The sequence below is a fragment of the Budorcas taxicolor genome, chromosome 8 (genome assembly GCF_023091745.1).
Source record: "Budorcas taxicolor isolate Tak-1 chromosome 8, Takin1.1, whole genome shotgun sequence".
NCBI classification, from domain to species: Eukaryota; Metazoa; Chordata; class Mammalia; order Artiodactyla; family Bovidae; genus Budorcas; species Budorcas taxicolor.
The window spans coordinates 42,674,957-42,819,135 of NC_068917.1; the positions used below are offsets into that span (position 1 = coordinate 42,674,957).

Genomic DNA, 144,179 nt, shown 5'->3' on the forward strand with positions numbered 1-144,179 from the left:
AGACAGAAAACTGATAACTGAGATTCCCAATATACCACCCTGTGACCTCACTACCAAACAATCAGAAGGATGTACCTGAGCTGTTCACACACCCTGATCCTCTCCCTCACGTTGCCTTTAAAAAGCCCCTTCCTGAATGCATCAAAGAGTATTTTAAGCATGAGCATCCCATCCTCTTTGCTTGGCTTTGCAATAAATGCCATACTTCCCTTCATTGCCACACAGTGTCAGTAGATTGGCTTTACTGAGCATTAGTTCTATAACTTAGTCAATAATATTTACTGCAAATTTGAAAGTTGCTAATAAAGTAAATCTTAAAAGTTCTCATCACAAGAAGGAAAAAAAATCCTGAATCAGATCCTGTACAGCCCCTGAATCTAAGGTCTTCAGTTCAGTTCAGTTCAGTCGCTCAGTCATGTCCGACTCTTTGCGACCCCATGAATCGCAGCACGCCAGGCCTCCCTGTCCATCACCAACTCCCGGAGTTCACTCAGACTCACGTCCACTGAGTCAGTGATGCCATCCAGCCATCTCATCCTTTGTCGTCCCTTCTCCTCCTGCCCCCAATCCCTCCCAGCATCAGAGTCTTTTCCAATGAGTCAACTCTGCACATGAGGTGGCCAAAGTATTGGAGTTTCAGCTTTAGCATCAGTCCTTCCAATGAACACCCGGGACTGATCTCCTTTAGAATGGACTGGTTGGATCTCCTTGTAGTCCAAGAGACTCTCAACAGTCTTCTCCAACACCACACTTCAAAAGCATCAATTCTTCGGTGCTCAGCTTTCTTCACAGTCCAACTCTCACATCCATACATGACCACTGGAAAAACCACAGCCTTGACTAGATGGACCTTTGGCAAAGTAATGTGTCTGCTTTTGAATATGCTGTCTCGGTTGGTCATAACTTTCCTTCCAAGGAGTAAGCATCTTTTAATTTCATGGCTGCAATCACCATCTGCAGTGATTTTGGAGCACAAAAATATAAAGTCTGACACTGTTTCCACTGTTTCCCCATCTATCTGCCATGAAGTGATGGGACCAGATGCCATGATCTTCGTTTTCTGAATGTTGAGCTTTAAGCCAACTTTTTCACTCTCCTCTTTCACTTTCATCAAGAGGCTCTTTAGTTCCTCTTCACTTTCTGCCATAAGGGTGGTGTCATCTGCATATCTGAGGTTATTGATATTTCTCCCGGCAATCTTGATTCCAGCTTGTGTTTCTTCCAGACCAGCCTTTCTCATGATGTACTCCGCATATAAGTTAAATAAGCAGGGTGACAATATACAGCCTTGACGTACTCCTTTTCCTATTTGGAACCAGTCTGTTGTTCCATGTCCAGTTCTAACTGTTGCCTCTGACCTGCATATAGGTTTCTCAAGAGGCAGGTCAGGTGGTCTGGTATTCCCATCTCTTTCAGATCTTACTGACTCTCTAAACCTCTGTTTCCTCATGTGTAAAATATAAATAATAACACTGATCTTTAAGGACTGTTGTGTGGATAGTATGAGGCATTAGATATGAAGATATTTAGCAGGCAGTCTCTTATTCCACAGTTATTTACTGAGGAACTTTCCAGTCTCAAGGAAGGTAGCAAGATGAACAAGTTCCTACCCTTTTGGAGAAAGACAGTAATCACATCAAGTGAATACCTAAAGAGTACTAAGTATAATGAAGAAAACCAAGTCAAGTGTGATGGAGGTGAGGTCCACCTTCAGATGGGAGTGTGGTCAGCTGATGGGCTCCAGCTGTGGACCCCTTAGGACCTGCCTCAGCTGCAGAGAGATGCCTCCCAGTGTTCCTGGGACAGCTTCCACAAAGATCTAAGCAAGATGAGCTGTAAAAGCCTTGCCATTTTTGCCTCCAGGCCATCTCTGATGGGCAATACTGCTCCCCAAATCACAGTTCCATTTCTTCCCTTAACCCTGCTTCCATCCTCTTCTCTGCACGGGCATTGATCCCTCTTAAACATCTTGCATCCCAAACTCCATGTCTATGTCTGCTTCTTTCCAGAGAACTCAACCTGATAACGGGATAGGAAGAAATAGAGCACTTGTGAGTTTGCATAGGGGGTCAGAGGAAGACTCTTGGTGTATATGACATCTGAGCAGAGCCCAGAATGAAGTAAGGGCAGGAACAATGAGACCATCTGGGAAAGACTGGTCCACAGTGCAGCCACGTGTGCAAAGAGAAAGAAGAGGCATGGTCAGAGTAGAGTGGGTAGGATGATAGCAGTAGATGAGGTAAAAAAGAGGACAGAGGCCAAGATCACACGGGCTGTTGAATCATAAAAAATACTGGCTTTTATTCTGAGTGAAATGGGAAGCTATGTAAGTTTAGAATTGGCAAGTCACGTGATATGCACCCATGTTTTAAATGAGGCACTCTGATTGTTATGTGGGCAATGGATTGGGAGAATGGGCACCAGGGGTGCAGAAGAAGCAAGAAGACAACTTAGGAGAGTATTACATGACTGTATCATATAGCCATGCAGAGGGGCTTCCCAGGCGGTAGAGTGGTAAAGAATCTGCCTGCCAATGCAGGAGGTGTAAGAAAGGCAGGTTCGATTCCTGGGTCAGGACGATCCCTTGGAGTAGGAAATGGCAACCTGCTCTAGTATCCTTACCTAGGAAATCTCATGGACAGAGGAGGGGTCACAAAGGATCAGATGCGACTGTGTGCACACACACACACACACACCTGTTAGGAAGTAGCAGTCATCACAGTAATACAGTAGTAATATAGTAATTACAATAGTAGTTGTGGCCACAGTGGTTGGTAGGGAGTTTCCTTAATTCCACAGCACTGGGTTGCCATGTGGTATTTGCATGCTGCTCATCTGCACATGGCTCATCTACATAAGGTCTCCCATGCAGTGAATGTGTCAGACCAGACCTTTAGTGATTTTAGCCCCACATGCAGCTACTCCCATCTCTCTAGGAAATGTGTTGCCATTTCCTAGTCCAGGGGATCTTCCTGACCCAGGGATCAAACCCACATCTCTTGCATCTTCTGCATCTCCTGCATTGGCAGACAGATGTTGATTCACCCAAAATCAAAAAAGAGTTGCTATGAAACTACAGTAATCAAGACAGTGTGGTATTAGTGAAAAAATAGACAAATATATCAATGAAATAGGATAGAGAAACCCAGAAATAGACCCACGAAAATAAAGTCTACTAATTTTTGACAAAGGAGCGAGGCAATACAATGGAGAAAAGGCAGTCATTTCAACAAATGGTGCTTGGAACAATTTAACATCCACATGCAGAAAGATGAATCTAGACACAGACTTATACCTTTAACAAAAATTAACTCAAAATATATCACAGACCTAAACATAAATATGCAAAACTATATTCCTAGAAGATAACTTAGGAGAAAATGAGGATGAATTTGGGTATGACACAAAATGTACAGTTCATGAAAGAAATAATTGATAAGCTGGTGTTCATTAAATAAAAGACTTCTGCCATGTGAAAGACACTGTCAAGAGAATGAGTTGTCAGGCCACATTGGGAAAATATATTTGCAAAAGGCATAATTGATAAAGGCCAGTTATACAAAATATACAAGGAACTATTCAATGCAACAGTGTGAACACAGCCTGATTAATAATGGGCAAAAGATCTGCACGGGTGTCTCACCAAAAAATATATACGGATGGCAAAAATGCATGTGCTCAACATTACTTACCATTAGAGAATAGCAAGTTCAAAAAATAATGAGGTAGACTACACCTATTAGAATGGCTAAAATCCAAAAACAAACAAACAAACAAACAAAAACTGGTAATAGCAAATGCTACTGAGGATGTAAAAGGTAACAGGAACACTTATTCAAAATGGTATTTTGGAAGACAGTTTGGCATTATCTTACAAAGGTAAACATAGCTTTATCATAAATCCAGGAATCATGGTCCAAATTAATTACACAATTTACTTGAAAACTTAGGTTCACACAAAACCTTTATATAAATATATATAGGATCTCTATTCATAATAGCCCAAAATTGGAAGCAGTCAAGTTTCCCTTCAAGACACAAATGGCATATCTGTGTCATAAACAAACTGTGGCATATCTAAACAATATAATATTATTCAGCAATAAAATAAACAAGCCATCAAACATGAAGAGACAAAGATGAATTTTAAACTAATATTACCAAGTGAAAAAAGTCAGTAGCAAATGTTATATTCTGTAATAATGCCTTATATGACATTCTGGGAAAGGCAAAACAATAGAGAGGATAAAAATTGTCAGTGGCTCACAGGAGTTTAAGGAAGAGAGGGTGGATATCTGAATAGCCAAAGCACAGAGAACTTTTGGGGGCAGTGGGGATTTTGGCTGGTATGGGTTAACAATCCAGATACTGCTATACATGGTAACTGAGCAGTTAAGGAAATGGTTGGCAGACAGAAAAAGTTGACACAGATAAGCAAGCAGAGCAAGCTATAATAGCATGATCCATGTGGTAACAGATATGAGTTAGGGACATAATTATGAACTCGTATTTGGCTAAATATAGATATAGTTACATATAGAAATATGTATTATATGTGTATGTATACAGACCATCTATACACGTACAGTTCCTTGTTCAGTCAGCTGAGAGAATCTAGAAACAATGACATCCCAGCAGTAACAAGCACATCTAGTGCTCCAGTGCTGGTTTCTAACACCGTTCTCCAAAGGAAGCAGAGCTCCATAGAGACATGACTCTTTCTAGGAGCAGAAAATATATGGGATGAAACTGCAGCATCTTACAGTGGAAGAGAGTAAGGAATTGCTCACAAAAAATCCATGATGCCACAATAATGAGGATCTGGAAAAGGGACACCAAGGCCAAGTAAAAATATCTTCAAACAGGCAAAATGAATCAATTTAAACAACAAAATAAGTAAGGTAGTACTGGATTATAACCCAAAGTATAAAACAAATATCCATGAGTCCATACTGATATAAATAAAGTACTAAATTAATTAATAAAAAGAGATAAATCTCCCTTGCAGAACAATTCAAAGTAAATTGTGGAGGTATTCCACCTTGAAAGAGGTGAGCATAATTCCACATTCCTTATGTGTGGGCAGTATTAGTAACTTCCTTCCACACAGCACAAGGTGAAAGTGGGGAGGAAAGAGTAACTTTACAACTGAGAAACCTGATAGTCCTCAAAACTGTCAAGGTCATCAAAAATAAGGAGAGTCTGAGAAACTGACACAGCCAGGTGAACTTATGCAGACAAAACAACTAGATGTAATATGGTATTCTAAAACAATAAAAGGACATTAGATAAAAACTAAAGGAATCTAAAGAAAGTATGGACTTTAGTAAATAATGATTCATTAATGATAACATATGTATTATATTACTGTAAGATATTAACAATAGGTGGAGACTATATGGGATTTCTGTACTACTGCAATCTTTCTGTAAATCTGGAACTATTCTAAAAAATTAATTTAAAAATTTTAAATTTTATATGTATATAGTTTGAAAATTTTAAATATCCTTCTAAATAACTTGAATAAAAGAGAAAATGGAAAGAAAAATTACAAATAACTTAGAAATATAAAATATAAGTGCACTATACCTGAGAAGTTCTATAATACAGTTAAAGCAGTATACAAAGAAAATTAAAATTTATAGCCTTAAATGCATCTTTTAGAAAATAATAAAATTTGAAATAAATAGCACAAAATTGAAGAAAAACAGTAACATTAAATAATATATAATTTAAAAGTAATAATAAGGAATATAAATTGAAGGAAAGAAAATTTAAATATTTATTAAATTTATAAGATCATTAGGGTTTTGATCAATAAAACCATGTTCCTAAAAACCAGTAATTATAGGAAACTATAATTTTTTTAAGGAATCATTAAAAAATACCATTTAGGGATGAGAAATACTTAACTACAAGGATAGGAGAGATTTTTGAAATTATAAGATATAGAGATAATTGTATTACTTTTATCCATAACTTTGAAAAAATTTAGGAGGTTTATTAGTCCAGACTGCTTTGAATGCAAATGACAGGCACCCATTTTCAATTAGTTGCAACAGGACTTCCCTCGTGGTGCAGTAGATAAGAATTTACCTCCCAATGCAGGGGATGTAAGTTCGATCCCTGGTCCCGGTAGATTCTACATGCCATGGACCAACTAAGCCAGTGTGCCACAACTACTGAAGCCTGTGCACCCAGATTCTGTGCTCCACAAGAGAAGCCACCACAATGAGAAGCCTGTGTACCACAACAAAGAGTAGACCTCGCTTACCACAACTGGAGAAAGCTCACACAAAAGCAACAAAGACCCAGTGCAGCCAAAAACAAACAAACAAATCCATCTGCAGCAAAAGAGATACTGACTGATTCATATACTTGAGAAGCCATAGGAAAGTGCTAGCTCCCAACATGACTGGGTTCAATAGCTTACCGTCATAAGACTATCTTCCTTCCCAATGTTTTCCCCAGCTCAGCTTATCTCTTAACTTACGTAGGTTCTCTCCATGTGTCAGAGAAAATGGGCATCTACAGCCACAAAATTTCATCTCCCCAGTTTAAAAACCAAAGTAGAAAAAGGAAAATCCCCAAATTCTGATGTCTTTTATCAATCCAGGAGAAGATTCCGATTGGCCCTATTTGGAACTTAGGTCCAATCCTATGACTAAGTGTCCTGAGAATGACACTTCTTTAATTTGCTAAAGAGAATCAGAAAACGAAACACCATATTTAGTGATGAATCATTAGAAGCATTTCTGTTAGAGAAACAAGAGGATAAACTCTGTCACCACTATCTTTGAACACTGTACTAGACTTCATAGTCAATGTATAAGACCAGAAAAGGTAAATACCTTGGAAGGGAAAAAAAAAACAAAACTGTCATTAATTGCAAATATCTAACTTTTAAAAATCTAAGAAAATTAGCTAAAAAACAGTTGCACTGATAAAATAATGAAATGACACAGCAAGATTCAAGACAGATAATACAAAAAGCATTATTTTTCCTATATTAGCAATAACCAGTAAGAAAATAAAGTCAATTCTCAAGACTCAGGATTGACCACCAGAACAAAATATAGAGAAATGTATGCTTTATGAAAACTAAGATTTGAAATGGAAGCTTCCATTCCTAGATGATTAGTAACATTCTCTTTGTATTCCATCCCCATAATATCTTGGGTGCAGTAGGCATACCATGATCATCAACTTGAATATAGTCAGAGGGTATGGATAAGAAAAAAGGAAATGGAGAACAATCAAAAAGGAGTGGAGTAATAAGTGGTCAGAAAAGATTGGTAGAGAAAAGCCATTTGAGCCTCTATTATGTATTCCTTTCCATGGGTAAATCATCATTATCTGAATTACTTACATTTCAAAAAGATAAAAATTTTAGATCAGAGTATTCAGTATTTGGGGACTTCTGGTGAAAATATTAGGAAATATTGTCCATACAAAAAAGTCCAAGTATGGAGGGCATTTCTCATTTTTCAAGGACTTGAATTTAATCCTTCTTTTCCCATTCTCCACAAATTCTCCCAAATATCCCTTTCTCTCTCCTTGGCCTCATTTCTATTTTGCTTTTATTTCCTTCTATTTTCCTGTCTTCTTGCCTTTCTTCTGTTCTAAATCTAGATGGTCCTCCCCTTTTTTCTGTTAAACCTGGTGTCAGAGGGGGCTGAGGAGGCCCCAGGTTTTGCATCTAAGTCAGCCATGTCCTCTATGGTGTAGGAATGAAGGAGTCAGAAATGGTCAAATATTTACTGTGTCTCATGCTTGGGAAGAGTGAGCTTTTGGGAATTAAATCGAGTTGAAATCAGGTTCCACACAGGTTAACAATTTCTGTGCCTTGGTGTTCTCATCAGGGAAACAAAGACAATACAAGCAGCTCCCACAGAGAGTTTCTGGATGAATAAAATAAGACATAATAATATCTATTAGTGAACTATGGTTGAAAAACAAGGAAGGGACTATAAAGGTCATACTCCAATATTTTCTTTCTCCTACTTTCCTCTCCTCTAGCCTAAAATCACAGGAGTGGAAAGAGGAAAGAAGGCTGGGAGGTAAGAATATGGGCAAAGCAATACTAAATCCTAAATCTCAACCCCTAATATAGCTGCTGAAGCAAAATCAAAGATACTGAGATGACAGTTTTAATTTCATATACCAGATTTATAGTTTATTCCAGAGAATTTATCTAAGCAACAACATTATATTTGGAATACAAATCTCAAAGAGAAAAATACTCTTGGACAAAAATTACAGTGAAACTGACACACCCCAGTTACTCACTGACTTCTCAAGAGAAAAAGAAATCTGGTGATGTCATTCCTGCCTTTGCTCACTCCAATATCAATACAGTTTCAAATTTTCAGAGGGTAATAAGTTCTCGTCTTTCACACAATAAGTAACAAAGCAAACTCCCCCAAACTCATGGAGGTATCGTAGTTGAAGGGGAAGAGCCAATTTTATCTAATTAGTAAATTTTTTAGATATTTAATATTTGTTCTGCATAAAAAATATGAATGTCTGTTGTAGATTACTTATTCCTTGTGGTATGTAACTGTAATTCATTTGGAAAGTATCTTCAAAGTAGGTAGACAAGTTTTTTCAAAACACCAGTTCCTTGTATAATTACTGCTACATTTATAATTACTCCACTGATAAAGAAAAAAGGGGGGAAGGAAGTTTCACCAAAGTCCCCTAAGAAAATGTTTCACTTCTCTCTGTCATCATGTTAGTGAATCTACTACACTTTTAAGTAATAAAGTAAAGAACACATTCCGGTTATTGCTGAAAAGAAATTTCATCAGTCTTCCTGTTAATATGAGTCATAGCAGAGAAGAGGTTGATGATTTGCAAGAAGAAACCACGGTCCACTAAAGCACTCCAAGTCTTCAGGCCACAGGAGAATAGATTGGCAACAAATTTTACTCTAAATTTTTCTTTGAGCATCTATTATGTATAATACTAGCACTCTTCTAGGATTTGTGAACACTCTTTAAAAATACAGGATATAGTGTCTGACATTAAGGAATACTTAACTTGAAATTGTCTTCGTAAGAAATCAGCACTCTTTTTGAATCCTCTGATGTGGGGCAATGCAGAGAGTTCAGCCTTCATTCATCATTAGAACAAGGATAATAATAACATTAATATCCAAATTTCACCAGCTCTAAGCCTCCCATCAATTTGACCATGGGAAGTCCAAATTCTCAGAATCTCCCTTTTAAAGTCATTTCTCAGAGCCTGCCAAGGTGCCTACAAATACACGCAAATATCCATAAACACAGAGCTAGGGAACTCAGAAGGGAAAGAGGCCTCAGTAAAGTTGCTTGAACCTCACAGTGTGAAGTGATTAGCCCAGCAAACTCTTTCATTTGTCACCTTATTAGCAGTTTAGGCACTGACAGGCCACCCAGGGGATCACACCATCCTGCCAATGCAGGACATCTTGTCACCTAAAACTGACCTTGAACAATGAGAAGTTTAGGAGGGGTGGTCCATAATAGTTTTTCAGTGCCCAGTCTTCTCTGGACAGCTCACTCACAAGTTAGAAACAGGTATTTTCCTTAGGGCCCTTACTCACCCAGATGGTAAAGTCAGGATGGATTTTGGTAGCAACCCCTACTGTACACCAGGAGCAACCACTCCTTAAGACACCGTGGCCTTGCTGCTGGTTTTGGTTTTGTTATGGCAGTTCTTCCCTTGTGGTGACTTAGCTCTCAAGAGCCCCAGCACTGACAGGTCACATAGGGGATCACCCCAGCCATTTCTCTCTGTCATCTGGCCTCTGTGAGAGCTATTCCAGTCCATCAGGCATAGTGTCTGAAGCCAGTGGCATCAGGACTCAAGTCTCGTGTTCCAGGACTCTCCTTGGTCCCTTTGCAAATCCGTGTCAGACTTTCTTATCACAATCACCTGAGCCTCAACTCTGACCTAGCCAAGAAGCTCTGTTACACCAACACTGGGCATTCCACTACTAGGTGAGTGATCATAAATGATGTGTCAATGTAACTAGGTAAGCACAGTGAAATGTAAAAGCCTTCTTGGTGCAAAATGTTATTTTTACCTATCAGTTACTCAGTTTAAGGGGGCAGAGGTGGCAGTATGTGATTAGATGGCTATTTAAAGCAAGCAGTAGAAATTCATAATAAATCTACAAGAATTAAGATTTTACATACAGCTTTACCTTTCTCAGAAGTTTAAAATATTTTATTTCAGAATATTATGGGCCCAGAATCAGCAAGCAAGCAGCAACATAGCTATCTGTTTAGGGGACTTTAGAGATTGAGTAGGAGAAGGCAATGGCACCCCACCCCAGTGCTCGTGCCTGGAAAGTCCCGTGGACGGAGGAGCCGGGTGGGCTGCACCCCATGGGGCCGCTGAGAGTCGATCACGACTGAGCGACTTCACTTTCACTTTTCCTTTCATGCACTGGAGAAGAAAATGGCAAGCCACGCCAGTGTTCTTGCCTGGAGAATCCCAGGGACAGGGGAGCCTGGTGGGCTGCCGTCTATGGGGTCGCACAGAGTCGGACACGACTGAAGCGACTAAACAGCAGCAGCAGCAGAGATTGAGTACAGCAGATTGGTCATATTTTAGTTTCCAAAGCCCCAGAAAGATAGAGGACTTGATTGGTAATGTTTACTGAGCAGTTACTATATGCCAAGCATTGTCCTAAGTAATTTACATGTATTGTCTCACATGATTAAACAATGCTTTGAGGTGGCTACTATTATAATCTTCACCCTACAGATACGAAAACTAAGATTAAGAAAATGTCCCAATATTATGAGCTATTGAGACATGGAACTGAGAAATGAACACTGGGCCTCTGATTCTTACATCTCTGTGCTCCCTGCTTCCCCCAGGCTTCATCATGGGTTTGGCTGCCAAATTTGACTTCTAATCCCATTTCTGCTCCTAAAGAGTCACTAAACTTCACTACCTTGTCTATAAAATGGAAGAATGAGGATTCTCTGAGCTAACATTTGCCAAGACCCCAATGCAAGATTATCATTACATGAGAGGGCAGAGTTCATCCCTCATGAGAAGGATTAGAGAGTCAGAAGACCCTTCTGTGGCAGAACTGAGCTCTGTGTCGCCAGCAGTAATGTCCGAGCATATTTGAAGAGGGGCAACGCTGTTACCAGGTATAGTGATGATGTGAGGCCTGAAAAGAATGTGGGCACTTTAGTCACACTCCTGACCTCAGACCATCAGTGACTTCTGACAAGGAAGTTCAGACACATTGGACTTATTTTAATACTTACCTAGACTCCAGTGTTCTTGCCTGGAGAATCCCGGGGATGGGGGAGCCTGGTGGGCTGCCATCTATGGGGTCGCACAGAGTCTGACACGACTGAAGCAACTTAGCAGCAGCAGCAGCAGCAGCAGACTATTTTTGCCTTTGTCCAAAACTGGTCAAGTTAGGAACACAGGGATTATTTGCTTCTTTCATTGTCATGAAAGTTGTCTCAATTACTAAAGTTGATTATTTTCTATAGATGCTCTCATGCTTCTTATCACAGTGTCTCAGAATACAAAAGCTCAGAGGCCGTTGCATGTCTGGGAAACTCTTCCAAAGCTTGGATTCCCCTTTGAATAACAATACAGCTAGTCTATGAACTATTTACTTATTCTCTCTTCAGTGTGAAATTCTTTCAGTTGCAAGTTTGTTATTAGGTTCTCCATCTATACGGCAGCTGGACACAGACTCACTGCATGTAGCCACTGCTGGACCTTTGTGTTTATGATGAAGTGTAAATAAGGTAAGAGGAAGAGGGAAACAGGTTGAACCCTTAGTCAATGGACTGAGGATTTCAACTAGCTGATGTTTTGTTATCATTTGCCCTGAAAGGTGACTGCAACAGAAGAGAGCTATCTGCTATAGTCTGCCTGTTTAAGAAAGCCCAGTCTCTCTCCATATCTAGTCCATTCTGGGTTGATCAATTAACTGAACATTTATCACCGAGTCCCTATATGCCAGTTAATATTTAAATCCATCATTTGTTAATGATTGCTATTATCGTGTCTGTAATAACTGATTGCTATTATCAAGAAGAGGATGACACTGGGTTAACCACTTAACTGAATATTTATCACCAAGTCCCTATATGCCAGTTCATATTTAAATCCATCATTTGTTAACTGATTGCTATTATCATGTCTATAATAACTGATTGCTATTATCAACGAGAAGAGGATAACAGAGGATGAGATGGTTGGATGGCATCACTGACTTAATGGACATGAATCTGAGCAAGCTCCAGGAGTTGGTGATGGACAGGGAAGCCTGGCATGCTGCAGTCCATGGGGTTGCAAAGATTGGACATGACTGGGCGACTGAACTGATAATCACATTTACTGTAAATCAACATTGAGTAATTTCCATATATGGGTTTGTTAGTATCTTATTCATTCTTTGTGGAATTGGAGATCAATGGACACCAACCTCTTTTATTTAATTGTAGGTAGTTTCCAATGACCTCTGCTGGATTTTCAGGGTTCTGTTCACAGGACTGCCTCATTTTCCCTTAGACTGGACTTCCCTGCTGACTATCATCATCAAAATGTCAACATACATTGAGTATTTTCCATGCTTGAGATATTGTGTGAAGTGAAGTCACTCAGTCGTGTGCGACTCTTTGCGACCCCATGAACTGTAGCCTACCAGGCTTTTCCATCTATGGAATTTTCCAGGCAAGAGTACTGGAGTGGGTTGCCATTTCCTTCTCCAGGGGATCTTCCCGACCCAGGGATTGAACCTGGGTCTCCTGCATTGCAGGCAGACGCTTTACCCTCTGAGCCACCAGGGAAGCAATAACACATGGATACTTCACATGAATGACCTCACTCAATTCTATAGTTTTATCGTTATTATTTCCATTTTACAGTTGAGGAAGTTGAGTCATAGAGAAGCTTCTTACCCACAGATCACAAAACTAGAGAGGGTTGCAGCTGGAATCTATACCTGTGTCTGTGTGACTCCAAATACTGAGCCTTCAAGAGCTCCATATTTATACTTCTCTCTGACTAGGATCTGGAAAAAAAAAAAAAAAAACTTCATTTCTACCAGTTTCCCTAAAATGGTGGCCCAACGAATGGCTCTCTCTTCGGGCAGGTTACAGTTCATTCACCAAATTATAAGAACATAAATTTCGTCTAAAGTGAATGATAATGACCTGAATGTTGTGACTAAGCAATTGTCTAAATCAGTTTCAGGAAAAACTGAGCTGCTTTGTAAGGGAAAACAGTTGGTGTAAGGAAACATGGGTCTCTCCTGTTTTATTCTTTTCTGTGTGCCATTAGGTAAGTCACTTAGCTTCTCTGCGCTTCTGTTTCTAGAGTTGGACTGGATATGTTTAAGGCAGTGTTTTTTAAACTGTATCTTACAAGCCGTTAGTGGAAGATGAAATCAATTTAGTGAACCACAATCATTATATTTAAAAAAATCAAACAGGATAGAAGAGTAGAGCATTAATATATTTACAGTATTAAAACTGTGGAAAATAAAAAAGTTACTCACGTGTGGTAAGGTAAGTATTTTTGATCAACCTTTTGTTGCCAGCACGTGGGGTGGCAGGTATATGTGTGTGTGTTAGAACACAATGTAAAATATATTTCTTACAGAGTTTGAATAACTTTGTTCTTCAAAATAAATCTGAATAACAATTGACTATGGTTTTCCCTACCTCAAATTGAAGGACTCCATCCAATAGTTATACTTTAGTAACACTCAAATTTGCAGATTATAAGTCACTATACCAGACCACCTGACCTGCCTCTTGAGAAACCTTTATCCAGGTCAGGAAGCAACAGTTAGAACTGGACATGGAAAAGCAGACTGGTTCCAAATAGGAAAAGGAGTACGTCAAGGCTCTATATTGTCACCCTGCTTATTTAACTTATATGCAGAGTACATCATGAGAAACGCTGGGCTGGAAGAAGCACAAGGTACAATCAAGATTGTCGAGAGAAATATCAATAATCTCAGATATGCAGATGACACCACCCTTATGGCAGAAAGTGAGGAGGAGAGTGAAAAAGTTGGCTTAAAGCTTAACATCCAGAAAACGAAGATCATGGCATCTGGTCCCATCACTTCATGGGAAATAGATGGGGAAACAGTGGAAACAGTGTCAGACTTTATTTTCGGGGGCTCCAAAATCAATGCAGATGGTGACTGCAGCCATGAAATTAAAAGACGCTTACTCCTTGGAAGGAAAGTTATGACCAACCTAGATAGCATATTCAAAAGCAGACACATTACTTTGCAAACAAAGGTCCATCTAGTCAAGGCCATGGTTTTTCCACTGGTCATGTATGGATGTAAGAGTTGGACTGTGAAGAAAGCTGAGCGCTGAAGAATTGATGCTTTTGAACTGTGGTGTTGGAGAAGACTCTTGAGAGTCCCTTGGACTGCAAGGAGATCCAATCAGTCCATTCTGAAAGAGATCAGTCCTGCCAATAATCTATATTGACACTAAACAATATAGTTTTTAAAAAACTTTATATCAATGAAACTATACAACATATACTATTCTGTATCTAGCTTTCTTCGCTCAACATCCTGTTTCTGAAATTTATTTTGGCACTATATTTTGGTTTGTTTATTCTTTCCAATTAAGGGCCATTACAAACAGTGCTGCAATGAATTCTTATATATCTGTAGGTACCCATGTATATATAGTCCATTCTAAAGGAGATCAGTCCTGGGTGTTCTTTGGAAGGAATGATGCTAAAGCTGAAACTCCAATACTTTGGCCACCTGATGCGAAGAGTTGACTCACTGGAAAATATTGATGCTGGAAAGGATTGGGGGCAGGAGGAGAAGGGGACGACAGAGGATGAGATGGCTGGATGGCATCACTGACTCAATGGACATGAGTTTGGGTGAACTCCGGGAGTTGGTGATGGATAGGGAGGCCTGGCATACTGCAATTCATGGGGTTGCGAAGAGTCGGACATGACTGAGCAACTGAACTGAACTGAACTGAACTGAACACATGTATATGCATTTCTGCTGTGTCCTTGAAAGTGTGCTAGTCACTCAGTCATGTCTGACCCTCTGTAATCCCATGGACTATAGCTGCCAGGCTCCTCTGTCCATGGAATTCTCCCGGAGTGGGTAGCCATTTCCTTCTCCAGAGGATCTTCCCAATCCAGGGATCGAACCTGGGTATCCCACATTGCAGGCAGAATCTTCACAGTCTGAGCCACCAGGAAAGCCCACATTTCTGTTAAGTAAATATTAATATATAGAAATGAAATTGCTGGGTCTGGGGCGAGAGTTCTCACAAGACGGTGACCATGCTGGCACCTTGATCTCAAACTTCCAGTCAACAGAACTGTGAGAAAAGAAATTTCTGTTGTTTAAGCCACCCATTTTTGTGGCATTTCATTATAGCAGCCCAAGCCTATAGGGTTTGAATGTCATTTTAATAATTTAATTAGGTTCTAAAAGATAACTGAGAGTTAACCTTCAGAAGGATAACTTAGCCAACTATTTCAAAGCATTTGTTTACTTATTTCCAGGGAAAAAGCATTTCATTTCTGTCTTCATCCAAGAGACAATTCTTCAAAGGTAGGGTTAGGTCAGTCCAAATGCATAGTTTCAGTACCCAGCTTTGGCAATAATGGTGGTTGACGTAGGCTACAGCTCCCGCAAATGAATGATTCTATACATAAAAACTGAAAATGATGAATAAACAAGCTTATGACTCAAATATTAGAGGGCGATTTCAAAACAATACTGACAGTATAATGTGGTTTTTTTTTTTTTACAATAGGTCTAATTACCTATCTATATAGATTTATATGCTCGTACCTAAAACAGGAAAAGAAAAGGCTTAAAGGGAAAACAGAGTCTCGTATATGTCAATAGGACTGGAAACTGGTTAACCCTTTGTAGAAGGCAATTTGACCAACAGCTTTCAAATTTTAAATGCATGTGCTCTTTGACCCAGTAACTCTAATCCAAGGATTATTCTTACAGATGTATTAATACATGAACCCAATCACAAATGTTCAAAAATGTCAACTGCAGCTTTGCTAGCAATATTTTTTTAAATGAACATGTATTCCTTCTTTTAAATTGTTTTAGTTTTTCATGCATTGTTTTTTAATTAGAAAACAGAATAAATACCATTTTTAATGAAATAAATAAACCCAACAGCTTCCCCTTCAAAAGCCTAGAAATTAGACATACTCTGGGAAAGCGTCTACCTTTGGAACTGGCTAGTGATCTTTAATAATTTATAATGACACTTTACTTACAATAAGCCATTTAAAATACGTGATCATTCAGAGATGGCATGTGATTCTTAGGTTATGAAAACTGATATAACCTCTCTCAGTTTTCTACCTCACAATAGTAAAGTGAATCTAATCTTAAATTAGTAGCCTTTTTAAGCAGTTATTCAAATTAAAAAGAGTATTCATTTTCAAATGAGTGTTACATTATGCTGATGGTATAAACTGCATACTTTTCCTTAATTTACTAATATTTATTAAGTAATGAGTCTTAATCCCAACACCATTATTATTGTTGAATAATAATTATGAATAGAGTATTTTTAGAAATTACATGAATAGACTTTTTTCCAAGAGATGTACATATAGTTATTAATTAGACAACCCCATTATATTATGAAATCACCTGTGGAGAAGTGTGTTAAGAACTAGAAAATAAAGAGCTTATGATTCCAGCACTTATTTGCTTTGCCTCAGGGTCTGGAGCTCAGTCAGAAACACCCATGAGATTTTTTGACTTCTCAGTTAGGCAACTCCAACTCCAAAAGTTGATATTAGGCTCCAACTTTTCCTTGGAGCCCATATGAGTGAACTTTGTCAGGTGATGGGTTTGCCAGTCTAGCTCTCAGCAGAGTTCCAGTCTGCATGTAGAGAAGCATAGGGTGCTTTGAACAGAATTTCCTAATGAGGAAATTGCTGCACATTCTGCCATGTGGTTATTTGAAGGATGAAGCAATGACATCCTCCAAAGTGGCATCTCCTTTTTTCCCCCTTTTTAACTTAGAAATTGCCCTTAGGGCTGTTAAGAGTGGATTTCCCAAATATAGAAAGCAATCTAAAGTGACAAATAATTGGAAATTTTGAAATCTTTCTTTTTGTGGTCAGTAATCCCAACAGCTTTCTTCCCATTGGGGAGCCACTCATAACTCCTGAGTATTCATTCATTCACTGGAATGTATCAGATTTGGAAATTCCCAACTGCCGTTCCTGTCAGGGATCCATTTCTTCACCATGCCAAGTCTTCTTAACTACAGAAGTCTGTGTTTAGAAGTGGGAAAGTTTTCTATTTCTTTCACACTTCAGGAGCAATAAGTCAAATACTTTGAAGAATGACTATCATCAGAAGATGACGAAGGAGTGGATGCCTTTTAGTATTACCTAATGAGATGTTCTGAACTCTTCAGCAATAGCAGGATTGTACTAAAAAAACATTTCCTTCCCATAAAATTTTAAACTAATATTAGCTGGCTTACATTAGCAGTTATCTAAACTTCTGTCTCTATATCCAACTCTACTCAACCTGTAAGGTTAACCATATCTGTCTGCTGCTGCTGCTGCTGGTTACTTGCTGGAAAAAGAGAAAGAAGAAATGGCCAATTAATTACCAAGTGACTGAGAGCTACTATTTGTGTTTGGGTTCAATTCTCTTTCATCTTTCAGGTATGAAATCCATCCTATTTCATCCCCAGAAAAAGGAAGCAGGCTTTTTGCTGAGTTCTTTGGCAGGACTGGGGAGGTATCTTGTACTGTTGGATTAGCTGAGGGGGTTCCATGTGGACAGTCAAGCAGCATGATTTAAATGACAGGGACTGAAAGAAATAGAGGAAGAAGGGTGAGAGGAGGCTGCTGGGCAGTCGTGGGCTGGATGTTGGCTGTTTTTCCTTGTTACATTCTGACAAGCAGTGAGGCTGAATCCCTGCTCACCAACACTATTTAGTCCTTTACAGTTTACCAAGAGCCTCTATATACAATAACTCATCAGGCTTCCTCAATACTCCTGTGTTTTAGAAATGGCCAGTATACATAGTAGATACTATTTTATATCATACTCCATTAAATTTCCAGGCTTTAGGTCGAACTACTGGGATTCAAATATTAATTCAGTTAGTTTCTGGCTGTGTGACTTTAAGTTATGTGAAGTAAAATATTATGCCAGCCACAGTAGGACAAATACTGCATGATTAGTTGTGTGAGGCATTGAAAACAGTCAATTTCATAGAACCATAGAATCAACTGGTAGTTGCCAGAGGCTAAGTAGAGGAGGAAATGGGAAGATGATAATTGGTGGGTATAAAGTTTCAATTAAACAAGATAAATAAATCCTAGAGATCTACTATACAACATTTTATCTAACAGTAACAAACTGTATCATAAAATTAAAACTTTAAGAGGGTGGATCTCATGCTAAATGTTCTTACCACAATAAAATAAACTATGAGAAAGATGAGAGTATAAAACATAATACTGTTAAAGCAAATATGAGTGAATGTATCATCTTAGGGAGGGAAAGAACTTCCTAGGCATGATAGCAAAGACAGAAACCATACAAACATTACGAGTAAGAGCTAACATCTATTGAGGTCTTACTATGTGCTGGCCATGTACTGAGGACTTGAATGACCTTATTTAATCCTCAATCCTTTAATCCTTTAGCTACAGTTCAAGCTGGTTTTAGAAAAGGCAGAGGAACCAGAGATCAAATTGCCAACATCCACTGGATCATCAAAAAAGCAAGAGAGTTCCAGAAAAACACCTTTTTCTGCTTTATTGACTACACCAAAGCCTTTGACTGTGTGGATCACAATAAACTGTGGAAAATTCTGGAAGAGATGGGAATACCAGACCACTTGATGTGCCTCTTGAGAAACCTATATGCAGGTCAGGAAGCAACAGTTAGAACTGAACACGAAACAACAGACTGGTTCCAAATAGGAAAAGGAGTACATCAAGGCTGTATATTGTCACCCTGCTTATTTAACTTCTATGCAGAGTACATCAAGAGAAACATTGGGCTGGATGAAGCACAAGCTGGAATCAAGATTGCCGGGAGAAATATCAATAACCTCAGATATGCAGATGACACCACCCTTATGGCAGAAAGTGAAGAGGAACTAATAAGCCTCTTGATGAAAGTGAAAGAGGAGAGTGAAAAAGTTGGCTTAAAGCTCAACATTCAGAAAACGAAGATCGTGGCATCTGGTCCCATCACTTCATGGGAAATAGATGGGGAAACAGTGGAAACAGTTGTCAGACTTTATTTTTGGGGGCTCCAAAATCAATGCAGATGGTGACTGCAGCCATGAAATTAAAAGACGCTTACTCCTTGGAAGAAAAGTTATGACCAACCTAGATAGCATATTCAAAAGCAGAGACACTACTTTGCCAACAAAGGTCCGTCTAGTCAAGGCCATGGTTTTTCCACTGGTTATGTATGGATGTGAGAGTTGGACTGTGAAGAAGGCTGAGCACCGAAGAATTGATGCTTTTGAACTGTGGTGTTGGAGAAGACTCTTGAGAGTCCCTTGGACTGCATGGAGATCCAACCAGTCCATTCTAAAGGAGATCAGTCCTGGGTGTTCTTTGGAAGGACTGATGCTAAAGCTGAAACTCCAGTACTTTGGCCACCTTATGCGAAGAGTTGACTCATTGGAAAAGACTCTGATGCTGGGAGGGATTGGGGGCAGGAGGAGAAGGGGAACTACAGAGGATGAGATGGCTGATGGCATCACTGACTCGAGGGACATGAGTTTGAGGTCGCAAAGAGTTGGACACAACTAAGCGACTGAACTGAACTGAATCCTCAAATCAATCCTGTGAAGTATGTATGATTGTTATCACCCTTTCATGAATAAGAAAAACAAAGCACAGGAAAGTGAATACTGACGATTGTCTTGCCAGAATCCATTCTCTCCTTCATCGTTTCTAAGTGAATTTCAATTTTGTTCAGGTTTGTATCGCTTCCTCATGAATAACTTGTGACCTGAGAGGTGAACTAATTAGTATAAGCCAATCAGTGATTGGTTCAGGAATGAGTACATGATTGACTGATATTTGCTATATCTTCAAGTTAACTGACTCTTCTGCCATCTCTAATCTGCTGATAATATTTCCAGTACATTTTTATTTAAGATATTACATTTTTAGTTCTAGCAGTTCCATTTTGTTTTATAATTTCTATTTTTCTACTGAGATTTTCTATTTGTTCTTCTATAATGAGAATATTTTTATTTCTACTTGTTGTTATAATAGCTATAATAGCTACTTTTAAATATGTATTTTCCAAATCTAATATCTGAGTTATTTGATGGTTAGTCTCCATTGATTCTCTTTTTTTTCTTTAGTATCCTATGTGGCTAAAAATCTTGGATTTTAGGGACTTCCCTGGTGGTCCAATGGCTAACACTCAGTGCTCCCAATGCAGGGGACCTGGGTTCAATTCCTGGTCAGGGAACTAGATTCCACATGCCCCAGCTAAGAGTTTTTATATTCCTCTTCATTTTATTGATTTATTTTCTCAATTAACTTAGCTGAGTGAACATCACTCAGTCATGTCCGACTCTTTGCAACCCCATGGACTATACAGTCCATGGAATTCTCCAGGCCAGACTAATGCAGTGGCTAGCCTTTCCCTTCTCCAGGGGATCTTCCCAACCCAGGGATCAAATCCAGGTCTCCCACATTACAGGTGGATTCTTTACCAGCTGAGCCACAGGGAAGCCCAAGAATACTAGAGTGGGTAGCCTATCCCTTCTCCAGGGGATCTGAGCCAGGAATTGAACCAGGGGGGAGATTCTTTACCAACTGAGCTATCAGGGAAGCTCTTAACTTAGATGAACTTGGTGTCAAATCTGCCTCTCCTTCACTGAACTGTAGCTGAAGTCTATATTCAGTACTTCTGGCTTCAGCTTATCTGTTTGGAATCTACCTCAAGTGAAAATAGTTGGTTGGATATGTACATTTAGATCTCAGGAGTGAGATTTGGAGTGGAGATGAAATGTTGAGAGGAATAAGCATTTAGACGACAGATGAAGACGCTGGAGTAGATAAAATCACTCAAGCATAAAGTGAGAAGAAAAGAGGGGTGTAATGGTTTGTTTCACAGCAACAACCAATTCTCCAACTCTTCAGACACCAACTGGGTGTCCAATGATTCAATTCAATGCTGACACTAAATACCCAGAGTTAACAGCTTTTAAAGGCTCAATCTGCCCCCACTTCAGACACTAATTAGAGTCCCAGGCCTCTCCTACTTCTGACCAACTTGCTATAAATTGGTGATTCCCACTGAACTCCTCCTTAGGTTTGATAATTTACTACAAGGGCTCACAGAACTCAGGAAAGCACCTCATTTACTATTACTAGTTTATTGTAAAGAATATTATAGAGGATACAAACAGACAGCCAGATGAAAAGATAAATAGGTCAAGGTCCAGAAGAGCTCCTAGTACAGGAGTTTCTGTCCCCAGGGAGCTGGTGTGTGCCACCCTCCTGGCACATGGATGTATTCCAACCTGGAATTGCTCCAAATCCCATAGTTGAGGGGCTTTTGTAGAGGTTTCATTAAATAGGCACAATTGACTTGATCACCATTGGCCACTGGTGATTAACTCAACCGCTTTCCTCTCCTCTTCTAGATGGTCAGAGAGAGGTGGGGAGAGGCTGAAAGTTCCAATCCTCTAAACATGTTTTGGTCTTTCTGGCAACAAATTTCCATTCTGAAGCTATTGAGAGGGTAACAGGCAGGACGGCCAGGGGTCTCCAAATGGAGGAAATAGGCTGCAAGTATCAGACATTTTTATCTCTCTTAAGAGACAGGAGGAAACAAACTAGTGATTTATTTTTCTTCTCTATATAAATTAAAAAGGAGGTTTCTCTTAAAATACTGTGTAGCCATAATGACAACTGGTTTCACCTGAAGTTAACTATCCTCAAACCTTGAGTTAACCACTGCATTTTTCTTAAGGAAATGTCTGTCTTAAGCTATGTTAATGTACTATGCATTTATCCCAAACTCTGTCTTCAAGTCAGTTTCACCTAATGGCTTAGAACCTACTTGACAAACCAGTATGTTATACTCAGACATTATTCCCCTAATCTATGTAAAGGAAACTGTTTGTATGGTAATCTACCCTTCTACAAGATTCAAGTCAATCGTTTTATGGCCCAGGATGAATCATCTGGTGCCAAGATTATCCCAAAATGCATTTTATGGATGGGGGGCTTGGTGCCATTCTGAGTTTTAAGACATTCCTTTCTTTCATTAACAGAAGGCTAGTGACTATGTAACATCCAGCTGAAGACTAGCAGGGGGGTACTCTTTCTGCCCCCTTCTGATGCCTATGTCAGAAGCTTTCTCTATCTCCTTTATATTTTAATAAAACTTTATTACACAAAAGCCCTGAGTGATCAAGCCTCGTCTCTGGCCCTGGATTGAATTCTTCTCCGGAGGGCAAGAATCCCGGGGTCTTTTCTTTCAGCAACAACCTTTCCTATCTAGAGGCCCCCAGCCACCAGTCATCACATTAGCATGCAAAGACACTCATCCCTCTGTAGAAGTTCTTGTGCCAGGAACCAAAGACAAAAACCAAATAAATATTTATTATACCACAATATGACAACCCATGTTCATGAACTGCAAAATGTAGTCATCATTAAGGCATCAGCCCTCCTCAAACTAGTCAAGAGATTCAATGCAATCTCAATCAAATTCCTACCAGGCTTATTTTTGTAGAAATTGTCTATCTAATTTCAAAATATATACACAAATGAAAAAAATTCTAGAAAAGCCAAGATAATCTTGAAAGGGAAAAAAAAGCAAAACAAAGTTGGAGGACTACAACTACCAAATTTCAAACTTACTTAAAAAGCAACAGAAATACATTCTACCTGCTGATCTCCCTTACATGCAATTGAGACCGATATACCTGTTCCCCATAATACCAAGATGTCTTTTACGCAGTGAAAGGACAGCAAATAGACATGTGCTAAACTCAAAGCCTTCCTACAGATACAAACTGACTCTACACCTTAGTGTCATCATTTGGTCATACTGTCCACAGTAGAGACACAGCCAAAGCAATAAGAAAGCTCTTGATCTCAGAAAATGATTGGCTTACCACAGACTGACTTTCGATTCTGTTTACCTTGATCCAGTATTTCCTCAAATGTATTATTTTTACAACCGTGCATCACAGGGAGGGAGGAAGGAGGGAAGGCAGGTAAAATTTAACCAAATAAATTTGGGGATTGCTGATTCAACAAACTTTAATTTTATTTGTTGCAAGACTTTCCAGAACCTTTAATATGCTAATGTGTATTACAAGACTATAAGATCCCAGACACTGGAATTTTGTGTTTGAAACATTTTTTTAAATTAACTAGTGTTCAGTGGAACAACATACTTTGAGAAATGCTATCTCAGGCCAACGCAGAAAGGCTACAAATATAAATTTATTATTTTTCTCTGACAAGAAAAAAGAACTATACCTCAAGCTTATCAGGGGAACCCTTATATTTTATTTTCTTAGGCTCCAAAATCACTGCAGAAAGTGACTGCACCCATGAAATTAAAAGACATTTGCTCCTTGGAAGAAAGACATTTGCTCCTTGGAAGAAAAGTTATGACCAACCTAGATAGCATATTCAAAAGCAGAGACATTACTTTGACAACAAAGCTCCGTCTAGTCAAAGCTACGGTTTTTCCATATGGATGTGAGACTTGGACCATAAAGAAAACTCAGTGCCGAATAATTGATGCAAACTGTGGTGTTGAGAAGACTCTTGAGAGTCCCTTGGACTGCAAGGAGATCACACTAGTCAATCCTAAAGGAAATAGGATTTCCTTTAGGAAATCCTGAATATTCATTGGGAGGACTGATGTTAAAGTTGAAACTCCAATACTTTAACCATCTGATGCAAAGAACTGACTCATTGGAAAAGACCCTGACGCTGCGAAAGATTGAAGGCAGGAGAAGGGGATGACAGAGGATGAGATAGTTGGATGGCATCACTGACTTGATGGACATAAGTTTGAGCAAGCTCCAGGAGTTGGTGATGGACAGGGAAGCCTGGCACGCTGCAGTCCACAGGGTTGCAAAGAGTCAGACACGACTGAGCAACTGAACTATATTTTAAGGGATATGAAGCATCTACTTTGGAACAAAAGAACGATTAGGAGGTTGAAAATGTGCTCCTTTATAAACAGCTGTGTGACCTTGGGTTAACTATCACTTTAATCCTTTCTAATCCAATTTCTCTCCTATAGCTATAAAAGCAGAAATCCCCTGGTCACAGAGGTCTTTGCAGTAGCCAAATATAAATATATTTGAGTAACACAGAATTAAAGAGGATACAAATGTCAGGATGGAAAACCCCAGATTGTCCAGTTAGAAATTCCCTCCAATTTATCCCCGTTTTTGTTCTCTGAGTAGTGACCACAAATTGATGTTAGGCTTGGTTCCAGTGTCCCCACAGGCAGAGAAATTTCAAAGGTGCACATTGTTGGGCAAGGCCATCATGGATGTCAGTGATGGGTCCACTTTGTAGGCCTTCCCACTTATGGCTGCGTTTATTCAAATGTTCCTTCCCCACCCAGGCCTGTGGTAACAATTGAGTGGAAAGAGGCAGGGAGTGATCTTTAAAGAACATGAAGTTATAAAAATGTAGAATAATCCAAATGATCAACTCCAGGGGGCAGGGAGTGCAGTTTGAAAAAGATTGAAGAGTTTTGGTGAGAATACGTGCTCCAAAACATCTTTCACCATTTTTTTTTTTAAATTTGTATCTTGCTACAGTGAATTCCACTAATTAGAGACTGATTTACTAATACGTTGACTTTAGAAAATTGGAAATACCTTTAGGAGGGTTAAAGAACCAAGAAGCATTCATCTGGGCTGTGAATTTCTTCAATCAGGCCACTTTCCTCTTAATACCTGAAGTTATTTGTACTCAGGGAACAGGACTATGATTGGCATTAAGAGGATCTGATAGCAAGAGGGTTACTGTACTTGGGAGAGGGCCTGGTGGGGAACAGGCACAGAGAAAAATGGCAGAGAAGTGAAAAAGTGGAAGTATGAAAATAGAAGATGTTAATGATAACTTATTGAATTCCAAATGACTCCAAAGGCCTATCCTTTTTCCATTTCTTTTTTCATCCTTTCATGTATGCTCTCTTGCTCAAAGGAACTAGGAAAGCTGAGACTACTGTTAAACTACATCATAGATGAATTTGTTTTTTATATGTTAGTAGACTATAAGCTAAAAACCACCTATTATTGTGATGGCCAAATATCTTCCAAATTCCACAGGGCCTCCTTACAAGAGAAACTGTTTGGGATATAACTTGTTCATGACTTGGAAGTTTCCAATAATATCTAGTCAATAAATATTTACTGGGTACCTCTTGTGAGCAGGTATTGCTAGGTTCTGAAGTTACAGTGGAGACTGAGAGACCGCATCTCTGTTTTCACAAAACTTAATCATCATGTTTATATTTCAAAGGTCATTCATGTGCAGAAAGTAGGTTGGAGGAAAACAACATTGTAGCCAGAAGATCATCTTGGAAGCAATTTCAGAAATGTAAGGAAGGAGGAGGTCTATAATCTTCTCTGAACATTTCTGAGTGGAAGGGCATTAGAAAGACTTTTTGTTGTTTTTCTTTTGTATTTTCAGCAGAACTTGTATTTTGATTAGTGGAATAATGGGGACTCTTTGCCTCTTTGTAGGTTTATAACTGGTTTGGTTTTAATATTCTACACCAACATCTGCTAATCTTTGGCTGAGGAATGGACAGAGACAGCCCTCAGGCAGAACATTCAGGTGCTGGCAGTTTGAAGTTCTATCCTGCATTGAAGTGATAAGGGTAAGATGGCATGGTTAGGGCACACATATCTACTGTCCCCTACTGGGGCAGGCAGTGACTTTGAGATTCCCCCTACAAGTTCTGGGAAGATCATGGAATCAAGGACATTGTCTTAGCCTTGTCCACTTAGACACCTCTCTCAGCCATTTCTAATCAACTGTCTGGGTGTATATCACATGATCTGGTGACCCACATTTTGAGAAACACATCTCCAGTCCTTTGCATAGCATTGGTTGAAATAAACAAACCATCAACATTGATTTAAATGGTAGACATACAGTTTGTTTATGGAACAAGTTTGTTTTCATATTCTTTATCATGTCTGTCTTCATTTCACACTTTTACAAGTCTGGCTTCTCAGACTTAGAGGTTAGTGAACAAATCAGTTGGTACCAGTAGGGAGGGGGAAGATGGGAGTGGAAAAATAGGGAAAGGAGAGTAACAGGCAAAAACTATTAGGTATAAAATAAGCTACAAGAGGGACTTCCCTGGCAGTCCAGTGGTTAACGCTCTGCACTTCCACAGCAGGGGGCATAGGTTTGATTCCTGGTCAGGGAACTAAGATCCCACATCCCACATTCCATGCGGTATAGGAAAAAGTAATTTTTAAAATTCATTCATTAAGCTACAAGGATATACTGTATGAGCGGGGAATATAGTGAATATTTTATAATAACCATAAATGGGGTAAAACCTTTAAAATTGTGAATCACTATATTATACACCTGTAACTTATATAATATTGTACACCAACTATACTTCAATTAAAAAAAGAAATCTGGCTTCCTTTAGTGCATTATCATTTAGCCATCCTTCCTATAGGTTCTAACACTTTAGAGTATCAGAGATACTTTGATTCAATTTAGAAAATATTCCTGAGCACCTACCTTGAGTAAAACTCTTTCTTGAGTGCTGTGGGGGCCACAAAGATGACCAAGAAGAATGCTGGTCCTTCCTTCATAGCATATTTCTTTTAACCTATTCTGATTTTATTGAAATTTCTTTAATCTTCTCTTATTAATTCCCTAGTTCTACCCTCTCTAGCTCCCTACTGCCTCTGAAATATAAACTTCCAGGCTATGATAGACTGTTACACTAACAGTCCCTGAAGAATCACACCATTACTAGGATAGCCCCCTCCCACACTGATTCTGAGTTTGGCCATGCGACTTAGTTTTAGCCAGTGGACATTATTGAACACAGTGTAAACACAGACTTGATAAGTGCTTGTGCATTTCAATATAGTCTTTTGGAACAGTGCCGCTGCCACATGGGGAAGTCTGGTTCAGACTCCTTAAGGACGAAAGCTCCTGGAGAGAGAAGTCCAGCTGAGCCTAGCATCTAGCGGTCCTCCCAAGAGAATGAAGCCATAAGAGAGCCCAGGCAAGATCAACAGAAGAACCTCCCAGCCTTGCCACAGAATCATAAAAAATAACTATTGTTTAAGCCAAAGATTTGGTTGTTTTGTTATGCAGCAATTGGTAATTGAAACACATGCCTTATTTTCAAGGCCGTTCTCTGACTCTGTCATGGAAGAATTTCATTTCAGTCCTAAAGGTCTCCAGCCAACTTTCCAAGCTGCTATACTAAGGTCTGTTCTGCAAGAAGGAAGAGCCTGGGCTCTGGCATCAAGTGTTTCTTGGCTATGGGGCTTTGGACAATTTACTTAACCTTTCTAAGCATCAGTTTTTCTGCATTAGAGCAATGTTTCTTAAAATGTAGTCTACTTGCATCAGAAATACTAAGCGCTTCTATTAAATTTAAAAAAAAAAGTCTTTGGATTTCCCTGGTGGTCCAGTGGCAAAGACTCCATGTTCCCACTGCAGGGGGCCCAGGTTGGATCCCTGGTCAGGCAACTATTAATAGACTCCACATGCCCCAACTAAGACCTAGCATAGTCAAATAGAGAAAATAAATAATTATTTTTTAAAAAATAGTCTTAAGCAGCTACTTTTATAATATCTGGAACAATGGCTATTCAGACAGCTGGAACAATTGCTTATAACTGGAAACAATGTCAACATATATTAACTGGTGAAAGCCTATGATATATTCATATAATGGAATACTCCTCAGCACTAAAAAGGACAGAACTACTGATACATACATGATTGAATCTCTCAAATATAATTTTGAGCAAAAGGAGCCAGACACAGAAGAATATATATTACACAGTTCTATTAATACCTATTTTAAGTCTCAGAACAGGTAATACTGATTTGTGATTATCAGATGAAATAAACTAATGAAATCAGAGTAGTGATCACCTCTGACTGGGAGGTGGGAAGGACTGGCTGAAAAGAGGAACAAGGGGACAAGATGTCATGATGGAAATCTGAATCTTGATTTGGGTGTAGGTAACAAAAATTCAGGCATCTGTCAAAATATTAAACAGTACACTTAAAACCTCTGCATTTTCATATGAAAATTAGACTTCAATTTAAAAAATGGATTGCAGAAATCATGCAGATTTGGGCCTGCTTTATGGGCTGAATGGGCTTCCCTGGTGGCTTCAATAGTAAAGAATCTGCCTGCAATGCAGGAGACCTGGGTTTGATCCCTGAGTCGGGAAGATCCCCAGGGGAAGAGAATGGCAATGGCAGCCCACTCCAGTACTCTTGCCTGGAGAATTCCATGAACAGAGGAGCCTGGCTGGCTACAGTCCACGGGGTCAAAAAGAGACGGACACAACTGAGAGACTTTCACTTTCACTATTAGCTGAATATTTAAATGGCTTTCTCAAACTTATTTAATCTCTTCTAAGGAGAAGTTGGAAAGCTGAGAATATATTTCCCTGGTATCCTCAAAGTTAGGCTTCTGGGTGTGAATTAGTTGTGTCAGTTAGGTGTATTCATGAGAGATTTGGGAAGTGGAAAGAAGGTAAGTCTATTTTGCCATCTTTCCACGGAGCTTCAGGCCAATAAGTGGGCTCCGACAAATGCTGGCAGGGGCCAGACTCCACACTCTACTGTGGCTGGTTAAGGACAACAGTGAAAGCCTAAGAAACAATAGGGGCAGACTGACAGGCCAGCAGACCTCTAGATCTCAGCTACACTGGAATGACCTTGAGTCCAAAAGCCAAGTGGCTTCCTCTTCTCCAGCCCTTTCAGTGACTTTGTAAAGTCTTCATTCCTTATCCTAAATCTCCTTCTGCTTGATACACCTGGAGGAGTGTTTGCTTCCTGCACTTGAGACAGGCTAGGGCCTGGGACCCTTTGTTGCAGTGCTGCAATGCTTATATCTGGACAATCCTTCCTCAGCAACAAAATACAAAGCAACTACATGGGACTTAAAATACCTGCATGCAGCTGGGGCAAATTCTGGATAAAAGATACAAAGAGACTAAAAAAAAAAAAACCAACTGCCACTTTTGAAGAGCAGGGAACAAAAGCAGGATACTGCGGATGCCCCCTATACACATCACCTAAGGGGTGGCCAAACACCTAAGCCTTTCTCTGGCCTGACCCCTGGACACGTCTCTACCTTCAACCCAAACAAGGAATAAGCTCCAAGCTTGCCCCCACTCAGGGAGAGAGCAAACAAGGGAACCTGTTTGTTCTTATTTCCCCTGCCACAGTAGGGGCCCCAATAAAGCCTGGCCTGAATTTCTTAGGGCCCCAGAAAAGCCTGGCCTGAATTTCTTGTCTGGCCTCTGATCCTTCTCTTAAGGTGGCCAAGAACCCTGGTCAGTAACACACTGAACCCTACTACAGAGCCCTCCACAACCCAGACCTAATAAAGTTATGATGGAAACTAGTGATTCTATCACAGGGAGTGACTGAGGCTCACATGAGATCTTACAGTTTAAAAGAAGGCATGTGACAGAGTGTATGCTCAGAAAGTCAAGTAGCAACTAATTATTGGGGTTACTGAGTTAAATTATTGAGATTGTTTAAGTGAGTGAAAGTCACTCAGTCGTGTCCAACTCTTTGCAACCCCATGGAGTGAATAGTTCATGGAATTCTCCAGGCCAGAATACCAGAGTGGGTAGCCTTTCCCTTCTCCAGGGGATCTTCCCAACCCAGGGATCAAACCCAGGTCTCCTTACTGGACAAGAAAAAAATTTAAGAATAAATGGAAGCCTAGGTGTGTGGTGCAAACACATACTTCTTTTTGAAACAGGGCAACCAAACTCATTCTTCCCTGCCTAAATTGACATGGCTTGAGCTACTGCCATCAGGTGAAGCCAAATGCGCTGCCTTAGCCATTGCTCTTTGGACTAGAGACGGGTGAAGGTGCCAAAGGGCACCAGACGAAGGCTGAGCAGAAAGGAAGTTGCCCTAGAACAGTTTGGTTGGATCTCAGCCAACTCTGCCCAACAGCCTTCTGACATGGTCTCTCACATCAGCTCTCTGCCTAGTACAGTTCTGTCACCGAAGGGCTTTGAAGTCTCACACCCATGCTTCAGATTAAGTTGGGTTCCTTACTCCCCTTGTGCTTTTTCCTTGGAACCACTCTCACAATTGCAATTGAATATTTAATAATTAGTTAATACTTCTTTCCCACACTAGATGTAAGCTCACTGAGAGCTGACATTTGTATATATTGTTCATCATTCTATCTCTAGTGTCTAGTTCAGTGCCTGGCACATAGAAGGTTCTCAGTGAATTTTTATAAATGAGCAAACTAACCAATACAAGCTCATAACATCATTGCTAAGCATGGTGGCTCCTTGGAAAAGCATCAACCAGGGCAATCTTAGGTCTTTGTGGTGGCGCATTCCGCTCAGAACTAATTTACCTATTTAACCTGCAGGTTGACAATGTTCAAGATAAAAAAATAAAGTAAGATCCTGGCACTTGTGATGGGCAGACAGGAGATTCTAGAGGTCCTGGGGCTACTGGGCTGAGAGATTAGATTCAGGTGCAGTTTTTTTGTCTTACCCCCAAAGTAATACTATACATGTTATTTTCACAATGTTTTCTGCACATATCATCCCCACTGTTATGTTAGTATAAAATATGTAATCATTTGGTAAATTAGACCAAAGGCATAAATTGATCATTGTTCTGGAACAATCTAAATTTTATCTCAGTAAAGACTAAATGTGAAACATCTTGGGCAATAGTATGAGCCATATCCTAGAGAACCAATTATGAAAACCTGGGAAAAGAAGAGAAAAACCCTCAAATTTAGAAACATTTCTGTTAGGCTTGCTAAAACTACTTTACTGCGCATAACAACCAGAGGTATCGTGACCTGACAACTGATAACCTTACAATAGAACCTTCTCATTCACATATGTGAGAAGTTTCATCATGAATACCTTACTGACAAATTGTGAATTTAAAACCACATTTCTTATGTTAAAAAGGATCAAAATGTTTTAATATAAATTCCCAGGACTGAAGATTTTAGAAATAATTTTGTATACTCAAAGAAAGGAAAAAGCTATTTAAGATTGCCTAAACTAATTTGGAAAAAAGTACAGTGGGAAATAGAAATTAATCAGCTAGAAGACAATTGCCCTCTGTAATTATAAGACTTAATCTGTTAGGAGAAGGCAATGGCAACCCACTCTAGTACTCTTGCCTGAAAAATCCCATGGACGGAGGAGTCTGGTAGGCTATAGTCCATGGGGTCACAAAGAGTCGGACACAACTGACCAACTTCACATTCAAAGTAAGAAAGACCAGAAACAAGTCCTACTGGTTCTCAAGCTTCCTTGTCCATTCTTGCAGGTACCCTATCTGGTACTTTTCACCCGTACCTCAGGTGGCTGCTGCTACAAGGACTGTGTGAGACACTGGGCACACCAAAGGGTCTGAAAAAAAATTAACCAGTTTCTGGTGGCACGCTTGGTAAAGAATCTGCCTGCAATGCGGGAGACCTGGGTTCAATACCAGGGTTGAGAAGATCCCCTGGAGAAGGGAACAGCTACCTACCCCAGTATTCTCACCTGGAGAATTTCAATTTGGGCTTAGTTTGTTATTACAAGTACACATTTATCAAGAACAGATTCAGAAAAATCAAATAAACTGTCACTTTTGTGTGAATGGGAATTTCAAAAGATTTTCATTTACAAGGAAATAGCAGCACCCACATTTTCCACCCAAAGCAAAGTCAGTTCTTATGACAGCTTAGAGCATCCCAGAAAATTCCCTTGGCCCTTCTGAAGTTTCTTAGATAGTAGAGTCTCATCTCCAGTGAAAACACTGGTCAGTACCTTCCTGCAAATTCTATATACTCCTGCTCTGGAGCCAGAGGAACTAACTAAGGCTCTTGCTTTCTGTGGGAGCTACTTACATACAACTCCCTTTTCTGAGCATGCTGAGTCTCTAGCCAGTCTCTAAATGGGTGCAAAGAAGGATGAGACCCAGTGCTCTCTTCAAAAGACCCGTCACTTGACAGGATATTACTGCTCTGAATTAATAGGTTCAGAGCCTGTAGTACCAACTCCCTGGGAGGATTAGAAGAGAAAATGAACTTAGCCCAGAGCCTGGGAGATGATAGCTGCTCCAAAATGTTTGCCATTATCATCATTATGGAGGTTGAAAATTTTGGAACCTTATCTCTGAAATCATTTGTGATGTAACTTTCATCTCAGAAGCTTTATTTCTAATCTTTTAGAATTCACAGGAATAATAAGCAAATAAACTGGTTCTCAAGGAAACTTTTCTTTCCTTCTAAAGAAAGGGTGGCAGTAGAGGCTCACATTTTGTTTTTCTCTTCCCACTCTTTATGGCTTTCCTGAAAAATATTCATTACATGACTGAGCAACTGAACAATTCATCACACACTACCACTGTGAGACATTATGCTGAACACAGAATATTACATAGTCTTGGTTCCTGTAGCACCTGTGACTCAAGGGTAGGGAACCTACTGAAGAAATTACACAAACTTTACTAATAATTCAGTGACAAAAGAAGGGCTTACAGAAGCACTATGAAAACACAAAACAGGGTAGGAACTGAGCCAGTTTGACAGGTCAAGAGAATATCCTTGAGCAAGTCATGGTTAAGCAGAATTTTGAAACATGGGTAAGAATTAACTAAACCAAGACTTAGGGAGAGGTTGACGCACCACTGCAAGCAAAGGGAACAATAGGAGCAAGGACTGTGAAGCAAGGCAAGTTCACTGTTTGCCAGTGCTTGTGTGCATCTTTGGTTTTATTTGTTGTTTTTACTTTTCTTTATGGACTAAAATCATGGGACTTATTAAGTCTAAAGATGTTACAGAAGAAATTGGAATGGAAATTCTGGGCACTAGTCATTATCTAGACAAGTTATTATCACTTCTATGTGTATATATGACATCTTAAGTCTTTAACATTTGGGGGCTCCCATTTCTTCACATGCAAAATGAAGGTCTTAGAATAAATGATTTTTAGGAAGATTCTAGGAATCTTGTACACTCTTAGGGGATTAATAGAGATGGTTTACCATTTGAGCCACCAGGGAAATTGACAGAAATATACTGGGTATTTACTAGACCTTCCTCTCTTGGGTATACTGTGTTTCTAGGGTATGACCTCCCCCAGCCCTCATGAGCATAAATGATTGGTTTGAGGGTGTGAACTTACTCAATTGGGCCAAGCAGATTTTATCACTGGGGAATTTTAAATGAGGCAAGTTCCTGGAATGAAGGAGATAAAAACTGGGAAGCTGTAGGGAAACCACTTTCTTCCCATGGGGTAGACTAAGCAGAAAGAAGGATTTCAGAAAGAAAAGAAACATATTGGCAGAAAGCAGCTGTCTGGGCACTCGCCCTAAGGCCAGCTATATGCCTGTCCTTATACTACACATGATACCTCTATATCCTTTTAATAAATTCCTTTTTTCTCATAAGCTAGCTTGAATTATACAGTGGATCACTGCAGGTATTATGTTTGTCTAACAACGTGTTTCTCCACCCATTCTTTGGATTTCCTAGGGAATTCCTCCTCTAATTTTCATGAGTAGGATAAATCATCATGAATACTCCCTTCAAGGGTGAGTCCATGATATTAGGGTAGCCAATCAGGGCATTCTATCTGCATGGCACAATGATTGGTTGGTATGTGGGCATATGGCCCAGGGAAGGCCAATCAATGTCTTTGATACAGAGAGTTGGAAAGTTCTTTCCACTTAGGTGGGTAAACTGAGATGATGTGCATTAGGGACTCAGCCACCATTTTTACTTCTTTGTGAAGAGGCCCTGTCTGCAGAAGGACACACTGAGCAGAGACAAGCAAAACCCAAGAGATGGCAGGAGGGCAAGAGAAAAAGACCTCTGAAACATTGAACCTTAGATACTACCCTGTCTAAAGCCAGATCCATTCCTAGATTTTCCAGTTATGTTAGTCAATTATTGCTTTGTTTAAGCCAACTAGAATTGGATTTCCATCACTTGCAGTCAAACAGCCATGACTCATGCAAGTTCACTTTTATTAACTTGCCTTCAAAATCCTAACTAAAGGAGCAATATAAGAAAAGACAAGGTTTAGGAAGTCTTGGATTAAGACAACTGTTTGTAAAGAATTAGAAAGACCACTATTTTGGCAGGGGCTCCCAACCCCATAACTCCTTCCAGTCCATTTTTGGTCTCCATTATGGGTTGAACTGTGTCCTCCCCCACCACCATCCCCCTCCAAAAAAAGATATGTTGAGGTCCTATTCCAAAGTATCTCAGAATGTGGCCTTATTTGGAACTACAGTCACAGAGGATATAATTGGTTAAGATGTAGTTAAATTGCAGTAGGGTATGCCCTGAATCCATTATGACGAGTGTCCTTATAAGATGGCCATATGAAGACAGAAACCAAGAGAGAATATCATATGAAGATGGAGGATTAGAGTGATGCATTTACATGCTAAGGAATGCCTAGGGCCACCTACCTAGCAGAGAGGCATGGAATAGATTCTCCCCTAAGAGCCATCAGAAGGAACCAAATCTGCCAATTTGGTTGGCAATGAGTTTCTGTTATTTTAAGCCACCTAATTTGTGGTACCTGATCATGGCAGCTCTAGAAACTAACACAGTCCCCAAATAACAACATGCTATTTGGAAGACAGCTGCAGGTAAAAAAAAGGTGCTGCACTCACTGCCTTCCATCAAGGTTCTAATTTTATGTAGGTCAGAATAACTTGCATGTGTGCTCAGCTGCAAAGTCGTGTCCAACTCTTTGCGACCCATGGACTACAGCCCCCTAGGCTCCTCTGTCCATGGGATTTTCCAGGCAAGAATACTGGATTGGGTTGATATTTTCATCTCCAGGGGATCTTCCTGACAAAGGGATTGAACTTGCATCTCCTGCAATGGCAGGCAGATTCTTTACCACTGAGACAACTGGGAAGTCTTATCATGACAGAGGAGCTTGCATAACTCAATGAAGCTATGAGTCATGCCTTGCATGGCCAGCCAAGACAGATGGGTCATAGTGAAGAGTTCTGACAAAACATGGTCCACTGGAGGAGAGAATGGCAAACCACTCCAGTATTCTTGCCGAGAGAACCCCATGAATGGTATGAAAAGGCAAAAAGATATGACACTGGAAGATGAGCCCCCCAGGTTGGAAGGTATCCAATATGCCACTGGGGAAGAGCAGAAGGCAATTACTAACAGCTTCAAAAAGAATGAAGTGGCTGGGCCACAGTGGGAATAACACACAGCTGTGGATGTGTCTGGTGGTGAAAGTAAAGTCCAATGATGTAAAGAACAACATTGCACAGGAACTTAGAATGTAAGGTCCATGAATCAAGGTAAATTGGACATGGCCAAAGCAGGAAATGGTAAGAATGAACATCAATGTTGTAAGAATCAATGAACTAAAATGGATGAGAATGGGCGAATTTAATTCAGATGACTATTATATCTACTACTATGGGCAAGAATGCCTTAGAAGAAATGGAGTAGCCCTCAAAGTCAACAAAAGAGTCTGAAATGCAGTACTTGGGTGCAATCTCAAAAATGACAGAATGATCTTGGTTCATTTCCAAAGCAAACAATTCAACATCACAGTAACCCATGTCTATGCCTCAACTACTGATGCTGAAGAAGCTGAAACTGACGAGTTCTATGAAGATCTATAACACCTTATAGAACTAACACACACACACACACACACACACACGCACGCACACACACACACACACACACACACACAAGATGTCCTTTTCATCATAGGGGATTGGAAAGCAAAGGTAAAGTCAAGAGATACCTGGAATAACAGGGATGTTTCACCTTGGAATATACCAGGGCAAAGGCTAACATTTTTGTCAAGAGAACACACTAGTCATAGCAAAAACCCTTTTCCAACAACACAAGAGAAGACTCTACAATGGACTTGACCGATAGTCAACACTGAAATCAGATTGATTATGTTCTTTTTACATATATAAATTAATTTTTAAATTGAAGGATAATTGTTTCATAGAATTTTGTTGTTCTCTGTCAAACCTCAACATGAATCGGCCATAGATATACATATATCCCCTTCCTTTTGAACCTCCTTCCCATTTCCCTCCCCATCCCACCCCTCTAGGTTGATACAGAGCCCCTGTTTGGGTTTCCTGAGCCATACAGCAAATTCCCATTGGCTATCTATTTTACATATGGTAATGTAAGTTTCCATGTTACTCTTTCCATACATCTCACCCTCTCCTCCCCTCTCCCCATGTCCATAAGTCTATTCTCTATGTCTGTTTCTCTATTGCTGCCCTGTAAATAAATTCTTCAGTACCATTTTTCTAGATTCCGTATATATTTTTTAGGATACAGTATTTATCTTTCTGACTTACTTCACTCTGTATAATAGGTTCTAGGTTCATCCACCTCATTAAAGCTGACTCAAAGTCATTCCTTTTTATGGTTGAATAATATTCCATTGTGTTTATGCACCACAACTTCTTTATCCATTCATCTGTCAATGGATATCTAGGTTGCTTGCATGTTCTAGCTATGCTTATGTTCTTTGCAGCCAAAGTTGGAGAAGTTCTATACAGTCAGCTGGAATAAGACCTGGAGCTGACTGTGGCTCAGATCAAGAGCTCATCATTGCAAAATCCAGGCTGAAATTGAAGAAAGTAGGGAAAATAACTAGGCCATTCAAGTATGACCTAAATCAAATCCCTCATGATTATACAGTAGAGGTGACAAACAGATTCAAGGGATCAGACCTGGTAGACAGAGTATCTAAAGAACTACAGATAAAAGTTCATAACACTGTATAGGAGGCGGTGATCAAAACCATCCTAAAGATGAAGAAATGCAAGAAGGCAAAGTAGTTGTCTGAGGAGGCTTTACAAATAGCTGAGGAATGAAGAGAAGTGAAAGGCAAGGGAGAAAGGGAAAGATATATCCAAATGCACAGTTACAGAGACTAGCAAGAAGAGATAAGGAGGCCTTCTTAAATGACCAATGCAAAAAAAAAAAAAAAAACCAGAGGAAAACAAAAGAATGGGAAATACTAGAGATCTCTTCAAGAAAAATGGATATATCAAGGGAACAGTTCATGCAAGGATGGCACAATCAAGGTCAAAAAATGGTAAGGAACTAACAGAAGCAGAAGAGATTAAAAAGAGGTGACAAGAATACAAAGAACTATACAAGAAAGGTCTTAATCACCCAGATAACCATGATAGTATGGTCACACACCTAGATTCAGACATCCTACAGCATGAAGTCAAGTGAGACTTAGGAAGCATCACTACAAACAAAGCTAGTGGAGGTGATGGAATTCCAGCTGAGCTGTTGAAAACCCTAAAAGATGATGCTGGGAAAGTGCTGCATTTATTATGTCAGCAAATCTGGAAAACTCAGCAGTGGCCATAGGACTAGAAAAGGTCAGCTTTCATTCCAAACCCAAAGGGCAAGGTTGCATTCATTTCCTATGTTAACAAGGTTATGCTCAAAATCCTTCAAGCCAAGATTCAGCAGTATGTGAAATGAGAATTTCCAGACGGACAAGCTGGGTTTAGAAAAGGCAGAGGAACCAGAGATCAAATTGCCAACATTTGTTGGATCATGGACAAAGCAAGTTAGTTCCAGAAAAATACCTACTTTTGCTTCATTGATGATGTGAAAGCTCTTGAGTGTGTGGATCACAAAAAAACTGTGGAAAATCCTTAAAGAGATGGGAATATCAGACCACCTTACTTGTCTCCTGAGAAACCTGTATGTAGGTCAAGAAGCAACAGTTAGAACCGGACATGAAGCAAGTGATTGGTTCAAAATTGGTAAAGGAATAAGACAAGGCTGTATGTTGTCACCCTTCTCATTTAACTTCTATGCAGAGTACATCATGCAAAATGCCAGTGTGGATGAATCACAAGCTAGAAGCAAGATTTCCAGGAGAAATATCAACAACTTCAGATATGCAGATGATTCCACCGTAATGGCAGAAAGTGAAGAGGAACTAAAGAGCTTCTTGATGAGAGTGAAAGAGGAGAGTGAAAAAGCTGGCTTGAAACTCAGCATTGAAAAAATAAATCATGGCATCCAGTCCCATCACTTCATGGCAAATAGAAGGGAAAAAGTGGAAGCAGTGACAGATGTTATTTCCTTGGGTTCCAAAATCACTGCAGATCGTGACTGCAGTCATGAAAATAAAAGACACTTGCTCCTTGGAAGGAAAGCTATGACAAAGCTAGACAGCATATTAAAAGGCAGACAACACTTTGCCAACAGAGGTCCATATAGTCAAAGCTACGGCTTTTCCAGTAGTTATGCACAGATGTCAAAGTTGGACCATAAAGAAGGCTGAGTGCCGAAGAAATGATGCTTTCAAACTATGTTGCTCGAGAAGAATCTTAAGAGTCGCTTGGACAGCAAGGAGATCAAATCAGTCAATCCTAAAGGGAATCAATTCTGAATATTCATTAGGACTGATGCTGAAGCTGAAGCTCCAATAATCTGACCACCTGATGCAAAGAGCAGACTCACTGGAAAAGAGGCTGATACTGGGAAAGACTGAAGGCAAAAGGAGAAGGGGGTGGCAGAGGATGAGATGGTTAGATAGCATTACTGACTCAATGTATATGAATTTGAGCAAACTCCAGGAGTCAGTGGAGGACAGAGGAGCCTCACATGCTGCAGTCCATGAAGTGGCAATGAGTCAGACATGACTTAGCTACTGAACACCAACAGAATAACTGTCCTTAGACCACTTTCCTATTCCACTACTCCCGTCTCAGTTTTTCTCTGAAAATAACTGAAAGCCTAGATGGAAATTCTGATAGGGTAGCCTAGACTAAACTCCAGTGGAATTGGGTTCAGAGCCCAGATTCCAAGAGGTTCAAGTATTTGAAGAAGAGGGCATTCACAGACTGGCTGCAAGGTGGGAAAACAGAGACAATGAGAACCATGTGCCTTGGCAGAGTGGGGAGCATGCCAGGCACCCAACATCTGGCACCCACGGCCCCATTCCCAGCCTTTGTCTGGGCAGTTTGTCTGGTAACCATCCTGGAGAACATGGGACTCATCCTTCTCTATTCCCAACAGCCAACCCCACATTCCAAGACTACCTCTCAGGGCACAAGAAAGGGAGAGGAACAGAGGGACAGACAAGAAGTAAAAGAAACTGACATCTTTGTCTCTAGGATAAGACACACAGACAGAGACATAGCTTGACTGCCTGTTCTCCATGGCAAACTAATAGAAGATGGAGATGGGTGGCACATCACCAGTACTGGATGAAAGGCACCATGCTGAGAGTCACACAGTTTCCTTGAAAGTGGAGTCTCGGAGAACTGGGGAGATGTTCAGAATATGAACTGGAATTTGTTACTCAGATATTTCTCCTCTAGAGGTTTTCTTTAGAAAAGACCATAATCTTCTCTTTCATTCTCTAACTCCTCATTCTACATGTTGGGAGAATCTCCTGATCTGGACACGATGGGCCCTTCCAGATAATTGTGGGAGCAGCTATTCAGTGTGTTTTCAAGCCTCCTCAAGGGTGGGAGCATGGAGGGAAGATGGTGGGAAGCCACCTTCCCACTGAAAGAGAATAACCCAAAGGGCAACAAGGAACAAGTTGTGGCTTTAGGAAAAAAAAAAGTCTTCTATTTGAGATGTCAGATACTTGATTCCCAGCAACAGCTCCATTAAATCATCATTTATTGATTTAGCATTCAAATGAGGTCAGCTCTAAGGATTAGATCAAGCTGTTCTTGTCCTTCAGTCCAGATGGTTTTGGTGATCGAGATCCCACAGGAAGTAAGTGAGTCCAGGTCAAGCCTCTCTGCACAATGCGAGTCTCCCCTAGGCGCTGTCAGGGGCCACCAGCCTCGTCTCTCCTTCTCTCACCCCAACCCAAGCCTGCCCATGCCTCAGGGCCTATCCAGCCCCAACTCCTCCCTCACTCACCTATAAGCCCAACCTGAGCCCTTGGCTTCTAGAAATCTCTGGGCACCTGGCTATAGGGATGAGGGTGCTGTAGGAGAGGATCACATCACACCAAGTTCTCCAGCTTGAGGAAGGCTGGTGTCTTCACAGTCATTAAAGATGTTTCTTCAGTGGAGACTGTCTTGGGGAGGAGAAATAAAATCCTGGGTCTGGGATTTTTTTTTTTTTTTTTTTTTTTTAGCATTACTTTCAGTCTTGGATATACCACTTGAAAGTGTGTCAAGTCTTTTTTCTTTCTTAATTGGAGTATAATTGCTTTACAGTTTTGTGCTAGTTTCTGCTGTACAACATGAATCAGCTATAAGCATAGACATATCCCCTCCCTCCTGAACCTCCCTTCCTCCCAGCTTCCATCCCACCTCTCTAGGTCATAACAGCTGAGTTCCCTGTGCTACACATCAGCTGCCCACTAGCTGTTTTAAGTGTATCAAATTTTGAAGGTGGAGTTATCTTTAAAGATAACCCACTCTCACACCATGCTATGCACCAGCACTGCTGTAGACCTGTGAAAATTTAATCAAAAGACCCCAGTGGGGGCATGGTAGAGATTTGGCTAGCTGCCCCATCCCTAGCTTACTTTCAAACTTTTGTGCCCACCCATCTGGGCCTCTGCCCACCCCTCCTCCACCTCACCTCCTCCATGGGCGTTTAGAGTTTCATCTTATTCCAGGTACATCTCTTCTGTGGTTTTTTAAAGGGTTTGCTTATGGTTGATCAGAAAAACAGGAAAGGAAAAAAATGACTCAATTTTATCCAACTTTACCATTTCTTCCTTTCTTGTAATACAAGAAAAATTTCAGTGGTCCAGAACTACCAGCATCCTTAGATATACCAGTGCTTCAAAAGGATACCACCATGGCCACTGCCAGTCGAGTCTCTGCAGATTTCACTTGGTACAAGAGAAGAAAGACAAAGTAAAGGTGGGGATAGTCACAGGCCCATTCTGAGAAGCAATGAGCAGAGGGAGAGAAGAGTAACGAGGACAGTTCCAAGTATAGCTGGGGCCACCAGTCATTCTCAGGCAACAGTGTAAAGTGCTCCCCTGCTTGTGTAAATGAACAGGATCTTCCCAAAGTAATCACCTGGGAAGGTGAGATCTTTATTTCCACAGAGAAGTCCTGTGTAGTAAATACTTAGGAAACCCTCTGCTGCTATAGGATTTACACAGATTTATATATTAATGTAAAAGTTTCCCTGGTGGTTCAGACAGTAAAAGACTCTGTCTGCAATGTGGGGGATATGGGTTCTATCCCTGGGTTGGGGAGATCCCTTGGAGAAGGAAATGGCAACCTACTCTAGTACTCTTGCCAGGAAAATCCATGGACGAAGGAGCCTGGCTGGCTACAGTCCATGGGGTCTCAAAGAGTTGGACACGACTGAGCGACTTCACTTTCACTATACTTTATTATGCTGGATATCCTTAGCAATGGCAAATCTTTAGCATTTCAGGACACATTTAATGACAGGAGCGAGTCATGTAAAGCCTTACTAAGAAGCTGGGCAAGTCCCTTTTAGGTCAAAATCTAGGTGAGGTTGGTTTAACAATTATCTTTCTCTTATTTGTAAATTCCCCAGAAGTGAGGAGGCTAGGTTGGCTGGACCATGATCACCATTGCTCACTGGCCAATAGGGTCTTAACACTGTCAGGTCCAGTGGACCAAGTACATTGCCCAGCAGGGTCAGTGTCACTGCAAAAGAAAGTTCTTACCTTTGGAACACCTTCAGTTTTCTGGGTCTGTAGCAGACTCAAACATTTGGGTCCTTAATTGTCTCTCCAATCCCCAGATCTCACCCAGTTCCCCATCAGTGGTATTCTGCCAGTTTTCTTCAACCCTGTGTTCAGGGCTAAAGTGATTCCCCCAGATATCCTACTATGGCTTGGTGCCTCCTTCCAAATCACTTAAAAAGATAAAGCAAAAAATGAAAGTCTCCTCCCCAATCTCACAAGCCTAGGCTACTCCTAGTGATACCTAGTATGTTTCTTCCCACATGGTTTCTTTTTGGGGACTCAAGCATGCTCTTTTAACTAAATCAATGCCCATATTTTGAATGACAGGAAGAATACCCTGCAGTGAGCACAGTGACCCACCACCCTCTGCAGAGCCTTAAGTAGGCTATGATTATCTCGGGCCAGGATGGCTTAATTTCTAAGTCTATAGATCTCTCAGTGCAGCTACAACCTATACCAATCTCAGGTCCTAGCAGGACCCAGGTAGGCTGTGGGACAAGACAGGCTGTTCTGCTGGACTGCTCAAGTGACAAAGTCAGTGGTAACTTCTGGTCCAGCAGCCAAAGGTCTAGTGCCAGGATCTGATCTGAACTCTGCCCTGTCCTGGATGAGTCCCTCTGCTCTCCAGCTACCTCACCTGGTAAAGACAGACGTGGAATGAGAGGGAGCCAGTTGTTAAGATGCCCAGGGAACTAATCTGTAATGTAATGGAATAGAGAAAATGGTATTGATTAGCACTCTGCTCAGGGAGCATCCTGAGTCTGGTTTAAAGGAATATATTGATAAGCTGCCAGATATTCAGGTGGAAAGTGAAAGTGAAAGTCACTCAGTCATGTCTGACTTGTTGCAAACCTATAGACTATACAATCCATGGAATTCTCCAGGCCAAAATACTGGAGTGGGTAGATTTTTCCTTCTCCAGGGGATCTTCCCAACACAGGGATTGAACCTAGGGCTCCCACACTGCAGGTGGATTCTTTACCAGCTAAGCCACAAGGGAAGCCCAAGAATACTGGAGTGGGTAGCTTATCCCTTCTCCAGTGGATCTTCCTGACCCAGGAATCAAACTGGGGTCTCCTGTATTGGAGGCAGATTCTTTACCAACTGAACTATCAAGGAAGCCCATTAAGGTGGACAGAAGAACATGCCTATAGTCCATATTTGTTGCTTTGCCTGCCCAGTATCTATCTTCTTGTCTTTTGGCATCAGAAGCAATATTTTCTGTGACGTACCACCTCCCCTACCCTCAGTGCAAATGGTTTGGGAGCTTGACTCCTTCAGGCTGTAAGAACTGGCATGTGACCCAGGCAAGGACAATCAGAGCAGTGAATTCCTCTGGTTATAATCATTGATTTCTGGTTGGGAAAATGACACAACTCAATTCCATGATGCTCAATTCTTTGGGGACATTGTTGGGAACTGTTACGGAGACTCTGTTCCAGCTGCTCAAAGGATAGGATGTAAGCCAAGAATTGACAGCCTCTTGCCACCATCAGTGTGAAGATCCTGGTGAGAATGAAATAGAAGAACAGACATATGGAGCAAACATGATGCGTTTTAATGACATTATTCAAGTCCATGGATCCAGCTACGCCCAAAGTAAGTTAATTCCCTAGAGTTTAACGATTGATACATTCCCGATTTTGCTTAAGCCTATTTTTTTTTCACTTAGTTACACTTACACACAAACACACAATCCTAACACAACTTCCAACGGGAATGCTTGGGCAACAAAGATGATAAAGCAGGGATTTTGTTTTGCTGAGATGTGCAAGAGCTGGGATGTTACCTCTAGAATTCTCCTTTTCCACCCTTTCCTCACAGGAATTACTTCTGTTATTTCTTCAACTCTAAGTACTGGACAAATATTTAAGAATACCCATTTAAAAGGGCACAGAGGTATGACTGGCTAGAGACACATGCATACCATGATTCAGATATAATGGAACTAAATGCTTTGTGTTCATGTTCCAGTTTCTCCACCAACTGTGTGAACTTGATTTAGTCTCACAGCTTCTCTAAGCCTAAATATACATGCCTGTGAGGATGAAAGGAGATAATGTTCATGGAAGTGTTTTGAAATTCATAAAGGAGTAGGAGTTGTGAGTCAGGGAAATCTGAACACTTGCTACCTTGCAAGGCTGCTACATTACAGAAGAAAACATCCTGAGGGAAGAAAGCAGCACTTTATCTCAAAGCAAGGAGGCTGAGCTGGGACACATTTTAGTATCAGCAGATCATGATGCCAAATGGAACTTCATCTTTTTGAATGAGGATTGAGAACAGCTCAGTAACTGATATGACCTCCAGTCTTCCTGTTACCAGAAAGTAAGTTTATATGTCCGATGTACAGTGAGGCCAAACAATACCAAAATGTGGGAGTTTGGAACAGAGAAAAGTTTATTGCAGGGGTGTGCAAGGAGATGGTGCTCATGCCTTAAAACTCCCAAATCTTCCCCCCAGCAAGAGCTCTCAGCAAAGTCCTTTTCTAGGAAAGGTGAAGGAGTATGGTTAGTTGTTGCAGACTTCTTGGTGTCAGAGCCTTTGTTCTTGAGGCCAGGTTATGGTTAGATAACAATGTTTCTGTAAATATCCACCAAACAAATGTTATTCTCCATTCTGACAAGAAATGGCGAGGTCCCAAGGCTCAACTTTTCCCCTGTGAGGTCCAGGTCCTGGCTGAAAAGCTCTCAGTTGATGGTTCCTTCAGAACCCGGTCCCCAGACCCTGACCAGCTGTCATCCCTGAGGGAGCCAGGGGCCCGGGACCTCTCGCCTTTAGCTCCTCAGGCCGCTCAAATGGTGGGGGCCAGGTCCTGCAGATGACATTTCTAGGCAGATGGCTGCTGCCATTAGGTCACAGGGGTGGGGATAGGGGAGAGGTTCACTGTAGCCTCAAGGCCTGGGTCCAGCCAGCACATGGCTTTGGCGAGAGCTCTAGAGCCCTCCAGGACATAGCCCCCAGCCTGTTCTCTGGGCCCCTCCACTCACTTACTGGCCTGAAGTCAGGTAAGCTGGAGGGCCACGGGGGAGAAGGCCAGGATCCGCCTCTTACCTTACTCTCTGCCTGAGGAGCACTTCACTGAAGGTTGGCTGAATGGCCTCACTAAGGTTGCTCCTGGACAGTTGGTTGCTTGTGGGAGGGGCCCACTGTGGCACCAACCAATGACTGAGCAGGATCATTAACGGTCACTCACCGACGGCTGCTTGGGGGAGGGGCCCACTGAGGAGACAACCAATGGCTGAGCAGGACCACTACAGGTCCTGTGCTAACTGTTGCCTAGTAGCAGGGTGGGCAAGCTGGAAGGAGGATGGTGGTAATGGCATACAGCATCCACAGTTTGCTAAGGGCCACTCTTTATTATATTCCCATTGCTTCTCTCTCCTAACCTACCCGTTCCCCAGACACAAGCAGACAGTCAAGATTTGCGCCAAGAAGTTCAAACATTCCAAATGGGTAACCAACAGGAGTCTACCACTGGGGAGAAAATAATTACATTCAATATAACAATCATTCTAATCTTTTCAAGAGAGCATGAGAACCTCTTTTAAACATCTAAATTTTTCACAGACCTCTTTCCACATGAAGGCATCTGTTCATTGAGAAAATATTTTATGAATTATGAATTCAGTGCTACTTTAAAGTGAATTTGTACATTACTCATAACAGTGGCAGTTCCTAATACTTGGAGTCACACAAGAATATGCAAGTCATATGAGGTGCTTGGTGTGCAGTCCCCTCAGGTCAGGGGCAAACAGATGAGACAACCAGGACAGCCCCTGAGGGACTGACTCCTTGCTGTTCCCCTGGCAGCTCCCTGCCCCCGCCACTGTCTGGTTTCTGTGCCAATGTCGTTTTCTTGGTATTCTTAAGAAGGGCACTTGCCACCTGCTCCCTCCATCTGAGATTTGGTTGTTTTCCACTTCCTTTTGTATTTTTCTTCCTCTCAGGTGGGTGAACAGGAGTTCAAGTTTGTTTTGTTATTTCCTAACCTGGGTCACATTCAGGACTCTGATTAAAGCTTTGCGATTTCACCTTCTGAACTCACAGAAGACAAAACTCAGAACTGCAAATAGTACCCACTCAGGTTGTCAAGAGATGCAAAAGCTTTTCCTTGATGTACAGCATCAACAGCTTTAAAAAGCATCCACGTGGGTATCACACTGATTTTTCTCAATGTCTCTATTTGATCACTATCAATTTCAACTGGTCTACCTGACCATGGAGCATTGTCCAGTGAGAAATCACCAGCATAAAACTTCACAAACCACTTTTGACACATTTGATCAGTCGCAGCACCTTCTCTGTACACTACACAAATCTTTTTCTGTGTTTCAGTTGCATTTTTACCTTCCTTGAAATAAAAAAACATAACATGCTGGAGGAAAAAAAACAGAAAGCTCCTACTTAAGTTGTACATTTTGAAGAAGACACTCAGAGAGTATCCAGGCAGGCTCTTTTCTGGACAGCTTATTAACAGAGGAGCAGGGCCAGTAGGGGCTTGTTGCAAGTGCAATTCAAATGGCAACACACTCCAGTATTTTTGCCTGGGAAACCTCATGGACAGAGAAATCTGGAGGGCCACAGTCCTTGGGTCACCAGAGTCAGACATAAATTAACAACTAAACTACCATCTTTTAAAATGTCCGTTTAAAAGCCCAAGCCCTCTCCACATTCCCAGACCCACTGCCTTCAGGGCCCTGTCTTCACATCTTGGTGACAGCTCCTGGCAAGTGGTGCCCAGGTCAGAGTTCTGAAAATCCAGGTGTTTGGGGGCTCAGGCTTGAATATGGCTTGAAATCTAAAAATATGGCCAATCATTTAATGGTGCTCCTTCCCCAAGGGTTTCTCCTTGACCTATTACCAAGATTTGGGCTAAGCCCTCACAGGGTTCTGGCACTCTCCCTGGGCTCCCAAGTCAGTAGAACATCTTCTGACCCCCTCCTGTTGACAGCTCAGGTGGGTTCCACTGCCATGTTAAGGTTCTGAGCCGAGAAGGAAAGAACAGTCAATGTGATTCTCAAAGAGATTGTGCTCAGTTGCTAAGTCATGGCTGACTCTTTGTGACCCCATAAACTGTAGCCACCCCCACCTCCCAGGCTACTCTGTACATGGGATTTTCCAGGAAAGAATACTGGAGTAGGTTACCATCTTGTCTTCCAGGGGATCTTCCCAACCCAGGGGTCGAATTCACATCTCCTGCACTGGCAGATGGCTTCTTTACCACTCAGCTACTTGGGAAGCCCCCTCAAGAGACTAGGGACATTGTAGTTTATCACAACACACACACAAAATCCCAGCCTAGTCCCGTTTCTGACCTTGTAATTCCCAGAAGCCCAGATAAGAAGGTAAGATGGTATGGGACTAGGTGGGGCCCATAATCTGAAGCTCATGGGCGTGGGTGTCAATGCTGTAAGGGGGGGCAAGGGTTAGTCACTAAATTCCAACTGCTTGACTTCTTATTCCAACTGCTTGCTTCTTACAAATATTCCAATCACAAATGGCAGAGTTTATCTTTTCTAAAAAAAAATCCTACTTGACCAAGTACCTGCCAAATATGATTTGCAGAATAACAGCACTACATGCAATACTTTTTTGGGAGTGGGAGGTATGGAAAGTTCAATGTCCAAGTCAGTTTGAAAAGCAGTAGGTAAAACAAAGACAGTTTCAGCTACAGGACTCCTCAGGGCCTCTGCTATGTTAGTACTCATTGTGGCCTCCAAACCCGTACTACAGACTGCAACACTGTCTACACCTGTATTAAGTTGGCTTTTCAGGGAAAAGGGCTTCCCTGGTGGCTCAGACAGTAAAGAATTTGCCAGCAGTGTGGGAGATCCAGGTTTGATCCCTGGATCACGAAGAGCCTCTGGACAAGGGAACGGCAACCCACTCCAGTATTCTTGCCCAGAGGAGCCAGGCAGCCTACAGTCTATGGGATCACAAAGAGTGGGACACAACTGAGCGACTAACACTTTCTTTTCACTTTTTCAGGGAAAGCATTCTATGATGCTAGTGTACAACAGAACATGCTCTGGGAAACATTACAGCAGACCTAACGTAATCTAATTAAGAGGTGAAGCAGTACTCTCACCCAGAATCCTGAAGAGAGGCAAGGGTAGAGGGAAGCCACTTAGGCAGTACCATGAGCAGGCCTTGGATTCCTCTCCATCTGTGGCACTTCCTTCCACAGGCCCCAACCACAACATAAGTAAGTTGCTTGTGTGTGTCTGTGTGTTTTAAGGGAAGGTGTAGAGGAGGAGGACAAAGGGGATGCTTGATCTTTTATTTGCCTTGCAGCTGATGAAAAATAATGGCAGTTGCACCTGAGATTTACAGAGATATACAGAGAAACAGGTATATAACTATAAAAACAAAATCGTGCAAGTTATTTGGAAATAAGAGGAATATCCATCATGTCCCCATCCTAATTCCTGTCATCACTTACATATGTCTTCAGTGCTCTTCTAGGGATAGCTTTTTATGTCACTGTCATTATCATTTTAATTCTTGTATTCCTGGCAATGGAAAAAAGCCCTGATTTTCCTCCCCACTTCTGAATTTGTCTTTCCAGAAGTGGAAAAAGACAGAACCACGATGGAAAGCACCAATGGACGTTGCATATCCTCCTTTCTTCAAGCTGGCTCCCTACCCTTCCTCCTGTCCACAGCCCACATGGTGTTCCCATGGCCAGTTCTCCTCCCTCTGTGTTATCATCCTGGTATACTTCTCCTTCCAGCCCAAGAATACCACTAGCTAAAATGATAAACTTTTGCCCAGTATTCATATTAACTTTGGCCTTCTAGGTACAAAAGTCTTGCCTTTTGTCAGGAAACACGTGTTAAACTGAATTCATTCTTGCCCACTCAATTCTTTTTGTTTTATGGCTGTCCTGAGTCTTCATTGCTGTGCAAGGGCTTTCTCTAGTTGTGCGTTACGGGGGCTACTCTCTAGTTGCAATACACGGGCTTCTCATGGCGGTGGCTTTTCCTGCTGCAGAGCATAGGCCCTAGGGTGCATGGGCTCAGTAGTTGTGAAGCACGGGCTTAGTTGCCCCGTGGGATGTGGAATCTTCCCAGACCAGGAATCAAACTTGTGACCCCTGCATTGGCAGGCAGATTCTTAACCGCTGGACCACCAGGGAAGTTCTGTCCACCCTAGTCTATACCATGATCCTGGAAGATTTTGGATGGTGAAAGATGGCAGTGGGCAAGCAGTAATGTAGGATATTCTCCCAAGAGTATTCAGGGAACTAGGTAATGCAGTCTATAGTAGACAACTGTTATTTCTGCCTTCCCAGTGTCTTTTCTCTTTGTAAAAGCATTCAGATTTTCCTTCAGGAACCACTTTTCCCATTCCTCTCAAACTACACAGTTTGGTTGAGGCTGACATCCCTACCACTCCAGGGATGAGAATAGGACCCAGATCTCGTCATTTTGGAGTCAATCAGAGGGAGACACAATTCTGGAGGACTTTTTTTTTTTTTTAAATAATGGGTAGAATCTCTCTGACCACAAGACTGCTAAGAACTGAATGGTAAAGAGAATGCCTGATGGAGAAGAAACACTGAGAGCAATACTGGGAGAAGGGAGACAGTGGAGTTCTGATGACATGAGGTGCTTGCATGGTAGTCTTGTAACACTCTTGCAGGATGACACTGGAGTTCTTCATTTGGATTGGTGCACACAGTAGCTGAGCAATGCTGAGCCCTGAGGCGGCCTGCCTGCTCTCTTCACCCTGACCGGCTGGGTCCTGCTAGAACATGGTGCACTTCACAGAGATGCCTGTAGGCACTCTTCTTAACTCTATAGCATGTCATGGGGCAGTGTGACCCCAACCCATGTACAGGTGCCGCATCCTGCCTCTGGTCTTCTGGCTGAGTCCATCCAAGTATCAGATATAAAGATAAACCCTATGACCCATGGAGACATGAACCTGTTAGGTAAAAGACTGCTTTGAATCCTCATCAGGGGTTTAATAGCTAAAAAGACCCCTAAGCATTTAACACATAACCATTTAATAAGTCCTGTCAGTACGAGGGTGGACAGCAGCTATTTCCCATTTTACAGATGAGGTAGAGGATCTGCCCAATGCCATGTGGCTACAGACTCAGCTATTTAATAAGACGCAAACACAGTCTCATTCCTAAGCCTGTTAACTTCCACAGTGCTCTACTGAAACTCAAGAAGCCAAAAGCTTTCCTCACAAATGATGGAATTCATCTCTTTTTTTAATAGTCTTTCAAAATAACATTTTAAAACTACAGGCACACCAAACTGTAAAAGATTGACCTACTTCACATCAAAACAGGTTAACACAGAGAATTAAGCAATAACTGAGGGTGTGAAGTGTGAAGAAGGCACCCAGGGGTGTATGAGAACCTGTAGTCGAGGATGCCCCATAGGCTGGGGGAGTCCCTGCGGAGATGCTGAGGCTCTAACGTTACAGAGGAGGCTCAGCGAGGGGGGAGGACTTACATGGTTTCACTTTCTAGGCCTCTTATGACAGTGTCACCAAACCACACATGTTGAAATACAGCCATGTGGCAAATTTCTGAAAGGCTCCTTATAATTTTGCCTTTTAAATTGTTTGGTTGGCCAAACAACTGGCCATATAATATATAACTGGCAATAATTTCTTGCAATTACTGTGTGTGCCTGGAAATATATGTGAAGAAACAAACTCATATATATTGTTTTCAACATTTTAAATTTGGAAATGCTTCATTTTGTGGATATTTATTTTTGCTCTTTTTCTTTGCCAACTTCAAGGCAGTTTTTTTTTTTTTTTTTTTTTTTTGGTAAGCCTTCCCATTGGTTCTTCAAAGCTTACAGATATTAGGCACAATGCCTTTAATTGCTTAACAGGTAAAACAGCAGAGAGGTGAAAACAGAGCATTGACAGAGAGAGGAGAATTTGAGAAGTATGGGGAGCCAAGTGTACTCAGCATTTAAAACCTGAGGTCAGTTGTCATGACCTGAAATTGGATCCCTCCAAGCAAAAAGCCAGGCACCATTTCGAAATATACGGTCCCACCAATATCTTCCCTTAAAGACTAAAGTGATATTTTCAGGAGTCCTACCATCCAACATGCACCAGGAATAGGACCTGCCTCGAACATTCCTCTTCCTCTGGGGCAGCATACACTCCCAAGAGACCAGTTATCCAAATGGCCACCAGTGAGTCCAACAGCAGGTCCACCACCCTCAGGACCGTGTGGTGACAGGGTGTTCACAGAATAGACACATGAAGCTGCCAGATGTGTCATTGTTAGGCTACTTCATTTAAGTCAGTCTCTGATTTCTAGAAATTCACCTACCTTCATCAGTTTGAATACATGATTTCACAAATCACAGTAGAAATTATTAGCAAACTAATCAACCTGAAATTTTTAGATGTAAAGCTCTTTAAGAGGGTTGGGAATGGGGGGAAAAACACAGGAATAAAGAGTGTCTAAGAGATTTCAGCAAAACATCTTGATGTTATGAGGATGGGAGTGGCATGGAGGAGGCAATGGAGGTCATCTTTCTGGTTTTGGGGGCACCCAAACCAGGAAACTCTGATGGAGTGCAAATTACTTCTCCCCTACTCTGGAGTCAGGTGAGGAACAGCAGAGGTCCAGGCTGGGTACAAGGCCTCATATATCCACCCTGATTTCTCAAAAGCAATCCAAGTGTGCGGAAGTGAAATACTTATGCCATAACAGCTGGTCAGTAGCTGAAATGGGCCAGAAAGCAAGCTGGGCCTCTTACCTCCCAAGATCAGCATCTCCACCCCTGTAGACTTAACACAAGGGCATCAGCAGAGCAGGATCCATATCCAGAACCACCAGTATCAGAAGAACCAGGAAGACAGGAAGTGGCCCATGTGCCAAAAGCTCTAAGCTCTGCCCTAGTCCATCTATAGATGCTGACCAAAGGCCAGTGCCTCAGGCATGGAGTCAGGCTATCTAACTATTAAGGGCCAAATGAAAGACTTGGATTAGAGGAGCCCTGGACCTAGGCTGCTCCTGACAAATATGGCAGCCCTATTTGCTTAAGTAAAGGAGTGACGTGGCTTGGCCTCTGTAAGAGGTCAAACGCTGATAAATTTCCCACTCAAATGGCTTCCTAGACCTAGTCAACTAGAGTACAGAAAAACTGCGCTTGCCTATTGACATTCCTCTTAACTACTGTTCACTTCTAAAGAACAGGCCAGGGTGATCTAAACATGGAAACTCTGATCGAGGGCAAGTTACTTCTCCACTCTGGAGTCAGATGAGGAACAGCAGAGGTCCAGGCTGGGTGCAAGGCCTGTGATGCTGCTTTTCTATCCACCATAGACTGTTATAATCACCTACCAGCACATTCACACGTCTCCAAAAAAGCACCAACAGGTAACGTCAATGAGGCCCCACATTCTAATCCACCCACCATAACCAATACCCTGGAAAATCCACTTCTGCACCCTGCTTTGGCGCCCTGACCTCACCAGTTGAATCCCACCCCCACCTCAGGCATGGCCAAAATTAAAGTAATCCCTTAGTTCCCTGGTGTCTTCTTTTCTCCATCTACCTACAATTTTGTCCACTTCCTTAGGCCTCCTCTACTCCAGTTGTCTACTTTCTTCCCTGCCTTTTCATACCCTTATCTCTTCCACTTGGCCACCTCGAAACTGTCAGCACTGGCCTTACCCAGGAGCCTCCCAACACAGAAGACCTAGCGGGATGGCTACCTCACCATTTTTCACTGTGGAGTGACCATGAGAGGACAGGCACCACAGAGCAACCTAAGTTTGGGGGCTTTTTGGTTGGGTGTGTAATCAATGATGTCCTTCACCACTTTTTATCAGAAAAGATAAAGACAAACAAACAAACCACAAGGCTCAGCTGCCCTCGGAGGGCAATCGATTTCAGCAGTGCCTCCTGCTCTTTCCCCATCCACACATCAGGTTGCAACACCCTAGCTTCCCCCCATCCTTACCAACTGTCTTGTTGAATATGGTAAATAATCACGATGGAAGGAGGCTGGCTGGTGTTCACCCAGAATGTAACAGAGAAGGATGACAGAAGACAGAAGCAAAGCTTGGAACATGATAGGAAGGCAAGGCCATGATTCTGTCATGATCCCTAAAACGTGTATATGCCTTAGAAAAAAAAAAATTACTAGTCTTACTGAATTCAGACTGATCTGTCTCTGTCTACAGAGGGAAGTAAAGGGGTCAAGATAGAAAGCTAAGCTCAAAGTACTGGAATCTCTCATCAAACTATACTAGGGGTAGCTGCACCAACCAGCAGCTAAGCTAAGAACAAGGCAGAGACTGCAGGAGCAGAATGTCACTAAGAAGTACCAGTAACCTCTGCCCAAGGAGAGCTGTTGCTTCTCTCCGGCACAGAGAAGGAGCCTGTGAGAAGGAGCCTGCAGCAGGCTGCTTAAATAAATATTAATATTAAATGTGTCTTCCTATTGCCTACAGCATCACTACTACCACTCCAGAAGCAGCTGTACCAGTCAGAGGGTTGGAGACCACCAGACATTTTCATGTTGACAGCAGATGGAGGCTCATATCCCTTATACTAGCTGTAATGTTCTGCCTGGTGTCTACATGTCACCCTAAACTGACCAACAGGACCCATTTCCCAATCTTGTCCCAAGGGACAGAAAGTTCCTGCTGGACACAGCCAAAGCCATGTGGTTCCTCAGTTCTATATCTGAGCATGGGTGGATCTGGGCTCAAAAGTCAGCAGCATTAAATTACTTTGCCAACAAAGGTCCATCTAGTCAAAGCTATGGTTTTTCCAGTAGTCATGTATGGATGTGAGAGTTGGACTATAATGAAAGCTGAGCACCAAAGAATTGATGCTTTCGAACTTTGGTGTTGGAGAAGACTCTTGAGAGTCCTTTGGACTGCAAGGAGATCCAACCAGTCCATCTGAAAGGAAATCAGTACTGAATATTCATTGGAAGGACTGATACCGAAGCTGAAACTCCAATACTTTGGCCATCTGATGTGAAGAACTAACTCATTGGAAAAGACCCTGACACTGGGAAAGATTGAAGGCGGGAGGAGGAGATAACAGAGGATGAGATGGTTGGATGGCATCACTGACTCGATGGACATGAGTTTGAGCAAGCTCCAGGAAGGAGCATGACAGGGAAGCCTGGCATGCTGCAGTCCATGGGGTTGCAAAGAGTCGGACACGACTGAGCAACTGAACTGAACTGAACTGATGTGTGGTAGGCATAATTTTCAGATGTCCAAGAGCCCTGGCCCCTGCTATTCAAACACTAACCTAGGTACTTCTATGACCAGATGACCTTAAGATAAGTTATCACAAGAAGTCAGATTCAAAGCATGAGAAGGATTCAATGCACCGTCGCTGGCTTGAAGATGGAGGGAGCCAAGTTACAAGGAATGCAGGCAGCCTCTATGTATAAGCTGAGAGTTGCCCGCAGCTGACAGCCAGCCAGAAACAGGAACTCCAGTCCAACAATTCTGCCAATGATCCAAATGTGGTTGGAAATGTATTCCTGCCCAGAGATCGGCATCTTGGCATTAGCCTTGTGAAGCCATAACCAAAGAATCCAAGCAAGCAGGCCAGGACCTCTGACCTACAGAATTGTGGATGATAAATGGTACTACTTTAAGCTACTAAGTTTGTAGTAACTGGTTATGCAGCAACAGCAATCTAATACAGCATGCAGAGCTCTCAGTAAGTAGACAACCACAGTTCAAAATGGCTTGACCTGTTAGTGTTAGCTCCCCACTCCACATCCTCCCACACCCCCAGACACAAGAGCACAAACTTCCTCTGGACCCCCTTTACTGAAAAAAGAAAAGGATACCAAGAGACCTGGGGAGGTAAAGACCATGCTTTACTTCAAAAGTCCACCCTAGGTAGACAATATCATTTGGAATCCTAATAGAAAAATCAGATATTTCCCCTACCACCAATAACTCTGAACCCCCTATACACACCACTTGTAGCTTCTACTAGCAGCAGGTACAATCGCCACAAGTCCTGAGTGTTCCTGCTGGGGAGGCTTTTATCCTAGTCCTTTCCTATCACGTGTTCACAGCAAGCAGTCTTGAGAGGTGAAGTAATGTCCCTATCTGGAACAAAGAGCAGGCTTGTAAGAGGTGGAGTTCCCACATGTGCATGCTCCTTGCCTGTGATGCAAACCACTGGTGTGCATGGCATACCTGCAGACTCTCCACATCTTGTGGGAATTGGAGAGAGAAACCAGTGAAGCTCATGCTGCTTCCTGTGCTCTGAGTAACAAAGCTTTTTGTCTACGACATGAGATTTCCATGTTTTCTGCTAGCATCCGTGAAACAGTAATAATCTAACTTACTAGCTTGCAAGTAGCATAAAACTCCAGACTCTGATACTTAGATCTTGAAATCAAGAGAGCTAATATCTCTATATTATCAAATTTCAAAAGGAACAAAATATCCTTTTTGAATTTCTCTTGTGGGGATAATCAAATCCACATCACTGGGCTATTGGGAGAATTAAATGAGAACATGCATAGCACACCCGAGATATGGAAAATTTTCAATAACTTTAGTTGGATCCTTGCACTCCCTAGTCATTCATTCCCCTAAAATCCACATACAATGAACCAGATGGGGAGCAGTGTATCTCCAAGATAGTAGTCCATTCAGAAGACAAGGGATAAAAAGTTCTAACACACCAATTTCTGACATTTGCATTACATGGCATTATTCATAAAGGGTTACCACTCATAGTATCTCATTTAATCCTTACACAGAAACCAAGATTCAGGGGGGTCAGTCCTTGCAGAAGGAGCTGTAACAAACTCCAAAGGTCTGGAAAATAGCCATACGGCGGAAGCCCAGGGATGTGGGGCCAGGAAGCAGTGCTAAAACTCAGCTGTGATGCTGTAGCAGTCCAATTGGGTCCCGAAGGCACACCCTTCATCCAGGTAAGCCGAGGGAGCTCCCGCTGTGACTGGGCCTCCCGAGGAATGTCTGCCCTGGAGAAATGGCTAAAAACCACAAGGTAGAGAGACGTCCTTTGTTTGGATATCCTGATTCTTTTCAAATGGGAAGCTGGAAAGTCCTGGATGAATCTGGTCCCTTTGGTTCCTTGACAGCTTCTGCGTTGTCTAGAAGCCTTTGGGCCTTTCATCTTCTGACAATGTCACTTGAGGGTCTTGCTAAGGTTGGAGAAGCCAATGCCAACACAAGTCATCAGCACTTTATCCCCTCCCTTGAGTTCTTCACCACATGGTTTGGTTTCGATTTTAAACATAATCTGGAAAAAGCTCTTCAAATGCCGCAAAAATTCTATCCTAAAAAATAAAAATCAAAATTAAAAAAAAAAGGGAGGGGGTAAAAAAAGGAGGGAAAAATGAAAGAGGAATTCGATTTTACAAAAATTCTCCTCCTCTGCCAACTTAAAACTGAATTTCCCGGATCAGGAGGAAAGATTGAAATTAAGAAATTCTCATCAAAGCTGATTAAATAGCATTTATTTACAGCCTGCTAGATTCCAAAGATGATTTTAGACAGCTTGCAGAGATGCATACTAGACAAACTCAGTAAATAAATGAGAAGTAGGGAGGTTAGTCCTACAAGCACATTAGAGTAGACAGGGATATGGCATTAATCCTCCAGTGGTTCATACAGAGAAACACATGCTTTGATGATTCACAGTATCATGAAGCTAAAACCAAGCAGAGTGACTGCTGCTGATGCTGAAAGAGAGAAGCTACCCTCTCCACTGTTTGATCTTGACAGGCCCTTCATTCATTCAATAAGTATTTACAGAGTGCCTACTATGTGCCAGGCACTGTTCTTCGTGCTGGAGACATTGCCGTCAACCAAAACTCCCTTCTCTCATGAAGCTTTCAGGCTAGTGGGGCAGACAACATAAATATCCTTGAAATATATATATACACACACATATATATACTTTCTCCATAATCAGAAATTTAAATAAACAAGGCAAATGAGAAGGAAATGTAGGTATAAAATATTTGTGTGAATATGGCAGAAAAAGTGAAAATGTTAGTCTCTCAATCATGTCCAACTCTGCAAGTTCATGGCCTGTAGCCCACCAGGCTCCTCTGTCCATGGAATTCTCTTGGCAAGAATACTGGAATGGGTAGCTGTTCCCTTCTCCAGGGGACCTTCCCAACCCAGGGATCAAACCTGAGTCTCACCCATTGTGGGCAGATCCTTTACCCTCTGAGCCACCCAGGAAGCCCATATATGGCAGAAGGCAACAAATAAGGTGCCCACAGTAAACATGGAGAGGAGTTCCAAGCAGCTCTCTCTTGTCATCTCCCGCAAGACAGAGTGATGGCTTCACCCCAAGAACACTGTGGGAGCAACAGTTCTGTGGAAGGACCCTGGTTCCGGTATGCAGTCTTCTACTGGTCTGGCCTAGCAGATCCGGCATCACTCCAGCAGACTGATCATAGGACTGACCATAGTTCACTCAACGAGCAACTTCCTGAAGGTTTCAATCAAGTGGCAATTGGTGAAGAGAAAATGTCCATGTTGGAGAGCCCAGAAATACAGGCCACATGTCCCCCTCCACCCTGAACCAGGCCTTGTCTCCCCAGGTAATTCCTCATCCCTGGTGACCCTTACCAGCCCAATTTGGGAAACTCTGGTTTAGTTAAGAACGGACAATCTGCACGTCTTTCATGAAGTACCTCAGCAACCTTGCGTTGTGCTGCCTCCTAATCAAACTGTCCAAATGCTCGCCACCCAGAATGCATGTGGAATCACCCCAGGAGCTTTCAAAATACTGATCCTGACATGTAGGACCAATGGAACAGAACTGAGAGTCAAGAAATGAGCCCACACATTTATGGCCAACTAATTTTCTAAAAGGGGCCAAGGTAATTCAATGAGGAAAGAATAATCTCAACAAATGGTGCTGTAACAACTTCACACACAGAAAGATGAAGCTAGGCCCTTTCGTCATATCACACAAAAGTTCACTCAAAACAGATCAAAGACCTGCATGCAAGAGCTAAAGCTATGAAACTCACAGAATAAAACATCAGTGAATATCTTTATAATCTTGGGTTAAGCAATGATTTCTTAGATACAGAATCAAAAGCAGAGTGATAAAAGAAAAAATAGATATACACTGAACTTCATCAACATTAAAATCTTGTCTGGACATTATTAAGAAAGTAGAAAGGCAATGTCCAGAAAGGGAGAAAATATTTGCAAATCATTTAATTCATAAGGGTCTGGTGTCTAGAACATATAAAGAACTCTTACAACTCAATAATAAAAAACCAAATAACCTAATTTTAAAATGAGCAAAGGATCTGAATAAAAATTTCTCTAAAGAAGATATGCATATAGCATCAAGCATGTGAAACTCAACATTAGTTATTACAGAAACACAAATAAAAATCACTATGACATACCACTTCACAAACCAACAGAAAGGCTGAAAAAAACAAGGTAATAACAAAAGTATGGGTGAGGATATGAAGAAACAGAACCTTCAAACACTGCTAGTAGATATGTAAAATGGTACCACCACTGTGGAAAACAGTCTGGCAGTTTCTCAAAATGTGAAACAGGGAGTCACTTGTTTGATCCTGCAGTCCCACTCAGGTATATACACAAGAAAAATGAAAACATATATCCAGACAAAAACTTGTACACAGCATTAACTCATAACAGTCAAAAAGTACAAACAACCTAAGTGCCTATCAACTGATGAATAGACAAACAAATTGTGGTTTATGGAATATTATTCAACCATAAAAAGGAATGAAGTATTGATATATGTGATAATTTGAATGAACCTTGAAAACATTTTGTTCAGTGAAACAAGCCAGTCACAGAGAATCACATATTGTTTATGTCTATATGAACTGAACAAGCAAATCTATTACAGCAGCAGAAAGCAGATTAGGAGTTGCCTGGAGATGCAAAGGTGGGATGAGAGGAATTGGGAATAACTGTAAAGAGGCAAGACTTTCGTTCTGGGGTGGTGAAAATGTTCTAAAATTAGACTGTAGTTACATTTACATATCTCTGTGAATAAACTAAAAACCCACTAAATTGTAAATTTTAATAAGCTGTGTGGTATGTGAATTATATCTCAATAAAGCTGGTTACAGGACTGGAAAGGTCAGTTTTCATTCCAATCCCAAAGAAAGGCAATGCCAAAGAATGCTCAAACTACCGCACAATTGCACTCATTCCACACGCTAGTAAAGTAATGCTCAAAATTCTCCAAGCCAGGCTTCAGCAATATGTGAACCGTAAACCAAGATGTTCAAGCTGGTTTTAGAAAAGGCCAAATCGCCAACATCCACTGGATCATCAAAAAAGCTAGAGAGTTCCAGAAAAACATCTATTTCTGCTTTGTTGACTATGCCAAGACCACCTCACCTGCCTCTTGAGAAACCTGTATGCAGGTCAGGAAGCAACAGTTAGAACTGGACACGGAACAACAGACTGGTTCCAAATAGGAAAAGGAGTACATCAGGCCTGTACATCGTCACCCTGCTTCTTTAACTTATATGCAGAATATATCATGAGAAATGATGCACTGAAGGAAACACAAGCTGGAATCAAGATTTCTGGGAGAAATATCAATAACTTCAGATATGCAGATGACACCACCCTTATAGCAGAAAGTGAAGAGGAACTAAAGAGCCTCTTGATGAAAGTTAAACAGGAGAGTGAAAAAGTTGGCTTAAAGCTCAACATTCAGAAAACAAAGATCATGGCATTCAGTCCCATCACTTCATGGCAAATAGATGGGGAAACAGTGGCTGACTTTAGTTTTCTGGGCTCCAAAATCACTGCAGATGGTGACTTCAGCCATGAAATTAAAAGACCCTTGCTCCTTGGAAGGAAAGTTATGATCAACCTAGACAGCATATTAAAAAGCAGAGACATTACTTTGTCAACAAAGGTCCGTCTAGTCAAGGCTATGGTTTTTCCAGTAGTCATGTATGGATGTGAGAGTTGGACTATAAAGAAAGCTGAGCACAGAAGAATTGATGCTTTTGAAATGTGGTGCTGGAGAAGACTCTTGAGAGTCCCTTGGACTGCAAGGAGATCCAGCCAGTTCATCCTAAAGCAGATCAGTCCTGGCTGTTCACTGGAAGGACTGATGTTGAAGCTGAAACTCCAATACTTTGGCCACCTGATGCGAAGATCTGACTCTGGAAAAGACCCTGATGCTGGGAGGGATTGGGGGCAGAAGGGGAAGGGGATGACAGAGGATGAGATGGTTGGATGGCATCACCTACTCGATGGACATGAGTTTGGGTGAACTCCGGGAGTTGGTGATGGTCAGGGAGGCCTGGTGTGCTGCGGTTCATGGGGTCACAAAGAGTCGGACACAACTGAGGGACTAAACTGAACTGAACTGAAAGCTGGTTAAAATTTTGTGAAGTTAAGAAAAAAAAAGAACTGATCCTTGGCTCCCATCCTCACATGGTATTCCAAGCTAAGTCTAAAGTCTATTGTATTTTCCACCATCTCCTACCCCTCTGTCCTCAATCTAGACAAAAGAGGGAAAAGGCAAAAAGGGGAAAAGAAAGCCTGAACAACTGCATATCCTTTCTGCTTGAGCAGGGGTTACAAAACGGAATAGTAACCACCCTGGAGAGCAGGGTGATGAGTGCACACTCATAGAATAATTCCTCACTCCTTTGCTCTCTCTTCCACCTTAAATCGTGCTATTTCATTTCCATCTTAGCAGCAGCAGCAGCAGCAGCATTCTTCCCCTGCTGGCCTTCCCATTTTACTGCTAAGTCACTCAGTCGTGTCTGACTCTGTGCGACCCCATAAACTGCAGCCCACCAGGCTCCCCCATCCCTGGGATTCTCCAGGCAAGAACACTGGAGTGGGTTGCCATTTCCTTCTCCAATGCATTAAAGTGAAAAGTGAAAGTGAAGTCGCTCAGTCGTGTCTGACTCTTAGCGACCCCATGGACTGCAGCCTACCACGCTCCTCCACCCATGGGATTTTCCAGGCAAGAGTACTGGAGTCGGGTGCCATTGCCTTCTCTGTCCCATTTTACTAACCAATTGAAATTTTCAGATTTTCGCTTTCTGTCCCAGCCTTACAACCTCAACCCTGCCCTAGGGAAAAAAGAAAACAAAGACATCAAAGCCACAGATAAATAGTCCACATCTGTGGGCAAAGCTTCCAGCTGGCAGTAATGAAGAAAAAGCCAGCTATCTCACCCACTCGTCTACATTCTAAGAAGCAAACAGCCTGTTCTCTCTTGCTGCTGCCTCGGTTCTCACACAGGCCTGAAAGCCTCCCCAGGCTACTTCATTCTTCCACCTGAATCACTCAACTGTGCTAGAAAAACCAGACACCCTCCCCATCTGGCAGAATTCCTAAGAGGCCACAGCCTGCTTCTGATCTCTTGGAGAAGGACGGCAGAAACACAGGCTTGAGTGTGCAGGCCTGCATAGTTGCATGGGGTATTTGTAGCCTTTGGAAGTGTTAGAAAAAGCAAAGTCGGTTCCACTTCTTACATAATGTTCTGCCAACCCTCCAGCCAGTCTGAAGAAGACTGTGTAAGGGCTGTATTAAGGTATGTCTTATGATCCCCTTCCCCTCCAGGCTCATTATCCCTAAGTCGCTTGCTGCTTGGGATAATAAAATGCAAATATAGCTTTTTTTTGCTATGAGAAATAACCTCAGACAATATGGAATCCTAACAATCTCCTTAAGAAAATCAAACAGAATAAATTCACCCACCTCTACATGCAGTTGAACAAAGTCACCTTCAGGGCTGGCCCACATCCTCCTCCACAGTCCCACAGCTCAGCATGGCCACAGCCACATGTTGGCCCTTAAGGCACCACTCCCCTTTCCTTCTCTTCCAAACACCATACAATAGACCCACACTTCCTGGATTTACACCCCAGCCACAGAGCCAGGCAGAAGAGGTACCCAGGGGATACGGAGGACAGCCCTGCTCCTCTACAGATAAACCCCACATGGTGTGACTGGCAGCTTCTCAGATTAACCATTTTAGGCAACTGGGACTATGCAACTCCTGTGCAGAGAATTTAAATCCTGACTCAGAGAAGTATCCAGAGTGAGCTTCCCCCACCCCAGAACAAAGTGATTTATATATATATAAACAACCTACTTTTTGTGAATGGCTCCAGTCCATCTGACAAGCAGGTTTCAGAGACTCCTAGAGCACAGAGGTAATTTATTTTTCCTGGGTATTTTCCAAGAGCAGGTTGTTCCCACCACCACTACTGGTCAACAGGTGAAGGCCACTGGGCTCACAGTCATCTGCCCATTTGATCCCAATTGCCTGGAACTTGCCAGATTGCCTGGCACTGCCCCTTAAAATACAGCCCCTCCTAGCAGGTCCCCCTCTAAAGCCTGCTAGAGCATGGCAGTGAGAGGAGTCAGTGAGCTCCCTCTGGCAGCTCCGCAGACCAAACCATGCCAGAGGGTCCTGCCTCCTGCTCCACCAAGCCACTCAGACACTGGAATCACCTACCTCTGGGGTCTAAGGAGTTGATCTGCAAGCTGAGGGGTGGGAAGAGAATCTGCTCAATGGGGCCCCCTGAAGTCAGTACACGGCAGCTTTTAGATGTATTGGTGGTACTTCTTCTGCCAAAGAGCAACTTTCCCAAAGCCCCACTGACCTCTGCTCCAGGAATGAAGTTATTAAACTCCATTATAAGGCAACAGGAAACAAGAGAGCCAGGTAGGCTGCACTTTCATGAGATGGGGGCCCCAGGCCAAGTTCAGCCAACAACTAACTATGAGCAGGTGACCTCTTTTTCATCTGAAAAGTAAGGATATCACGTGTTTTTACCATATTCCAAATGTGTTCTGCGGCTCAAAGAGTATAGTAAGTTGGCAGGGCTTTGCAGCATTCAAACCATTCCCAAGATGTAAATACAGCGGCAAGTGTTGTACTGGCTCCTAGAGAGCAGTTAGGCAACGAACCCAAAGAACAGCAGGCTCGACCAGCAGCTCCCAGTACTCCTGTGCATCACTTGCCTTGATCCTCACATCGCTGTGCTACATGCTGGGTGAGCCAACGACGCCCATTAGTCAGCGTCTGAAAAGGACACTGAGCTCTCACTCCTCAGCACTTCAAAAATAGTATAAGGACGTCAATTATTAAAACTGGCATAAAACAAAGTGACATGGTTTACTTTAGACTTCCAAAGAAAGACAGAAGGAAATTATCTTATGACAATTTGAAACAAGGACTCTGAGAAGATATAGCATGGCACATTTGCCCAGGCAGGGAGGTACCTGGAGTCCAATAACATGTATGAATCCTAGCTCTACTGAAGAGCACAGTGGGTCAGGGACAGGACGTCAGAGTTCAAAAACCTCAGTTGCTGACTGTGTGAGTGACCCTGGGCATGTGACTCAACCTCTCTGTGTCTCAATCCCCTCACTTGTAAAATAGAGTGTGCAACAGTACCTGTCTTTATCTAAACCCTTGTGGGATTATCATGAAACCTGAATGAGGTCGTATTTGTAAAGCACGTAAAACAACACCTGGTAAATGTTGTTAAATAAACTTACAGAATTCTTGGGAATAGTAAGTAAAATATGTGTAATCTGTTTATTAATGTGACTGAAGGAAGCTAAGTCATACATTTTAAAAATTAGTGGACACAGATCTAGAGATAGACAATTTATAGCTGACTTCAGGCCTGAGATCACCCAAAGCAACTCCTGGCGTTCAAAATAACCTAAACAGGAGACTGGACTTTCCTGTGCGTCAACCACTGATGGAGCTTCACCAGGCATGCTGTTTGGAGTGCTAAGTGCCCAATCTCGTCTAAAAGCCTCACTCCACCTCCACAAGCCCATGACTTCAGGACCAATGACTATCTCTATGGATGAGACTGAGGCTCAGAGATGCCAAGGACCTTGTCCACAGTCTCCCAGTGCTGCAAGGTACAGCCAGAACTGAAATCCAGATAGGCTGGGCTCCAATACCAGTGCACTGGAAGAACACAGAGAACTGTGGTCACTGCAGTTTCCGATCATAAACATTTTCTAAAAGCGCTAATTAAGACGCTCATTGATATGTAACCATAATTTTAAATGAAGTACAAACTGTCCCTAAACTGTAAAACTAAGCTTTTTGAAGGGAATGTAGAATCACCATTACCAATTGTAAACCACCCAGAACTCCACAAACTGAAAAGAAATAAGATTCTTCACATTACCACCATGTCATCCAATACTATTTCATTTTACTGGGGGAAAAAAAAAATCTCTGGCTTTCCCAAAGAATTTCATACCTATTGACTTACTTTCTCAAGTAACACAGAAAATCATTACCAGTCACATCCTGCAATAAGAGAAAAGATGAAAGTAGAAAAACAAGGGACCCTTATTTTCCAGAAAGGGTTTTTGAAAGCAACACTGCTAGAAAAAAACTATCCTGCCTAATCCCAGTGCTCTGTAAATACATTTTTAAAATTATTTATACAAATCAAAATGTGAAAACTGCCAGAAGAAATACATTTCTTTAAACCAAGGAGGATCTTGCTTCTGATTTTCTTTAGAAATCTGAGGTTTCAGAAAGCAGATTTTTACTATTTTAACCTCACATAAAAATAAGTGTGATAGTTTGGTCTCCAAAGTTCCTGAATCCAACTAGGATAAGCTGTCCCCTCAAGCCATCTACCTGACAGTGGATTCTATCCTTTTCACCATTAACATAATGTAAGTAATGCCTGTATGTAAACAGGTGATGATAACTTTGTCTGCCCTGCAGCTCATGTATTTCTTCCCACCTTTTCCCTGCATCACTTTGGGCTTCTGGAGCTTTCCATGATGATTAAGGGAAGAAGGGCCCCAAATAGAAACAGTTTTCAAAAAAACACCCCCTCCCACCACCACCTCATGCTAGTTTACTGAAAGATGAGAGGCTGCCCTTTCCAAGCCCCTGGCCACTCCTCTTGCAGGAGGCCCTGGGAGGCGGGTAACTCAGAGGAACATGTCCTGCGAGCTCCAGCCCCAAGGCTCAAAACACAAAATTTTGCAATTTGTCCCACTTCTGTAAAGCTCCATTCAGAGCAGACTACTTTGTTTTCCAGGAGATGTGTAATTTTAGGCAAGGTTTCTGGAAGACAAGACACTGCAATTAATGTTTAGTGAGGGAGCGTGTCAAGGACACAGGAACTTTAAAAAATGTCCAGTCACATCTTCACCATCTCCACAGAGTTTGCTGACTTAAAAAGACTATACAAGGCTCTGTAGCAAACTGAAAAAAATAAAACTCTAAAAGCGAGAGGAAAAAAAAAGTGTCAAGGAAAAATAAAAATATACATTCCATTTTTCACATAATGTTCTGCCAAACCCCATGCCCCATGACCACACACATTTCTAGACGCTGCCTCAGGCTGGGTGAGCGGCCAGGCCCCGAAACCAAGGCTGGGAAAGCAGCAGCGATGAGACTGGCTAAGAAGCTGGAGTGGGCTGTGGTGGTCACACAGCTGCCAGTCACTTCCAGCAAACCATCACCGGAAAGCCAATCTCTGCACTTAGGGTGCTGTGCTAACTGTAAAGTCTCTCTCAGCAATGTTGATTCCTCATGTCACCATGTCATTTAGGATTAGTCAATTTCAGATTTCCTGTCCTGTGAAACATTTACTTTACACAAGTTATCAGGAGATAATGTGGTCCTCACCAGTTTCCGGCTTATCTGTCTTTCCACACTGCTAACAGAATGTATTCTCTTCCATTTCCTTGTTTCAGAGAGCCTTCCACCATCAACTTACAGGGAAAAAAAAAGCCTCCAGAAGAATCTTCTGGTCTCTGCCCACAACACGATGGTCCAGTGGCGCACCAGCCCCTCTGCAGTGCACGCCCTTTCTCAATGTGATGGCACCACCATTCTTCAGTTATCACAGTACTGTACCTTTCAGATATACAGCATCGGTACCATGATAACCGAAAAAGGACAGTTCAGTCTCATATCTACCTGAATATTCCCTTGCACCCAAGGCCCACTCCTCCCAAGCTACCCACCCATAGGTGGCTACAGAACGATCTTCAAGTACACAGACACATGTACAGAGATATCAGTGCTCAGAGGGGCTGTTCACAGCAACCTCACTTACTTTCAGTAATGCTTTTTTCACTGTGCTGCTTAGAATTCAAGCCTTCTGAGGATCTGCTCTTTTTGGATCGCCTACTTTAATAACCCAGCAGTCAACTTCTGATAACAACCCCTTGGCCTCAAACTCACTTCTGCATTTCCCTCCTAGTCCAGTGGTATTACTATGAACTTTGTCTTTTGAACAAAAAGGCAGTCCTTTTTCCTATAGTTAGAGAAAAGAGGAATGTTGATGTATGGCAAAACCAATACCATATTGTAAAGTAATTAACCTCCAATTAAAATAAAAAAATTAAAAAATAATAATAATAATTTCATGACTGCAGTCACCATCTGCAGTGATTTTGGAGCCCAGAAAAATAAAGTCTATCATTGTTTCAAAAAACTAAATAAATAAATAAAATAAAAATTAACAACACCACCCAAGCTATATATAATAGTATACCTCCAAAATGGAAATAAGGTCTAAAGCACAGACAGAACTGTCAAATACTTATCACACAGCTTTAAGGACATGGGAGTGACAGATGGACAGGACGAAACTACAGGAAAGAAAAGAAGGCCGAATCCTTGAGACACCAGATGAAAATGACAACCTCCAGCTCATTTATGGATCAGTACAATCAAGTGTCCACAGGACAGTGTTCAGTATAACACGTTCGTGGTTTTGTGCAACTGGAGCACAGAAGTGAAGTGAAAGTCGCTCAGTCATGTCCAACTCTTTGCGACTGTCCATGGAATTCTCCAGACCAGAATACCGGAGTAGGTAGCCTTTCCCTTCTCCAGGGGATCTTCCCAACCCAGGGAATGAATCCAGATCTCCCGCATTGCAGGCGGATTCTTTACCAGCTGAGCCACAAGGGAAGCCTAAGAAACTGGAGTGGGTAGCCTATTCCTTCTCCAGGGGGATCTTCCTGACCCAGGAATAGAACTGGGGTCTCCCACATTGCAGGCAGATTCTTTACGAACTGAGCTATCAGGGAAAAGAAGTGGACAGCATAAGGAGGCTGAAAGAAAACAACTCACGTGTAGGGAGAGAGTGGTCCGAGCAGGACTTTGGAAACATCCTGCTGTCCAAGGGTCATGAGTAATAGAGCCAGGCTCTGGTTGGTCGAGTCCACGCATCCACCCTGTAAATAAAAACACTTTAAAGATTAATATTGTACCAATCAGATAATGGAAAATCAATCAAACAGAGGGAGGAAAAAAAAGACACAGATGCCCAGAGCAGACACACAGAAGAGCAAGCTGCAAAGTTCAAGCAATAATAAAACTGAGTAAGGGTTTTTTAAAGAGTTATCCTCATATTAACAACTGTAGGGGGTTAAACTAACAGTTAATCAAAATAATTTTAAGAGTTGAGACTATCAGAATCAATAGACATTAAAGTTCACTGAGGTATATCTAAGGAAAAATGAAACTTTCCCTTTGTAATTAAACCCATAGCAGGACATATAAGCAAAAAGGCAAAATCATTTATAGGCGAAGCACAGGTAATTAACACAGGTTAAGTGAATTACGTTTTTACTCATTAATATCTTTCAGAGAGCACCACAGCTAATCTGACATGAAAGGACCCTTCCCTTTCAAAGGTCTTACCTGAAACACTTATTCAATTACATTCAGAAACTCCATGCCATGTCCCGTTAGATTCCCCGCTTCAGCTCTTCCTGTGTGCCTTAGAACTGGAGAACCTCCCAAATCCAATCCCTCCACTCTTAGTATTTATGCATTATCTTTCATTTTCCCTGTTCCTTCAAATCAAGAAGCAGAACAGAATTCTTTTCAAAAATTTCTCCTGAAGTACAACTGCTTTGGCTGCCTTTCTTTTTTCATTCTTGAATTTCTCAACCACTTTAGCCATCCTTACACTTGATGTGCGCATTCCTGCTGTTTCCATTTGTGCGTTAAACAATGTCTTTACTTCAGATCATTCTTTCTGGGATAACTCTATTTAAAGCAATTTCTTTAGTCAGTTCGATAGCTCTATTTACTCGTTTATTCGGCTGCACTGGGCCTTAGTTGCAGCATGTGGGATCCTTAGTTGCAGCTCATGGGCTCTAGTTCTCTGCTAGGGATTGAACCTGGGCCCCTCGTGTTGGGAGGATGGAGTCTTAGCCACTGGACAACTTCCCTGGTTCCTAAAACAGTTTAAACTTGCATTGTAAATAGTGAAAGCAGGATGACATCAACTTATTTTGCACACATCACAAGAAATCTAGTTTTTCACCATGACACATCATTGTTCAAGGCTAGAATCTCCCAGACTTTGAACAGGTTAGGTGGTCGCCTACTGCTGCTTATGTGAGCACAGCTCTCTCCTTTTCCAATGTGTGCAGGGTAGGAAGTAAGTCAATTCCCCGATGCAGACACTCATTCTCTGCCATTAAGACTTCCTACAATGGAGTAAGAAAATCAGGAAGTGGATCCTCCAGCCAGGCTTTATGAAAATCTGCTCTTCTTAAATCTACCTGAGTTGATAAAGGACAATATTTATCTCCTTTAGCAAATTTTAGAACAAGAGTTATAGCACATATATTTCCATCTAAAAAGAAAACCTGACCCCATGGAGAATATATGGACCAACAACACTATTTCTGTTTTACAGAACTCACTCGTTTCATAAAATTAAAACTGTTCTCTTTAGTCTCTGCTTTCTATCACTATAGTGCTATTCTGCCATTCTCAACTGATTTTTATTTATTTTACTAATTTATTTATTTTTGGCGGCACTGTGTCTTCACTGCCGTTTGTGCAGGCTTTCTGTAGTTGCAGCTAGCCGGGGCTTCTCTTCCTTGTGGTGTGAGGGCTTCTCACTGGAGTGGCTTCTCTTGTTGAGGGAGCAGTTTCTAGAGCACAGGCTCAGTACTTGTGGCACATGGGCTTAGTTATTCCAAGGCACGTGGGTTCTTCCTGGACCAGGGATCGAAACCGTGTCCCCTGCACTGGCAGGCAGATTCTTATCCACTAGGCCTCTAGGGAAGTCCCTCAACTGATTTTTATTATGTGCTGAACCAACACTTCACTGCAATAAATACATTAGGGTCTGTGTACAGGACACCATGGAGGGAGTGGTGGGGCCACTCCAAAAGCAGAAGATACAATCCTTATGCCAAGTAGCTTCAGTCTCACTATAAAGATGAGATATGAGCAGGAACCAGTAACAGTTCAAGGTGAAGATGAAGCTATGCTGTTGAGGGCACCAGGACTGCCAAGGTGGTGGGGTAGGGGTAGTCATTCGCCCAGCACCAGAGAGAGGCTTTGTGGAGGTGGGGATTTGAGCTGGCCCTGGAGTGATGAGCAGGATTTGGAGAGGGAAGAAGAACAGGAGGATGGGGGAAAATATGACCCAGGGCCAGTGAGGAACAGCCAGGAGGCCAGCCTGAAAGTGGCTGAGTGCTCTCTGAGGAGAACTATGTGAAACTGCAGGGACAAGGAGGAGCAGGGAGGCTAAGGCAGGGCTTTTCTCACTGGGTCAAGGGTTTTGATTTTATCCTGGGAAAGTGAGAAGCTGGTGAAGGTCTCTGAGCACAGGAGTAACAAGATCAGATCACTGTTTTAGGGCAGGAGACTTAGACTGAAGAGGATGTTGGAGAGAATGTGGAAAGGATTTCCTCTCTGCAAGAAGGGAAAGCCAGTACGTCTGATCAGAGGAGGTTGGTGTGGAAGGGAAGAGGGTAGTAGATGGTGCCAGAGAGATGGAAAGGCTAGGGTAGTTCCAGAAAGTCTGGAATGGAATCAAGAGGGCTTGGTAACTAATGAGACATAAATGGAACAAGAATTAGATCAGAGGATTAAAACTTCGGTAAAAATAAATGGTACCAAAGGAGATGGATTTTTATTACTTATTTAAACCATGTCACATCACAGACTTACAAAGAATTATTATAAAAACAAGAAGCATCTTGATCCTTTTTAGCAATTAAAGATCACAGACCCACACAAAAGAAGTTTTCTTAATGATTTAAAACAAAAAAATGCAGTCCAGCCACAATTAAATGGCTTAAGGTAGAATTTAACTAGAGTAAAGAAAAAAATAATAATAACCTAATCCAGATTGCATGTTTTCTGTCTTATGGACTGGTAGACTGTGCTTTCACCCTGAGGCTTATAATCTGCCATTTATGGAGATATAAAACCCACATTCCAGCTGTGCCTGTGGGCTCCCACTGGGCTGTTCTGTAATGAGATACATCCACTTCCCCCAGGTCCACTGGAAAGAGACAGGAGCGTTGATGAATGTCTAAGCAAAATGACCAGCGGTGCAGGCTTGTCTTCAGCATCCTGTCACCTTTTCTTTGTCTCACCTTCCCAAGCCCCTACTGTGCTCTGACACAGGCCTGCCTTCCTTAGACAGTCGTCAACGCTCCCAAACACTGTGCAAAGTTGAGCCTATTATGCTGTTTTTTATCTGAATTAACTGTCACATACAAATCCAGCTTTCCAGTTTCTCTTGAAAAATCTGAGAAGAACGAGCCCTCACCCATGCCGTGGCAACGACTAGGGGGCTGAGAGAAGGTCCCTGCTCTGGGCAGGGCAGTGTGTGCCCTTCAGTTGGCCAGTCGCTGCCTAACCTGCTTCATTTCTTATCCCCTCCCTCGTGCATGACTCTGTTCTAGCTCTCTGCCCTCCTGATCATTAAAACTTACCTGCTGTTTGTATCAAACCAATGGGGCTGAGTCTCTGCTCACTGCTGCTGCTGCTGCTAAGTCGCTTTAGTTGTGTCCAACTCTGTGCGACCCCATAGATGGCAGCCCACCAGGCTCCGCAGTCACTGACTAGTTAGCTAACCCACTAAGTTAGTTAATGCTGAACTGTCTAAAGGGTAGGAAGAGGTTAACTCCTTGACTGAAGCCCTTAAAAGAGAAAGAAAGTTGCTAATGAAGAAACATGGGAACTGCTTCCAGGTGCTCCTCTCCCGGACCTGCAGAAGCTGAGGACATACCCGGTAGATCTCTTCGAGCAGCAGCCTGGCGCAGTTCCTGCCGAGATCTTCGGGCAGCATCGCTGCGCCCTGGCCCTGGGGGTTGGAAGCCAGCTCAGCACTGAGAAAAGTGCCATTGGTGGTCTCGGCAACCAGGGACAGCCCAAAGCCTGGAGACCTGGAGGTTCAAAGGCACAGACACTGAGTAGCGTATGAAGCAGGGTTTGCATTCACCAGTCAAAAGAGAAGACAAACATCCTTTTGATGGCACTCTGTCTGGTTATATTAGGCCTTATTAGAGTTCCTAGCAGCTCACACTGGGAATACACATGACTCAGTGAGGGCACACACATGGCAAAACCACTGCTTTCCCTTTCAGCCCTCCCTTCCCCAACACCGTACACTGTGAGAGTTTGTAACACTCCACGTGTACAGCCACCCTAACAGCTACCAGATATTGAGTTCTACTCTCAGCCAGTTTCTGAGCTCGGGGCTTGACATGACTCTGCAGAGTAAATATTACCATCCCACCTTAGAACTGAGGAAATGGACAAATCAAGCAACCAGCATCAAGTCCACATGGCCAGAAAGAGACTGATATGCACTTCAAACATAGGTGTTCCAGAAGCCAAAGACCACACAAGTTCTCCACTTGCTTGGCCCTCACTCAACCACTCCAGAAATGTAAGTAGCCTGGGGAGCACCTGATTACAGCTCTTCTTGAGAAACAGCAAGTTGTTGCTCCGTAGCGATAAAGACCACGCAAGGAGAAAGGGCCTAGAGAAGCTACACCTTTATGCCTTTGTCCCCACGGGACATCGCTAACTCAGAATTCAAGGAATATAATCCAGAAACCAGTACCATATTCTTGCCCAGGTGTTTTGACCACCAGCAGCCAGAACCTAACACCCTTACCAGTCCAGGACCACAAATGCCTTGTGCATTCATGCACACAAAAAACATTTAGGAGAAAGTTTCCACATACCCAGGAACTGGGGCACACACAGGCCCCTGCTCTCGTGAGGCTTAGTGACAACCAGTTTGATGTAAAACAAAATCAGTTGACAATAATAAACACAAGCATCTCCCCACAAAACTTCTAAACGTGACCCCTCACATCTACCTTGCTCAGTCCCTTTTAAACAAATGTAATTGATCCTTGAATAACACAGGTTTGAACTGCTCAGGTCCAGTGACACAGATCTTTTTTCACTAAATACGAACCCCAGATACAAAGTTACCAAAGATGGAGAGCTGACTGCTGGTTTCGAGGACAGGGAAGTTCAGCACTCCTAATCCAAGCGCTGTTCCAGGGTTAGCTATATACAGCTCCCAGCAGTACACTCCACATGCAAGCACGATACAGCCCTGCCTCCTTTAACACAATTCAACATACATGTTCATGAAGCACCTTCTATGCATCTAGCACAAAACTAGCCAAAATACTTGTTTCAGAAAAACTACATGTAAAACTAATAATGTACTATATGAGCTCACAACAAGGGGGAACTATACTGGTTGGTCCTTAATTTCTTAAAAAAAAAAAAAAAAATTGATTGTCTATGCAGCCAAGGGTTAATAACACCTGCCAAGGGAAGAGGGAGCAGTGAGAACACAGGTTCCAGGGCACTTTGAGTCACACTCAACAATCTAACACTGTACTTCCCAGCATCATCATGGGACATTTAAAGAACAATCTCAAGATGCCTATGACTCACTTGACCAGGGGCACCCAGCTCATCAGCAGAGGTAGTGGCACAAAATGACAAGGAGAAAACGGAGGGAGGAAGGGCCAGGAGACAAGCCACCATCACCGCTCTAACCCACTTAACTTGTAGTTCTTAAGCACTTCCAAACTTTTCCATCCGTGTGAAATTTTTCAGGTATGTGTACTTATTACAATGAACTTCACATTTAATCAAGATTGTTCCATCTGATATCATATTTGTTTTACAGAAAACAACACGATAACATATTATGCTCTATGCATGTTATGCCAACATCCCCCACCCCCCAATTTGGGGTATGTATATTATCAGGCCTATTTCAAGTTATGCTGACAAAGCAGCTAATCACCAAGTGACCTCACTGAAGATGGCATCAGTACAGTTTATAGATAACGGGCTCCAAAACTTTCTAATTGATAAAGGGTTAGATTTTTCAAAAAGTCACTTTGGGAATCAAAATGGGACCATGCTGGACAAATGTGTACCAGACAAAGAACTGACACAGGCCACCAAGAACTGCTGGCTCCCAAAGCCCCAGGGCATGGCCACATAGGACTCTCACTCCCAGAGTTCAGCGAGCTTAACTTACAAGGACACTTCACTGAATTAGAAAAGGAAAATACCTACTCATGACTATAATTTCATAAGGGAGAAGGAAGATCACTGTTTGTCAACCGTAACTTGTTATTTAGAAAGCAGAATGCAAATTTAACATCGTGCATTGGTTTTATAGGTAAATTTTACCTGTAAGACAAGGCTATATTATGCCTACATCTCCATACACATGTGAGCTTCCTACTCATTATTCGCAAGTATGGGCCTTGCGCAGCCCTAGGGTTGGCTGCTCAATGATGGCATTATGAAAAGCCACATTCTAGCTGGGAGCACAGCCTTTTGGTCTGCTCTGCTTCTTTGTAGAGTGAGAGGCCAGATGACAAGGCACCACAGAGATCAGGCCACTCAGACAGCTGCTGGCACCACCTATCCTCCCCCATCCCTTGTAATTCCCTCTCCCCAGAAAACAGCTGACACATAATTCCAGACCTGCAGCCAAGAAGGGAGGAAAAAGGCAAGAACGGCATTAGCAGCTACCATTTCTGCAGCACCTACTATGTGCCCAGCATTGCATTAGGGGCTTACATATGGGATCTTTTCATCTTTACAGTAACAGTAACCTAGGGATATAGGCATTATCACTCACATGTTAGGAATGAGGACACCACCAACGGTATTTGAGCAATACACCAAAAGTTTGGGACCATCACTGACCTTTCCAATTCCCAAGGAAACAGCCAGCTTCACACACAAATCCTTTCCCAACTCTAAGCTCTGACACCACCTCCTCTGTTGCTCTGGACAAAGAGCCACCACTGCATTTGTGAAATCTCCTTTATCTTTTAGTTAGGCCTCATGAAGGTCAGAGATCCCATAACACACTCGCCCCCTTCTTTCCCCTCTCTTTCCTTCTTTTCCTGAGGTTAAAGAAAGCTCAGAGGAAGGACTATGAAAGGATGAATTGTGGTACAACTTAGGAAAAAAACTGATTTCTCATCTCACAATTGTCAGTCTCTAATGTTTTTACTTTTATAAGACACAACCTGAAAAGTTCAGGTCCAGAGTGTAAAGGTACTGTCATTCACACTAAAATGGCTCAACAAAAACAGAGAAAACTCACATACAAGGAAAGCAAATTTGGCAAAATAACCTCAACCTACAAGTAAGAAAAATACACAAATGTACACTGTATTATCCTTCCAACTTTTCTGTACGCTTAACATTTTTATAATAAAAAATTAGTGGTTTCTAAATATATAACAAAAGCCTAAAACAGATATTTTCATTACATAGATCATCATTATTAACTTTTTATGTTCTAATGTGAGGTTTTCCACAAAGGCTCTAACTAAACCAAATTAAAATCTGCAATAACAAGTTTCTCTGGCTCCAAGGGTGTCATTCCCCTTGATGGAGAGAGGCGCCGACTGGCACTTAGACCAACAAAGGATTTTTTTCCCTAAATTGTTATTTACTCAGGATGGGAGAACTTTGTTTACTTTACTTTTTAGTGGGAACAGAGTGCAGATGGGATTTAAAGCTGGAGGCACTTTTATTAATAGCTGGGTTTTAATTCCCTGAGGCTGGTATTTCAAACCCTCATCACCCAGCACTGGGCACGGTGATGCTTTCCATGTGATAGGTGCTCAGAATATACTTGGTGGTGACAATGGCAGTAAGTCAGAAGGAAAAAAAATGTGAATCATTCTTCCTCTGGCTGCCCAACCTCAGAGCTGGCAGCTTAAGCTTCAATCAGAGACCAGGAGGATGAAAAATGCTTAGGGAGGCTGCTGAATTAGGCTCCCCAAATGCACAGACACTTACTTCCCAGAGTTGATGCCTTTCATGTGGTCTGTGTAAATATAGATATCGGGTAAAAACTTGTTGAGGATGCTCCTTGCAGAATCCACAATCCGGTTTGCCATCTGAGGTGATACACGTACTGAATACCTGCAGCTCGGAGTTAAGGGTGTCATTCTGCTTGGACTCCACAGCAAAGAAAAGCCAGTCATAAAGCTAGCAAATATTTGTAGTACTGCCATAACAAAATGATGCTTCTAATTTCATTCTATTCTCCACCTGTATTTAATTACTTAACTTTGTAGTGTCACAACTCAATTTTTACATTATCATTTTTATTATATAATTTTTGTATTGTTATAAAAAGTCCTTGATGAAAAACATCCAAACAATATAGACACTTGGAAAGTATAAAATAAAAGCTGCCAACCACTGCTCTAGATTGCCTACCCATTCCCTTTCCCCTAGAAATGGTTCACCTCAATTCTGGAACAAGTAAAGGCAATTGCCCCCCTGTATGGCATGAGCCAGACTCCCTTTGAAGTATTCTCTGAACATCCCCACTGCTGTTATCCGTAAGTCTTTCTCTTAGAACTAAGATCAGGACAGATACCCCACTGGGACTGACCTGGGCCCCTGGGTGATCCAATCCACCCCATGGGATGCTGACAAAAGAAGCAGAAAAAACATTAGTAAAAGAACATAGTGGGGCTATCTATATAGCTCTAAACAGGTTTTTAACTTAAGAGCCTATTTTCAATTATTTAAGTGCCTACAATGCCATTTATGGATGATACAGGCTCCTTGCAACTGCTACCTAATGGTCCAAATAGTGATAATTAGCACTTTTACAACAGGACAGCCTCAGACAGGAAAGGAAAGATATTGGCAACTCAAATCAACTCAAATTAAAAGAGTGCTGCTTGAGGAACTGGAAACTACTGCCTCAAATTAAACTTTATTACAGAGACTGGTTCTCCCCAAATCAACCAACCAAATAAAAAATAAGTATGTACTAAGCACTTCCAATGTCCGATGTATGGTTAGGGGCTGGCTGTGCGTGTGGAACGAGGGGCTAAAGAAACGAAGAAGTAACAACACACAATCTTCCCATTACTCTGATCCAAACCCCAGGCACAAAGTTCCTCAGGAAAAACCAGGTGTGTGGTCTCCTCAGCCCAGCCCAACTGTTCAAAAACTACTGTCAATAACACATTTAATTTTCATTTGAGCTGTAGAAACAAAAAACAAAGAACCTGACTGGCATCAAGCTCCCCTTTCTAACCCATGCTGGACATTCACCAAAAGATCCAGCTCCCACGTGTGAGGGAGAAGCTCCCAGTAACTCCAGGCCCTCCCAGATCTTGAGATCAGACCCCTAGTCTGCTTGGTTCATCCCCAACCCAACACCACCATCCCCAGCTCCATGAACCGAAGCGTCCAAATCCCTCAGCCTGATCTCCCTGCCTCCATTCTTCCAACCTGGAGTTTCCCCTCTCTCCTGAAATCAACCAGGATGCCCCAACTGTGGTCTGCACTTGAACTTACCACACATCTCCCTTCATACACACTCAGGCCGTCCTTGCTCTCCGATAACACTGCACGCTTCATAACGAAAGGGGCTCTACCTCTGTATCCCTCACAAGTCTCTCATGCACTACTTTTGTACTCAGAAATACTCGATAAATATTTGACTTGACTCAAAGGACAAACCCCAAATGAGGAAAGAGTAAAGAGGGATTTTTCAATACACACACACACACACACAGCCCAGTTACATCACCACCTCTTCTGTTCAGAACGTACTTTTGACCACAGGCAGCTTCGACAAACAGTCCCAGGTCTCATACCCTTTGGACCAGGAAGGTGCTGTCCCTCTGAGGCCTGAAGTGCCCACATTCTGCAGGAAAATAACAGATGTCACTATTCTGATATATAATCCCATGGTGCTCGTGGCTTTCAAAGTTATTTCAGGTACATGATCATCTTATTTTATGCTCATAGTAACCTTGAGGTAAGGCCATGGGTTTCTGCTTCAGGGCTCTCACTGAGGACAACAGAACCAAGATTCAAAATTAAACAGATGCGACTTCCCAAAGGCAACCTTCTTCCCGGATCCCTCCAGGGATGTGGAAACTCAGTAGGTAAAAGTGCTAATCAGGGCCAATGGAAGCGTATACTAGAATTCAGGCACTGGAGTAATCAAGGAAAGGAACTTTAAAGCTGGCTGCATCCCAGAGTCATTATGGAGCTCTCTAGCTTGTTATGGAGGTCCTACCAAGACTGGGTAAGAGTTCTAGAATCGGACTATCTGTGTTAAGTCCCAGCTCCCGCAACTGCATCATTCTGGAACCAGTGTGTATTCCTGGTGCTTCCAGCCTTGCACAGTGGTGGTATCATAGCTAACTAGTTTTATCCAAGGTGTGATTATTGCTACTTGAAAACCTGGTGCCTCCGCATCCTCACTGTTACAAAAATAATAATCATAATACTCTCCTTCACAAGGTCTGGAAGCTCAATTGAAACAATGCATGTCAGGTGCTCAGCCATGCCTTGTGTGTAGTCGGAGCCCAGTGAATGTCAACTACTGCTTTTCCTACTGGTAGTCCAAGGTTCAAACCCCAAAGCAGAGGTTCTTTCCTCTCAGGAGTAACAGACCTCTCTGAGAATCTGGTAAAAGCCATGAACCCTGTCTCAAGAAACATGTGAACACACTATTTTGCAGACAATTTCAGGGGCCTTTTATGAGTACCATACTAAGAACTCATATCCATGAAAGATAAGTTCATGGCTACAGGGCATATGGAACTCCTACCCTTCACCCTCCCTGGTGTTACAAGTCAGAGAAGGCTAAGGAGGGAGGGTATGTATGAACACAAAGAAAGAGACTCACTCTCTCAGTACTCTCCCTACAATTAAGAGAAAGGAAACCAGATTGTCCAACAAACTCCACCTCACGCCCCTCTCTCGCCTCCACCCCAGCTTCTTCTCTTGATTCTTACACATCCAATCATGAACTACTGGGACGGCATCACAAAACTGAAAGACAGTGTTTCTTTCTCTCTCAGGCAGTGGGGAGAATGAGAGTGGGTGGCAGTAAGTAAACGGCAACCGCACTGTCCAGTCACAGCTGCTGGCAGGAATGCCACCAGCTCCCCCCCAGGCCCTGGCGAGTCAGTCAGAGAGACACACTCTGCAGGGATGGGGGTAGCAGAACCACACAAGAGAATGGGGCTACTTCTCCCAGCTTGAGCCCTCCTACAGGGAATATAACCTCCAACCTCAGCCTTGCAAGTAACAAACCCCTGCTAAAGCTTTTTCCAAAAGCAGCTCTTTTTTCCCAGGCTCCAAAGCTGGCCAAGAAAAGTGATCTCAATTCAAACCCACATTCCTTTCGGGTATCTGTGAAACAGGCAGCTTTGCAGACCAGCAGCTGGAATGTCTGGTTTGCAGACAGGGATCTGGGCAAGGGTGCTGTGTCAACTTTCATGGGGAGTTTAGAGGTAGGACTACAGTTAGGGCTAAATGGGGAAAGGCACAGGTGTCCTATCCCCAGCCTCAAGGAAGGGGAACCGCCTGGGACCTCACCAGCATCCTTCTGGCTCAGAGCCTACACAGGGAATGTTCGAAGAACACCAGAAAAAAGCAGAGAAGGAACAAGGTTACATCCCACATGCCTAGGGTACAACAGCTGCTTCAGCTTTTATGTAAAACCCTGTACAATCCCAGAGCTTTCCCTGTTTCCTGGCATCTTCATCAAAGGCATCAAAAAACTTATGAGGCTTTTGTACACCTGGTAGAGAGTACATGTGAGACCCCAGTGTGACAGCCTCCATGCAACCCATGTTGTTACCACAGGACTGTGGTAAACAAAGAGAGCACACACTGGAAATCACATTTCCAAACTAGCGAGGATGGACTCCAAGCAGAGCTCACTGCCATGACACAGCACTGAAGAAACAAACCTCTAAATAGAAAAAACAAACTGAAATAGTTCTGAAAGTGTGTAGGACTCTGTGTACAAGGCCATTAACCACAACATTTTTGGCAACAGTGAAGAACAGAAGACATCCCAATGGCCATCAACAGGGTTTAACTTGGAATTTGTACACAGTGAAACTCAATGTTAAGGAGAATGAGGTCGAGCTATTAGTAACTAGGGGGGCTTCCCTGGTGGCTCAGGCAGGAAAGTATCCGCCTGCAATGTAGGAGACCCCAGTTCAATTTCTGGGTTGGGAAGATCCCCTGGAGAAGGGAATGGCAACCCACTCCAATACTCTTGCCTAGAGAATCCCATGGACAGAGGAGCCTGGCTGGCTACGACCCATGGGGTCGCAAAGTCGGACACAACTAAATGACTAAACATGCACATAAGTAACTAATGTGCATCAAGCAAAACAGGTATCTCTGGTTTTTAAAAAGAAAACCCACCTACTAGCATCACCAGGCTTCCCAGGTGGTACCTGTGGTAAAGAACCTATTTGCCAATGCAGGAAACATAAGTTCAATCCCTGGGTCAGGTAGATCCCCTGTGAGGAGGAAATGGCAGTCCACTCCAGGATTCTTGCCTGGAGAATGCTATGGACAGAGGAGCCTGACTGGCTACAGTCCACAGGGTTGCAAGGAGACGGACAGAACTGAAGCAACTTAGCACACACTTGCATCACATTTCCATTCCTCTATAACCTGTTTCTATCTCCTAAGAGTCAGAGGATATGAAAGTCAACCATCACCTTTAGACGTCAACGTAAGCATCCATCAACCTGGGGGTTCCCTGGGAAAGGTACCATTTCTCCTCCACCAGCCATTTTCCCCCCTACACACACAAGTCTTGGCCCATGGTTGGGCCCAAGGAGAGTCCTGCAGAGAACAGACATTAATCCAGGGAAGCTTTATTACAAGTTCCTCTGTTCTTGATGATTCCTAGAAAGAACTTCAGGCAGCACCCCAAGTTTGATCTCTTATCTCAGCAACAGCTCTCTCTGTCCTGTGGCTCTGCAATCCACCCTACATTGCGCCTTCACTACTCACCATGCAATCTAGTCAAGGCCTCTGAAAAGGCAATCCACTCCACAGTTCCTTTCCTCCAAGTAAGACCACCCCAAGGCCTCCTGAAAAATACAAAACTTGACTTTAAGCTCCTATCACCCCTAGAAGCACACATCCTTTCTAGTCATATCAAATCCCCACCAGGAAAGCCATCATCCAACCCCATCGGCCCCCCACCTCCAACACTTGCCCTTACCATGATCTTGTTGGCACCTAGAATTCTACCACTCTTAACATCTGAAACCCCAAAATACAACTCCCTAAACACCATGTCAAGTTCTTCTACACAACACATACATCTATTTCCATTAAAACTGTGAAGGAAAAAAAAAAAAACTGTGACGGTTTCCAACCCCATGACAATGTGCTTTCTCCAGGCTAGTGTAAGGAGTGCACCAGCCATCGCTCCAATGACACGCTCACCAATACGCCCTGTAATCCACCCTTCTGCACATCTCACTCACCTGGTCGATCCACACCCAGTCCTGCATGAAGACGGCCTCCTGCCTCCTCCACTCCTCCTTCTAGGCTGCCAATTGCTGCTAGACTACCCATACACCACAGAGCTAGCACCATGAAGACACCTCACCTCAGCTGAGCCCTTACTGCAGTCCCACAGCCTTCCTTATCCCGAGTTACTATGCCCCACTGGACACACCCCTCACAATGCCTAAGTGGCCCACATCTTCGCCACCCTTGTCACATTCCCTTATCACACCCCTGCCAGTCCCCTCACCCTGGAACCCATCCTAACTCAGTAAAAATTGAAAATGCCTCCTACCCCTTTCCAATCATCATCAAAATGCTCCATCTAGAGCCATTCTTACCATACGCCTGCATTTTCAATCCATCTCCTCTTAAATAATAACAATAAAAACAAGAGCAGCCACCATTTACCAAATACTTACTTATACCAGCCCAGTGTCTCATACTATACATCTATTACTCCATTTAAACTTCATTAGAGCCTGGCAGACTAATGGGGTCACAAAGAGTCAGATAAGGCTGAGCACAGCACAGCAGAGCACCAACAGCCCCACACAGGAGTCATAAACGGGGTCCAGTGATAAACGTGTCAGCCAAAGTTTGGGGCCAAAATCCCAACATCAGTGAATGGCAAAGCCAAAATTAGAACCCACATCTGTCTGACTCTAGCACCTGCGCTTTAGCTTTAATCACCTGTTACCTTGCTTTGTCAGTCTCCCTCTCTCATGTATAAATCTACTTAACCTACAAAAATACTCAAATCATCAATCTTTTTGTTAAAAAGAGGGGATGTCCTCAATTCTTTTCCTCAAGTTATCACCATATCTTTCTTTCCATTCTCTTTCCTGTCAAAGTTCTTGAAAGAGTAGCTTCTGCTTGCCACCATTTCCCCCCATCACTCTGCAGCCCAGAACTGGTTATCTGGCCTCTGACTCCAACACCCGCTGGAAAGAGCCCTCCAGGTTATCAGCAGCAGCCTCCTGTGAGTCCCTCAGCTTGGCCTAATGCTCACTCCTCTGGGCCCTTTAAGGCACTGACTTGGCTTCTAATAAGCTACATTTTCTTTTCTTTTTTTTTAAGAAAAAAACCATTTGCAATTTATTCATAAACAAAGAGTCAATACCTTGATACATAGAGACTTTCCCTCATCAACTTCCCTTTATCAGTTTGTATAGGAAAAGCAGAATAAATGACTGACTTTTATTACCGATTTTCAAAAGAATGGGTCGATTTCCAAGGATGAGCAATACAGGGTTTTTTTTAAGTATCATAATAAATTTGTGGATGTAACCTTATTTAATGTGTAATCAATCGGTCTGTAGTTATTTTTATTGGTAGTTAGACTGTTCCATCTTTGGCTAGTAGGAGCCACCTCAAGTTGGCTTCTGTATCCTTTTGACATGACTTTAGTAGCCTTTGACAGCTTCCTTGATGTCTGGGAATTTTACTAGATACTGTCAAATTCTTAATCATAGTAGTTACATTGTCTCACCTTCTCACCAACCTTTCATCAGAATATGATGTCAAGCTTTAGTTTCTTTACCAATCTAACTAGTGAGAGATGGCATCTCAGTGTAGTTTTAATGTATTTATTTTTAATGAAGTATCACTGATTTCTTTATTCCCCATTCAACTCTGATTTTCCCTAGTCTCCCTTCCTGGAAGAACTTTGCTTTCTGCTTTCAAATCTTAGTGACCTTTCAGGGTCCCACCCTCTTCTCTTTGCCTTCTACATGGTGGCTGATGCCACAGCCATCCATTTCTAGCTTTCCTTGTCCCTGAGTTCTACATCTCCTAGGAAGTTCTACATTCCCGGCTTCTAAGTCCTTTCTGGACTTATCCATGTACTTACCTGGAATCATAAAACCCAACATGAATAAAACTAAACTTATTTTCACTGCCAACCACATGGCCACAACCCACCCCAAACATTTGCAGCTTCTATCTGAACAAATATGTCTATTCAGGGGTATAAGTGAGAAGCATCAAAATCATACTCAAGGACTCCCTATTCCTCTAGCACAGACCCAGGTGATCACTGCATCCTATCCATCCTGCCTCTAACAGACCTCCATAAACTAGCAGCCCTCACCTGTCCCCAAGCTACAACCCTCACCAGCTCTCTTTAGGGCATGATAATTCCCTACTATCTCTGCCTCTAAGTGAGTGCAGTGAAGAGGTGCTTTTGTTTTGTTTTGTTTTCCAACTCATACCTACCAAAATTTCTACAATGAGCCAAAAACAGCCAAAAGTTCTTTCTGTACCACTGGAGTTATTTGGTTAATGTGCAAATTCTAAATTCTCTCTCAAAAAGAAAATTACTGATTCTGAATGACGGTCAATTCCTCAGCACAGCCTCCAGTCTTCACAGGCTCCTGCTCTCACTTTTTGTCCCATCTTCCACTACCAGATATCCTTGAGTGACCTGCATTCAGGCCACACCACATTGCCTGCCACTCCCCAGAACGGCTGGGCACTGTTCCCTCCATGCAGGCCTGCATTTCCATCCGCAGCACTCCTCCTTCTTTGTCCCGCTTTACAAGCCTCTATTCTTCAAGCTCAGTCCAAATGCCCTGTCCTCTCTATAGGAAAAAGCAGAGGTTAAAGGCATGGGCCACGGAGACAGGGTTCAAATCCCAGCTCTACCATTACTAACAATGTTATATGGGAGTAAATTCCTTAAGCATTTGAAGCCTCAGTTTCTACATCCACAAAATAGGATGGAAGTGAATTCAGACTCACTTTGAGGTTAAGAATAAAGTATATAAAATATAAATGTATTAAACTCCACAATCAAAATACATAGAGTGGCTGAATGGATAAAGGAAGATCCAACAAGAGACAAATGAAAATGAAAACAGAATGTACCAAGATTTACAAATGCACCAAGATTTACGAATGCACCAAAAGGAATACTAAGAAATTTTACACTGATAAGTGCTTTCCTGGGTGCCCGATGTCCGCTGCCAGCATTCAGAAGTTGTTTTGTGGAATTTACTCAGCGTTCAAATGTTCTTTCGATGAATTTGTGGGGGAGAAAGTGGTCTCCCTGTCCTATTCCTCTGCCATCTTAGGACCGCCTGATAAGTGCTAACATTCTTTCTATGAAAGGAAGATCTCAAACAGCCTAACTACGCTAGAAAAAGAAACCAAATTCAAAGTTGGCAGATTAGACACAAATAAAACAGAAAAACAATAGAAAAAAATAATGAAATAGTTGATTTTTTGAAAAGATAAAAACTGACAAACCTTTAGCTAGACTAAGAAAAGATAAGACTCAAGTAAGGAAAATCAGAAATGAAAGGAAACATTACAACTGATGCCACAGAAATTGGAAAACATCATGAGGGACTATTATAAATGACTATATGTCAATAAACTGGACAACTTAGAAGAAATAAACTCCTATACACCTAAAAACTTTCAAGTCTGAATCAAGAACAGAAAGCTTGAACAGATCAGTTACATGTAAAGAGATTAAACTAGTAATGGTGAATTCTACCAAACATTCAAAGAAGAATTAATACCAATGCTTAAACTTCTAAAAAAAATCTAAGAGGAAACACTTCCAAACTCATTTTATGAGATTAGGATCACCAAAGCCAACGACAATACAAGAAAACTACAGGCCAATATATCTGACAAACACGGATGCAAAAAACCTCAAAAAAATTAACAGAGTTCGACAGCACATTAAAAGGGTCACACAACATGACACAGTTGTATTTATCCCTGAGATGCAAGAATGGTTCAACATATGCAAATCAAACAATGTGATACATCACATTAACAGAATGACGAATAAGAATCACATCATTGTCTCAATAGCTGCAGAAAAAGCATTTGACAAAAAACACTCTTTCATGATATGAAAAAAAAAAAAACCCTCTCAACAAATTAAGCATGGAAGCAACTTACTTCAACACAATAAAGGCCATATATGAAAAGCCCAAAGCTAACATTATCTTTAATGGTGAAAAACTGAAAGCTTTTCCTATAAAATTCAGAACAAAGCAAAGATACCCACTCTTGACATTTCTATTCAGCATAGTACTAGAAGTCCTACCCAGAGTAATTAAGGAAGAAAAAGAAAATGCATTCAAATTGGAATGGAAAAAGTAAAATTATCTCTTTTTGCAAAAGACGATCTTATATGTAGAAATCCTAAAGAATAGCATCCCCCCCCAAAAAAAAACTGTTAGAATAAATGAATTCAATATAGTGGAATGACACAAAACCACCATACAAAAATCAGTTGAGTTTCTATACACAAACAACAAACTACTTGCAAAAAAGAATCAAAGAAACAATCATATTTACAATAGCATTTAAAACAACCTAAATTCTTAGAAATAAACTTCAACAAGGCAGTGAAAGACCTACACACTAAAAACTACAAAACACTGATAAAAGACATTTTAAAAGACTTTAAAGGAAAAGACAGTCCATGTTCACAGACTGGAAAAATTAATACTGTTAAAATGTCCATACTTTCCAAAGCAATCTGCAGATTCAAGGCAATCACTATCAAAATCTCACATTTATTTTTAATAAAAATAGGAAAAAATAAACCTAAGATTTATATAAAACCACAAGGACTCCAAATAGCCAAAGAATTCTGAGCAAGCAGAACAAAGCTGAAGGCATCACAGGTCCTGATACCAAAATATGTTACAAAGCTACCAAAATTAAAATGGTATAGTACTAACATAAAAAAAAGAAAAAAAAAGAGACAACAGAACAGAAAGCCCAGAAATAAACCTATACATATCTAGCCACTTGACCTTCAACTAGGTTGCCAAAAATATACAGTGGGGAAAGGATATCCTCTTCAATAAACACTGTTGGGAAAACAATACCTATATGCAAGAGAATGAAACAGGATTCTTATTTCACACCAGGTACAAAAATAAACTCAAAATGAATTAAAGACAAATGTAAGACTTGAAACTGTAAAACTCTGAGAAGAAAACAGTGAGGAAGACTTTTAGCTTCAGCAATGATTTCTTGAATACCAAAAAGGCGGGGGTGGGGGGGGGAATGGAGGCAAAATAAACAACAAAGTGAAAAGGCAACCTATGTAATGAGAGAAAATGTCTGAGATTCATATACATGATTAACACTCAAAAGATACAGGACACCTTATCTTACAATTTAGTACCAAAATGAACAAACAAACAACTCTACTTAAAAATGGGCAAAGGGCTTGAACAGACACTTCTCCCCAAAGGACATACAAATGACAAACTAAAACATGGAAAGGTACTCAATAATCACTAATCACCAAGGAACTACAAATTAAAACTACACTGAGCTATCACCTCATCCCATTTGGATAGTGATTATCAAAAAATAAACAAACAAGTAAGAAGTGTTGGTGAGGGTATGCAGAAAAGGGAGTCCTTGCACACTGCTGGTGGGAACATGCACTGGTGAAGCTGCTATGGAAAACAGCACGGTGGTTCCTCGAGAAATTAAAAATAGAACTGCCATCTGATCCAGCAATCCCACTTCTGGATATATATCTAAAGAAACTTACATTAGGATCTCAAAGAAATACATTCCTATATTCTTTTCAGCATTATTTACAATAGCCAAGGTATAAAAGCAACCTAAATGTCTACCAACAGACAAATGGATAAAGAAAATGTGGTATATGGATGCCATAATATTATTCATCCTCAAAAAAGGAAATGTTATCATTTGTGGCAACATGGGTGAACCCGGAGGATATTATGCTATGTGAGATAAACCAGATACATAAGAACAAATACTACATGATCCCATTTATATGAGGAATCTAAATAAGTCCTGCTGCTGCTGCTGCTAAGTCGCTTCAGTCGTGTCCAACTCTGTGCGACCCCATAGACAGCAGCCCACCAGGCTCCCCCGTCCCTGGGATTCTCCAGGCAACAACAATGGAGTGGGTTGCCATTTCCTTCTCCTAGACACTTACTATACACTGTAATGCCTATATTGCATACTTAAAATTTGCTAAGAGGGTAAATCTTATGTTAAAAGTATTCTTATCACAAAAAATTAAAATAATAAAGAGGATGAAAAGAAACTTTTGGAGGTGATAGAAATGTTTATGGCACTGATTGGGTTGATGGTTTCACAGGTATATATATATATCTCCAAACTCCTCAAGTTGTACACATTAAATACATACAGTTTTTTGTATGCCAACCACGTCTCAATAGTTTAAAAAATAAAAATAAATTAAGTATATAAATTATCATAGTTCAGAATAAGCAATTACTAAATGGTAGATATTATTCATTATTACTCAGCTCTCTCACATCTTTCAGACAAATATGCCACTCTACTCCTAGTTCCTCCAACCCACTGAACATCATCTACACTACTTTATACATTATAGCAGAATTATGTCTCTGTACATTCATTTTCTTCACCAGACGATGAGCTCTTCTGAAGCAGGGGCTACAGTGCATTGGTAGCCCCCATATCAAAGCCCTCAACAGAGTGTCAGAAACAGTGGAACTGTTTGCTTAAGTTTTAACCGAAAAAAATAAATGAATCAATCAGTCAATCTAGTTTATGATGAGGCAGACAATAAAATACCCTATCTCAGCCAGTAATTACAAGTTCACTGTTAAGATTTTTCCAAGACTGTTGTCTGGAATGTGAAGCCAAGTGGGCCTTCGGAAGCATCACTACAAACAAAGCTAGTGGAGGTGACAGTATTCCTGTTGAGCTATTCCAAATCCTAAAAGATGCTGTTAAAGCTGCATTCGATATGCCAGCAAATATGGAAACTCAGCAGTGGCCACAGAACTGGAAAAACTTTAGTTTTCATTCCAATCCCAAAGAAGGGCAATGCCAAAGAATGTTCAAACTACCATACAACTGTACTCATCTCACATACTAGTGAAGTAATACTCAAAATTCTCCAAGCCAGGCTTCAAGAGTACATGAACTGAGAACTTCCAAATGTTCAAGCTGGATTTATAAAAGGCAGAGAAACCAGAGGTCAAATTGCCAACATCCGCTGGATCACAGAAAAAGCAAGAGAATTTCAGAAAAATATCTACTTCTCCTCTATTGATTATGCCAAAGACTCTGACTGTGTAAAACACAACAAACTGCAGAAAATTCTTAAAGAGCTGGGAATACCAGACCACCTTATCTGCCTCCTGAGAAATCTGTATGCAGGTCAAGAAGGAACAGTTAGAACTGGACATGGAACAACAGACTGGTTCCAAATTGGGAAACGAGTATGTCAAGGCTATATATTGTCACCCTGCCTATTTAAGTTATATGCAGAGTATATCATGCAAAATGCCAGGCTGGATGAAACACAAGCTGGAACCAAGGCTGCAGGGAGAAATATCAATAACCTCAGATATGCAGATGGTAACACCCTTATGGCAGAAAGTGAAGAGGAACTAAAAAGCCTCTTGATGAAAGTGAAAGAAGAGAGTGAAATAGCTGGTTTAAAACTCAACATTTAAAAAATGAAGATCATGGCATCTGGTCCCATCACTTCATGGCAAACAGATGGGGAAACAATGAAAACAGTGACAGACTTCACTTTCCTGGGCTCCAAAATCACTGCAGATGGTGACTGCAGCCATGAAATTAAAATACGCTTACTCCTTGTAAGGAAAGCTATGACCAATCTAGACAGCATATTAAAAAGCAGAGACATTACTTTGCCGACAAAGGTCCATCTAGTCAAAGCTATGGTTTTTTCCAGTAGTCATGTATGGATGTGAGAGTTGGACTATAAAGAAAGCTGAGCACCGAAGAATTGTTGCCTTTGAACTGTGGTGTTGGAGGAGGCTCTTGAGAGTCCCTTGGACATCAAGGAGATACAACCAGTCCAAGGAAATCAGTCCTGGATATTCACTGGAAGGACTGATGCTAAAGCTGAAACTCCAATACTCTGGCCACCTGATGTGAAGAACTGACTCATTTGAAAAGACCCTGATGCTGGGAAAGATTAAAGGCAAGAGGAGAAGAGGACAACAGAGGATGAGATAGTTGGATGTCATCAGTGACTTGAGGGACATGAGTTTGAGCAAGCTCCAGGAGTTGGTGACAGGGAGGCCTGGCGGACTATAATCCATGGGGTCGCAGAGTCAGACACAACTGAATGACTGAACTGTTGTCTGAAATATAAATAACCCTGGGAAGAAGTAAACTGTTACGAGTCATTCTTATCTTACTGAGGCAAAGAAAAAAAAGTAAGATATCCGAAGCGAATGCAAAGGATACGCCATTCCTCTGATACGTTTGATCTTTCCTGGATCTATGAGTTGAATAGGCTTCAGGATCTTCCTCACAGGACATGAAAAAAACACTTCACCTCCTCCTCCAGGAGGCATTCCCCGTCGTACAACCTGCAGGCATAGTGAAAAAGAAGAGGTCAGGATTCAACAGAGTGGATGACACCCAGCCAGGCTGGTGTACACCAAGAATGAAAACCAGTATTAGAATGCAGAAGGCTTTCGAACCCAACTTGTCCATCTCTTTAAGATCAACAGCACCTAATGTTAGCTCCACAGGGGCACGTGCTGAGCAAGGGGACTATGTGGTGTGTCAGAAAAAGCAGTAGGCACAGAGTCTACATGTTCCAGTCAAAGCCAGATAGGTCACTTCACCGCCAGAACTTGTTTCCTCAACCTTAAAATGAGGAACTAGTCTAGCTCATCAGCTTACCCACTTCTTAACCATCAAGAACCCTTTTCTCCTCTTCTGGAATTAAATGGTCTATCAAAACTCAATAGTTCTGAGTTATTAAATAAAAACGAAGTAATTTCCCTTCAAAAAGCAGAGATGCTAAACAGCTTAAGATATCCAGTGTTATCACACTGGATTGATATAATTCCCTTAAATAGCAAACAAACAGATGCTTAAATTACTTCAACTAGGTTTTGAAAGTAAAGTACTAAAAAGTCTTAGGGACATTCAGATTGGTAGGCTCTGGACACAAATTAAAATAAATGATCCAGATCAGAGAGGTAGCATGGTCAGAATCTCAGCTCCATGACTTATTGGCTGAGTTATTATGAGTCAAGGAGTTAATGTATGTAGAATGCTGACAACATCTACTACCACTAAATAAGTACAATATATCAATTACTCTTGTCATTAGTAAAGGACCCTTTCAGCTCAAAGTCTACAATGCTAGGTTCAAGAATTCTTATAATGATGACTTCAAACGTCCCATACACACACTGAGCCATACAGCTCCTCCAGTGAGTTGGTTAGAAAATATTTCACACTGATTTATGCCACCAACAATCTGGACATTCGTACCTTTAACTCAAAAGATTCACCATCAATCCCAAACTGTTTCAGTAGAGGGAGTGCTGTTGCCTTCAGAACATCAACCTGTAGAATAATTTCAGAAAAAAGTTTAGTTAAACCTTGAAATGGAAAGAAGAAAGAATCCACAAAGCAGGTTAAGGCTTCATCCAGGTAGATGAAGGAGTCTGGTAAGGAGAAAAGAGGCTGGCTTACAACTGAGGGCATGGATTGGCTCTGCTCTCGACTAAAGACTATGATTTTATAAGCCACTGGCTTCTCTGACCCCCTTTTCCACATTTATAGTAGTACACACCTACCTTATGAGTCATCATGAGCATCACAGGCTATCATGCAAAAAGCACCAAGAAACCGCTGGGCTCCTGCAGAAAACAAACTGAGACCTCTGCTCATTCTTACAGGTATAAACACTAAGCAAAAACATGGCCTCTCTAAGTATTCTTTATTCAACATGACTATTTCATGTTTAGAGCTGGTAGCTCTCCAGGCTAAAGTGAATCAACTATTCAGCCTAACAGTTCTACCTAAGAATGCTGCTGACACCCACACACAGGCAGTTAAAGGTGGCGGTGATTCTACAAGGCAGCGGGGGCTTCAGAGGAAGGACAGCCTCAAACTGCAGCAAACAACGCAGACCCCTAAGTGCAAGGAAGATATCCACAGGTGATGGCAAGACACTGTCAAGTACAACTGTTATCATCTCCTCATTCAAAACTCCTAGGAGGCCTGCGATCCTTCCTTATTCATTTGCAGATTCCTCATAGAGGATAAGGTGATATTCAAATCACGTTATCGAAGAAGTCAGTGACTGCTATCTCAGCAGCAACTAGGGAAACAAGAGCAATCCCTTGCTTATTCCCAATGGAACAAGACATGTTTCTCAGCCCTGTGGGGGCTGATCCTACAACGGGAAGCACTGAGGGCAAGCAGCACAAGCAGAGGCTCTGGGAAAAGCCCTGGTCCCAGTACAGGCTCTAGTTTGCTGTGTGGCCTCAAACAAGAATATCTCAACTTCTAAATTCCCTTGTCTCCAAGGTAAGGAGCTCAACCTGCCTGTCTCCAAGTTGCTGGCAACTCTTACATGCTAAGACTCAACAGGACAACACTCCAACAGGGCTTTATGGCAGAGAACAGTCCCCAACTAAATATTCGTATATTAGAACATTAACCAGAGGTAGAAATGACCTACGTAGCCTAGGAACACGTTCAGCATGATCAGGTGGGTCAGAAGCAGTTACTGGGAAAATCCATTAAAGATTAGCTAATTTCAATTAAATATTAAAGGTACACACAACTCAGAAAGTTAAAATAGGCATTTGGAATTGCTAAAACCAAGAAGAATTCAGTCAAGGCTAGTACGAAGGGCAGCTGGGGAGAAGACCAACCCAGATTCTGGAAAAGGTGGGGGCTGCAAGGGTGCCAGTTACTCCGTGAGTGTGACTGCTGGAGCTAGGTGGCCTCCAGCTCTCCTGGGGAAGAGAAAGGCAAGAGGACAGAACGCCCCTGCTGGTTCATCCCACCCACACCTGGACTCAGATAGGAGGAAGTCAAACTGACTGAGGGCCAGTCAGGAGCCCAAATATAACTCCAGGTGTGGTCCTGTCTCCCGGGTCACTCTCCATCTGACACGAAGGGCAGGCCCCTCACTGTGGTGGGACAAGGGCTGGAAAGGCAGCTGTGGGCTGGAGCCCCACTCTGCCTCTTACAGCCTCTGAGGCCCGGACGCTCTCTCCTCAGGGCTTTGGCTGCCTGCTGTAGAAAGAGGGGCCAACTGGAAAGTTCCATAACCTCCTCAGGCTCCACACTGGATCTAGCAAAGTGGGGGTGGTCTGTGGGTTCTGCTTCAAGGAAACCTATCTGTTACTCTGCAGTCAGAGACGAAAGGCAAAAGTCTGACCCAAGTGGAACCTCAGGGCAAAGGCATCACCCTTACAGTCCAATCAGTCAACAGGTAGAAATATGATCAGACCCATAGCTTCCCAGGTGGCCCTAGTGGTAAAGAACTTGTCTGCCAATGCGGGAGACATAAGAGACTCAGGTTCAATCTATGGTCAGGAAGATCCCCCGGAGAAGGAAATGGCAATCGAGTATTCTCCAGTATTCTTTCCTGGAGAATCCCATGGACAGAGGAGCCTGGCAGGCTACAATCCACAGGGTCGCAGAGAGTCAAACATGGCTGAAGCAACTTAGCACACACCACAACAAACAGAAAAAGGGAAGAAACCTGTTCCCTTCAGTTCCCTTGTCTGAAACAGTGATAAGAACATCTACCTAACCCTCATGAATCAAATAAATATGGATACTGACAGAGGTCCACCTAAACAAGTGGCCAGGACACAGCAGACTTCACTCCACTTCTTTTCCCTCCTAGGACAGCCCTGAAAGAGGCGGACTCTTCACTCACCATCTGGCCAACTGCTGGCACCAGTAAATATCAACGGGGGGCACTATTATCAAATCACTGAGACTCAAAGGAGACCTTCTAGAATTTTTCTTCTCAAAATTTCCCCCCATTTCCTTCCTTTTTTGTCTCCAAAATGTCCCTACCCCTTTACAAGGCTCATCCCATCACTTGCTCCTTCTATCCTCTGGATATCTGTAGGTGGCCTTATTAAGCCCTTCTACCCTTCTCATTTTAACTTTTTCCTTCTCCATTACAGCCTACAAACAAGTGCAAGTTTCTCTCACTTAAAAATCCCCAACCTCAGCTCTTAAGGAGACATCCTATCTAGCATTCTGGAAGAATCTCCCAACCTTCTATGGTTCTATTTCTTACTCATTCTGAACCTGTGTGTGATCTTGCAACCTAATGATACTGTTCTCTTAAAGCTCAACAGAAATTCTCACTGCTGCATCTCCCTAGCCAATCCCAACTCAACTCCTGCAAGGAATAACTCTTGGATCCATCCCCAGCTTTTCAGAACTCAGCTCCTCCTTGGCTTCTCCAAATCCTTCTATTTCCACAGTCACTGTCTCCAGCTCCTCTTTCCCAACTCACTCTTTACACACTTATTCCTCTTCTTCATCTATTCTCAGTCCCTGGAACCACAAGGCCAAAACTCTACTGGCCCACTGAGGCCAGAAAGGGATGTTAAATCAATGATGAAGTCAGTTAAGACCTGTGTCCAAATGGAACTCTCACGCCTCTTCCCAAGAGCGCAGGTGCTACTCAGCTCTGATGGATTGCTGTTGTGGAGAAACAGCCACGCTGACCTACTGCAATGAAAAACTCTGGGGTTTCAAACAAGAACAACCAATTCAGATACACACACCAACACCAACAGCACCCGCACACTATGCAGGCCAAGAGAAAAACACCTGTCAGACTTACTGAGCCAAAAAGCCCCCAGTGATCACCCTCGGTATGCGTCAACTTCATTCTTCTACAGAGTGACATATCAGCAGGTAAGATCCTGATGATCTGAGGCTCCAAACAGTAATTCCCAACTGGACATCCCCCATGGATAGCCCATCAGTATCCCAGAGAACAGGACCAAAATCAGACACATCAACGATCACCCCATCACAATTTTCCTCTTCCCCGTGTCAAACTCTTTCTGATCACTATCCTTTCAAGTCATCCGTGACAGAAATCATGGAGTTACCTGTGACCCCTTCCTCCTATCCCATCTCCAATTAGTTATCGAGTTATGAAGCCCCTCCCTGCACAATGCCCTTTATATCTGTCTACCCTTCCACTTCCCTCTGCATCAAGTTCATACTGGTTGACAACTTGGCAATTCACCCTTCTCTCAGCTCTACAGTTATCTTCCTAAAACCATGACTGACTCTGGGGCTTCCCTTCCTCTTGAAAGCCCTCCCCAGCCCTCAGCACTTGGCTTGTACGTCTGCCAGAGCCCAGAGGTATCCAACCTTGTGGTCTCCCTGGCTGTGTTCACAGCTGTTCACCCCATGAAACCACATTCCCTACGGGCAGAACTCATCGTATTCATCCCTGTGTGCAGACAGTAGGTGTGGACATAAATTGATGGGGAAACTACACATTAAAGAGAAAGTTCAAAACGAAGAAGCCACAGGCTGAAGAAGTTACTCTTTATCCAGGATTAGGTGTATTTACTTTATCCTGGACTGGAGCCAGGTACTAACCAAGGTCATTTTAGTCCTGTAGCATGTGAAAACTACAAGAAAGCCTTTTAATATGCTGCTAGAAAGAATAAAGTACTATTTCTAGGGAATCTGTCAATTAATCTTTGTCATTGTTAATATGTAAATATGTAAATTTTTAGTACTGTCAGTGATAACAGCTTTTAAGATCACTGGCAATTATAGAAAGAGAGTACAAAACTGGGATACATGGTGCCAGCATCTCCTGTCTGCTTCAGGGACTTTTCGCAAGAGTCAAGGCACTTTCCCCTCCCCCTCCCAATCTGAAATAGTAGAGGTCTCCTCTCTTACTTTTAACTGAAGAACCCATTTCCTAGAATCTTCCGGAAAAATGCGAGAAATAAGCAACCACTTGAAATTACTTTGAAATTCTAAACAGTTTACGCAGCATTCGTATACAGTTAAGAATATCAGATCTTGCACTCTACTTTGGATCCTGGGAAGAGTTTATGTACCCGAATCCTAAGAATTCAGGAATAAACCTTTTATTGCCCAAGAACATATTAATCATGTTTATAACCTCATCAGCATCCCGGTGAATACCAGCAGTCTCTGCTTTGGGGTTCACTGCACCACCTAACTGGTCTTCCCTGGTTAGGGATGCCACACACGTCTGCCTCCGAAGCCACCCCTTCAGTGGTCTTGTTCTAATGTCTGCCGAGGTTAAGACAAGTATCCTTGGTTAGAACTTCACATCATGGCCCTCAGCTTGAAGATACCTTCTCTGGACAGCAGAGCATCCAAAGGTAGGGATCGTTGCCTCACTATGAAAGGTCTAAGGAAGACCTGCTCCAATCCATCAGTCTCCCTCTCCCCAACCTGTCTGTCTCTCTCTCACACACACACACAATAAAACCCATCCCAGACTGGCATTAAGACAGCTGTGGTAGCCACAATGAATATTCTAGTTGTACATTAAACTATCCTCCCCACAAACGCAGCATGCTTATTAAGAAGCTTGCTGATGCTCATACACTGGCAAAGCTCATATATACCTTCCTTGGCCTTCTGCCCTTTCTCTAAATCTGCAAACTCTTCTCAGAAGAAGAAAGTCCTAAAGTGTACAGTTGACGCCTAAGTGAAGATTATGCTGCAGCACGCCAAGAAGATATTATTCTCTGCCTAAAATTTTGATCTGCTGCCTTTCAGCCTCAACCATCACATGACCTTATCAAAACTCCACTCTCACACACTTCAGTCAACAGAGCCATATTTCATGTCAAACATGATGAGATTGCAAGCATCTGTTCAGAAGGTTCTTAGACATAACAATGAAAGGCACCTTGAAGAAGATTAACAATCGTCACTGAATCTGATGTTTATGAGTCTTGGCTCATTTGCCTTCTGGAGTGATTAATCTCTAAACTTCAAGGTAAATAACAAAACAAATACACGCAACAATAAACTGTTTAATCAGGAACTAGTTTCTCAGAAGTTAGGTGTGACAGGAGACAAAAATCACAGTGTGGTGTGGCCTCGCTACTCACCGAAGGGTCAACCTGGTCATTGGTCACTCCTCGCAGAACTATTCTCAGCGGGTGCTTCATAAATGGGGCCAGGCAGAGCAGGCTTTCCAGGTAATACCCAATGCCGCGAAGAACGCTGCAGTCATGCTCCAGGGACCCACCATACAAGAGGCCAGGCTGGTAATATAAGGTCGTTCCTTACAACAGAGGAAAGAAAGTCAGCAGAAGGAAAAAAAAAGAGTCACAAAGGCAATGAAACAGTCAGTCCCAAGGGGAAAGTCTGGCAAGGGCATCCAAGAGTTCAAAATGCCATTCCTGAGGGCCCACATACTTCACTCCAAAAGCTGACTCATTACTGTCAAGTCCTTGTAACAATAATAAACTGTGAGTGTAATTTAATAAACAATAATAAATTAAACCCCTCCCTAAGCCATTTGAATTGCCAGAGTCACGGCAGGGCACAGAAGAGATATATCCTAACAGGCACCCTAGTCTCCCAACAGCATGCTCTCAGATTGTGCCAATGTTGGGGTTTACAAATGATGTTCTGCAATCATCATGCCAGCAATCAGCTTCTTCAAGGCCCAGGAAATCAGATTTCCCAATACCACAGTCACCAAACTAGGTACCTAGAGAGGGCAAGTACTTATGGCACTCACTTCCATTAATAGTAACTATTTTAATTTAATAGTAACAAATGGAAATGTCTAAAATTATTGAACTGCTTTAGTGGAAACACTTTATCTTTCTTTATTCTTTCAAATATGCATATCATCCAAAAAGTTTCTTAGTAGGTTTACATATTAGAGGAAAAACCAAATAAAATATGCTAGATGATTCAGGGAATATGAAGAAATGAACACAATATATTTTTGATACTAATAATCCCTGGCCAAGTTCTCCTGGCACAATTTACCAATAAAGAAATCTAACATTAGAGGAAGGAACTATGTTCAGTCACCAAAAGGAAAGCAGCGCTTGGGAGTTTGACACAAGAAATACAGGTTTCACCATATTAAAAAATCAAAATCACAATAATCACAATCAGAATCATATTCTAATCAAAGTTAGAAAACTCTACTTTAGTTATTCTAAATACTATTTATGACACAAAACAGTCTTTTAGGTCCAAAAGCCCCCAACTCCCAAAGACTCTATAACCACAAAACTCTGCACTAAAATCTGTCTATGCCGGCAAATTAACAAAATAAGAAACTAACCAGATCATCAAAATGAAGGCTGAGAGGGGTGGAGCGGGCGGGTAGACACAAGAGGTGGAAGGAAGCAGGATCATATAAATATCTTATTTCTCAACTAAGCTGTAGATATGACCCCAAAACAACAGAATTTCTTGTCCTCTGAATCACCAATAAAAATCACTGAAAACATCCCCTGCAATTTCAAAGTAAAGGAGTCAAGGAAGACTAAAGGAATCACAGCTTGCAAAGGGCATCTGATGTTTTACTTCTGAAACCTGTTCTCTGTGAGGTATGGCTGAATGCAGCTACAGATCAAGTCCCATGGCCACTTATAAAGCCAAGCTTGTCTTCTCCCTTAACAGAGCCAACACACAGAAAAGTTCAGTTTCCTCTGTTGAATACATGTGCAAAGGCACACAGCTCATGGAGACAATCAAAGCATGTTTGCCATGATCATCTATACAATATAGCTAACAGTTTCTAACAGCAAAAAAAAAAAAAGAAGGGAAAAAAAAAAAACTAGACAAAAAGCTAGAAACAACCTAAATGCTTATCAGCAGGGAACAGTCAAATAAGTTACCATGTATCCATACAACAGAATACAATGTAACATCACTGAACAATTGAAATGGATCTGCATGTGCCTGGCAAGCAAATTCCGAGACATCTGTGCTAATAAAAAACAGCTGGCTGCAGAACAGTATGAACAGCCTGATCCTGTTGATGGTCTGAGATACAAAAATGCCCATGGAAGCAAATACATATAAAGGAGACCAGGACAAAGTCCCCATGGCTGCCCCTGGGAGAGTGAATGGAAGGGGAAATAGGTGAAGGGATTTTCACATTTTTTGCACATACTTGTATAAACTTATTTTAAAAGACAAAATAAAAAAAATTAAAATTAATCATATACAGCTACCTCAGAGTTTGTTGTAAGATTTTATTGTGACAACGTAAGTTACATGGACATTGAAAAGCTGTACATAAAGTTAGGTATAAAACACTTCTATTGTTTAAAAGAGAGGAGGTGCTTGTCTGTTTATCCAAAATGTTCACTGTTCTCACTTCCTTAAGTCAAGTATATGTCCCTTAAATTGGCAATTTCACATATTATCTTCAGACAATCATATCACAGACAGGAAACTGGGTCTTTCCATTCAAATACAATATTTATACCATCAAAAAGAGTGAGTAACAGAGGAATATTTAAGTAGTACATGTAAGTGCTTTCAGGAATGGGAAGAAAAGGAGCTTACCTGTTTGGTTTATTTCAATTCGAGAACCATTAGTTACTTTGTCCAACAGTCTTATGAAGCTGGCTTCAAAATCTGTGGGGAGGAAAGAAACCTGATTGGCCTCCAACTAGGTCATCATTTCCAGACAGCACATCCCATCCAAGTACTGCAGCGCAGGGTAGGTTACTTCCTGCATCACACTGGGTTCTTCACGGGACCTGGGTGAGCACACTGGCTAAGGAATCTGAAGCAGCTGAGAAGCAGTGACTAGCATTTGTATGTCTTGCTGTTGCTGTTGTTCAGTCGCTAAGTAGTGTCCAACTCTTTTGCAACCCTATGGACTTGGCCCACTAGGCTCCTCTGTCCATGGGATATCCCAGGCAAGAGTACTAGAGTGAGTTGTCATTTCCTTCTCCAGGGGATCTTCCCAACCCAGGAATCGAACTCATGTCCCTTGCCTCTCCTGCACTGGCAGGCAGATTCTTTACCACTGAGCCACCTGGGAAGCCCATAGGCACGTTTAGTAGAACTATTAAAAACAACTCAGTTTTTGTATTCCACCAAAAAATAGGAACTCTACCAGCAATCTAATGGGATATTAATTTCAGCAGCATAACACCCATTTGTTCTGATCTCAGGAGTGTGTGCCAGATGAGAGAAAGAACAGAAAGCAGGAAAGAGTTTTAAAGTCAAACTCTTACTTGCTGCAGAATACCCTTCAATCTCAGAGACAGTAAAAGGTCACTGCCTCTCTCATTCAACAAAGTGCCCCTTCTCCCTTCCTCTATCATCTTATTGATCTAGAACTTTCTAATCAGTTCAATTTTTAATTTTATTACAAGGTGCCTGAATATATAGTATTATTGTCACTTTTTTAATGCATGAAAAAGATTAGAAGGAAAAAACACCAAATGTTAATAAGCAGGTTTCTCTTTACAGTAGCATTTTATATGAATTTTTCTTGTTTAAATTTTAATGTTTAAATTTGCTTCAGTTACTTTTATGAATAAATTGTTAACAAAGCTGTTGAGTTTGGCAGAAAACAAAATTCTGTAAAGCAATTATCCTTCAATAAAAAAAATTAATTAAAAAAAAATACAAAAGCTGGTTATTCTCCAAAACGTGAGGGGGTAGATTGTAAGTGTGAAATATGAAAAGACAGAGAGAAGAATCAGAAGTATATGTTCTCTGTTCTCCTGAATTGATATTATATACATACAACCCACTGCAGTATTCTTGCCTGGAAAATCCCATAGACGGAGGAGCCTGGTGGGCTACAGTCCATGGGGTCACAAAGAGTCAGACATGACTGAGTTACTTCATTTTTTCTTTCTTTCACATACACATATACACAGAGCTTTAGCTTCAACATCCTTCCCATGAATGGAAACAGGAAGACCAAGTTTTCTGTACTGAAGGCATGGTGACTGCCTGATGCTGCTGCTAAGTCATGTCAGTCGTGTCCGACTCTGTGCGACCCCACAGACGGCAGCCCACCAGGCTCCACCGTCCCTGGGATTCTCCAGGCAAGAACACCGGAGTGGGTTGCCATTTCCTTCTCCAATGCGTGAAAGTGAAAAGTGAAACTGAAGTCGCTCCGTGTCTGACTCTTAGCAACACCATGGACTGCAACCTACCAGGCTCCTCCGTCCATGGGATTTTCCAGGCAAGAGTACTGCAGTGGGCTGCCATTGCCTTCTTCGTCAGGCAGTTCCTACTCCTCTAATAAACTAGCACAGTTTGAGAGCATAGACCTTAACAGTAACCTAAACTGATCCCAAAGGGTGAGCAGATCAACGAAGCAATTCCCATCCACCTGTTGTTACTTAACGCTGTCCCATAACTCCTGTCACAGCAGATTCTGCAATCTGTACAAAGAGCACTAGGCTAGAAGTCAAAGAAGCTCCCTTAAGTCCTGAAATAAGGCATTATGGCTAATAACAGCAGCTGTGTATTAATGCTTACCTTATATAATCCTCATAACCACTAAGCAGGAAGTGCTTCCAGTTTTACAGAAGGCTGAGGCCCAACTGGCAGAGGGAAGACTTGAACCCAAGTCTGCCCTCCTCTAGAGTTCATGCTCCAAACCAAACCAGGGCTGGGTTTGCCTCACTCAGTTTAATCTCTCAAAGCTAACCTCCTCCTCTAGAAAATACCTTTCAATTGATTTACTGAAGGTCCTGCAGATGACTTAATGAGTCCCTAGTCAACATTTATCTTTAATGAAATTAGAACAGAAAAAACACTATCAGTTACATAGTAAAGGTGTTTAGTCTCAGTTCACTATATACTTGTATATGTATTGGGTTACACAGAAGTAGCACCATGAAAGTTCAAAGGTTAAGTCAGCTACAAAATTGAACTACATATTATTTCTATGGCCTTTTATATAGAATATTGTATGTTTTTAATGTAGGCAGGAAGTATTAATGCCATGCCACTGTCTATCTATGTTTATAGAAAATGCAAGGTATTCTGCACAAAAAAAGAAAACTTGATGTGCTCAAGCTTTCAGGCTGCCTAAATGGGTGAGACAAACAAGCTTTATGAATAAAGTCCAAGATTATAAACTCCATAGCTTTTATAAATTAGTAAAGAAAAGAAAACAAAAAGTTACTTTGAAAGTAGGGGTTTTTTTGCAATCCACAGGAGCTCTTGAGCATGAACACAGTTTAAAATGTCCAGCAGAGGAACACAAGTAGGAAGAAAATGAGCACTTAAGAAGACCTCCAGACAAAACCATCCCCAGGTCACAGTAAACAGGTGCTTTAGAAGCAGTACCTCAAAGAACCAACGCAGAGCTAGTTCCTGAATTCTAGTAACAGTGAAGATACAGCTCCATCACCTGGTACGAAAAAGATTTCAAGTTCGTCTAATAATAGTCAGACGGAAGCCTCAAACTTCATTAAAACAAGATGTGTAGGATTCCCTGCCACCTCACTTCTTCAAGACTGCTCCTAGGAGTACAGAATTTCAGGTATCTAGCATTAGGGAGGAAGTTCCCCCGAAAAGCACAATTTCACTAGATGGTTTAAGAATACATAATTAGGTTACACAGCTCTAAGGAGAATCAACAAGAAAGCCACAATGGTCAGGAGAATAGCTACCACTAGGTACATGGAAAGTGAAAGTGAAAGTGAAGTAGCTCAGTCGTGTCTGACCCTCAGCGACCGCATGGACTGCAGCCTACCAGGCTCCTCCGTCCATGGGATTTTCCAGGCAAGAGTACTGGAGTGGGGTGCCACTGCCTTCTCCAAATAAATTATGACAAATTTATATACCAGAACACTCTGCAGCTATCAAATTAGTGTGATTTTTCATACACTGATATGAATCATCTCCATAGTATATTGACTGGGAAAAAAGTAAGATGCAAATAGCCTATTTCTGAGAAAGGAAACAGAATCTATTTGCTTATTTATAGAAAAAAAAGAGCCCTGAAAAGAAACACAACAAACCAACAACACTGGTTGCTTCACACGGAAGGAAGATTGGGAAAGAAACAGACAGACTCTGTAAACGGCTTTGTTTGTTTTGAATTTCCTGTCATGCGTACATATTTTTTAAAAAATACACAAAAATTAAATTGAAAAAATACAAATAAAGGTACTGTAACACAATTTAAACAACCAATAAACACTGCTGTCATTAACTAGCCTATGAAAGGTCTTTATAATACAATGCAGCCATCATTTTTTAAATAACTGCTTAATTACAAAAGAAAATGTTCACGCTATTTTGAGGAAAACAAATTTTAAGTAATATATACAATGTGATTACAACTCCGTCAGAGACAGAACTAAAAGAAAAGACAGCAAACTATTAACACATGAAATTAGGAGTTACTATTTTCAACATTTAATCCTAAAAAGGTAGAAATCACAAATACATTCCCAAGTTTCAGAATAAATTAAAGGATGTTCACTCACTTGGAAATAATATATATAAAGCATTTACATATTTTATACAATTATGCAGAATGTGACAAAGAATAAGTTATTTGAACTTAAATACATCCCATCTTTCCTAAATTATAAATCACGTCAGTTCAGTTCAGTGGCTTAGTCACGTCTGACTCTTCGCAGTCCCGTGGACAACAGACGCCAGGCTTCGCTGTGCATCATTAACTCCTAGAGCTTGCTCGAACTCATGTCCATCGAGTCGGTGATGACATCCAACCATCTCACCCGCTGTCATCCCCTTCTCCTCCTGACTTCAATCTGTCCCAGCAGCAGGGTCTTTTCAAATGAATCAGGTCTTCGCATGAGGTGGCCAAAATATTGGAGTTTCAGCTTCAGCATCAGTCCTTCCAATGAATATTCAGGACTGATTTCCTTCAGGATGGACCGGTTGGATCTCCTTGCAGTCCAAGGGACTCTCAAGGGTCTTGTCCAACCCCACAGTTCAAAAGCATCAATTCTTCGGTGCTCAGCTTTCTATATAGTCCAACTCTTACACCCATACATGGCTACTGGAAAAACCATAGCTTTGACTAGATGGACCTTTGTTGGCAAAGTAATGTCTCAGCTTTTTAATAAGCTGTCTAGGTTGGTCATAACTTTTCTTCCAGGGAGCAAACATCTTGTAATTTCATGGCCACAGTCACCATCTGCAATGATTTTGGAGTCCCCCCAAATAAAATCTGTCATTGTTTCCATTGTTTCCCCATCGATCTGCCATCAAGTGATGGGGCCAGATGCCATGATCTTTGTTTTTAAATGTTGAGTTTTAAGCCAACTTTTTCAGTCTCCTCTTTCACTTTCATCAAGAGGCATTTTAGTTCCTCTTCACTTCCTGCCAAAAGGGTGGTGTCATCTGCATATCTGAGGTTATTGATATTTCTCCCAGCAGTCTTGATTCCAGCTTGTGATTCTTCCAGCCCAGCGTTTCTCATGATGTACTCTGCATATAACTTAAATAAGCAGGGTGACAATATACAGCCTTGCCGTACTCCTTTTCTGATTTTAAACTAGCCTGTTGTTCCATGTCCAGTTCTAACTGTTGCTTCTTGACCTGCATACAGATTTCTCAGGAGGCAGGTCAAGTGGTCTGGTATTCCCATCTCTTTCAGAATTTTTCACAGTTAGCTGTGATCCACACAGTCAAAGGCTTTGGCATAGTTAATAAAGCAGAAATAGATGTTTTTCTGAAACTCTTGCTTTTTCTATGATCCAGCGGATGTCGGCAATTTGATTTCTGGTTCCTCTGCCTTTTCTAAAACCAGCTTGAACATCTGGAAGTTCACGGTTCATGTACTGTTGAAGCCTGGCTTGGAGAATTTTGAGCATTACTTTGCTAGTGTGTGAGAACCCAATTTATAAATCTTTCTGTGGCCTTTTAAGGAAATCTTTGCCTTCACCAAGGTCATGAAGATGTTCTCCTTGAACTTCTGTTTTCATGTGGAAACTATTACATTTGATTCTTCATGGTTTTTGAAACAGTTTACTGAAAGATGGATGTTCAATTTTGTCAGGTGTCTTTTCAGTAGCAATTAAGTTGGTTATGTGATTTTTTTTCTCATTTTTGTGTTTAATCTTACATTTAATTATGTTACACTTTTCCATGTGATTTATCTGTAGCCAATTCTTGGGATGTACCCTTCCTAATAATAGTGGATAGTTTAAAAATTTGTTATGATCTATTTTTAAAAATTTAGGGTTTTTCATTTGGCTTCATTAAATGAGGTTATTTTGTAATTTAATTTTTGTGTGTGTGGTGCTCTTAAGTACCCTACAACCGAAGTCATCTCTATACATTCTTTTTTGTTCTTTGGAGTGTGTAAAATAATAATTATTTTTCTTTGAATATTGGGGGGAAATTTTCTAGCAACTTCAGTGTTCTTTTCTATTTATTACTTGGTGAATTTTTATATTCCTTTTGTTTTGGTTTTATCTTTGGGTGTCTTTAAAAATTTCATTTTATCTATTTTGATTTGTTATCTTTTTACATAACTATGTTAATTCCAAATGTATCAGTAAATAATAGAGAATAGTCTATCACAAATGTTCTTGATCTTTTACATTAATTACATTTTTTATTTTATTAATTCATCCTTTCCTTTTACAAATGAATGAGTCTATTGATTTGTCTTGTATTTTTTTTAATGAATTAACTTGATGTCTTTTGCTATTTTCCATTTTGTTTATCTCTTCCTTTAAAATATTTTCATTTAGTTTTTGGCTTGTAAATTTGTTCCATTTCTAAATATCTCAGTTCATTGTTCTGTTGTTTTTCTTCTTAATTACCAAAGTGTTTAGATTGGTAAATTTTTCTTTGGTAGGCTCCCATATATTTTGATAAAATTGATATGTCTCTTAATGTTCTTCTTCCAACAACACAAAAAGACGACTCTACTCATTGACATCACCAGACAGTCAATACTGAAATCAGATTGGTTATATTCTTTGCAGCCAAAGGTGGAGAATTTCTATACACGCAGCAAAAACAAGTCGAGGAACTGATTATGGTTCGGATCATGAACTCCTTATCGCAAAATTCAGACTTAAACTGAAGAATGTAGGGAAAACCACTAGACCATTCAGGTATGACATAAATCATATCCCTTACAATTATACAGTGGAAGTGACAAATAGATTCAAGGGATTAAATCTGATAGAGTGCCTGAAAAACTATGGACAGAGGTTCATGACATTGTGCAGGAGGCAGTGATCAAAACCATCCCCAAGAAGAAGAAATGCAAAAAGGCAAAATGGTTGTTTGAGGAGGCCTTCCAAATAGCTGAGGAAAGAAGGGAAGCAAAAGGTAAAAGGAGGAAAGGAAAGATATATCTATCTGAATGCAGAGTTCTAAAGAATAGCAAGGAGAGATAAGAAAACTTTCCTAAGTGATCAGTGCAAAGAAATAGAGGAAAACAACAGAATGGGAAAGACTAGAGATCTCTTCAAGAAAATTAGAGATACCAAGGGAACTTTTCATACTAGATGGGCTCAATAAAGGACAGAAATGGTAGGGACCTAACAGAAGCAGAAGATATTAAGAAGAGGTGGTAAGAATACACAGAAGAACTGTACCAAAAAACGATCTTCATGACCCAGATAATCACGATGGTGAGATCACTCACCTAGAGCCAGACATCCTGGAATGTGAAGTCAAGTGGTTCTTCAGAAGCATCACTACGAACAAAGCTAGTGGAGGTGATGGAATTCCAGTTGAACTATTTCATATCCTAAAAGATGATGCTGTGAAAGTGCTGCACTCAATATGCCAGCAAATTTGGAAAACTAAGCAGTGGTCACAGGACTGGAAAAGGTCAGTTTTCATTCCAATCCCAAAGAAAGGCAATGCCAAAGAATGCTTAAACTACTGCACAATTGCACTCATCTCACATGCTAGTAAAGTAATGCTCAAAATTCTCCAAGCCAGGCTTCAACAGTACATGAACCGTGAACTTCCAGATGTTCAAGCTGGTTTTAGAAAAGGCAGAGGAACCAGAAATCAAATTGCCGACATCCGCTGGATCATAGAAAAAGCAAGAGAGTTTCAGAAAGACATCTATTTCTGCTTTATTGACTATGCCAAAGCCTTTGACTGTGTGGATCACAGCTAACTGTGAAAAATTCTGAAAGAGATGGGAATACCAGACCACCTGACCTGCCTCCTGAGAAATCTGTATGCAGGTCAAGAAGCAACAGTTAGAACTGGACATGGAACAACAGACTGGTTTAAAATCAGAAAAGGAGTACAGCAAGGCTGTATATTGTCACCCTGCTTATTTAAGTTATATGCAGAGTACATCATGTGAAATACCAGGCTGGATGAAGCACAAGCTGGAATCAAGACTGCTGGGAGAAATATCAATAACCTCAGATATGCAGATGACACCACCCTTTTGGCAGGAAGTGAAGAAGAACTAAAAAGCCTCTTGATGAAAGTGAAAGAGAAGACTGAAAAAGTTGGCTTAAAACTCAACATTTAAAAACAAAGATCATGGCATCTGGCCCCATCACTTGATGGCAGATAGATGGGGAAACAATGGAAACAATGACAGATTTTATTTTGGGGGACTCCAAAATCACTGCAGATGGTGACTGCAGCCATGAAATTACAAGACGCTCGCTCCCTGGAAGAAAAGTTATGACCAAACTAGACAGCATATTAAAAAGCTGAGACATTACTTTGCCAACAAAGGTCCATTTAGTCAAAGCTATGGTTTTTCCAGTAGTCACGTATGGTTGTGAGAGTTGGACTCTAAAGAGCACCGAAGAACTGATGCTTTTGAACTGTGGTGCCCTATTTAAAACAACCAACACTGAAGATTACTTTTTTTGCCTCCTACCTTCAAATTTTCCTAGATATTTTATCTTGCTTATATAAAAAACCTTTGAAGAAATGAAATCAACAAAATACAGCTTATTTTTCTGATTTATATGCTGTTTTTAGCACCTTCAAGTATTCTATTTGTATCCAACCTCCTCAGTTTTAGTCTTTTTCTTCAAACAGATTGAGAGGAGGTGACCCTTCTCTCACACACTGAGCAACTGAACTGAACTGAACTGACCCCTCTCTAACCCTAATGCACTGAAATGTTTCCTCCACCTTAGAAAATTACTCAAAGCAGAGTAGGACAACACTGCATAATACTAAAAGGGTCAATCCACCAAGAAGGCAGAGAAAACCTACATGCACCAAACAACAAAGCTGCAAAATATATGAAGCTAGAACTGTTCTAACTGACAGAAGAAAGAACTCAGCAATTCCACCAACCAGTAGGATCTAATCAACATCTATGTGTCACCCAACTCACAGAACAGAATATACATTCTTTCCAAGTGCACACTGAACACATGCCAAGATCATGGTATCTTGGGCCTTTAAGAAACCTCAAGAAATTTAAAGTAACTGAAATATACAGAGCACGTTCCCTAAACACAATGGAATCGAACTTCTATCAATAACAAAATGATAACGGGAAAATACTCAACAATTGGAAGTTAAACAACACACTTGTAAATAATCCATGGATCAAAGAAGTCTTCAAGGCAAGAAAAAACATATTGAACTAAATGAAAATTAAAATATGACACATTGAAAATTCATGGGACTAAGCTAAAGCTGTGTTGAGAGGGAAGTTTATTGTACTAAATGCCTATATTACAAAAGAGAAAAGGTTTCCAATAATCTGTCTCACCTCAGTTTAGAAAAACAACAAAATAAATCCAAAGCAAATGAAGGAAACCATAAAAATAGTAGAGGCAGATGAAATTGAAAACAAGAAAAATGGGGGGGAAAAATCAGTCAAACAGCTGGTTCTTTAAGAAAATAACCCCAAATCTCTAGCACCACAGGGGGGGGGGGAAAAGACACAAATCTATAGTTTATCAGGAAACAGGGAATATCAATGCAGAACCTCCAGGCATCAAAAGCACAATAAGAAAGAACTATGAACTCTACATATATAAAACAATTTAGATGAAATGGACCATTTCTCCAAAAAACACAAACTACCACAACTCATCATACGAAATGGGTAATTTAAAAGGCCCTATAACCATTCAGGAAATTGAAAATATATTCTTTAAAACTCCCCCAAAAGAAATCTCTAGGCCTTTATGGTTTCTTTGGATAATTCTACCAAATGTTTAAAGAACTAAAATCAATTCTACAAAGAGGAAACCGTTTCCAATTTATTTTAAACTAGTATATTCTTATTTAAAATATCAAAATCAGACTAAGAGTACAAATATAGGAAACTACACGGACTGTAGCCCACCAGGTTCCTCTGTCCATGGAATTCTCAAGACAAGAATACTGGAGTGGGTTGCCATTTCCTTCTCCAGGGGACCTTCCTGACCCAGGGATCGAACCTGGGTCTCCTGAATTGCAGGCAGATTCTTTACCATCTGAGCCATCAGGGAAGTCCAAAAATGAGTATCATTTATGAATATATATGAAAAAATCTGTAACAAAATATTAGAAAATAGAATCCAGTAATATAAAAAAGAATTACAAATCATGACCAGTAGGGTTTATTCCCGTAATGCAAGGATGCTTCAATATTTGAAAATCATTCAATGAAATAAACCATATTAACAGACTAAACAAGAGAAATCACATGATCACATCATTGGTACAAACAGTGCGTTTGATAAAATACAACACTCATTCATACACACATACAAATCTTAGAAAAATAGAAGAGAACTTTCTCAACTTGATTTTAAAAAATCTAAAAAATATATAGAGCTAACATTACACTTTGTGGCAAAACAGTGGGTGCTTTATTTATCCCTAAGACAGGGAACAAGGTAACAAAGTTTGGTCTCATTACTCTTATTTAACATAGTGCTAGAAGTCCTACTCAGTGCAATAAGGGACTAACAAAAGGTATAAATTTCAGAAAAGAAGAAATAAAACTGTTCCAAGTTACAGATGACATGACTGTCCACATAAAAAAAATCCCAAAGAATCTACCAAAAAAAGAAAAACCACTACACATTTAGAACTTATAAATGAATTCAGCAAGGCTGCAGGGCTAGGAATTGAGTTATTCAGTAGTGTCTGACACTTTGCAACCCCATGGACTATACAGTCCATGGAATTCTCCAGGCCAGAATACTGGAGTGGGTAGTCTTTCCTTTTTCCAGGGGATCTTCTCAACCCAGGGATCAAACCCAGGCCTCCTGCATTGCAGGCAGATTCTTTACCAGCTTAGCCACAAGGAGAGCCCAAGGTTGCAGGACACAAAACAAACATGAAAAAAAAAATTGTATTTTTATATACTATTGATGAACACATAGAATTTGGAACACAGCACACAGCAAATCTGGAAAACTCAGCAGTGGCCACAGGACTAGAAAAGGCCAGTTTTCATTCCAATGCCAAAGAAAGGCAATGCCAAAGAATGCTTAAACTACCGCACAATTGCACTCATCGAACACGCTAGTAAAGTAATGCTCAAAATTCTCCAAGCCAGGCTTCAGCAACACATAAACCGTGAACTTCCAGATGTTCAAGCTGGTTTTAGAAAAGGCAGAGGAACCAGAAATCAAATTGCCAACATCCGCTGGATCGTGGAAAAAGCAAGAGAGTTCCAGAAAAAACTCTATTTCTGCTTTATTGACTACACCAAAGCCTTTGACTGTGTGGATCACAATAAACTGTGGAAAATTCTGAAAGAGATGGGAATACTAGACCACCTGACCTGTCTCTTGAGAAACCTATATGCAGGTCAGGAAGCAACAGTTAGACCTGGACATGGAACAACAGACTGGTTCCAAATAGGAAAAGGAGTACATCAAGCCTGTATATTGTCACCCTGCTTATTCAACTTCTATGCAGAGTACATCACGAGAAACACTGGGCTGGAAGAATCACAAGCTGGAATCAAGACTGCTGGGAGAAATATCAACAACCTCAGATATGCAGATGACACCACCCTTTGGGCAGGAAGCGAAGAGGAACTAAAATGCCTCTTGATGAAAGTGAAAGAGGAGACTGAAAAAGTTGGCTTAAAGCTCAACATTCAGGAAACGAAGATCATGGCATCTGGTCCCATCACTTCATGGCAAATAGATGGAGAAACAGTGGAAACAGTGTCAGACTTTATTTTGGGGGGCTCGAAAATCACTGCAGATGGTGACTGCAGTCATGAAATTAAAAGACGCTTACTCCTTGGAAGAAAAGTTATGACCAACCTAGACAGCATATTGACAAGCAGAGACACTACTTTGCCAACAAAGGCCCGACTAGTCAAGGCTATGGTTTTTCCAGTGGTCATGTATGGATGTGAGAGTTGGACTGTGAAGAAAGCTGAGTGCTGAAGAATTGATGCATTTGAACTGTGGTGTTGGAGAAGACTCTTGAGAGTCCCTTGGAATGCAAGGAGATCCAACCAGTCCATTCTGAAGGAGATCAGCCCTGGGATTTCTTTGGAGGGAATGATGCTGACGCTGAAACTGCAATACTTTGGCCACCTCATGCGAAGAGTTCATTCATTGGAAAAGACTCTGATGCTGGGAGGGATTGGGGGCAGGAGGAGAAGGGGACGATAGAGGATGAGATGGCTGGATGGCATCACGGACTCGATGGACGTGAGTCTGAGTGAACTCCGGGAGTTGGTGATAGACAGGGAGGCCTGGCGTGCTGCGATTCATGGGGTCGCAAAGAGTCAGACACGACTGAGTGACTGAACTAAACTGAACTGAACACATAGAGGCCAAAATTTAAAATCAGATATCATTTACAACTGCTCAAAAAAGTGAGACATTTAGGTGTAAATCAACAAATCATGTACAGGACTTAAATGCTAAAAACTATAGAATGTTGATGAAAGAAAACAAAGATCTAAATAAATGGAAAGATACATTATTTTTATGGATTAGGAGACTCAATATAGTAAAGATGATAACTTTCCCTATACTATCATATCGGGTTAACACAGTTCTTTTCAAAATCCTAATATGATTTTTATATAAAGAGAAAATTGTTCTAAACTTCATATGAAAAGGCAAAGAACTAGAATAGCTAAAATACCCATGAAAATTAAGACTAGAGTTGAATGGACCAGCCCACCCAAATATTATATACATAACAATGCCAGAAAAACATCTACTTTTGCTTTATTAACGACGCCAAAGGCTTTGACTGTGTGGATCACAACAAACTGTGGAAAACTCTTAAAAGATGGGAATACCAGACTTGCCTCCTGAGAATTTTGTAGGCAGGTTAAGATGCAACAGTTAGAACTGGACATGGAACAACAGACTGGTTCCAAATTGGGAAAGGAATACATCAAGGCTGTACATTGTCACCCTGCTTATTTAACTTAAATACAGAGTACATCATGTGAAATGCGGAGCTGGATGAATCACAAGCTAGAATCAAGATTTTCAGGAGAAATACCTATAACCTCAGAAAGGAAGATGACAGCACCCTAATGGCCAAAAGCAAAGAGGAACCAAAGAGCCTCTTGACAAATGTGAAAGAGGAGTGTAAAAAAAAGCTCACTTAATACTCAACATTCAAAAAACAAAGATCATGGCATCCAGTCCCATCACTTCATGGCAAATAGACCAGGGGGAAGTGGAAATGGTGACAGATTTTATTTTCTTGGGATCCAAAATCATTGTGGATGGTGACTGCAGCCATGAAAATAAAAGACACTTGTTCCCTGGAAGAAAAGCTATGTCAAACCTAGACAGTGAATTAAAATGCAGAGATATCACCTTGCTGAAGAGGTCTGTATAGTCAAAGCTATGGTTTTTCCAGTAGTCATGTATGTATGGATGTGAGAGTTTGACCATAAAGAAGACTGAGCTCAAAAGAATGAACGCTTTCAAATTATGGTGCTAGTGAAGACTCTTGAGAGTCCCCTGGACTTCAGGGAAATCAACCCTGAATATTCACTGGAAGGACTGATGCTAAAACTGAAGCTCCACTACTTTGGCCACCTGATGCAAAGAGCCAACTCACTGCAAAAGACCCTGATGCTGGGAAAGACTGAGGGCAGAAGAAGGAAGCAACAGAGGATGAGATGGTCGGATGGCATCATTGACTCAATGAACATGAATCTGAGCAAACTTCAGGAGATAGTGAAGGACAGGGGAGCCTGGTGTGCTGCCGTTCATGGGGTCACAAGGAGTCAGACACGACTGAGGGACTGAACAACAAAAATCATGAGAGTGTGGTACTGACAAAGGGGCAGACATAAAGGTCAGTGGAACAGAACAGAGAACCCAGAAAGAGCCCCACACAAATGTGCCCAATTTTTTTTTAAACAAAGTGATTTGTTAAAAAGGGATTAAATGGAAGATAGCTACTTGTACAAATGGATGGTACTAGAGCAGTTGGACATTCATAAGCAAAAAAATGAACACTGACCTAAGTTTTAAACCTCATACAAAAATTAACTTAAATATAAAATGTAAAACTATAAAACGTACAGGAAGAAAAAAGAAAATCTTCAGGTCTAGGGCTAGGCAAACAGTTCTTAAACTTTTCACCAAAGGTGTACGCAGTAAAAGAAAAATTTGATAAACTCTATTTTATTAAAACTTTCCCTCTGCAAAAGACCATGTTACAGTATAAAAAGGCAAGCTGTAGAGTGAGATAAAATACTAGGAACTAGGAAACCACATATTGGACAAAGGACTAGAATATGTAAAGAACTCTCAACACTTAACAGGAAAAAAAAATCCTACTAGAAAATGGCAAAAGACATGAAATGTTCAATATCATTAGCCATTCAGTTCAGTTCAGTTCAGTCGCTCAGTCGTGTCTGACTCTTTGCGACCCCATGAATCGCAGCACGCCAGGCCCCCCCTTTACATCACCAGCTCCCAGAGTTCACCCAAACTCATGTGCATCGAGTTGGTGCATCGAGTGCATCGAGTCGGTGATGCCATCCAGCCATTTCATCCTCTGTCGTCCCCTTCTCCTCCTGCCCTCAATCCCTCCCAGCATCAGAGTCTTCTCCAATGAGTCAACTCTTTGCATTAGCTATTAGGAATGTGCAAATTAAACTACAAGACAGCACTATACATTAATCAGAATGGCTACAGTCAAAAATAGTGACAACACCAAATGCTGGCAAGAATGTAAAGAAACTCAATCATTCCTTCACTACTGGTAGGAATATGAAATCTACGCTTATCATTAGTATAGTGGCCAGGCCTCCCCTGATTCCAGTTACCTATCAACAACTTTGAGTCCCAGACCATACTGAAATAAAGTATAGGTACATCCTGTGGTATAATAAGAAATATAGTTAGTCTTTGTTCCCAGCACAGAGCTCCTAAAAAAAAAAACACACACACCTTGGAAGTTCCAGAGTGACAGGGGTCTACTTTAAAAGCTATTCATACAGAGTCCCTTTTGAGCACACCTGAGTTTATGCTGCTGAGGTGACTTAAGGTAGAGCCCCTAGACAGCCTCAGGATGGGGCTGGTCACCAGAAAAATCAAAAGATTAGATGGTTAGAGCTTTCAGTCCTACTGACTTCGGGGGGCTGGTGTGGTGTGGAGGTGGGCCTGGAGATCAAGCCCTGGTAAAAATTCTTGAACAAGGAGAAAACTTCAGGTTAGTTTAAAACAAAACAAAAAAATCCACATTCTGGGAGAATAACAAACCCCCACTGTTCCAGAGGGATGGAAGCCCCTACTTCAGGACTCTTCTGGACCTACTCTATGTATCTCTCCATCTGACTACTCATCTTTATCTTTTATATCCTTTATTATAAACTGGCAAATGCAACTAAATATTTCCCTGAGCTTCATGAGACATAATTTTAGCAAATTATTAGACCTCAGGAGGGAGTTTGGGAACCCCTGAATTATAACTGGTTACTATGAGGTATAAATGGTCTGGGCTTGTGACTGAGATTTGAGATTAAGTCCTTAACCTGTGGGATTTGATGCTATCACCACCGAGCTAGTTCACAATTGAGTTAAATTTGTAGCACACCCAGTGAATGTCCCGGAGAAGGCAATGGCAACCCACTCCAATACTCCTGCCTGGAAAATCCCATGGATGGAAGAGCCTGGTAGGCTGCAGTCCATGGGGTCTCAAAAAGTTGGACACGACTGAGTGACTTCACTTTCACTTTTCACTTTCATGCATTGGAGAAGGAAATGGCAACCCACTCCAGTGTTCTTGCCTGGAGAATGCCAGAGACGGTGGAGCCTGGTGGGCTGCCTTCTATGGGGTCACACAGAGTTGGACACGACTGAAGTGACTTGGCAGCAGCAGCAGTGAATGTCCACTGGGAACTGGACAACTGCCTGGTATGGAAAGGAAACCCCACACATCTTTTTACAAAATCCAATTCATGAACACCCAGATTTATCCCCCAAACAATGTATCAGTTTGCCAAAAGACATTTTACCTTTAAGGACCTCCATGTGGCATGTTTCCTCAGCACATTTTAAAGGATTCTTTTTATTAAAATTTCACTTACCCCTCCTTTTTCAGAAACTCATCTGGTTAAGCCACGTGCAGCACTCCCTGAGGACCAAATAACTCCTCTCTCCAGTTTCACAGCAAAGCTTAAACATGTGACCTACTCAGGGACATGGGTGGCAGCAATCCCATGTCCTAAGTGCTAAATTAGGGCTCTTACCCAAGTCCATCATTTCTGTATTCCCACTTTTAAAAAATCATCATTCTTGTGAATTCTTTCCATATGGACCTCACCTTTACCCAGAAAATGTTAATCAACTGAACCTTGCAGGATACAGCCCTTGTGAAATCCAGAAACTGAGGCACTTTGGACAACTGCTTTATAATCCGAGGAACACTCAAGTCCACCAAGCAGTCGGTTGGGAGATTAGGCCTTGCCGACTGGAGCTGGCTGTCATCTGCTTCTGGCTCTGTTACTGACTGGATAGTTAACTTCACCAGCTATCTTACTTAACCATGTTTTGCCTTTTTTAGCTTTAGTAAAACAGCAACAGAAGAATATTTATTTCCTCCTCACTGATGCGAAGAATCTAATGAGGCAATATAATCGTTCATGTTCCTCAAAAGTGAAGTAAATATTACACATTGTAGCTGCATAATTAATAAAAACTATTCCAGGATCTTCTTTCTTTGGGATTCAAATTCTTCTCATTGTTTACAATTCCTCATTCAGAGGAGACAAATATTCTATTTAAGAGATTAACAAATCCAGCTGAAATCACAATTTGACCTGTGTCTCATCCCCTTCTGAATCTGTTTGCAGTTTTCTTGGTACCTCATTCTGCTATTCCCAGTCATTATGGATACGAAGAAAAGAAAAAGCTTAACAATTAAATTCAGTTGTTGCTGTTGTTTAGTCACTAAGTGTGTCTTATTCTTCTGGGACCCCACAAACTGTAGCCCGCCAAGCTCCTCTGTCCATGGAATTTCCCAGGCAAGAACACTAGAGTGGGTTGCCATTCCTTTCTTCAGATCTTCCTTACCCAGGGATTGAACCCACATCTCCTGCATTGGCAGGTGGATTGTTTACCACTGAGCCACCTGGAAAGCCCAATTAAGTCTGGTAGAGCAGGGTTTTCCAACAGCAGCACTGATATTTTGCACAGGATAGTTCTTTGTGTGGGGAGCTGTCCAGTGCACTGTAGGACGTTTAGGAGCATCCCTGGGCTCCACCCACTAGGTGCCAGGAGCAGCCTCTCAGTTGTGACAACCAAAAATGTCTCCAAACACTGCCGAATATCCCCGGAGAGCAAAAGTGCTCCTGCCTAAGAACCACTACATTATACATATAACACACAAATATTTGGAAGCTATCACTTAAAAGGAAACCTTTAGACTGAAAAGAAAACAGAGGGTACACTTAAATATTTGAAAATTTTCCATATAGAAGCAGGAACAGATTTTGAATGCCAGGCAACAGAACTATACCAGTGAAGAGAAGTTACAAAAAATAAAACCAGCTAATATTTACTCTTCCTACACACCAGGCTCTGTTGAGCGCACTTTCAAGCACTATTTCATTTAATTCTCACATGACTCTCTGAAGTTGTAGTAATGGCCTCACCTTACAGATGAAAAAAACAGGCTCAGGAGCTCCACTAGCTAATAGCAAAAGCAGAACCTTATTTCAGACAGAGATCTAACTGAGCCCAAGCTCTCAACTCCCATGACATGACAAATGAAGTGTGTATATCATCTTTGTGTGCTCAGGCATGTCTGACTCTTTGCAACCCCATGTATTGTAGTCTGCCACGCTTCTCTGTTCACGTAATTTTCCACTAGAGTGGGCTGTCATTTCCTACTCCAGGGGATCATCCCAACCCAGGGAGAGAACCCACATCTCTTCCGTCTCTTACACTGGCAGGCAGATTCTTTACCACTGTGCCACCTCGGAGGGTATACACCTCCAAAAAATAAAGAAAATGAAGGACTTTTTGACTTAAAAGCTGTTTCTTTCAGCAACAATTCCCGAAGCCACCATCTCAGTCGTATCCAGTCAGATCAGAAGATCCAGAGAGTCTTCATCATAACCTCTAGGCAAGCCGCTGCTCTAACTCTGCGGAGCCCCATGACAACTTCCTACCTCAAGTTACTCAGGATACTCACTCTCTCGGCTCTTCCTCAGAAATCTCCTTGAGAACAGAGCCATGAGCTTCTCATGTTTACACCTCCACAAAGCTGTGCTTGACCTGGGGCTCAATGAACCTTTTATGAATGACTATTCCAGAGATGCCACCTCCACCCTCCAAAGCTCACACCAGAGGAGATATTTAAGTAAGCACCTTCAGGAGATATAATCCTTGCACTTGAGCTGCAAAATTTTACTGGAGATGCTGAGTTTTTTCTAACTCTCAGAATCTAAGTCAGGAAGAGTCAGAAAGGGACAGATGACAGATAAGACATTCGTTGGCTACATCCCCACTGAAGCTACTACAGACTCATATGACTATGATCACATCATGTGTCAGGGGCTACATGTATTTATGTGTGTGTATGTATATACACCTACATATGTATGTATGACATATATATATACATGTCTATGAATGCATGTATATACGTATATCTTAGTTCTTTCCTTAGAAATTAAGATGTCTACAGAATTTCTGAGGTTTTGAATCCAGCCAAGAAGGTCTAAATTAAGGGTCTCTTTTTACCCCCCAGTATATTAATAAGGTAAGGCAAATAAGGCTATACAGAGTGCTCCTCATATAATACCAGCACTTCTGCTAACCAGTACTACCATCCCCAGGTACCAGAGTCTGGTATCTCTTCAGGAAAATGCCAAGTGCCCAAGCTCCATTCATGTGTGTGGCAGTGAAGAGATACTCACAAACAGTGCAGGAGGGAGAAAGGGAAACATCACTAAATTATATCTCATGGGCACGATATTTCCATTAGAAATCCCAGGTCTACAGGCTAATGCATGAATGTATGCTCAGTCACTCAGTCTTGCCTGACTCTTTGCGACCCTATGGACTGTAGCCTGCCTGGCTCCTCTGTCCATGGGATTCTCCAGGCAAGAATACTGGAGTCGGTTGCCATTTTCTCCTCCAGAGAATCTTCCCCACCCAAGGACTGAACCCACGTCTCCTGAATTGGCAGGCAGATTCTTTACCACCGAGCCACCTGGGAAGGTAAAGTACTTCTATTTAAAAATGCTATCCCCAGTGTTCCTAGAACCCTGTCTTCATACCACATCCAGGTAGCTATGTGTTCTCTAGGCTATTATAGGGGGCTAATGGGAGAGTTGATAGGGAATGCCAGAGTAGAGCAATCAAGCAATTGCTTCACCCAAGGGTCAGACTCAAAATGAAGGTAAGAAATGTCGAGAGGAAGAGCACCTGGCAAAAACCATGCCAGCGGTCCCTCAACTTCTTCAGGACAGTGAGGGCACTGATAATCATGTACCAACAGAAGCCTTTCTCACTGTCGCCAGGTTCCCCTCCGTGGTACAGGGTTCACCTGGTTCTTTCCTTACAAACCTTCTGTCTCCATCAATGACATGGCATTTCCCCTTACATGCAACCAATCCCCCTTCAAGAGAGGCAGAAACATCCAGAAAGTGCATTCAGACAGATGATGAAATGGGCTGGCCACCGAGTATAGGAGCCAGTGCAAAATTAAACACACCAACAGGGCCCAGAACGCTCCCAGGACCAACCACAAACCCTCTTCTCCTTCAACATGCAGAGAGGTTTTCTTTTTTCCTTGAAGTGATTTTTCCAATTCGGAATAACCAGACAGAAGCTTTTAAATATATGAATCTTATTCCAAGGGACCAGTTGAAATTCGGACACAGTTAACCTGACATGGGTTTAAATGGGGCCTTATTTTTCACTTATTCACCTTTGTAGGGCAAAAAGAAAGCTCTGAAGCCTATAGTTTAGCACTTGTCACCAACCCTTTACTAAAGTCAAGGCAATTAGGCCCATGACTGTTAAACATTTATCTCAAAGCTTCTGTCCTGCACAAACCAATCACAGTCACGGCTGAAAACAAACACGGAATTTTTAAAAATTCTTTAATCCACACGCAAGATGTGTGAGGGCGGCCGAGAAATCATGGCGACAGGGACAGCCGGTGGCAACCAAGGGGACATCTGCTTCTGAGACCTGTTTTGGGACAGGGGACAATACCAACCAGTGGTACTTCGCTCTCTCCACATCGCTCTCCGTCTTTACATCTGCCCATTCACCACATTTCGGTCCAACAAACTGTTTCTCTCTTTTGAGAGGTTAATAGCGAGACCAAGAGGGACTCAAGACAAACGAGGGGGCGATGCCTGGGATATGTTGCAACACGTAATGCTGGAAAACGTGTAGCTGTTTACTACCAGCGCCTGGGAGACGCGGAGCGCCGCGCGCACCGGAGCTCCGTCCTCGGGGCGCGACCCCGCCTCCCCACAACCTCAGGCGCGTTCTGGTGCGGGGGCGACGCGCTGCGAGCCCCCCACGCGCCCACGGAACCCGGAGGCTCACTGCCTACGGGCCCCCAGGGCAAGAGCGCGGTCTCCCCTCGGGCCCTGCGCCCACCCTGCGAGCTGCGCGCCCCGGAGTTACCTCGGAGGCCGGGGTTGTCGTCTCTGGCCCGAATCTTTCGGATTTTGACTGGGCGCCCGCTCAGAGTGGACAGGACCAGACGCTGGCGCAAGAAGTTGCAGCCTGAGTAGCTGAGGGAGTGAGCCTGGGTCGCCATGTGCACGCCCTACGCAAAGGCGCGGGCAGCAGGGATGAGGCGACTTCGGATGGGCGAAGGGGTCGCGGTACCGGCAGTAGCGGCGACAGCGGCAGGGGCGGCCTGAGTTCCCTCCCGCAGCCCCCGGCGCGTCCACGTGGTTTGGAACAGGAAGAGAGAGAGACGAGACACCGGGTCAGAGGGGAGTGAGGCGGAGCCGGTGACCGCCTCTCCACCTACCCGCCCGGCTGGAGGCAGGCCCCCGCACCGGGCCACGCCGCTATTGGCCGGAGGAGAATCAGGGCGGTGCCCGTGCCGCGCCGCCATAGGCCTTCACTGTGGCTGGGCGGTGCCCAGGCCGCGCTGCCATTGGCCTGCGCTGGAGTTGGGCGGCGCCCAGGCCCCGGCAACAGCTCTCGGCTGGAGGAGCTTTGGGGCGGGGGGTGGATTGCGGAGAGGCCTGGGAGCGGACGCTCTGTAACACACCCTCTCTGCCAGTTTCTTCGGGTCTTTCCCGCGTAGGGGTAAGGGGAGTGGACAGCGTGCCCGGTACTTAGGCTCACCACTAACGGCAATCTCTGGGATGTGGATGGTATAATCTCCCCCCGCGTTTTCCTAAGAGAAAAGAAAACAGGATTGGCGCGCTTTACCCTGTTGCAGACACAGTGCTGAGCACGCAGCCAGTTTTATCCCCTCGCTCCCCTCTGTGACCCTGCGAGGTAGTGTCATCCCTTCCCTACACTTGGGGAAGACACCAGCAACACTGCAGACTGGCAGTAGCACCATGCCCCGAAACCGAAGTCTTCAGATACCAGGCCATTGTTTACTAGACACGAAGCTTTGCCACTTTAACCTCAGTGGCTTCCTTTACGGTCACTGTGCTTCATGCCAAGTCAGGTCCTCCCGCCTCTCGTGCCTCAAAATGGGTAGCTGTAATACCTTGGACACACACACAGCTTTTCCCTCTTTCCTGTCATCTTCTAATCTTGCACACCAAAATCTTTGCAAAGATTGGAGTATGTCACTCTGTTGAAAAATCTTCGAAGATAACACAGTTAACTATAAAATTAACTGCAGTTAACTGCAGACTTGGGAGTTCAATACCATAATACGGTTGGTTTGCCGCTATTCTCAGGAAATATTACCACATCATGAGTTTCAGAACATATGAGGAAAGAGGGGCTTCTGGAAGAGGTCAGAGTTTGAGTAAGATTAAAAGAAGATGGTTAGGCTTCCTGGTGGCTTAGACGGTAAAGCGTCGGCCTGCAATGCAGGAGACCTGGGTTTGATCCCTGGGTCGGGAAGATACTCTGGAGAAGGAAATGGCAACCCACTCCAGAGCAGTACTCTTGCCTGGAAAATCCCATGGACAGAGGAGCCTGGTACGCTACAATCTATGGAGTCGCAAAGAGTCGGACACGACTGAGCAACTTCACTTCACTTCAGCCTTAATGTGGGTTAAGAGTTATGAGGAACCACTGGAAGGTCTGAACTCCTATAGGCTATTAGAGGTGTTAAGTTCAGTCCTTCAGTCGAGTCTGACTCTTTGTGACTCCATGGACTACAGCACGCCAGGCTTCCCTAACAATCACCAAATTTCTGAGCTTGCTCAAACTCATGTCCATCCAGCCAGTGATGCCATCCAACCATCTCATCCTCTGTCGACCCCTTCTCCTACCGCCTTCAATCTTTCCCAGCATCAGAGTTTTTTCCAGTGAGTCAGTTCTTCGCATTACGTGGCCAAAATATTGGAGTTTCAGCTTCAGCATCAGTCCTTCCAATGAATATTCAGAACTGATTTTCCCTAGGATTGACTGATTTGATCTCCTGGCTGTCCAAGGGACTTTCCAGAGTCTTCTCCAACACCAGAGTTCAAAAACATCAATTCTTCAGTGCTCAGCTTTCTTTATAGTCCAACTCTCTCATCCATACATGACTACTAGAAAAACCATAGCTTTGACCAGATGGACCTTTGTCAGCAATGTCTCTGCTTTTTAATATGGTGTTTAGGTTTCTTATAGCTTTTCTTCCAAGCAGCAAGTGTCTTTTAATTTCATGGCTGCAATCACCATCTGCAGTGATTTTGGAGCCCAAGAAAATAAGCTCTCTCACTGTTTCCATTGTTTCCCCACCTATTGCCATGAAGTAATGGGATCGGATGCCATGATCTTAGTTTTTTGAATGTTGAGTTTTAAGCCAACTTTTTCACTCTCCTTTTTCACTTTCATCAAGAGGCTTTTTAGTTCCTCTTCACTTTCTGCCATAAGGGTGATGTCATCTGCATATCTGAGGTTATTGATATTTCTCCCTGCAACCTTGATTCCAACTTGTGCTTCATCCAGCCCAGCATGTCACATGATGTACTCTGCATAGAAGTTAAATAAGCAGGGTGACAATATACAGCCTTGACATGCTACTTTCCTTGTCTGCTGTTCCGTGTCCAGTTCTAACTGTTGCTTCTTGATAGCATACAGATTTCTCAGGAGGCAGTTAAGGTGGTCTGGTATTCCCATCTCTTGAAGAATTTCCCACAGTTCACTGTGATCTACTTCCCTGACAGAACAGTTGGTAAAAGAATCTGCCTGTAATGCAGGAGACCCTGGTTCAATTCCTGGGTTGGGAAGATCTGCTGGAGAAGGGATAGGCTACCCACTCCAGTATCCTTGGGCTTCCCTTGTGGCTCAGCTGGTAAAGAATCTGCAATGCAGGAGACGTGGGTTCATTTCCTGTGTTGGGAAGATCCCCTGGAGAAGGGAAAGTCTACCTATTCCAGTATTCTGGTCTGGAGAATTCCATGGACTGTATAGTTCATGGGGTCACAAAGAGTCGGACACAACTGAGCGACTTTCACTTCACTTCACACAATCAAAGGCTTTGGCATAATCAATAAAGCAAAAGTGGATGTTTTTCTGGGATTCTCTTGCTTTCTCCATGACTGAGTGAATCTTGGCAATTTGATCTCTGGTTCCTCTGCCTTTTCTAAATTCATCTTGAACATCTGGAAGTACACAGTTTACCTACTGTTGAAACCTGGATTGGAGAATTTTGAACATTACTTTACTAACATGTGAGATGAGTACAACTATGTGGTAGTTTGAACATTCTTTGGCATTGCCCTTCTTTGGTATTAAAATAAAAACTGAGCTTTTCCAGGTCTATGGCCACTGCTGAGTTTTCCAAATTTGCTGGCATTTTGAGTGTAGCACTTTCAAAGCATCATCTTTTAGGATGTGAAATAGCTCAGCTGGAATTCCATCACCTCCACTAGCTTTGTTTGTAATGATGCTTCCTAAGGCCCACTAGACTTTACATTCCAGGATGTCTGGCTCTAGGTAAGTGATCACACCATTGCAGTTATCTGGGTCATGAAGATCATTTTTGTATAGTTCTTCTGCATATTCTTGCCACCATTTCTTCATATCTTCTGCTTCTGTTAGGTCCTTACAATCTCTGTACTTTATTGTGTCCATCTTTGCATGAAATGTTCCCTTGGTATCTCTAATTTTCTTGAAGAGATCTCTAGTCTTTCCCATTCTATTGTTTTCCTCCTTTTCTTTGTGTTGATCACTGAGGAAGGCTTTCTTATCTCTTCTGCTATTCTTTGGAACTTTGCATTCACATGAGTATATCTTTCCTTTTCTCCTTCGCTGTTAGCCTCTGTTCTTTTCTCAGCTATTTATAAGGCCTCCTCAGACAACCATTTTGCCTTTTTATATTTATTTTCTTGGGGATGGTCTTGCTCATTGCCTCCTGTACAATGTCACAAACCTCCATCCATAGTTCTTCAGGCACTCTATCAGATCTAATCCCTTGAATCTATTTGTCACTTTCACTGTATAATCTTAAGGGATTTGATTTAGGTCATACCTAAATGGTCTAGTGATTTTCCCTACATTCTTTAATTTAAGTCTGAATTTGGCAATAGGGGGCTTCCCTTGTGGCTCAGCTGGTAAAGAATCCGCCTGCAATGTGGGAGACCTGGGTTTCATCCCTGGGTTGGGAAGATCCCCTGGAGAAAGGAAAGGTTACCCTACGCATTCCAGTATTCTGGCCTGGAGAATTCTTTGGAATGTATAGTCAATGGGCTCACAAAGAGTTGGACACAACTGAGCGACTTTCACTTTCACTGTTCACTTGGCAATAGGACTTCACGATCTGAGCCACAGTCAGCTCCCAGTCTTGCTTTTGCTGACTGTATACAGCTTCTCCATGTTTGGCTGCAAGAATATCAGTTCAGTTCAGTCGCTCAGTCGTGTCTGACTCTTTGCACCCCCATGAATCATAGCACACCAGGGCTCCCTGTCCATCACCAACTCCCAGAGTTCACTCAACTCATGTCCATCGAGTCAGTGATGCCATCCAGCCATCTCATCCTCTGTCATTCCCTTCTCCTCCTGCCCCCAGTCCCTCCCAGCATCAGGGTCTTTTCCAAAGAGTCAACTCTTTGCATGAGGTAGCCAAAGTACTGGAGTCGCAGCTTCAGCATCAGTCCTTCCAAAGAACACCCAGGACTGATCTCCTTTAGCATGGACTGGTTGGATCTCCTTGCAGTCCAAGGGACTCTCAAGAGTCTTCTCCAACACCACACTTCAAAAGCAACAATTCTTCTGCACTCAGCTTTCTTCACAGTCCGACTCTCACATCCACACATGACTACTGGAAAAACCATAGCCTTGACTAGACGGACCTTTGTTGGCAAAGTAATATCTCTGCTTTTCAATATACTATCTAGGTTGGTCATAACTTTCCTTCCAAGGAGTAAGCGTCTTTTTATTTCATGGCTGCAGTCACCATCTGCAGTGATTTTGGAGCCCAGAAAAATAAAGTCTGACACTGTTTCCACTGTTTCCCCGTCTATTTCTCATGAAGTGATGGGACCAGATGCCATGATCTTCGTTTTCTGAATGTTGAGCTTTAAGCCAACTTATTCACTCTCCTCTTTCACTTTCATCAAGAGGCTTTTTAGTTCCTCTTCACTTTCTGCCATAAGGGTGATGTCATCTGCATATCTGAGGTTATTGATATTTCTCCCAGCAATCTTGATGCCAGCTTGTGTTTCTTCCAGCCCAGCGTTTCTCATGAGTACTCTGCATATAACTTAAATAAGCAGGGTGACAATATACAGCCTTGACATATTCCTTTTCCTATTTGGAACCAGTCTGTTGTGCAAGAATATAATCAATCTGATTTCAGTATTGACTATCTGGTGATGTCCATGTGTAGAGTCATCTCTTGTTGGAAGGTGTTTGCTATGACCAGTGCATTCTCTTGGCAAAACTCTGTTAGCCTTTGCACTGCTTCATTTTGTACTCCAAGGCCAAATTTGCCTGTTATTCCAGTATCTTTTGACTTCCTACTTTTGCATTCCAGCCCCTATGATAAAAAGGATATCTTTGTGTGTGTGTGTGTGTGTGCTAGTTCTAGAAGGTCTCATAGGTCTTCATGGAACCATTCAACTTCAGCTTCTTAAGCATTACTGATTGGGGCATAGACTTGGATTACTGTGATATTGAATGGTTTGCCTTGGAAAAAAACAAAGATCATTCTGTCATTTTTGAGATTGCACTTCAGACTCTTCTGTTGACTATGAGGGCTATTCCATTTCTTCTAAGGGATTTTTGCCCACAGTAGTAGATATAATGGTCATCTGCAGAGTCTATGAAGACCTACAAGACCTTCTAGAACACCAAAAAAGATGTCCTTTTCATCATAGGGGATTAGAATGTAAAAGTAGGAAGCTCAAACTAAGAGATATCTGGAATAACAGGCAAGTTTACCCTTGGAATACAAAATGAAGCAAGACAAAGGCTAACAGAGTTTTGTCAAGAGAACACCCTGGTCAGAGAAAACACCCTCTTCAAACAACACAAGAGACGATTCTACATATGGACATCACCAGATGGTTAACACTGAAATCAGATTGATTATATTCTTTGCAGCTGAAGATGGAGAAGCTGTATGCAGTCAGCAAAAACAAGATCAAGAGCTGACTGTGGCTCAGATCATGAATTCCTTGTTGCAAAATTCAGACTTAAAATGAAGAAAGTAGGGAAAACCACTAGCATATTCGTGTATGACCTAAATCAAATCCCTTATGATTATACAGTGGAGATGACAAACAGAATCAAGGGGTTAGAACTGGTAGACAGAGTGCCTGAAGAACTATGGACAGAGGTTCATAACATTGTATAGGAGGCAGTAACCAAACCATCCCAGAGAAAAAGAAATGCAAGACAGCAAAGTGGTTGTCTGACGGCAAAGGCTTTACAATAGCCAGGAAAAGAAGAGAAGTGAAAGGCAACAGAAAAAGGGAAAGATTTACCCAACCGAATGCAAAGTTCCAGAGCATAGCAAACAGAAAGACTTTTAAATGAACAATGCAAAGAAACAGAGGAAAACAATAGAACGAGAAAGGCTAGAGATCTCTTCAAGAAAATTGGAGTTACCAAGGGAATATTTTATCCAATGATGGACACAATAAAGCACAGAAACCATAAGGACCTAACTGAAGGAGAAGAGATTAAGAAGCAAGAATACACAGAAGAACTGTATGAAAAAGGTCTTAATGACCCAGATAACCATGATGGTGTGGCCACTCACCTAGAGCCAGACATCCTGGAGTGTGAAGTCAAGTGGGTCTTAGGAAGCATTACTGTGAACAAAGCTAGTGAAGGTGAGGAATTCCAGCTGAGCTATTACAAATCCTAAAAGATGATGTTATTAAAGTACTACATGCAATATGCCAGCAAATTTGAAAAACTCAGCAGTGGCCACAGGACTGGAAAAGGTCAGTTTTTATTTCAACCCCAAAGAAGGGCAATGCCAAAGAATGTTCAGACTACCACCCAATTTGTGCTCATTTCACATGCTAGCAAAGTAATGCTCAAAATCCTTCAAGCTAGGCTTCAGCAATATGTGAACTGAGAACTTCCAGATATACAAGCTGGATTTAGAAAACCAGAGGAACCAGTGATCAAATTGCCAACATTCATTTGGTCATGGAGAAAGCAAGGGAATTCCAGAAAAACATCTACTTTGCTTTGTCTATGCTAAATCCTTTGACTGTGTGGATCCCAACAAACTGTAGAAAATTCTTTAAGAGATGGGAATACCAGACCATCTTACCTGTTTCCAGAGAAATCTGTATGCAGGTCAAGAAGCAGCAGTTAGAACCAGACATGAATCAATGAACTGTTTCAAAATTGAGAAAGGAATAAATCAAGACTGTTAATTGTCACCCTGCTTATTTAACTTCTGTGCATATTACATTACATTTCTGTGCAAAATGCCAGGCTGGATGAATCACAAGCTGGAATCAAGACTGTCAGGAGAAACACCAACAACCTAATATATGCAGATGATACCACTCTAATAGCAGAAAGCAAAGAGGAAATAAAAAGTTTCTTGATGAGGGTGAAAGAGGACGTGAAACAGCTGGCTTAAAACTCAACATTCAAAAAAGAAAATCATGGGATCCAGTCTCATCACTTCATGGCAAATAGAAGGGGGAAAAGTGGAAACAGTGACAGGTTTTATCTTCTTGGGCTTCGAAATCACTGCAGACAGTGACTTCAGCAATCAAGTTAAAGATGCTTGCTCCTTGGAAGGAAAGCTATGACAAACCTAGAAAACATTAAAAAGCAGAGACATCATTTAGCTAACAAAGATCCCTATTATAGTCAAAGCTATGGTTTTTCCAGTAGTCATGTACAGATGTGAGAGTTGGACCATAAAGAAAACTGAGCACTGAAGAACTGTTGGTTTTGAACTGTGGTGCTGGAAAAGATTCTTGTGATTCCCTTGGACTGCAAGGAAATCAAACCAGTCAGTCCTAAATGAAATCAATCCTGAATATTCATTGGAAGGACTGATGCTGAAGCTGAAGCTCCGACACTCTGGCCACCTGATGCGAAGAGCCAACTCACTGGAAAAGACCCTGATGCTGGGAAAGATTGAAGGCAGGAGAAGGAAGCAACAGAGAATGAGATGGTTGGATAGCATCACCGACTCACTGGACATGAGTTTGAGCATATGCCGCAAGAGAGACAGGGAAGTGAGAGACAAGGAAGCCTGGCCTACTGTAATCTATGGGATCACAAAGAGTCAGAATCAACTTAGCTACTGAACAACAACAACAATGCAGAGTTTAACATGATCAGCTGTGAAGTTCACTGAGGGAAGTGGTAATCCATATACATTAATGTCATTTGTTGAGACTTACTCTTAGGAAGTTGCTGCTAAGTCGCTTCAGTCGTGTCTGACTCTGTGCGACTCCATAGACGGCAGCCCACTAGGCTCCCCCGTCCCTGGGATTCTCCAGGCAAGAAGGCTGGAGTGGGTTGCCATTTCCTTCTCCAATGCATGAAAGTGAAAAGTGAAAGTGAAGTCGCTCAGTCGTGTCTAACTCTGCGACCCCCTGGACTGCAGCCCACTAGGCTCCTCCATCCATGGGAGTTTCCAGGCAAGAGTATTGGAGTGGGGTGCCATTGCCTTGACAGTATTCAAAGTTCCAGGACCTCTGAATGCCTCCCCTGAATCCTGATGTGCAGGATCCCAACGCAAAAACTAGAACCATCACACCAGTAGAGGATGTTTTGTGTATTATCGCATTTTAGTTACTCAACAACCTTAAAAAAACAACTAATATCCTTTGTATCAACCCCTGTTGGTGCCCTGTTCATATCCCTTCAGCTATTACTATTTTCAGTGCAAACCTGCTTAATTTTTTTCCAACAGCACCTTTATCTCTTTGTCTGAGGGTTTTTCTCACCTGTGTATCTTAACAGGGCAAGAGTGCTGGGAATTAATTCTCCCTCAGCCACCTCCCACTCTCCACCTCACTCCCTCACCCTCCAACTCCGCCCAGTCCTCACCCAATGGCTGGTTTGAGTTGATACCCTAGTTCTGAGACATAAGTTCTACAGTGGTTCCCCAGGGTTCCCCAGAGGTTTTAAGCTTCCATTGCCTAAGGGGTTACTTGCTTAAATACCTTTTACTGGTTTCCTTACAAGCTTCCCAGCTCCCTTCTGATATTTCCTGGGATTAACTTCCAAATAAACTACTTTCACTCAAATTTTTGCCTAAGGGTCTTCTCAGCAACTCCAATATAAGTTTTGATTTTTAATATTTGAGAACTGAGAATCAGAGAGAATAAATGCTTTAAGTGACACTTGCTTAAAGTGATACCTCTAATAAATGGCAGAACCAGAACAAAAACTGTCTGCCTGTCACTGTTTGTCTGCCTCTCTCATCTCATGTCTTTGGAACTCTGAACTCTAATAAGAAGTCTGGCTACCATGAAGCTGCCATGCCAGAGAGACCACACAGTCAGAGCACCAGCTGTTCCAGCTGCCAGCATCAACCGCCAGACATGGGAGCGAGGGAGTCTTCAGATGTTCCAGTCCCCAGCCAGCCTCTGACAAGTCTTTGGAGCCATTCTAGCTGACGCCATATGGAGCACAAATGAGCTGTCCTCACTGAGGCCTGCCCAAATTGTGTATTTCTGAGCTAAATAAATGATTGCTACTATTTCAAGCTATGGCTCTCGGGGTAGTTTGTTACACAGTAATTAATAACCAGAACTACATGTCCCTGGATCCCCTTCTGTGCATAATTCTCATTTGTGTGTGTGTATGCTCAGTTGTGTCTGACTCTGTGACCCCATGGACTGTAGCCTACCAGGCTTCTCCGTCCGGGATTTCTCCAGGCAAGAATACTGGAGTGGGTTGCCAAGCAAACTGCAAGGAACACCTTACATGAGATTTAAAAGGCAAAAGTAAAGTCACAGCCCCACTTTTTATGTTTCAAAGGTCACTACAAGGTACCAGGCTCCCTTGCAGCTCACATACTTACCTTGTTGGCATGTAGCAGCAGCCAGGGTCACCGGTCCTCTAGTGTTGGGGTCCTTTAATGGACCGGAACCTGGTGGTCTGGAGTCAACGATAAGAAAGTGAAAGAAAGAAAGAGGCTAATATTCCCTGGGTTGTGCTGAAAACCAATAAAGCCCTTGGACAGACCTTGTACCACTCACGTAGGTGCAGGATACCCTCTCAAGAAGTCTTAAGAGGTCTTGGAGGCCCAGGCAGGAAAACGAACTTGGAAGGCCTCCACACTCCAGGAAATCAGCCAGAAAGACAGAGAGAGAGAGAGAGAGAGAAAAAGACATGGGGACCCAAGTCTCTGGTGAAACAAGGGTGCTTTATTGAATTCTATATGGATATATATACCATATTACAAGGTAGCTTCTTCAGATAAAGATCAAAAGACCAGACTTTACAAGTTACCAAGGAAACAAGGAGTAATAGAGGCCTTAAAGCCAAAAGACAATCCATATCAAAAGAGGGTCGTAGATAATCCCTTTCACCATATGGAAAAAAATGGCACCCCACTCCAGTACTCTTGCCTGGAAAATCCCATGGACAGAGGAGCCAGGTAGGCTGTGGTCCATGGGGTCGCTACTAGTCGGACACGACTGAGCGACTTCCCTTTCACTTTTCACTTTCATGCACTGGAGAAGGAAATGGCAACCCACTCCAGTGTTCTTGCCTGGAGAATCCCAGGGATGGGATAGCCTAGTGGGCTGCCGTCTATGGAGTCACACAGAGAAACAACTGAAGTGACTTAGCAGTAGCAATGAAGGAAATCCTATGCAAGAATCCCATCTCTTTGATCTCAGTCCTAGGAGTGGCTTGCCATTCTGCTCGCTCCTATCAGGAACTGATAAGGAACAGAGGGCTCAAGAGAGATAGGAAGCATCACACAGGACTCCTACTGTTAAACATTCCCTGACACTCTAGCTCCTACCTGATGCTAGCAGCCCCAACTGTCATGGGCTCCACAGTGTCTTCTGCTGGTCATTAGAGACTCGGAGTCAGTGAGCGACTGATGCAGCTTCCAGCTCATCCCTGTTGATTATGAGCTCTTTCACCAAGTACAAAGACAAGAGCCTCATATAGACTATGAAACTAGCCCCACACTTGATAAGGTCAGATCCCAACAATTAACCTCTTTTGCTTTTTTGCTTAAAACCTGGCTGGTACACAAGCCATTACTGAAAGCCTCTGCCTAGTCAGTTCAGTTCAGGTCAGTTGCTCAGTCGTGTCCAACTCCTTGTGACCCCATGGACTGCAGCACGCCAGGCCTCCCTGTCCATCACCAGCTCCTGGAGTTCACTCGAACTCATGTCCATTGAGTCAGTGATGCCATCCAACAATCTCATCCTCTGTCGTCCCCTTCTCCTCCTGCCCTCAATCTTTCCCAGCATCAGGGCCTTCTCAAATGAGTCAGCTCTTCTCATGAGGTGGCCAAAGTACTGGAGTTGTAGTTTCAACATCAGTGCTTCCAATGAACATCCAGGACTGATATCCTTTCGGATGGACTGGTTGGATCTCCTTGCAGTCCAAGGGACTCTCAAGAGTCTTCTCCAACACCACACTTCAAAAGCAACAATTCTTCTGCGCTCAGCTTTCTTCACAGTCCGACTCTCACATCCATACATGACCACAGGAGAAACCATAGCCTTGACTAGATGGACCTTTGTTGACAAAGTAAATCTCTGCTTTTGAATATGCTGTCTAGGTTGGTCATAACTTTCCTTCCAAAGAATAAGCATCTTTTAATTTCATGGCTGCAGTCACCATCTGCAGTGATTTTGGAGCCCAGAAAAATAAAGTCTGACACTGTTTCCACTGTTTCCCTGTCTATTTGCCATGAAGTGATGGGATGGGATGCTATGATCTTCATTTTCTGAATGTTGAGCTTTAAGCCAACTTTTTCACTCTCCTCTTTCACTTTCATCAAGAAGCTCTTTAGTTCTTCTTCATTTTCTGCCATGAGGGTGGTGTCATCTGCATATCTGAGGTTGTTGATATTTCTCCCAGCAATCTTGATTCCAGCTTGTGCTTCATCCAGCCCAGGATGTACTCTGCATATAAGTTAAATAAGCAGAGTGACAATATACAGCCTTAAGGTACTACTTTCCCTATTTGGAACCAGTCTGTTGTTCCATGTCCAGTTCTAACTGTTGCTTCCTGACCTGCATACAGATTTCTCAAGAAGCAGGTCATATGGTCTGGTATTCCCATCTCTTTCAGAATTTTCCACAGTTGATTGTGATCCACACAGTCAAAGGCTTTGGCATAGTCAATAAAGCAGAAATAGATGTTTTTCTGAAATTCTCTTGCTTTTTTGATGATCCAGCAGATGTTGGCAATTTGATCTCTGGTTCCTCTGCCTCTTCTAAATCCAGCTTGAATATCTGGAAGTTCATAGTTCACGTATCGCTGAAGCCTGGCTTGGAGAATTTTGAGCATTTACTAGCATGTGAGATGAGTGCAATTGTGCGGTAGTTTGAGCATTCTTTGGCATTGCCTTTCTTTGGGATTGGAAAGAAAACAGCTTTTCCAGCCCCGTGGCCACTGCTGAGTTTTCCAAATTTGCTGACATATTGAGTGCAGCACTTTCACAGCATCATCTTTTAGGATATGAAATAGCTCAACTGGAATTCCATCACCTCCCCTAGCTTTGTTCGTAGTGATGTTTCCTAAAGCCCACTTGGTTTCACATTCCAGGATGTCTGGCTCTAGGAGAGTGATCACACCATCATGATTATCTGGGTCGTGAAGATCTTTTTTGTATAGTTCTTCTATGTATTCTTGCCATCTCTTTTTAATATCTTCTGCTTCTGTTAGGTCCCTACCATTTCTGTCCTTTATTGAGCCCATCTTTGCATGAAATATTCCCTTAGTATCTCTAATTTTCTTGAAGAGATCTCTAGTCTTTCTCATTCTATTGTTTTCCTCTATTTCTTTGCATTGATCTCTGAGGAAGGCTTTCTTATCTCTCCTTGCTATTCTTTGGACCTCTGCATTCAAATGGGTATATCTTTCCTTTTCTCCTTTGCTTTTTGCTTCCCTTCTTTTCACAGCTATTTGTAAGGCCTCCTCAGACAGCCATTTTGCTTTTTTGCATTTCTTTTTCTTAGGGATGGTCTTAATTCCTGTAAAGTCTAGTTAAGGCTATGGTTTTTCCAGTAGTCATGTATGGATGTGAGAGTTGGACTATAAAGAAAGCTGAGCACAGAAGAATTGTTGCTTTTGAACTGTGGTGTTGGAGAAGACTCTTGAGAGTCCCTTGGACTGCAAGGAGATCCAACCAGTCCATCCGAAAGGATATCAGTCCTGGATGTTCATTGGGAGGACTGATGTTGAAGCTGAAACTCCAATACTTTGGCCACCTCATGAGAAGAGCTGACTCATTTGAGAAGACCCTGATGCTGGGAAAGATTGAGGGCAGGAGGAGAAGGGGACGACAGAGGATGAGATGGCTGGATGGCATCAACAACTCAATGGACATGAGTTTGGATAAACTCCGGGAGTTGGTGATGGACAGGGAGGCCTGGTGTACTGCGGTTGATGAGGTTGCAAAGAGTCGGACATGACTGAGCGACTGAACTGAACTGATATTAAGGCTCTGTATAAAGGCTTTATACACATGATCTCATTTGGTCACAACAACTACCTCAAAAGTTGGATTATACATATATAGAGGTTTTATGATACAATTCTCTATACTTGTATTTTCAGAATTGTCCATTACCATTTTAAAAATCTGCTCATGTATTCTTCTTTCACACTGATATATATCACAATGATAAATGATATATATCTTTTCTTATAATTACTTTCATGATTACTCCCATTTCAATAGTGATAAGTGTACTTGGCTAAGCAATGGATTTAGAGGCCAAAGTAGAAACATATTCTTCCCAGTTTATAGAGAAAATTGCTCAACACCACACTTCCACCAACTCTGCTATCTTATCATCTCCTTTATTCAAATCATAATGGTTCAATGGGATTTTTCTCAACTCAGTCTGGAACTAATGCTTACACTGCTCCAATTTTAGGATGCCTTTTTATTTCCAGTGTTGCTTCTCTTGTTGTTGTTCACTCACTAAGTTGTGTCCAACTTTTTGCAACCCCATGGACTGCAGCATTCCAAACTTCCCTGCCCTTTACTATCTCCCGGAATTTGCTCAAACTCATGTCCACTGAGTCAGTGATGCCACCCAACCATCTGATCCTTTGTCACCCTCTTCTCCTGTCCTCAATATTCCCCAGCATCAGGTTTTTCTTCCACTGAGTTGGCTTTTCACATCAGGTGGCATCAGACTTTCCAAAGAATATTCAGGGTTGATTTACTTCAGGATTGACTGGTTTAATCTCCTTGCAGTCCAAGGGACTCTCAAGAGTCTTCTCCATCACCACAGTTCAAAAGCATCCATTCTTTGGCACTCAGCCTTCCTTATGTTCTGACTCTCACATTCATACATGACTACTGGAAAATAATAGCTTTGACTATGTGAGCCTTTGTTAGCAAAGTGATGTCTCTCGTTTTAAAAATGCTGTCTGAGTTTGTCAAATTTTTTCTTCCAAGGAGCAAGCATCTTTTAATTTCATGGCTGCAGTCCCCAACCACAGTGATTTTGGATCCTAAGAAAATAAAATCTGTCACCATTTCCACTTTTTCCCCATCTATTTCTCATGGGCACTTAATGATGGGATGCCATGATCTTCGTATTTTGAATGTTGAGTTGCAAGCCCGCTTTTTCACTCTCCTCTCTGCACTCCCACAATGACTAGTCACAAGTACATTTCTACATATATACCCTCTTATCACCTCTTGAAACCTGTTTATGTGGCAGCCTTCCTAACAACACTCTGTGATCCAGTGTGCCTGAGGACTGGGTCTTATCATTTAGAGCAGAAGTCATCTCACTGTATGTCCAGTGCTTGGCATCTAATAGGTGTTTAATCACTGTGACTACAGTTGATTAATCAATTCACTGAAACACACATGGATAGCCTGTATTAATAAATTATAACTGGCTAAAACATTGGTTCTCAAACTTTATCATGCATTAAAACTGCCTGGAGGGCTCATATTCCTGGGCCTCTTTCCCAGGGTTTCTTCAGTACCTCGGGGTTGTGGCCTGAGAATTTACATTTCTAACAGTTTCCCAAGTGATATTGATGCTTCTGGCCTAAGGATCACACTTTGAGAAGCTTAACAAAAAATAAAAAAGAGGGTAATTCCCAGGTGGTCCAGTGGATAGGACTCTGCACTTCCACTGCAGGGGGATGGGTTTGATTCCCTGGTCAGGAGCTAAGATCCCATAAGCAGCACAGTGTGGCCTTAAAAAAAAAAAAAAAAGGCATATGTGTACATACACATAACGGGAGTCTCACAGAAGAGGAGAGAGAGACAGGGATAGAGACCGGGAAAGAATATGTGAGCCAAAACTTTGCAAATTCGATGAAATACATAAAGCTACACATCCAAGTGAAGTCACTAGTTTAGAAGTTGAAGTTTTAGAAGTAGAACCTCCAAATAAGAACCTAGTCCAGATTGAGAGTCTCTGAAACAAAGAACCCAATGAAGCCATCCCTGAACTTCTGACCCACAGCAACTGTGAGATAATTAGTGCATGTTCAAGCAACTAAGTTTGTGGTAATTTGTTACATAGCAATGGAAAATTACTACACTGGTTTCCAAACCCAGATCTGTATGACTTCCAAAGTCTGTGTTCTCTCCCACACCTGATTAAATGTCTTATGAAAGGTGTTAAATGTGTTGATGGAGACTTTCTGAGTTTCAAGAAATACAAGTCAAATGGTCTGTCCTTCTATGACAAATGCCTCTCTCCTAAGGGAACATCTGCCGCCCCTGGCCTCGGGCTCGGGGTGGCTCCTCAGGGTCACCGCCCCTGGCCTCGGGCGCGAGGGGGCTTCTCCCGGCCGCCACTGGCCTCGGACGCAGGGTAGCTCCTCCCGGCCGTCGCCCCTGACCGGGGACGCGGGGTGTCTCCTCCCGGCCGCCACCCCTGACCTCGGACGTGGGTAGCTTCTCTCGGCCGCGCTTAGTGGGCCGTCGCTTAGGAGGAGCCACCTCGCGCCTGAGGCCAGGGGCGGCGATCCTGAGGAGCCACCCTGAGCCCGAGGCCAGGGACGGCAGCTGGAAGGAGCCACCTGGAGGGCCTAGAGGAGCTATCCCACGTTGAAGGTCAGGAACGATGGCAGTAAGGAGATACCCCTCATCCAAGGTAAGGAGCAGCTGCTGTGCTTTGCTGGAGCAGCCATGAAGAGATACCCCCACGTCCAAGGTAAGACAAACCCAAGTAAGATGGTAGGTGTTGCAAGACGGCATCAGAAGGCAGACACACTGAAACCTTACTCACAGAAAACTAGTCAATCTAATCACACTAGGACCACAGCCTTGTCTAACTCAATGAAACCAAGCCATGCCTGCCAGGCAAACCAAGACGGATGGGTCATGGTGGAGAGGTCTGACAGAACGTGGTCCACTGGAGAAGGGAATGGCAAGCCACTTCAGTATTCTTGCCTTGAGAATTCCATGAATAGTATGAAAAGGCAATATGATAGGATACCAAAAGAGGAACTCCCCAGGTCATTAGGTGCCCAATATGCTACTGGAGATCAGAGAAGAAATAACTACAGAAAGAACGAAGGGATGGAGCCAAAGCAAAAACAATACCCAGTTGTGGATGTGACTGGTGATAGAAGCAAGGTTCAATGCTGTAAAGAGCAATATTGCATAGGAACCTGGAATGTCAGGTCCATGAATCAAGGCAAATTGGAAGTGGTCAAACAAGAGATGGCAAGGGTGAATGTCAACGTTCTAGGAATCAGCGAACTAAAATGGACTGGAATGAGTGAATTTAACTCAGATGACCATTATATCTACTACTGCGGGCAGGAATCCCTCAGAAGAAATGGAGTAGCCATCATGGTCAACAAAAGAGTCCGAAATGCAGTACTTGGATGCAATCTCAAAAACGACAGAATGATCTCTGTTCGTCTCCAAGGCAAACCATTCAATATCACAGTTATGCAAGTCTATGCCCCAACCAGAATGCTGAAGAAGCTGAAGTTGAACGGTTTTATGAAGACCTACAAGACCTTTTAGAACTAACACCCAAAAAGATGTCCTTTTCATTATAGGGGACTGGAATGCAAAAGTAGGAAGTCAAGAAACACCTGGAGTAAATTTGGCCTCGGAATGCGGAATGAAGCGGGGCAAAGACTAATAGAGTTTTGCCAAGAAAATGCAGTGGTCATAGCAAACACCCTCTTCCAACAACACAGGAGAAGACTCTACACATGGACATCACCAGATGGTCAACACTGAAATCAGACTGATTATATTCTATGCAGCCAAAGATGAAAAAGCTCTATATAGTCAACAAAAACAAGACCAGGAGCTGACTGTGGCTCAGATCATGAACTCCTTATTACCAAATTCAGAATTAAATTGAAGAAAGTAGGGAAAACTGCTAGACCATTCAGGTATGACCTAAATCAAATCCCTTATGATTATACAGTGGAAGTGAGAAATAGATTTAAGGGTCTAGATCTGATAGATAGAGTGCCTGTTGAACTATGGACTGAGGTTTGTGACATTGCACAGGAGACAGGGATCAAGACCATCCCCATGGAAAAGAAATGCAAAAAGGCAAAATGGCTGTCTGGGGAGGCCTTACAAATAGCTGTGAAGAGAAGAGAGGCGAAAGGCAAAGGAGAAAAGGAAAGATATAGGCATCTAAATGCAGAGTTCCAAAGAAGAGCAAGAAGAGATAAGAAAGCCTTCCTCAGAGATCAATGCAAAAAAATAGAGGAAAACAACAGATTGGGAAAGACTAGAGATCTCTTCAAGAAAATTAGAGATACCAAGGGAACATTTCATGCAAAGATGGGCTTGATAAAGGATAGAAATGGTATGGACCTAACAGAAGCAGAAGATATTAAGAAGAGGTGGCAAGAATACACAGAAGAACTGTACAAAAAAGATCTTCACGACCCAGATAGTCATGATGATGTGATCACTAATCTAGAGCCAGACATCCTGGAATGTGAAGTCAAGTGGGCCTTAGAAAGCATCACTACGAACAAAGCTAGGGGAGGTGATGGAATTCCAATTGAGCTGTTTCAAATCCTGAAAGATGATGCTGCACTCAATATGCCACCAAATTTGGAAAACTCAGCAGTGGCCACAGGACTGGAAAAGGTCAGTTTTCATTCCAATCCCAAAGAAAGGCAATGCCAAAGAATGCTCAAACTACCGCACAATTGCACTCATCTCACATGCTAGTAAAGTAATGCTCAAAATTCTCCAAGCCAGGTTTCAGCAATACGTGAACCGTGAACTCCCTGATGTTCAAGCTGGTTTTATAAAAGGCAGAGGAACCAAAGATAAAATTGCCAACATCCGCTGGATCATGGAAAAAGCAAGAGAGTTCCAGAAAAACAGCTATTTCTGCTTTATTGACTATGCCAGAGCCTTTGACTGTGTGGATCACAATAAACTGTGGAAAATTCTGAAAGAGATGGGAATTCCAGACCACCTGACCTCCCTCTTGAGAAATCTGTATGCAGGTCAAGAAGCAACAGTTAGAACTGGACATGGAACAACAGACTGGTTCCAAATAGGAAAAGGAGTACATCAAGGCTGTATATTGTCACCCTGCTTATTTAACTTCTATGCAGAGTACATCATGAGAAATGCTGGACTGGAAGAAACACAAGCTGGAATCAAGATTGCCAGGAGAAATATCAATAACCTCAGATATGCAGATGACACCACCCTTATGGCAGAAAGTGAAGAGGAACTAAAAAGCCTCTTGATGAAAGTGAAAAAGGAGAGCGAAAAAGTTGGCTTAAAGCTCAACATTCAGAAAGCGAAGACCATGGCATCTGGTCCCATCACATTATGGCCAATAGATGGGGAAACAGTGGAAACGGTGTCAGACTTTATATTTTTGGGCTCCAGAATCACTGCAGATGGTGATTGCCACCATGAAATTAAAAGACGCTTGCCCCTTGGAAGGAAAGTTATGACCAACCTAGATAGCATATTCAAAAGCAGAGACATTACTTTGCTGACTAAGGTCCGTCTAGTCAAGGCTATAGTTTTTCCTGGGGTCATGTATGGATGTGAGAGTTGGACTGTGAAGAAGGCTGAGCGCCGAAGAATTGATGCTTTTGAACTGTGGTGTTGGAGAAGACTCTTGAGAGTACCTTGGAATGCAAGGAGAGCCAACCAGTCCATGCTGAAGGAGATCAGTCCTGGGATTTCTTTGGAAGGAATGATGCTAAAGCTGAAACTCCAATACTTTGGCCACCTCATGAGAAGAGTTGACTCATTGGAAAAGACTGTGATGCTGGGACGGATTGGGGGCAGGAGGAGAAGGGGACGACCGAGGATGAGGTGGCTGGATGGCCTCACTGACTCGATGGACGTGAGTCTGAATGAACTCTGGGAGATGGTGATGAACAGGGAGGCCTGGCGTGCTGCGATTCATGGGGTCGCAAAGAGTCAGACACGACTGAGCGACTGAACTGAACTGAAGGGAACATCTAAGAAGGTTGGAACTATTGAGCTATATAAGCCCGAGTACCATTTATATTTGGATGATAACTAGTTGTTGTTCAGCCGCTAAGTCGTGTCTGACAGTTTAACCCCATGGACTGCAGCTCACCAATCTCCTCTGTCCTTCACTATCTCCTGGAGTTTGTTCAAACTGATGTCCAGTGTATTGGTGATGCAATCTAATCATGTCATCCTCTGCCATCCCCTTCTCGTTTTGCCTTCAATCTTTCCCAGCATCAGGGTCTTTTCCAGTGAGTTGGCTCTTCATGTCAGGTTGCCAAAGTACTGGAGATTCAGCTTCAGCATCAGTCCTTTCAATGAGTATTCAGGTTGATTTCTTTTGGCATTGACTGGTTTGATCTCCTTGCTGTCCAAGGGACTCTCAAGAGTCTTTTTCAGCACCACAATCCAACGGCATCCATTCTTCAGTGCTCAGCCTTCTTTATGGTCAACTCTCGTATCTATACATAAGTACTAGAAAAACCATAGCTTTAACTCTATGGACCTTTGTCAGCAAAGTGATGTCTCTGCTTTTTAATGTGCTGTCTAGGTTTATCATAGCTTTTCTTCCAAGGAGCAAGTGTCTTTTAATTTCATGGCTGCAGGCACTGTCTACAGTGATCTGGGATCCCAAGAATACAAAATCTGTTACTGCTTTACACTTTTTCCCCATCTATTTGCCATGAGGTGTTGGGACTGGATGCCATGATCTTGCTTTTGTGAATGTTGAGTTTTAAGACAGGTTTTTTACTTTCTTTTTTCACTCTCCTTAAGAGGCTCTTTAGTTCTTTGCTTTCAGCCATTAGAGTGGTATCTTCTGCATATCTGAGATTGGTGATATTTCTCCTGGCAATCTTGATTACAGCTTGTGATTCATCCAGCCTAGCATTTCACATGATGTACTCTGCATATAATTTACATAAGCAGGGTGACAATATACAGCCTTAACATATTTCTTTCTTAATTTTGAACCAGTTAGTTGTTCTGTATAAGATTCTAGCTGTTGCTTCTTGACCTGCATAAAGGTTTCTCAGGAGGCAGGTAAGGTGGTCTGGGGTTCCCATTTCTTTAGAAATTTTCCCGTTTGTTGTGATTCACACAGTCAAAGGTTTTAGCATAGTTGATGAAACAGAAGTAGATGTTTTTCTAGAATTCCCTGGCTTTCTCTTTAATCCAACAGATGTTGCCAATTTGATTTCTGGTTCCTCTGCCTTTTCTATATCCAGCTTGTACATATGGAAGTTCTTGGTTCACATACAGTTGAAGCCTAGTCTAAGGATTTTGAGCATTTTAGATTAGATCTGGTAGACAGAGTGCCTGAGGAACTATGGACGGAGGTCCATAACATTGTACAGGAGGTGGTGACCAAAACCATGCCAAAGAAAAAGAAATGCAAGAAGGCAAAGTGGTTTTCTGAGGAGGCTTTATAAATAGCTGAGAAAAAAGAGAAGCAAAAAGCAAAGGAAAATGGGAAATATATACCCAACTGAATGCAGAGTTCCAGAGAATAGTAAGGAGAGATAAAAAAAGCCTTATTAAATGAACAATGCAAAGAAATAGAGGGAAACAATAGAATGAAAAAGACTAGAGATATCTTCAAGAATACTGGAGATACCTAGGGAACACTCCATGCAAAGATGGGCACAATAAAGGACAGAATGACAAGGATCTAACAGAAGCAGAAGAGATTAAAGAAAAAGTGGCAAAAATACACAGAAGAACTACACAAAAAAGGTTTTAATGACCCAGATAACTAATGGTGTGGTCACTCACTTAGAACCAGACATCCTGGAGTGTGAAGACTAGTGGGCCTTAAGGAAGAATTACTATGAAAAAAGTTAGTGGAAGTGATGGAATTCCAGCTGATTTATTTCAAATCCTAAAAGATGATGCTATTAAAGTGTTGCACTCAATATGAAAAACAAATTTGGAAAACTCAGCAGTGATCACAGGACTGGAAAAGGTCAGTTTCCAGTGCAATTCCAAAGGAAAGCAATGCCAAAGAGTGCTCAGACTACCATGCAATTGCACTCATTTCACATGCTAGCAAAGTAATGCTCAAAATCCTTCAAGTGAGGCTTCAACAGTACGTGAATGGAGAACTTCCAGATGTATAAGCTAGATTTAGAAAAGGCAGAGGAAATAGAGATCAAGTTGCCAACATCCACTGAATCTTGGAAAAAGCAAGAGAGTTCCAGAAATCCTGGTTTTTAATTGCAAGATACTAGGAGCACTACCTCTCCCAACTGAGACAACCAAAAACAATCTCCAGGTATTGACAAATGTATCCTAGGAACAAAAACATTGAGAGTAACTGATATTAGAGGACTCATAAGATTCAGGATCAAATCTGGGGTAATAGGGCACTGGGGAGCAGAAGGCATACTCTATAGGATGTACACCTGTCATGAGGCATAGGATGTCTAGACGGCTCTTCTTTTTCATGTTGGCAGCCAGGGATGAGCATTGCCTACCTCCATTAATTCATCAGGAGGGGTTGCACAATGGTAATTTTCAAACTCAATTATTTCTTTTTCATTTATTAAGTCAAATATCTGCATGAAGACAAACTTCTTCTCATCTAGTATCTGGTTACCTGAGTATTTCATAGAGGAAATGTAAGATCTGCGTTTGTTCCTTTTCATTTATCTACCAATTTTCAAAATAATGAGTTCTGCAAAGGTGTCCTTTGGGGATTTGGGAGTATGTGAGCTTTTATGAGATCATTAATTTAAACATATTTGATATGACTTAAATCACTGCAATTAATATTCTTAATAATAATCAAATTATCCCCTCTCTCTAAGAAGTGACTCTCTTTTCTTCTTTTAAATATTTATTTATTTTATTTAACCATACTGGGTTATAGTTGCAGCATGCAGGATCTTTAGCTGTGGCATGTGAATTCTTAGTTGTGGCATGTGGGATCTACTTCCCTGACCAGATTGAACCTGAGCCCCCTGCATTGGGAGCACAGAGTCTTAGCCACTGGACCACCAGGCAAGTCCCAGGAAGTGACTCTTTACTTTGTTGCTGAACTTTTTTGCCTTATTCAAGTGTATCCTAATAACATCCTTACTTTCTTGGATGAGATGGTGTTCCAGAATCAACCTGCATCTTTTCTGCCTCTCATCTAGAATCAATCATTTTCCTGAGAAGTTCTGACTTCTTTTAGTGGGAACTGGAGGCCACTCAGTAGATCTGGGTAATCTACTGCGTTGTGCTTGTTTCTAGTCTTTTTCAGGAGACAAAGCAGAGAAATACTTTTTCTTTTTAAGATAAAAATATACTGTGAATTTGTAGTGGTACTTCCATTCAGGATTCAAGGTATTTAAGTTAATTCCACTATCCTTACATTTGTATCTCTGCTTCCATTGTCCTCCCCACCTCAAAAACAAAAAACAAAAACCTGGTTCCCAAGAACCCCAACATAATTACTCATTTGCTTTATCCCACAAAACACAAAACTAGTGTCAGAACAATAATTCTAACATCAACAATACAATTATAAAAAAGAACTTACAGCATTTGTTTTTGTCCCCAGAGTATACACCAGAAGGGATGTATAGGGAATTTCCTATGTTTTAAAAGTCTTAAAGTAGTTCCACTCTCTGTAGTTATGCCATCTGCTCATTATAGACTTAGGCTTATTTGTTTCATTTGCTTCCAATTTTAGGGACTTAAAAAATGTTTAACTTTGTTTCACAATTAGGTAAAATTTACAAAACACAAATATATGTAGAAAAATGTAGCTAGTGTTTCCATCCTTTCTATCTTGTCCCTTCCCTCCCCCATATAGATGACAGATTTTTAAAAGTTTTTAGTTTATCCTTATTTTATAAAATATAGTTTTATTCTCTCTCCTTTCAGTTTTCTTACATAAGCAGTATCATATTACATATAACTTTCTTCATGTCAGTTTTCAACTGATAAATATGTGTTAGAAATCACTTCACAAAAGGACACACAGTTCTTTCTCATTTCTTTTTACAGCTTCATTTGTGTGGATGGGCCATTTTATTCAACAATCCACAACAATTTCCAATGTTTTGCTATGACAACCCTGTAGCAATTACGGGGCCCACTGGGTCAAAGAATGCAAACAACTTCAGTATTCTTGCCTTGAGAACCAATGAACAGTATGAAAAGGCAAAAATATATGACACTGAAAGATGAACTCTGCAGGTCAGTAGGTGCCCAATATGCTACTGGAGAAGAGTGGAGAAATGACTCCTGAAAGAATAAAGAGACGGAGTCAAGGCAAAAGCAACACCCAGTTGTGGATGTGACTGGTGATGGAAGTAAAGTCCGATGCTGTCAAGAACAAATTTGCATAGGAACCTGGAATTTACGTCCGTGAATCAAGGTAAATTGGAAATGGTCAAACAGGAGACGGCAAGAGTGAACACTGACATTTTAGGATTCAATGAACTAAAATGGACTGGAATGGGTGAATTTAATTCAGATGACCATTATATCTACTACTGTGGGCAAGAATCCCTTAGAAGAAATGGAGTAGCCCTCATAGTCAACAAAAGAGTCTGAAATGCAGTACTTGGGTGCAATCTCAAGAATGACAGAATGATCTCTGTTCTTTTCCAAGGCAAAGCATTCAATATCACAGTAATCGAAGTCTATGCTCCAACCACTAATGCCAAAGAAGCTGAAGTTGAACGGCTTTATAAGGACCTACAAGACCTCCTAGAACTAATACCAAAAAAAGATGTCCTTTTCATCATAGAGGACTGGAATGCAAAGGTAGAAAGTCAAGAGATACCTGAAGTAACAGGCAAGTTTGGCCTTGGAGTACAAAACGAAGCAGGGCAAAGGCTAACAGAGTTAGCCAAGAGAACGCACTAGTCATAGCAAACACCCTCTTCCAAAAACCCAAGAGATGACTCTACACATGGACATCTTCAGACGGTCAATATCGAAATCAGAATGATTATATTCTCTGAAGCCAAAGATGGAGAAGCTGTATACAGTTAGCAAAAACAAGATCGAGAGCTGACCGTGGCTCAGATCATGAACTCCTTATTGCCAAATTCAGACTTAAATTGAAGAAAATAGGGAAAACCACTAGACCAGTCAGGTATGACCTAAATCAAATCCCTCACAATACAGAGGAAGTGAGACATAGATTCAAGGGATTAGATCTGATAGACAGAGTGTCTGGAAAACTATGGACAGAAGTTCATGACATTGTACAAGAGGCACTGAGCAAGACCATCCCCAAGAAAAAGAAATGCAAAAAGGCAAAATGTTTGTCTGAGGAGGCCTTACAAATAGCTGAGAAAAGAGAAGCGAAAGACAAATGAGGAAAGGAAAGATATACCCATCTGGATGCAGAGTTCCAAAGAATAACAAGGAGAGATAAGAAAGGCTTTCTCAGTGATCATTGCACAAAAATAGAGGAAAACAACAGAATGGAAAAGACTAGAGATCTCTCCAAGAAAATTAGAGATACCAAAGGGACATTTCAATCAAAAAAGGGCACAATAAAGGACAGAAATAGTATGGACCTAACAGAAGCAGTAAATATTAACAAATGGTGGCAAGAATACATAGAATTATACAAAAAAGATCTTAATGACCCAGATAATCATGATGGTGTGATCATTCACCTAGAGCCAGACATCAGAGTGTGAAGTCAAGTGGGTCTTAGGAAGCATCACTAAAAATAAAGGTAGTAGAGGTGATGGAATTCCAGCTGAGCTATTTCATATCCTAAAAGATGATGCTGTGAAAATGTTGTACTCAATATGCCAGCAAAGTTGGAAAACTCAGCAGTGGCCACAGGACTGGAAAAGGTCAGTTTTCGTTCCAATCACAAAGAAGGGCAATGGCAAAGAATGTTCAAACTACCGCACAATTGCACTCATTTCACACGCTAGCAAAGTAATGCTCAAAATTCTCCAAGTGAGTCTTAAACAGTATATGAACTGAGAACTTCCAGATGTACATGCTGGATTTAGAAAAGGCAGAGGAACCAGATATCAAACTGCCAACATCTGCTGGATCATGGAAAAAGCAAGAGAGTTCCAGAAAAACATCTATTTCTGCTTTATTGCCTATGCCAAAGCCTTTGACTGTGTGGATCACAATCAACTGTGGAAAATTCTGAAACAGATGGGAATACCAGACCACCTTATTTGCCTCCTGAGAAATCTGTATGCATGTCAGGAAGCAACAGTTAGAACTGGACATGGAACAACAAACTGGTTCGAAATCAGAAAAGGAGTATGTCAAGGCTGTAT

At 41.9% G+C, this 144,179-nt stretch overlaps 1 protein-coding gene across 3 annotated transcripts; it reads right to left on the reverse strand.

Moving 5' to 3' along the window:
• Nucleotides 1–12,917: 12,917 nt before the first annotated feature.
• RCL1 (RNA terminal phosphate cyclase like 1) lies at nucleotides 12,918–118,630 on the reverse strand. Of its 3 annotated transcripts, none has more exons than XM_052644863.1 (9): nucleotides 118,362–118,630; nucleotides 97,906–97,977; nucleotides 95,472–95,647; nucleotides 89,851–89,925; nucleotides 88,807–88,931; nucleotides 75,055–75,180; nucleotides 70,970–71,126; nucleotides 67,051–67,154; nucleotides 12,918–13,042 (listed from the first exon to the last, which is right to left on the reverse strand). In XM_052644863.1, exons 1-9 carry the CDS (start codon nucleotides 118,495–118,497, stop codon nucleotides 13,036–13,038), a joined length of 978 nt encoding a protein of 325 aa, XP_052500823.1. In that variant the 5' UTR covers nucleotides 118,498–118,630; the 3' UTR covers nucleotides 12,918–13,035. The 3 variants fall into 3 exon arrangements, with proteins under 3 accessions (XP_052500823.1, XP_052500822.1, XP_052500824.1); XM_052644862.1 differs by lacking the exon at nucleotides 12,918–13,042 and adding an exon at nucleotides 54,869–56,242; XM_052644864.1 differs by lacking the exons at nucleotides 12,918–13,042; nucleotides 67,051–67,154 and adding an exon at nucleotides 69,896–70,237.
• Nucleotides 118,631–144,179: the final 25,549 nt, after the last annotated feature.

Excerpts from the sequence above, each read along its gene's own strand:
- RCL1 (XM_052644862.1), bottom strand. The coding sequence starts at position 118,497 with ATGGCGACCCAGGCTCACTCCCTCAGCTACTCAGGCTGCAACTTCTTG. Across the intron at positions 89,926-95,471 it reads ATGACCAGGTTGACCCTTCG|GTTGATGTTCTGAAGGCAAC; the intron begins GTGAGTAGCGAG and ends ATTATTCTACAG. Across the intron at positions 56,243-67,050 it reads GGACCACTCTCTCCCTACAC|GATAGAATTTTTGCGGCATT; the intron begins GTGAGTTGTTTT and ends TTTATTTTTTAG.